Source organism: Nuphar pumila, chromosome 8, assembly GCF_984573655.1.
Source record: "Nuphar pumila chromosome 8, dmNupPumi1.hap1.1, whole genome shotgun sequence".
Classification (NCBI taxonomy): Eukaryota; Viridiplantae; Streptophyta; class Magnoliopsida; order Nymphaeales; family Nymphaeaceae; genus Nuphar; species Nuphar pumila.
The window spans coordinates 25072140-25216318 of record NC_143256.1 but is presented as its reverse complement, the minus strand read 5'-3'; the positions used below and the strand labels follow the sequence as shown (position 1 = coordinate 25216318).

The 144179-nt window shown below is 37.2% G+C and overlaps 2 protein-coding genes across 4 annotated transcripts in view; both read right to left on the bottom strand.

The window, feature by feature from the left end:
- Positions 1 to 47506: 47506 nt before the first annotated feature.
- EMB2421 (FAD/NAD(P)-binding oxidoreductase family protein) lies at positions 47507 to 129710 on the bottom strand. The gene is made up of 11 exons (XM_090015305.1): positions 129491 to 129710; positions 112805 to 112887; positions 112461 to 112596; positions 111870 to 112366; positions 111668 to 111715; positions 68732 to 68906; positions 49348 to 49460; positions 49176 to 49272; positions 48520 to 48739; positions 48267 to 48423; positions 47507 to 48199 (listed from the first exon to the last, which is right to left on the bottom strand). Exons 1-11 carry the CDS (start codon positions 129708 to 129710, stop codon positions 47753 to 47755), a joined length of 2193 nt encoding a protein of 730 aa, XP_089871431.1. The 3' UTR covers positions 47507 to 47752.
- Positions 129711 to 141793: 12083 nt separating this feature from the next.
- LOC149829819 (transcription factor GTE9-like) overlaps positions 141794 to 144179 on the bottom strand; it is a 6109-nt gene continuing 3723 nt past the window's right edge. For all 3 annotated transcript variants that reach the window (XM_090016100.1, XM_090016101.1, XM_090016102.1), the window contains exons 9-11: positions 144125 to 144179; positions 142965 to 143095; positions 141794 to 142881 (exon numbers count right to left, since the gene is read on the bottom strand). The exon at positions 144125 to 144179 is cut by the window's right edge and continues 12 nt beyond it. In XM_090016100.1, the coding sequence (XP_089872226.1) occupies positions 142588 to 142881; positions 142965 to 143095; positions 144125 to 144179 (480 nt within the window). In that variant the 3' untranslated portion in view covers positions 141794 to 142587. The remainder of the gene's footprint in view (positions 142882 to 142964; positions 143096 to 144124) is intronic.

The following is a 144179-nucleotide window of genomic DNA, read 5'->3' as shown; positions in this document are numbered from 1 at the left end:
TGTTGGAATATATACTAAGTAGAGAGGAAGATCTACAGTCCATTCTAGGAAAGAGGAGCAGCATTTTTTCCTTTTGAAATGCAAGCTGGAGTTAAGCAGAAACCCCATCAGATTCATTCATACTATAAAACTTCTAATACAGTAAAATTATACACTTTCCCTTGCCAGGGAACCAATATAGGGGGTGATCCTTCAACGATTTTTGGATACCCTGCTTTGCTAGTTTTCCTAAGAATCTAGCTGGTTTTTGTACATTTAATCTCTCAAACTATACAAAAACTGTTTAACTTCCTGAGGAATAGCTTGGCCTTGAACTCTACCTTCCAATAAATTATGGATTCTAGCCACCTCTTCTAGACTCTAGAACCACTTTAGACCGTGACTCTACTAACAAAAGTATTTGCTCCCAACCACACCATTTCTTCTCCTCCATGCATTTATTGATTGAGAAGAAACCTGCCATTATATGATAGCCTGCGTGGCTTCGGATTGTATACCCAAGATGCCATATAGTCCAAAAAATCCCACATATACAAATGATGGAAAAAACCTACTTATACATGCATCAATATGTATAAATCTAAGAAGAGGGTTTGTATTTCATACCTCTTTGAAGCGAAAGCGTAGAAGCGATCGTTGATGTTCACAGTGCTCAACGGGTGCGTGCCCTCACTTGGAGAGAACGACGAATCCACAAATCCAAGTGCCCCACGATGCACTATCACCGCAAAGATGGCCTCACCGTCTTCTTCTTTTACAAATGTGTACGCACTGTCCACTAGATCTCTATCTCTCTATACACGCAAATGAGAAATAATAAGAGAAGATGAGGAGGTGGGTGATTTCCAAATTGCTCCCTTCTCAAAAGTGGGCCGGGTCCAGATCTCGCCCATCATGGGCAGATCCGGTACCCAACCCAACATTCTCCCACTCACACATGATGAGAAGAGATATTAAAAGAATGAACGACATATGTGTTCAAATGGTTAATAACATCGGGTATTCATACTGGCAAATGGATCATGCGACCCATGAGCTTAAGGAATGAAGGCATATTATGTACCGGTTAGTGTAACATAATAGCCTAAACCTGCAAAAAAAAGGATAACACAAGGTATACCTGCACAAGCCAGGTAAGAAGCTCAGTGTGTCCTAGATCAGATACATTTTTCACATTCTATCATACTGAATCCTTCTTCACATATTTAGAGTGCCAAGTTATGCCAGACAAGGCCTTCCATTATGTCACATGTTTAATCATAAACCCAACATCCCCAGGATGTGGTAAAATAAGCTAACTTTTAACATATGCATAATCTGAAAATGTCAAATAATCTTCCTTTCCAACACTCACTCTTTGAATCAAGATAAGTTGCTTTCCCAGACATGCTCCTTTAGACTTGATCAAACATAGCCTTAAGCAATATACTAAAGTAGCAACACTCATCTTTCTTTTTAAAATAAGGTCAAAAGTCAATAAGGACACCAAAGTATATATATATATATATATATATATATATATATATATATCAAAGATTCACACAATGAAGAAGCAGAGATCATTCTTCATTTCCTTTTGTGGTCGACTTATAGTTATGGTGTGATATACGTGGTATAACTCATGTATTACGGCAACACTATCTCACTCTAGTGAGTATATGCATACACCATAAATTCTTTATCATATAGATCTATACTAGTTCAGTTGCTCTCTGAGAAACTAACTTGAGTCCTTCAGGATGCACATTCTCATGCAATGTCCATCCAAGTCCTCAGATCTGGTCAACCAGGTTACCCTTGACATTTAGATAGCAAGGTCGGTCTCTCCATATAGTTAAATATACACGAGATTGCATCCTAACCCAGTTAGGGCGATATATATATATATATATATATATATATATATATATATATATATATATATATATATATATATATATGGCAAATATCATAACTCATTGTACTCCCACTCTTTTGAGTTATTAACACATGATATCCCCAAAATCCGACATACTTATTAATTTAGTAACCTTGGATTTTGTTACATCTCATCTCATCCCGCCCACAAGCAGCATCTGAGGCGATAAATTTGTGTAAGAAGATTTATCTCAAACCTAGTAGCATACTCATATAGATGTGCAACATGTTATACAATAATCATAGAAAGAAATATGAATAACATTAGCATATCAAACCTTACAAATACCCATAGATTTTACATGCTTAACATAAGAATCCCTATTAATTGGCTTAATAAATGGATCTGCCATCGTATCTTGGGTATTAACATATACCAAGGCAACCTTGCCTTTAGATACAATGTCGCGCATATACTTGCATCACATGTCTATATGTTTGGTTCTATTATGAAACTTGAGATCTTTGGCAAACACAATTGCCGTTTGATTATCACAGAATAAAGTCACTGACAGTTTTGCATGAGAAGTGACTCCCAAATATTTGATGAATCTCTTTAACCAAACATATTCCTGCACTGCCAACGATCATACAACAAATTCAGCTTCCATTATGGACAAGGCTACACATGTCTGCTTCTTGCTACACCAAGATATAGCACCATTGTTCATCAAGAACATATAGCCAGACTTATGCTTATCAAGGTCCCCGCCCCAATATGCATATGTATAGCCTACTACATGCATGTTACCACCATAGTAGCAAAGAACTGAATCCAATGTGCCTTTAAGATATTATATAATCTTCTTGACAACCTTCAAATGCGCTTGTCCTGGATTAACTTAATATCTACTCACCAACCCTACTGCATAACATATGTCGGGTCAGGTGCACATCATTAGGTACATCAGACTGCCTACTACACTGGAGTAAGGGAGTTTGGACATAGCTTCTATTTCTTTTGACTTCTTTGAACATACCTTAAGACTTAAACCATTCTCTTTTGCAATAGGAGTATCTATGGGTTTACAATCTTGCATATGAAATCGTTCTAAGATCTTCTTTATATACGGCTCTTGTGAAAGAGAAAGAAGTCTTTTTGAACGGTCTTTTTTAATCTCTATGCTCAACATAAAGCATGCTTTACCCATGTCTTTCATTTTAAAATGAATAGACAACTATTCTTTAATGGTTTTCAGAAACTTAAAATGATTACTAGCCAATCAAATATCATCTAGATATAGAGTCAGAATTATAAATTTTGGACCATTACGCTTAAGATAAACACAGTGGTCCTCATCAATCATAGTAAAGTCATCGCTTATGATCACTACAAGAAAATGCAGATTAGCGATGGATTAACAATGGAAATCAACCGTCGCATAATCCTGGTCGCTAAAATGCAACAAAATTTATTTGTCGTCAATCCATCGCTAATTAGTGACAGATTAGCGACATATCACGTCCATTGCTAATCTGTCGCTAAATAAGGACTGATTTGGTTTTGCGAAGGAATGTATTCTGTCGCTAAAATTCAATAATGAATACATATATGTCGCTAATGTCTATCTCCAATTTAACAAGGGATTAGCGATGAATTAAATTTCATCACAAAACATCGACTGATTTAAGTTGGCGATGGATATTAGCGACGGATAATATTCATCGCTAATTAAATTTTTTTTTTTTGAAATATGAATATCAAGAAATTTTTTTTGTTATAAAATTTATATAACCTGTGTATAAAAAATAAAGTACACATAAAAAATACATATACAAAGCAGGTGAAACAAATTTAACACAAGTTATAAGTTAAACAAATTTAACAACTCAGTACAATCATTGCCAAGTTCTAATTAGTTACAAGTATGTGAAACAAATTAAACACATGAATCTAATCCTTGCCAAGATTTGGAGCATCATCCTCTTTATTGTCTCGATCTGCCCCTCCATCCATGCTTCCCTCAGCTCCTCTATGTCGATCATCTTTAGCATCCTACAAGAGAACCAAAATGTTAGTATTGATAAACAAAATATAATAAAATAAGTTATATGCAATGCACCTAATCTAATGCAATCAAAATAAATGGTTGAATGACACGTAGACTAGCAATAAAGTGAAGGACAATAACAAAATTGAGATATGTGTTTTAAGACTGACAAAAAAAATTTATGGTGATTCAATCATGCAAATATGTGTTCTAAGGTTGTCAAAAAAATGTCACAGTGATTCACGCATGCATATAATGTTTATAAAGCCGTCAAATAAATGTGTTATGTATCATAATCATGCATATATGTGTTATAAGGCAGTAAAAAAACTTTCACAGTGATGAAATCATGCTTATATGTGTTCTAAGGTTGTAAAAAAACTTTCATAGTGATTTAATCATGCATATATGTGTTCTAAGCAGTAAAACAATTTCATAGTGATGAAATCATGCTTATATGTGTTCTAAGGTTGTCAAAAAACTTTTATAGTGATTCAATCATGCATATATATGTTCTAAGGTTGTCAAAAAACTTTCATATTGATTCAATCATGCATATATATGTTATAAGGCAGACAAAAAACTTATATATATGCTAATATCATGCTCATATGTGTTCTAAGGTTGTCAAAAAACTTTTGTAGTGATTTAATCATACTCATATGTGTTCTAAGGCAGTAAAAAAACTTGCATAGTTATTCAATCATGCATATATGTGTTTTAAGGTTGTCAAAAAACTTTTATATTGATTCAATCATGCATATATGTGTTATAAGGCAGTCAAAATACTTTCATATATGCTAATATCATGCTCATATGTGTTATAAAATTGTCTTAGTGATGAAAAATGCTTGTATGTGTTCTAAGGTTATGAAAAAACTTTCATAGTGATTCAATCATGCATATATGTGTTATAAGGTAGTCAAAAAAATTTATAGTGATGAAGTCATGCTTATATGTGTTGCAAGGTTGTAAAAAAAAATTCATAGTGATTCAATCATGCGTATATGTGTTATAAGGGTATCATAAAAATTGTATAGTGATTCAATCATGCATATATGTATTCAATCATGCATATACTAACTCGAAATCTAATGACATGAAACAAATTACATGAATCTTTATACCTGACGGGCACCGAAGCTCATGTTGAATACAGACAAAGTTTTCTTGTCCCAAAAAAGTTGCACCACTCATTATAGACAAGGTTGGGAATGACTTCATGTAAAAAGTCACGCATTTTGTCCTTAAGACGTTAACAGACACCATCCCAAGACATAGCAGGGTCAATCGAACAATGGGAGTTGATGTTGGCGGGAGAACTCTGAAAGCCGTGGCTGCAGGAAGCAACAACTGGTATGGTGTTCATGTTACTCTCAAACCCGAACACACAACCCTTTTTGGGTTCACCGGTTATAATCACCCATGCTGTATGATCAAAAGGCTGATGCTGAGTGGAGTTATCGCCATATCGCTCTACCATCTGTTGCTCGTATGACTCCTACAAAGTAATGATTACAATATGAATTAATAATTAAGAATTACAATATTTATGATAATGTAATTCATAGTAACTTGTATATTACAATGTTTATTAATACAATAAATACATACCGATGTCGTTTTCGCCTTCTCTGATAATAACTCTCTCGTGCTCTTACGTTTATGTGTTTCAACAAACACATCCTTGTAAGGCACAATGCCTTCTTTTTTTGCTTCCTGCAAGGTTAAAGGATAAAAAAATCAATTAAAAAGTATGCAGAAATACTTATAAATTTGACTATATATATATATATATATATATATATATATATATATATATATATATATATATATATTGATGAGTTACCACTTTCTTTTGGTGGCTCCCAAAAGTCCTAGATCCACCTGTGTGTAGATGAGCATCGAGCATCTTCGCTCAGTTTTATGGAGCCTTTGCTAAGCAGTTTTAAAATTCATTGCTCGCCCATTTGTCGAACATTCTCTCCCAATAATTTCTCCTGATAGTAGAAGAGCCATGACCCTTTCACTGCAGTGGATTATATATCCCACCAACTGCTTTTATTGTTGCAGTCTATTGTGCAGCATGTCGATAAATGTGTTGGCAGCCACTTTCTGCCACACTACCCTCACATCCTTCTCCTTGTTCGCAGTCGTGAAGCGATGTGAAACCTACAAATACTTTTAGAAAGTTAACACACATGACTATAACAAAAAGTTTAATATAAAACACATTAGTTATGATAAATGATTGCATACCATGAATGAGGACAATAATCTATCCAACACCTCATTCGGGTACTCTTTCAATTGAGCGACCGGTCCTGGAAGATATTGAAGTAGTGACTTCCTAATTTTTTGTATTACTTCTTGTGACTCAAACCTCGCACTGCACATAAATTGATATACATTAACAATCGACTGTCGATATATACTATTTAAAAGATAAGTATTAGACAAGTGTCAATGAAATACTTACTGTCAATTATCGATATACACTATTTGAATGAGTCATCGTGTGTCAGACTGAGAAGACCCTGCATCCAGTGTTGTCTCGTGATGGGTATGAGTAGCTGGTGTAGGTGGGTCATGTGTAGGGGAAACATCACCTACAAAACAATGAGTTAAAAATTCATACAATGCGCATTTAAACTAATGAAGTATATAATTTTTTAAATGATATACCTATCAAAGCATTACGTGAAGATGAAGACTGAGACTGACTGTCACTAAGCTGCGATCTTATAAAGATGATTAACAAATAATAATTTTTATATCAATATATAAACAAAAATATAATGAATGCCTATATTTAAATATAAGACAAAGACATCTACCTAATGATGTCCTACGGCCTCCACTTGGTCATCAACCACTGTTACTTCCACGAACCATATTCTAACAAATAAAAATATTATTTGGATCAGTTACATGATATGTAATTCCATGGATACATAATCAAATAAAAAATAACTTCATGCAAGCATGTATACAGTTACATCAAATATAGCAATACATTCAAATCATTCATATCACATCAATGTCAAACATGTACCAGCAACAAACACACTCAAATATCTTGCTAACTACTACCATGGCTAGCATGGTCTCCGAACTACAAAAATAAGAGTATATGAGAAAGTGATGTGGTATGTATTATAAGCTATATTTCACTAGCTCGAATATGCTTCATCATCACTTGTTTGACTTTCATATTCTTCTTCTTCTTCTTCCTCCTCTTCTTCAGACTCTTCGTCTTCTTCTTCATTGGGCGCCCATCCACTTGGTATATCATTTAGATCACATTCTTCTACACGTGTGCCATCGGATAATGGAGATGTGACATGCAGACTATGTGTGATATCGTGACCATAAAAAAAGTCATACATATCATTTGATTGATAATAATCACCCTTTTCAACAATCTTGTCTTCCTGTAACTGATCATACTCGAGGTATAGTTTAGACTTCACCTTATAAACCACCCACCATTCATTTCTATCTGACTTCCTTGTATTCAGATATGAAGTATAGTAAACTTGTTGAGCTTGCGATGCTAATATGAATGATTCATATGTTTCAAACCTTGATTTATGATTTACATCCACAATGCATGGGGCTTTGTCGACTCTTGTTGTTGTGGGATCAAACCAATGACACTTGAATAAAGTTACCATATTATTTAAGCCTAAGTAAGTCAACTCCATTATTTCTTCAATAATACCGTAGTAGTTAAGTTCATTTTCACCGTAACTGCTACCATTGACACACATGCCACTATTCATTGCTGACTTGTTTACACCATATTCTTTTGTATAAAATTGATAACCATTTACGATGTATCCATTGCAACATTGCACAACTTTGGTTGGACCATTTTGTAAATCACATATTCCTTGGTCATTAACATCACCATGGCAGACCTACAAGCATAAACAATGACTGTAAACACGACCAATTAAGTAACATATTGTTGTTTATACAAAAAGAATGCATGTCATCGTCCTTACCAACTCTTTCAACCATGCCACAAACTTATTTTCATGTTTTTTTTGTAATTCTGAATCAGTGAGATGTGGAAGTTCTCTTCGTAACTTTAGATCAAATCGTCTACACTTAACAAATAATTATATTATCGAACCATGTACGCAGAGAACTTAGTGTAACATATTATGTATACTTACTCGATATAGAGATCGATATCTGAGCATTTGAAAAGGATATATATTTGTGTTGCGTCTTGCTCTCAATCTTTTAATAATCTTTACCGGTAACTGCCAAAGGCATTCCCAAGTGGTTTAAATATCGATAGTTTGTCAGCTACAATAACTTGTTCTCCATCATCATTACGACGTGGGCAAGTGTAACGTGTTGGAATGTGAGGCTCAAAGTACATAGATGAGAAATTTAAAATCTCTTCTAAAGTGTATGCCTCACAAATTGAACCCTCCACTCTTGTTTTATTTCAAACCTTTTTTTTTAGGTCAAACATGAATCTGTCAACAATATACATCTCTTAATACAATAAATTTTTAATAGCATTAGAGAGAAAAATATAAAAAAAAAAATTTACCTTTCAAATGGGTACATCTACTGATATTGCACAAGACCACCAACCCTAAGTTCACATAGCAAGTGTATGACCACATGTTCCACAACGTCAAAAAATATTGGAGAAAATATCTTCTCTAGCTGACAAATAGTAGCGACAACAGAATCCTTTAGATTCTTACCTCAGTTACTACAACTTCTGATGCATAAAATGTTCTAAAAAATCGACTTAACACGAATAATACCCCCCATATAGGTTTGTCTAACATATCATGGAATGCTAGGAGAATCAACCGTTGCATGACAATCATGACTCTTCAACCTATATAATTATCCCTCATCTATCTTCACAGCCCGAGCAATATTATATATGTATCAATCTGGAAATCTTAACTGTCACAACCACTGACATACCTGCTTTACTTGATCTGGTCCAAGCATGTACCTTGCCTTTGGTTTCAATACTTTGCTATTATACTCTTTGAGTTCCAATTCTGGTCTTTTACATATTACTTTTAAATTCATACGAGCCTTCATATTATCCTTCATGTTTCCTTTGACATTTATTACCGTATTGAACACATTATCAAACACATTTTTCTCCACATGCATCATATCCAAATTATGTTGTATCAATAAGGTCGGCCAATATGATAGTTCTCAAAATATAGATTTTTTGTTCAATTATGATTCTTCCCAAATCCAAGAAAGGGACTCGCACTACGGGCATCTGTCAGTCCATATAGAAAGTGTCACAATCGTCTTAAAATCTCTATGCCAGACAATTATGTAGGTAGACCTTCTATTTCAGTTGTGTCAGCTTTAAACACATTTTTTTGTTATCGGAACGGATGGTCGTTGAGTAGAAATTGATGGTGACAATCAAACCAACACGGCTTCCTTCCATGCGTCAATCTAAAAGATTTTGTATCCTCCATGCAGTACAGACATGCCAACCTCCTATGTGTGCTCTAACCAGATAACATGCCAAGTCACTAATTGTTCATAAAACAACAACCTTCATATGAAAGTTTTGTTTTATGTAGGCATCGTACGTGAGAACAACGTTATCCCACAATATTTTTAGTTCATCAATCAATGACCTTAAATATACATCAAGATTTTAGCCTGGAAACGTCGAGCCAGGGATCAATAGAGACAAGAAAAGATTTTGACGCTTCATGCACAAGCTTGGAGAAAGGTTGTATGGGGTGACAAATACTGACTAACATGAGTATAGGGTTGATCTACCCCCAAATGGATTAAATCAATTTGTATATAAACCGAGCCTAACATTTCTCACTTCTATTGCGAAGGTCTGATGAGTACGATCAAAGTGCTTCCAAGCTTTCATGTCAACAATATGTGTGATCTTGTCTTCATCATGTTGAACTTTATTTGCATGTCATCTCATGTGTGTAGCTGTCCTCAAAAACATATACAATCGTTGCAATCTAAGGGTGAGAGGAAAGTAGCAGAGCGACTTGTATGACACTTCTTTTGACCCCGTGCTATCATTGCCCATTATCTTTGGCTTGAACCGAGGACGCCCACATGACCGACATGATATGTTATTTTCTTGATCTTTGAAATACAATATACAGTGATTTGGACAAGCATCTATCTTTTGATACTCCATGCCTAAAGCGTTGACATAACCTTCACACAATAGAAACTTTGTGGCAATTTCTCATCTTTATGCAACATACTCTTCACAATAGAGCACAGACGATCAAAACATGATTGACTCAAATTATACTCGGACTTCAAATTCATTAGTTGAAGAACTGCAGACAAGATGGTGTGACTCTAGCAATCATTCTAAAGTGGCTCATCAACATCTCTAAGTAAATCATAAAATCTACTAGCTGCATCGTTTGCTGCTTCTTCCTCTACCGCAGTTGGTACATCACTAGGACCCATAGCAGAAACCAGTTTTGGTCCTGCAGTATCAAATATCAAATCCACATATGGATTACCATGCACCACATCCACCCGTATGTCAAAATTATTTCAAAATTCTTCATCATGAAGCATCTAATTCTGATAATCACTCACAAAACTCTTCCTGTATATGTGATGTCTAACGTCATGAGGTTCTACAAATTGATTGTTCTTACACATCGTGCAGGGGCACCTGATCCGACCAGTGGGATCCACTGTACTGACACTTGCCATTGCAAATTCAATAAAACTGTCAATACCATCCATATATTCAAGCGATACCTCATTGTCAACTATCCTACGATACATCTATTCATGTTTTGCAGTCATTTTGTCCTATGATATGAATATTATCCTAACCAGTTAAAAGAGATTCATAAGAATGCTATGATGAAGAAAATATCTAATTTATCATGCATTCATGGTGGATATAATGATTTGATATATATCACACACACACACACATGTATATATATATATATATATATATATATATATATATATATATATATATATATATATATATATATATATATATATATATATGATGCTATTCAATCACAAGAACTATGATGCATGCATTGATAACTTAATATTTTTATGTGCAAAACCTTTCATTTGAAGTATTGATAACTTATCATTCATTTTTATATGCAAACCCATTCATAACACAATACATTCATTTGAAGCATGTTTTCATGATACAATTTCACATGAAAGACATAATCAAATTGAAAATAATTTCATGCAAGCATGAATACAATCACATCAAACATTATAATACATTCAAATCATTCATATCAAAACAATGTCAAACATGCACCTGCAACAAACACACTCCAATATCCTGCTAACTAGTATCATGACTAGCATGGATTTTGAACTCCAAAAATAAGAACACTTCTATTTTCATATATTAAAATCATGCTCACCATGATCTTCGAACTCCATCAAAACAGTCCTAGATATCCACAATTAAGTAAGTGTGTGAACAGAAAAGTATTGCATCCAAGAAATTAAATAACCTCTGATGCGCTTGCATCACTTACTTACCACGGAAATTTACACGATTTGCATTTTACTTGTTTATTTTTGTATAGCATTTTAAGCCGCATGAGATGCTTAGCATTAAGCATCATGCATTTTGCTCTGTTACGCACCTGCAATGCACATTACTCTTGCCGGCCAAAGACAAAGACACAAAGAGAAGCAGAAGAAAACAGGAGGAGCTCCCTGCTGGAAAGTACCACCAGTAGGGGGTGGACCCCCTGCCGACCGAGCAAACACAACGACAAGAGGGGAGTGGGGGGCGGATCCTCCTGCTGATGTTGCTTAAACAAGGGCAGGGGGCGGAGCCCCCTGCTGAAAAGTACCAGCAGCAGGGGTGCGGGCCCCCCTGACGAACGAGCAAACACAACAACAAGGGGGGGACCCCCCTGCCGCTGTTGCTTAAACAAGGACAGGGGGGCTCCGCCCCCCTGCCAAAAAATACCAGCGGCAAGGGGGCTCTACCCTCAACCGACCGATCAAACACAACGGCAGGGGGGCAGATCCCCCTATCGTTGTTGCTTAAACAAGGGCAGGGGGGCTCCGCCCCCCTGCCAGAAAATACCAACGACAAGTTGGAAAGAGGGACAAGGGGGGGAGGCGCGAGGGTACGGGAGGCGAGTTCACCGACGTGGTTGCTGGTGGACTTTGGTAGAGTTGCCGGAGCTGGAGGAATAGGTGGTGGGTCACCGGCAGGGTCACTGGAGGAAGAAGGGGAGATGGCGTCAGTTGGTGTGGCCGGAGAGGGATGGGTGTCAGTCAGTGTGGTCGGAGAGGGAGGCGGTCGCTGGAAGGGAGAGAAGGGAAGGGAGGAGGTCGTCGGAGAGGGAGGCGGTCACCGAAAGGGGGAGAAGGGAAGGGAGGAGGTCACCAGAGATGGAGGCGGTCGTCGAAAGCGGGAGAAGGGAGGGCGAGCAACAGGGCGAGAGAAAGGAAAAAAAAGGGAGCTCGCATTAGGGATTTATGAGAAATTTAGTGACGAATTTGCGACAGTAAAATTCTATTACAAACTTCATCGAAAATTTGCGACAGAAAATTTCTACCGCTGATCCGTCGTGAAGTTGCGACGAAGTTTGAGACAATTTTTTTTTCGTTGATAATTCTGCAAATAATTCGAATGTTAGTGACAAATAGTTTTCTCTAGCTAATCCATCACAAATTTGTGACAGAAAAAGCCTATCACAAATTCCCGTTGCTAATTAGAGTTTTTCTTGTAGTGGATGGTCTCATGAAACCTTAAATGCTACTGTTTAGATGATGGCTTCAATCCATAAATAGATCGTTTAAGCTTGCATACTTTACGCTCAAATTCAACAATAACAAACCCCTCGGGTTTTTCTATGTATATTTCTTAATCTAGTTTTCCATTTAGAAATGCAGTCTTAACGTCTATTTGATATAATTCTAAATCTACATGTGACACTATGGCTAACAAAAGGCGAATAAAGGTCAATTTAACCATAAGAGAGAATGTCTCCTCATAATCTATCCCTGTCATCTGTGTGTATCCTTTAGCAACCAAACATGCTTTGTATCGCTCAATAGATCCATTGACATTCCGTTTAATATTGAGAACTCATTTGCTCCAAATAGGTTTTCTTCCTTTTGAAAGATTAACAAGATCTTAGACCTCATTGAATGCCATGAATTTTATTTCTTCTTCCATTGCCTTGCGTCATTCATCCCTTTTAAAATAAGATAGAGCATCTCTAATACTCTTAGGTATCTCATCATCTTGGGGTATGACCACAAAGACTTCCCCTTCGATTTGGAATCTTTGGTGAGGAATTCTCTTCCTTGAACTCCTTCGAGTTGCCAGATCTTCATCAAAGTCGATATCCACATGAGTGTTACGCCCACTATTCAATAGTGGTATAAATATATCCTCTTGTGTCTCTAAATCATGATGATCAATCTTTTTAGCTTGATCTGAATCATCCAATTCATAGAATTGGAAGTTACGCTTTATCTCTCATCTTTTAGGAAAATCACTCTCAATAAACGTGGCATCTCTAGAATTTATCTCAGAAATACTCCCATCTATAATCTCTCCTAAAAATATATGTCCTTTTGAATGTTCACAATATCTTATAAAGATATACTTCTTTTCTCTATGACCTAATTTTCCATGTTGATGAGAAAGATCATGGACATATGCAGCAGACCCCCAGGGTCTGAGATGAGCCAAATTAGGCTTTCTGCCTATCCATAATTTGTAGGGAGTTAAAAAAATAGATTTAGTTGGTACACAATTTAATACATGGACTGCAGTCGACAAACAATCACAAAAAAAAAAATGGCTAAATTTGTATGCGTCATCATGGACCTGACCATCTCTAAGAGGGTCCTATTCCTCCTTTCTGCAACACCATTTTGTTGTAGAGTTCAAGGAGTAGTCAATTATCTATCTATCCCATTATCATCACACAATTTCTTGAATTGTTCAAATAAATATTCACGTCCACGATCTATTCTCAAAGCCTTGATCCTACAATCAAGTTGATTCTCTACTATGTTCATAAAGGATCTAAAGCAATCCAATGCTTCAGATTTATGTGAAATTAAATACACATGGTCAAATCATGTATAATCATCAATGAAAGTAATAAAATAAGAGGCTCCATGCCTCATTGCCATATTCATTGGCCCACATATATCAGAATGAATTAATTGAAGAGGATAGGTTGCTCTATCTGCCTTTCCAAAAGGCAATTGAGTAACTTTTTCAGCGAGACAATGCTCATATATAGTCATTTCAATCTTCGCATAGGATCCTAAAAGACCCTCTCGTGTGAGCCTATCTATTCTCTTTTTCCTTATATGTTCAAGTCGAGCATGTCATATAGATACATCCACATTCATATTACTAGCAGTTAAAATAATAGAAAAACATTCATCACTAACATTCAAACTTTTAAGCTCTGTGTCCAACACATGAAAACCATTCATCAAGAAACCAGAAGCAACTAAAGTTTGCCTACTAAAGATGTCAACATTGACATCTCCAAACACAAGTTTATAGTTTAACATAGATAAAGCAAAAACTGAAATCAAATTTTGTTGAATCTCTAAAACATGCACAACATCATGTAATAATAAAGTTCATCCTCGCAAACCTAATTTGTAGGTCCCGATCCCTTTGAATTCTGCTTTAGTGTTGTTTCTCAGGAACAACCACTTCGAACCAGATGGCATCTTCCTGTATTCAATGAAGTTTATGGGGTCTTTGGTCACATGGTCGGTAACTCCTGAGTCTAAAATTCACATAGGATTAGATTCAATAATTAGTGCACAACTATAAACATTGGCACACATATCAAAAGTTATAAAAGAATGCACCTTCTCCTGCTCATGACATTCATGAGCATAATGACCCAAAATGCCACACTTAAAGCATTTTGCATTTGCCTTATTTTTCCTGCTACCACGCTTCCCAGAGTGTTGATAAGGCATCTTTTCTTGCTCTTTATCTTGTCCCTTCTTGTTACCCTTCTTGAACTTCCTTGGTCCATAAAATTTTTTCTTAAAAGATTTTAGGCTCTTCGAGCTTTCTGCCATATATGCCTTCATGCTAGATGGTCGAGCTGCTTCTAGGCGATCATTTTCTAGCTCTACATGACGGGCAATATCATCAAAAGTCTTAATACTCTTGTTATAGGTCATATTAATTTTCATATGCTCACAATTATGTGGCAGAGAGCGAATCACAACATGGACTTGCACTATTGAGCTCTCTTATCATATTTGTCATTTCCCTGAGATGTTGGCTCATAGTGTGCTGAGGAGACTTCTTGTAGGAATTGAACATGATGATGAATCTTCTAAGCTTTGTGGCTGATGTTTTCCCAAACTCATCTTTAAGGGCCATTCACATCTATTGAGCAGTCTTATAATGCTCATATTGGCGCATGATGTCATCTTGCATTGAACATAGAACGGTGACACGTGCAACAATATTCATGCACTTTCATTTTTTATAAGTTTCCATGTCCCCACGAGATTGTGCCTCATTACCATTTTCAGGTTGTTCTACAGTATGGTTGAGAGCCTCCAAGGCCTCAACCTCCTCTAGTGTAAACTGAACTTTCCTATGCCATATATCATAGTTATCACCGTTCAGTTTCTCAATTCGTGCTAAGTCCATTATGGATTTGCTTAGCGCAGCCATGTTTTAATAAAGATAAAATACGCAACTATGTTATTCATGCATGTTGTGATCTAATCACTAGCACATCTATATGCAATCATAATCACACAATTAGATAATATATAATTTCTCTTAGGGCATGAAATCGAAAGCTCACTACGTTCACAATCATCTTCTACTTTCCCTAAGATGATTATATTCATCTAAACTGTATTATAACTGTATAAATAAAATATTAACTCATGGAGTAAGTACTTTGAAAGTACTTCAAACTCCTCAAATAATCAACATGATCACATCACATTCATTCAATATTATGTTCATATATATATATATATATATATATATATATATATATATTGAAACAAAAAATTAAAAAAATAATAATAATTACCCTGGACTGGGTCCGGGTATCCCCGGCCCAGCCGGAGCACAACAAAAAAAATGGTCTGCGACACCAGCTGCAGGCCATGGGCCTCGACCCACATGGACCCTGGCTGAATGCCAGGATCCTGTCCTAAATCAAAAATAGGGCCTGCGGCCTGCGCTACAGTCGCCCACCTGGCCGAAGGTCAGACCTGCGGCCTAGCCGCTGGGCCTGGCTAAAGGTCGGGCCTGGCCCACACTCTACACCCGGCCGATCCCTTGCCTTGGTCGTGCGGCCACTGTAGCACGGTCAAACAAAAAAAATTGAAATATTTTTTTTTATCATTGTATCACGGCCTCGCCGCGTACGTCCACCATGAACGCACATGCATGTGGTCTCAGCCACGTGCACATGAGGGATACACCCGCAAACAAAACGGCATAAAAAACCTGGCTCTAATACCAATGATAGAAAAAACCTATGTATACTTGCATCAATACATATAAATCTAAGAAGAGGGTTTGTATTTCATACCTCTTTGAAGCGAAAGCGTAAAAGCGATCGTTGATGCTCGCAGTGCTCAACGGGTGCATGGTCTCACTTGGAGAGAACGATGAATCCACAAATCCAAGTGCCCTACGATGTACTATCATCACGAAGATGACCTCACCATCTTCTTCTTCTTCTTTCTTTACAAATGTGCACGCACTGTCCACTAGATCTCTCTCTCTCTCTCTATATATATATATATACATGCAAATGAGGAATCATAGGAGAAGATGGGGAGATGGGTGGTTTCCAAACCGCTCCCTTCTCAAAAGTGGGTCGGGTCCAGATCTTGCCCATCATGGGTAGACCCAGTACCCAACCCAACAACAAACCTGTACCTACCCTGATTTTGGTGAGAACCAGCAAAGTAGACGCCTCCATCGTGATACTACTGAAAAGGTGACAACAAATTAGAAAACTTGCTTAAGCTCGCATGATTTTCATGAGTGCAGGGTTTGATATTATTAATTTTTTTTGAATCTTATCCAATATACAAGAGTTAAAAAAATCGATAGATACTCCTACAAATTAGGAAATTGTTTCCTTTTTTAGCTACATTAGAGGTGGTGGTTAGGGCCTGTAGTTACATTAGAGGAACCGACCAGCATGATATGAGGAGTAGATCATGATACACGACTACTAATGGCTACATTAGAGGATCCGGTCAGCACTAAAGTAGGAACCATTGACGAGTTTCGAAGCACTTTCCATACATGTTTCCTCACTATCATAATCCCCTCCTGAATCTGCCTTGTTGATCTTCTTTCTATTCCAAAAATCTATTTGTTTCTCATCTTCCATGTCACCCAAACTACTATTTGGAAGGTCCTTTCCCGGCTCCATCATAGTCTTCTTTTTAAGTTTTACTGCAAACCATAAATGGAGGTCATTTATCAAGTTGCCTATAGGTCTCCACTACACATCATATAAATCGATAAGCATTCTCTGTAAATCTTCAGTCACTGAGCATAGTAGAAAGCGATGGTTTGCATCTTCACTTACTGGGGAAGTAGTGCCCATCTTGCGAAATCTCTCCTGGGTGAGGATTCAATCCCCCACTGCCCATCTCAATGTTATGGCCGCCCTAGGGAAGCCTTTCTTTACCCAAGACATAAACAAACAACATTTTTTGACCATGGGCCCTGATTGATTCCCAAACCGACTTACTTGAAAATTCATCTTTAGGAAGACACATGATACAGTCAGGTAGGCCTAGCATCCATCGCCAACTGTTTACTATCACTTTAACATATTCTGGAGCCCTAATTAGGGAGTCAACATATCAGCAATTTTAAAACCATGCTGCATCTAATTGATCACATAACTTAACGATCCTCAGACTTGGGTAGAAAACCTGTTTCATATTAAAAGGTAAAAAGATCACAAGTGGTCCTTGGGGGCACCAAGAATCAAACCAAAATTCCACTTGCGTACCTCTTCCTACTTTCCACCTAACTTGATCCAATATTGCAGCTGCCCCTGTTTGACTCCCTTCTATCGGTAGGATCAGAGCTTGGTTTTCTCTGATACCCATATGGATTCCAATTTATGATACTTGCTTCAAACAAGAATGGAGTGTCAAGCTGATTGGCCACTTTCCAAGTCAATTTTGCTAAACATGCCAAGTTCACTTCCTTCATATTCCTAATGCCCAGACCACTCTCACATGGTTTACAAATGTTGTCCCAGTATAAGAGGTGGGCATATTTTTTTATCAGCGGAGCTTTGCCACAAAAGGTTGCACACAATTTTCTCAATGGTTATGAAAATGTGAGTGGGTAACATGAAGGCCCCCATCCAATAAATAGAAAATGATTGAAGGACATCCCTAATGAGGACCACTATCACCGCCAACGAGAGATGCTTACCATTCTAGAACTCCATTTTCCAATCTGTTCGGCAACGATTAATACAAGTAATTTTCTTCTGAATAAGGGCAGTCCAAAGTAGTTGAGAGGTAGTTTCCTTGTATGCCAACCACTCCACCTTGCTATTGTAGCTTCCTTTTTGTGAGACATTATATATGACAAATATTATCTTTTCTTTACTAATCATCATAAGCCCCAATATGCCAATTTTGTTTTTTTTATAGGAAAGTCATCTGACCCATGTCACTATATCTTTCAAGCTCAAAAACAGTATCTTTAACCTCCCCATCGGTTACCTCTTTATCTAACAGTGCATTTTTCTTCATACCTTACATGTGGCTCTCTTTCCCTGAAGAAAATGCTTGGGAACATATTGGGTTTTTGAAACAAGCACGCAAACTATTTAACTGCCTCCTCTTTTATCCCTACCACCTCTTTCACTGTTGATCCATCTTCCAGGATAATCGAGGAAATGTGATTTCTTTTAATGTTTTGGTTATACAGGGAGTGGAAGAAAAATGTATTTCGATCCCCCTCCTCTAACCCCCTCCTCTAACCACTAGCATCTTGCTTTTTGCTTCCATATTGATTCCTCATTTTCTTGTATCACTGAGTTCATCCTGCATGTTGAGCTCTTTCACTATACCTTTGGGGTCCCCTTTTTCTATCAAATGTTGGCATGCTTCGAGCTGTTCACTGATTTTCTTGATTATTTCTAGTATGGCTCCTATCGATGACTTTGCCCATCTTCTAAGGTTTCTATTTGTTATCGCCAAACTGGTGGTAAGGACAAACATAACACACCCTTGAGTTTTTGTTTCCCAGCTAGACTGTTCACACTCTTGCTTAATAGTCCAGTATATAAAAAATTTAAAGTATGTGACCCATCTGAAGTGAGGGGCAAAAGTGATCAAAATCCCATTATGATCTAATATCAATTTGGGGATTAACTTTCCTGCTGTGTTCGGAAATTGTTGAACCTATTGATCATTTACCAAACATCTATCAAGACGACCAACTTCAGAGGCATGTCCCTTCTGTTGGTTGTGCCAAGTTAGCATATCATTCAGTATCTGAACCTCAGCGAGTCCACATTCCTCTATCATATTGTTGAAAGGTTCACTGTCTCTGTGTCCAAACCTGAATGTCACCCATTCCATTGAATGCCTGGTGGTATTTTAGTCCCCTAATACTATCTAAATAGTCTCTCAAGTGCTGACACAAATGTTGCCAGAGCTCACACCCATTTATAACTTCGTTCCTACCATACACCCTCGACACCATAATTATTTCATCCCGATATTCAACTATGACTGACATTAGTTGATCCAAGCAGAACACCACCTCGATTTTCACTGTGTTCGGATTCCACACACAAACTATCTTGTTGTGCTCTGTTGCCTCAAAATTCTCTGACATATTAAAACCATGAATTTCCTTCACCACTTCCTGAAATTTGTCCTTCATGATTTTAGTTTCTAACAAAAAGGCAAGATCTACTCCCCCCGACACTTCTGCTCCTTCTTCTCCTTAGCCAATCAACGCACTTCAGTTCCCTCCTCCTCTCGATGTTCTTTGCTCTCACCCTGTAGATGGACGAGAGGGTTGTGTATGTTCGCCCCCGATGATTCACTGAATCCCACGTCTGTGTTCGGGGCTTTGAATGAGCACCACGTATACAAGCACATGGGGCTCGTATTCCCGTGTATGTTGACATAACTTTGCATCGGACTCTGGTGTTGTTGCAAAGACTTAAGTACCCTTTCTTGCTATTCTTCTCATAAAGTGATGGTTTGAGAAAATGACAAAAATGCCCTTCATTCAAAAAAGAAAAAACAAACAGTTCAAAAAAAGGACAAACATGTCTTCTTCTTCTTTCTCCGTAAAACACTATAAAACCCTCTCTCTCTAGAGAAGAAATCAAGGAAAACAAAGAGTTCTTCCTGGAGAAGGCCATGAACATCAACCCTCTCACTCTCTCTCCCTTCTCTCTCTACTTCTGTGCACATCCAACAGACGATCCTACATTGCTCTATCGTCATCTTCTTCTTCTTCATTCTTCGTAAAACACTGTAAAACCCTGGAGAAGGCCATGAACACCAACCCTCTCACTCTCTCTCCCTTCTCTCTCTACTTATGTGCCCTTACAAGAGGGGGGTCCGGGGGCTCCCCCCCGGCGCGGATCCCATAACTATTTTCGGGTCTCCAACGAAACGCTATAGTGATTTGCAGAAGACACTACAAATCGCTATAGCGATTTGCGGAAGACACTACAAATCGCAAATCGCTATAGCGATTTGTAGTGTCTTCCGTGAATCGCTATAGCGATTTGTAGATTCTTCCGCAAATCGCTATAGCGATTTGTAGTGCGGAAGACACTACAAATCGCAAATCGCTATAGCGATTTGTAGTGTCTTCCGTGAATCGCTATAGCGATTTGTAGATTCTTCCACAAATCGCTATAGCGATTTGTAGTGTTTTCCGCAAATCGCTATAGCGATTTGTAGTGTTATTCAGTAAGCAAATCACTGTAAATCGCTACCTGAATTAGGACCAACTTGTCAGGGCCATATCTCCCTAACCAAAGGTCATATTCCAAATCCGTAAAAAGTGGTGTCTTCGTTATTGAGTCTAGTTTATTTCTGTAAATTTTCAGCAATTTCTATTGTCATTTCATTCCCCATTTTAACTTAAATGATACATTACAACCACAATCATCAAAAGAAAGATTGCCCAAGCTAAGAGTCACCGTTCTCGCCCTCCTCCTCGACAGCAACTCAGTCGGTGCAGTCGCGCTGAGGATGGCCAGCAGAAGCTCCACCACGTTGTCTTCCTCTCCCTAGCGAGGAGGTCTCAGCGGAGCTGTCATTCCGGTGACGGGTGTTTATCTCATTCCGGTGATGGGTGTTCTACGAAATGTAAATCCCCCCTCCTGTAAGGGCAAAAGACCATGAACACGCTGGGAGGAGCCCTCAGACCCCCCTTCTGTAAGGGTAAAAGCTATGAATCAGACTCCATAACTCTTCAAGTTGAATGATGCTACCCACGCTGGGAGGAGCCCCCAGACCCTCCTCCTGTAAGGGTAAAAACTCTGAATCAGGCTCCACAACAGTAAATGTGCAGGTCAGTCGGTGCTTGATGGAGCAATGTATGATCTCCTAATGGATGTGCACAGAAGCAGAAATAGAAAGGAGAGAGAGAGAGAGTGAGAGTTGAATGATGCTACCCACGCTGAGAGAGAGAGAGTGAGAAATAGAAGGGAGAGAGAGAGAGTAAGAGGGTTGATGTTCATGGCCTCCTCCAGGGGAGATTTCTTTCTCGGATAATCCTGCAATGCAGAGACTGGGTCTTAAATAATCATCTTCGGGGCACTTAAGTCTTTACAACCACTCCTTTTCAAGAACCGTCATTTTTTTTGCACCAATGGAGGAGAGGGTACTTAAGTCTTTGCAATCGCATCAAACTCCAATGCTAATTAATGCTGACAAACATGGGGATATGAGACACACATGCTTAAATACGTGGTGCTTTTTGGGACCCCCGAGCATGAGATGCTCTGTTCGGGGGGGTAACATATAACCTGCTTCGTAGATGGACTGCTGATCCCTAGATTTCTCGACACCTTTCGAGTGGCATTGGACCGGGGATCCCTTCCTCTTAAAGGGTGCATGGGTGGCTCGACCCACCAATAAATTTTCTTTTCCCTGAGCTCCTGCTAAAGGGGCCATGTTATTATTTTTGGATCGAGTCTTCACGGTAGGATGCAGATTCAATTCAAGAGGTCCATACTGTTTGCATTTAAGCGAAGAAGAACCATCTTTAGGAAACCTGAAGGACAATCCTGTCCAGGTTCAACCATAGTTGGGCTTCTAGTTGGCCCACCTATAAAAAAAATCAGAGAAATTTCCAGAGGGTCATACCTAACAATCTGATGACACAACCTGGTTTACAGGTGCCAAGCTGAGGAGAGGCAATCTATCAGGACCCCATTAGAAGTGAAGCAGGTTATATGTTCCCCCCAAGAACACATAGGTGCGTGTTCTCGAGTCTGAATAAGTGTCACATATGTAAGCACGTGGGGCTCGTTTCCCCGTGTGTGTCGGCATCACTTAGCATCGAAGTTCGGTGCATTTGCAAAGACTTAAGTACCCTTTTCTACCATTAGAGCCATGAAACGATGTTTTGAGTAAAGAACAAAAATGTCCTCCCGCCAGAGTTTGCAAATACTTAAGTATCCTTTCTCGCCATTGGCACCACAAAACGACATTTTGAGTAAAGGACAAAAATCTCCTCTTACCATAGGGGTTTAAAATCATCATCGTTTTCGCCCTAAGGAGTAAACTCCTCTGCTTTAACAGGAGCTTCTTGCAATATGTCACCGTAAATGTTCTAGATCACCCTTTGACGATGCACCATCTGCTGTAACAGGAGCTCCCATTGAAGACGCAACCTTTACCATCGTCTGCTGCCATCGGAGCGTAGTCAGAGCACCGTTGCCACCATCGGTTGTATCTACCTTCTAGGTGTTTCTCCTTCACTGCTAGATTAGCAAAACTTGTGTCCTAGAAGGTGAGTTTTGTATAAGGTTTCGTTATGTAAACAAATCGATTTGTAAATTTGAATGCTAAATCTTACAACTGGTTGTACTATACATGCTAAATAACACCCATTTTCATACTGAAACAAGAGTCGTGAAAGGCAACAATATGAATTTATAAAAGCTAAATTTCTACAACGATTTGTAAGTTTGAATTTAACAAAGATTTATACATTTAATACAATAGCAATTTGTTCAATACAACAATGATTTATACGTTTGAAGCAGTAGCAATTTATGATTCATGATTTATACATTTAAAGCAACAACGATTTATACATTTAATGCAATAGTGATTTATGATTTACAACGATATGTATCGATTTATACTTGTTGATGATAGCAATTCACGTAACAACTATTTAATTACAGGTACGATGCTTTGAAGCGATTTTCATAGAAATCGCTAAATGAGAAACAATTTGAACACGCAAATGGCCACCTCATGTCTCTACAATATAAATTTCTCACACACAGATTTCAATTACATACTACAAATATCTAACAAATCGACACTAGAAAGCATTTAATATTTTATAAATCGGTACACATATGGCATAATATATTACTATACCTAACCCTATAACCTAAACACTAAACCTTAATATCTTACTAAACCCTAACCCTAAACCCTTAATATCATACTAAACCCTAACGATAAACCCTAAACCCATAATATATTACTAAACCCTAAACCATTCACAAAGACATACCGTTCTCGCCGTAACTACAAATCCACATGATTTAAAACCACATTCATATAAAAAAAATATTAGTATTTAGTTACAATACATCATGACCAATGGTTTTGCTTAGATACAATACATGACCATCATCAAGAAAGAAAACAGATATCATCACCAGTATGAAACCCATGTCCAAAATAGTGATGTGCTTCTAATGCAATCTAGGTGTGGGAAAGTGGAAAGCTATTTATGGGAGGACATTTTCGTCAAACACATATCTATTTTTTAGAGACTTTCATTTTTACAGAAGAGATCATCAAAACATCGGTATCGTTCATCGTCGAGTTCATTTCCTACTGCAAAGCGATTCTATATGCAGCTGCAAATACATCCGCTCCTAGAAAATGAGCTCATTAGTAATGGCAGGCCACTGCACCATTTCCCTCGGGCTGAGGCTGATAGAGACTCTAGCAACGGTGGACCTTGAGAATATGCTTCACAAACTTCAGCTCAGGCACTGTTCCTTTGAAGAGCCGATGGGCTACATCATAAATCGCTTTTACGTATTTGCCATAAAGTATATCGAAGACAAATACGTAAAAGTGATTTATGATGTAGCCTATCAGCTCCTTCAAGGGGACAGTGCCTGAGCTAAAGTTTGTGAAGCATATTCTCAAGAGTGCACCAATGCTAGAGTCTCTATCAGCCTCAGCCCGAGAGAAATGGTGCAGTGGGCTGCCATTACTAATGAGCTCATTTTCTTGGAGATGATGTATCTCCAGCTGCACAAAGAATCGTTTTGCAACAGGAAATGAACTCGACGATGAACGATATGGATGCTTCGAGTACCTCTTCTATAAAAATGGGAGTCTCTAAAAGATAGATATGCGTTTGACAAAAATGTCGAAGAAGGAGAAGAAGAAGAAAACGAAGGCAGAGGAAAAAAAGAAAAAGAAGAAGTTGCGCTGCCACAGAAAAGTAGAAGAAATGTTAAATAGACTAGGGTTTTACACTTGGACAATGGGTCAGGTTGGGTTTGGTAGGGTTTTACATATATCTACGTTAGGGTTTTATATTTTGCAGGATTTTACGCACGTGTACACAAATCGACACGATGTTTAGACTTAGTAAAGTACAAATCAATTTAAGCAGCAGTTGCAAACCATTATGAGTAAATTGTGATATTACATATGGATATCGTTCACATAGACAAACAAAAACATATCGTTGTCTTAGTTACTTCATAAATACAATTAGACGTCCCGATAATTAACCGACTGTAACATATTTGTCATGAAGTATATCAAAGATTAGACAAATATTTTTTCAACTACGAATTATGGTCTTTAAGCAACGATTCAACTAGAGTTTATGTATAGCAATTTGTATATATAACAGCTAGATGAGACAATGATTTTCACTAATTGTATAAGCATTGAGCAAAGGAGATTTACCTATGGTATCAAAATTGTAGCTCTGTAGGCTAGATGAGACAATGATTAATACATGTGAATGATACATATTACAATGATTTATACATGTGAATGATATACTATTAAACATAATTCACATAACATTCATGTGGTCCATAGCTTTTTGGATGAATCCATTTTCATGAATGGTGATCCAAAAAAATATTAACAATTCTATTTTTGTGGCTCACGATTTATGAAAATATATTCATCCAAAAACTCTTTGTTTATGAACGAAATCGATACTAGACAACACATAACATCTTACAAATCGATATACATATCGCATAATATATTACAAATCGATACGCCAATTCAGCCTAATAGCTTACAAATTGACTCTACAAAACATATAAAATCTTACAAATCGATGTACATATGACAAAATATATTACAAATTATATCATATCTTTTACAAATCGGTAAACATATCACATAATATATTACTATACCTAACCCAATACTCTAAACCCTAAACCCTTAATATCTTACTAAACCCTAAACCCTAAACCTAAATCCTAAATAATAAACCTAAACCCTAAACCCTAAACGATGTGTATAACAATGTGTATATTTGAAGGCCAGATGAGACAACGATTTGTCTGTGCACTTTTATGGCTATTTGTACTCATCCAAATTGCAATTTTTATCCAGTTGTGTCCGACATAGACGTCATTGTGTAGATCGTGATAGGACAATACATGGTATACCATATTACAAATCGATACTAGAAAACACATAATATCTTACAAATTGACATACATATCACATAATATATTAAAAATTGATACATCAATTCAGCATAATAGCTTACAAATCGACACTACAAAACACATAATATCTTACAAATCAATATACATACGCAAAATATATTACAAATCGATACATAAATTCAACATAATAGCTTACAAATCGATAGTAACAAACAAAACAATATCTTACAAATTGGTAATATGTTACTATAACCGTGATTTGTGATACATTGCATATACTGAATGAATGAATGATTTTCACTAATTGTATAAGCTCTGAGCAATGGCGATTTACCTAAGGTATCAAAATTATAAAGATTTATGAAGTTACCACGATTTGTAATTAAGTTTGCTAAATCGTACTACGATGTTTACTTATGAAGCCAAAACGTTACAATGATATGTACTTATGAAGGGTGAGATTTGTACAACGATTTGTACGTTTGAAGCAACAATGGTTTATACGTTTGATGTAGTAGCGATATGTAATTATGAAGTTACCTCGATTTGTACTTAATTTTGCTAAATCGTACTATGATGTTTACTTATGAAGCCAAATATTGTGATGACTTATAATGTTGGTGATTGTTTAACGAATGTGATAATTTGTAATAATATATACTTGGGTAGGCGGTTGTAATATATAATGATGCGGTTAAATTTATGTGTTGTTAGTTGAGAACAGGACATCAATTTTAAATTTTGAACTGGCAGAGGAGAAAAGCCACAATATTTTATTTTCTGTCTGTAACAGTTATATCACACTGGCTTTTTTAGACACATTCCCTCTTATCACTCCCCAACTGCCCTCTCTCTCTCTTTCCGGCGATAATGATGTCTAAAATGGATAGGACAACCGCAACGACACCACACAAGTTGCCTGCGGCTGCTCTGAGAAGCAAGGGCGCCTCTTGTGCCTCCCAACTCCTTAACCTCTAACCACCACCATCCTTTCTTGTTGATGTTGTGCCTCCCACCCCTCATCCCATGCCCAAAGTTTCTCTTTCTCCCACCTCACCCGTCACCAATCATCCACCAATCTGATATATATGAGGGTTATGTAAAGTACCAAAATATAATGAACATTGAGATTATGATTTATTATTTATACATTAAAAGCATCAATGATTTATACATTTAATGCAATAGAGATTTATGATTTATAAAGTTACCAAGATTTGAGCTCAAGTTTGCTAAATCGTATAACGCTGCTTATTGTTGAAACCCAAACGTTACAATGATATGTACTTATGAATGGTGTGATTTTTACATCGATTTGTACGTTTGAAGCAGCGATTTGTACGTTTAAAACAAGAACGATTTATATGTTTGATAAAATAGCGATTTATACTTGTTGATGATAGTGATTCACGTAACAGCTATTTAATTACAGGTACGAAGCTTTGAAGTGATTTCCATAGAAATCACTAAATGAGAAACGATTAGAGCATGCAAATGGCCACCTCATGTCGCTACAATGTTAATTGTAAACCCTATACCCTATACCCTTAATATCTTACTAAACCTTAATCCTAAATAGGTCTATACCCTAAACCCTTAATATCTTACTAAACCCTAATCCTAAACCCATTATATATTACTAAACACTAAACCATAAACCCTAATGCCTAAACCCTAACCCTAAACCCTATACCCTAACCCTAAACCCTAAACTCTAAACCCTAAACCCTAAACCCTAAAACTTAAAACCTAAACCCTTAATATATTACTAAACCTTAAACCTAAAACCTAAACCCTTAATATATTACTAAACCCTAAACCCTAAACCCTTAATATATTACTAAACCCTAAACCTTAAACCTAAACCCTAAAACCTAAACCCTTAATATATTACTAAACCCTAAACCCTAAACCCTAACCCTAAACCCTAAACCCTAAACCCTAAACCTTAAATCTAAACCCTAAACCCTTTAACACTAAACTCTAAACCCTAAACCCTAATGCCTAAACCTTAAACCTAAACCCTTTAACCCTAAACCATTTAACACTAAACTCTAAACCCTAAACCCTAATGCCTAAACCTTAACCCTAAACCCTCTACCCTAACCCTAAACCTTAACCCTTAACCCTAAACCCTAAACCCTAAACCTAAACCCTCAATTTATATGTTGATTCTGTATATCGATTTATAAGCTGTCAACATAAATTTTAATATCAATTTGTATGATATTTGATCATCGATTTGTGTGATACTATGACAATATTTTCATAACAAAGGCAAATCGACTAAACATTACAATGATTTTTAAGATTCATCAGGCGAGGTTTCATTGTAAAATTTTTGAAAATGGGTTGGACGTGAAACAACGTGAAATGATTAACTTCGGTAGTGTGTTCCACAAGGAACACAAGACGTTTCCTTTAAGAGCAAAGAACATGTGAGGTTTCATTTTCCTGCTTCGTGAGCAACGAACAGAAAAACTGACATTTCAGTTAACCACCATCATCGCAAAAACTGTAACAATGTCGAAGAAAGATGTTGTGATTCAGTCGATCGTCCACAAAAAAGGGTACTTTTGATTCCTTTAAACTGCTTCATCTTTTTTATGTCGTTTACAGTTCGCTTACTGAATATAATGCAACAATTCCTTTACTGAATATTCAGCTAATTTCAATGCAACATCCACAAAACAAGGTGCCAGAAAACTCAACAAAGTGCTCGAAGAGAACATCGATCGGATGCAAGATGAATTTCCAGGACACACTATCATTAATTTTGTATATATAAAACCACTATCAGTTATACATTTACGTATGTCGTGGTCATGTATATTAACAAGTACATATTTGTTGTAAACAAACTATACACAATTTCGTCATGCATATTCAAAGAAAGGGATTATCCATGCCAGTCTGCGTCGTCACCTTTTATTTTATGGTATATCGGTTATCCTATATGTTTATTTTCTTTTTTGATTTACTAATGTACCAGAGTGTTTTAAACTTACTATTATTATTGTTTTGTTCAACAGAGTATCATCCACCGAATGCCATATGCGGTTGGATTTTTAGATGGACTACAATACTGGGGTGACGATGACCAAATGGTAGACTTCTCGCCAAGTGAAAAGGTTTATGACCATATCGATTTGCAAGATGTTAAATCAATTTAAGATATTATTTTGATTCTTAATATTGATTTCTATGTTGATTCTTAATATCTATTTTAAGCTATCAATAGAAATTTACATATCGATTTAAGATATTGTTCTGATTCTTAATATTGATTTATATGTTTATTCCTAATATCGATTTAAGATTTTGTTTTGATTCTTAATATTGATTTCTATGTTGATTCTTAATATCGATTTTAAGCTATCAATAGGAATTTATATATCGATTTAAGATATTGTTTTGATTCTTAATATCGATTTATATGTTGATTCCTAATATCGATTTAAGATATTGTTCTGATTCTTAATATCGATTTATATGTTGATTCCTAATATCAATTTAAGATATTGTTTTGATTTTTAATATCGATTTCTATGTTGATTCTTAATATCTATTTTAAGCTATCAATAGGAATTTATATAGTGATTTAAGATATTTTTCTAATTATTAATATCGATTTATATGTTGAATCCTAATATCGATTTAAGATATTGTTTTGATTCTTAATATCGATTTATATGCTGATTCTTAACATCGATTTTCAGATATTGATTCCTATATTGTGGCAATAAAAAAACATTGGGTTTTATACGTGTTGGATGTACGAAAAAAAAATATGGTTATACAACTCCTTGGACTATAACATTGGTGTAGACTGTGACATTGCGCATTTAGTAATTTTCTATCTATAAGATTATCGTATCTTCTACCGTGGCCCAAAATTTACTTGCTTTTGCATAAGCCACAGGTTGGATTTTTTAGAGACAAGTTGGGTGTCAACGTTGGACCGTGGAGGATTCACGTCGTTGAAGATGCTCCTTTACAAAATAATGGCATCGATTGTGGCATCTTTGTAATGAAGTATATTGAAGCAATATATTATGGATGAGTACCAAATTTTACCATTGTATGTTGTACACTTAAACATGTTTTATTATCTTATATTATTGCTTACTACATTTCTATATTAGTCTGACTTTCATTTTTTTCAGGATGATATTCCTGGATTCCGCACAGAACTATGCAAAAAATTGATAAATTTTCTAATTGAGAAAGATACAAAACCCCAGACTGCAAGATTACCTAGAAAGCAATGAAGGATGCGAGGCCCTCAGGAATAAGAGGAAGCAATTTTAAACTATGTATACAAATTTTTGGTTACGTTTTACTACTGAGAGAGAGAGAGAGAGCAATTTTTGGTTCAACATTCAATTTCCTGAACATGACAATTTTTTTTTAACAGATTTCGTAGACTGTGTATACAAATTTTGTAAGACTGTGTACAAAATTTATATTGATCCATAAACCAAAATTACGCACTAGCACACGTGAGTTGAATACGCAAATCGCCACCTCAAGCGTGCAAATCACAATAATGTCAATTTTGCAGGCACATGTTTCAAAATCATAATATAAATATTGATTTATAAGATATTATATGTTTTTGAGTGTCAATTTATGAGATATTGTTTTGTTTGTTAATATTGATTTGTAATATATTACGTTGAATTGTCGTATATCAATTTGAAAGATATTATGCTGAATTGCAGTAAATCGATTTGTAAGTTATCAAGTCAAAGAGAAGTGAAAATTCTTACCAGCTTTCTTAGAAATGGGAACTTGATGGTCATTAATTGATGAAATAGGGAAAGGTTCATCAGCGGGTTCAAGCTTTGGCTTCTTAATGTCAGTTCGATTACTATTTTTGTCAGCACACCCTCTCTTTTCTCGAGCAAATGAATGAGGCGAAACCACCTTTTTGAGAATGAAGCTTCCCGATATAGTGTCGATTTGCTGATATTATTTTGTTTGTTGATATCAATTTGTAATATATTATGTTGAATTGTCGTATATCGATTTGTAAGATGTTATATATTTTCTAATGTCGATTTGTGAGATATTGTTTTGTTTGTTAATATCGATTTGTAATATATTATGCAGAATTGCCGTATATCGATTTGGAAGATATTATGTATTTTCTAGTGTCGATTTATAAGATATTATGTGTTTTCGAGTGTCAATTTGTGAGATATTGTTTTGTTTGTTAATATTGATTTGTAATATATTAGGTTGAATTACCGTATATCAAATTAGAAGATATTATGTTGAATTGCCGTAAATCGATTTGTAAGTTATCAAGCCAAAGAGAAGTGAAAATTCTTACCAGCTTTCTTAGAAATGGGCACTTGATGGTCATTAATTGATAAAATAGGGAAAGGTTCGTCAGTGGGTTCAAGCTTTGGCTTCTTAATGTTAGTCTGATTACTATTTTTGTTAGCACACCCTCTCTTTTCTCGAGCAAATGAATGATGCAAAACCACTTTCACAACCTGCCTTTTTTAGGCTTCCCCATATAGTGTCGATTTGATGATATTGTTTTGTTTGTTGACATCGATTTGTAATATATTATGCTAAATTGTCATATATCGATTTATAAGATGTTATGTGTTTTCTAATGTTGATTTTTGAGATATTATTTTGTTTGTTAATATCGATTTGTAATATATTATGTTGAATTACCGTATATCGATTTAGAAGATATTATGTGTTTTTTAGTGTCGATTTTTGTGAAATATTATTTTGTTTGTTAATATCGATTTGTAAGCTATTATGTTGAATTACCGTATATCGATTTGTAATATATTATGCTCAGTTGCTGTATATCGATATGTAAGATATTATGTGTTTTCTAGGAACGAGTTTTATGATATTTGTAGTATGATTTCTATTATACAATTACAACAAAGAATTATACATTTACAACAAAGAATTATAGAATTATAAGAAAGAATTATCGATTTACAACAAAGAATTATAGAATTACAACAAAGAATTACAAAATGCTAAATATTACAATGATTTACACTAATGAAAGTTAAATGCTACAACTATTTTGTAGCTGAAGAATCCACACGTGATTCCTATATTGCGTTACTTACTTTTGAATTGAACTGAGCCTGTCATTAAACAGAATAATATCAGGCACTACACTAAGTTCAACAAGAAATGCAAACATCCTCCCAAAATTGTTACATACCAAAAGACTTGTCAAACTCATGCCATCGTTCCATTCAAACAGGTCGGGGGGATTGCAGGTTCCAACATTTTAATGCACGTCTGTAGGGTATTGCTACATGTTGGAAATTACACAAGTTAGATATTGATAAGTTGCACGTAATACAATTTATATAGGAAGCAATATACTGCATTACATACTTGTTCATACGATGAGCTTGGTTGCTTAGGGGTTGGTTGTTTCTTACATATTTTCTTGCAAACCAATTCCAGTGCACCCTTTGTCCTCTGACGACTACGATCAGAGGCAGGTTTTCTTTTAATACCCTTCACTGGGTGAATATTTTCATCATAATCTATAAGGTTTACTCTTGACTTGTTGAAGATGATGTTGACACTTCAACACAACTTATCATAAGGGTCAAGAGAAGAGAAATGTGAATTTCACCTACGTTGTTCGATCCCATTTTCTTAGATTGGTCTTCATGAGCTACAACCAACTCATGGTAAATTAACTGCACTATTTCAAGTAATTTCCTTGACACTTTTCTCATACATACATAGGCTTCTTCGCTTTTCGATGCCAAATCTGCAACATGCATAAGTGACCTACATAGTTGTTGGTAACAGAAGGCTATGTGACACTTTTCATCAACACCAGATGTACTGACATTATTTGTATCCAGCAGTTTGATCTTTGCTTGTCTCGTCCATCTTCATATTATATATGAATCAGGTATTTCTTATATCTTCTTTTGATTAAGTGCCTTTAATACATGACGCCATAAAATACTTTTGAATTCAAATATTTTGCATGTACATTCAACTTTGTTGTCAACATTGTACGTAACATGTGCTTCTTTTCTTTTTTGTTGCTCTTCGCCCTCCCATACAACATGGTATTTGTGCATATTTCCATATTGCATACGTCCTTCTATGTTGCAATTCATGACCTGTATAACCTTCTTCTTAGTCCATTCAAATACAGCTAGTGTATACAGATCTGCAGGTCGCGTCAATATTTTCATGCCCAAAGTTACAGGGCGGGTGTTGAAGTATTTCACATCTTGTTCAAGCTCATTCTGTCTAAGACCCTCTATAAATAATTCATATTGTTCTATGAAGTGAAACATTGTTAAACATGAATACAAGGTTTTTTTCAGTGTGGCATGCATAGATTCAGCTCTTTGTGTGCTTATCATACATGTACAAAAGTATTGACTTTCATATGCCAATGCCCACTTCTCTTTGTTTGCATATAAATTTTGTAACCACACACAGTCTTCAAGGTCATATATTTGAATCATTTTCTCCTAATTAGACAGAAAAGTGACCTCATCCATGCTCTCAAGTACATACTTTCTAAACATTTTATCAAACCTGTCTTCTGATTAAAAATGTGTCCTATGTTCTTTGTTGTATTTTTAAAGATATACCACAAACATAGGCGATGATGTGCATACGATCATACATGAGACACTGCAGCCACAATTGCATGATCACCATTTGTAAGTATAGCTCCAGGGTGCTTCCCATTCATTTCCTGTGTAAATACTCGGAACAACTACTCAAAGGTTTCCTTGGTATGGTCATACAAAAAAGCACCACCTAATATGCAACTCTGTGAGAGATGGTTCACTCCAACAAACTGCGCAAATGACCATTGTTCTGTATTAATCTTCATTGTCGTATAAAAAACAAGCACATCATTGAAGCATGCATAATCTACTCTTGACTTTGAATCTACCCAAAACATATTCACAGTATACTTATCTTCACCCAGTTGCATTGCATTAAAGAAACCAGTCATTGCTTGAATTCTTCTGTTGGTAATCAACCAAAAAACATATTTCTTCATTCTTCATGTTGTCTGACCTCTTTCTTCTCAAATGGTTTCTTAGATCTATAGGTGTGAATGGTACATTCTCGCGACCACCATCTATGTGTGCACACAAATTGTATGTCTTCCTTGGTGTAATGCTGACGCTATTAGCTATTTCAGCAATTGCAGCATGCACTTCAGTTACTTTACGATATGACCTTAACATAGGAGTCATAAATGAAGGGGCTAATTCATGGTTATGATCATTGATTAAAGTATGAACTACATATTTCCCATTCGGAAGTCTTCTTAACACCATTCTCGCTGGACAACCATATCTTGAATCTGGCTTGCTCCTTGTTAAATTTTCACTTGACTTCTTCTAACCTTGCTTAGAACAAATATATGCCTTTCTCACCACGACACCCTGTGCATTTTTTGCCCAAGAATACCTTCTAACACTGAAGCCAAGTTTTAAGGCATAATCATTATAAAATTTGTATGCAACTTCCTCATTATTAAACTGCATTCCCTCTACAAGAACAGAGTCAAGTGTACTATCATGTAGACTTGAGGTGCCTGCACCTTTGTCAAGTGCATTGTCATGATCATCTGCCTCATTATCAAATTGCATTTCGTCTGATGGAATATCAATATCGAATTGCATTTCGTCTGCTGGAATATTGAAGTTTAGAGTGAATCCAATGTTTGCACCCTTCTTATCATGTGCATCATTAGTGCACATATTCACTTCTTCAGGTGCATCGATAGTACAAATGTTCGTTGCTCTATGACTTTCTAATGATTGAGACATATCATCTTCACTGCAACTAGTTGATATGCTCAACACTGTCATGAGCAAAATATCAATTTGTGTTAGCCAGCGCATACGTTTACTATAATTTATTCAAGATGCATATAGCAACGACTACCGATTAGTATAACAAATATCTTACAGATCGATATACGACAATTCAGCATAATATATTACAAATCGATATTAATAACCGTTTACCATATCTCACAATTCGACACTAGAAAACATATAATATCTTACAAATCGATATATGGTAATTCAACATAATATATTATAAATCGATATTAACAAATAAAACAATATCTCACAAATCGACACTGGAAAACACATAACATCTTACAAATCCATATACAGAAATTCAACATAATATATTACAAATCGAGATTAACAACCAAAATAATATCTCATAAATCGATACTATAAATTACATAATATCTTACAAATCGATATACGATAATTCAAAAAAATATATTACAAATCGATATTAACAAACAAAATAATATCTCATAAATTGACACTAGAAAATACATAATATCTTATAAATTGATATACGACAATTCAGCATAATATATTACAAATCAATATTAACAAACAAAATAATATCTCACAAATTGACACTAAAAAACACATAATATCTTACAAATCGATATACGAAAATTCAACATAATATATTACAAATCAATATTAACAAACAAAACAATATCTCACAAATCGACACTAGAAAACACATAATATCTTACAAATCGATATACAACAATTCAGCATAATATATTACAAATCGATATTAACAAACAAAATAATATCTCACAAATTGATACTAGAAAAGACATAATATCTTACAGATCGATATACGGTAATTCAACATAATATATTATAAATCGATATTAACAAACAAAATAATATCTCACAAATCGACACTGGAAAACACATAACATCTTACAAATCGATATATTACAAATTAAGATTAACAACCAAAACAATATCTCATAAATCGACACTAGAAAATACATAATATCTTACAAATTGATATACGACAATTCAGCATAATATATTACAAATTGATATTAATAGATAAAACAACATCTCACAAATTGATATTAGAAAATACATAATATCTTTCAAATCGATATATGACAATTCAGCATAATATATTATAAATCGATATTAACAATCAAAATAATATCTCACAAATTGACACTAGAAAATACATAATATCTTACAAATCAATATACGATAATTCATCATAATATATTACAAATCGATATTAACAAACAAAATATTATCTTACAAATCGACACTAGAAAATATATAATATCTTACAGATCAATATACGACAATTCAACATAATATATTATAAATCGATATTAACAAACAAAACAATATCTTAAAAAATGATATATGTGTTACTACAACCGTGATTTGCGTTACATTGCATATATTGAGTGAATGGACGATACCGTATGGGGTAGAGGCCCTTGCTTGCATCTGTAACCAAACATTCTTATCAACAGGTATCAGCGTCTTATAAATATCTTGAAGTTTCCAACCATCGAAACAATAAAATCAAACTACAATAACAAAACAACGCCTTAATAACACTCATGATGACATAAAATCAAACTACAATAACAAAAAGAGATGGCCGACAAATCCCTCTATGACGCCCACCAATGATCGAACCAGTTGTTCGATTTATAGTTATCTCGATGAGGTAGGAACGAACCTGAGAATGTTTTCTATCTAACACAAGGCAGGGATGAGAAGGCGGTCATGTGTTGTAACACAAGCTAAAAACAAAGGTGGAACGTGCAAATCTATATATGGGGAGCGAGAGGACATTTTTGTCCAACACATATCTATCATACGGGAGGATATTTCCATCAAAAGCATATCTACCTTTTTTATATGTTATTTTATTATAAAGTCATTGTGGGCAACATTGGCATATGAATTATCGTGGGTCCCAAGATATTCCTCTGTACACACGAGAACACGCGAATGTGTGTTCCAGAGAGAACACACAACACCCTCACAATTGTGTCCTACTCGGGTGCCTTTAGCCTTGCTCCGCAGCTGCATTCTCTACTACAACCCTAGCCAATTGATGGTGAAGTGGTCCCAGGTAGATGGTAGACTAACTCAGATACTTTGTATTGTCCTTTGAACACTCCCTAGGTACTGCCTGGATCACTAGGACTCCCCGTGTCTCTAGACATCTCCAACCGCCGCCATCTTCTCCACTCTTACTTTCATCCGTCCAAGGACAAGTAAAGAGTTTGTGCCCCTCTCTGAGTCCGAAATGCCACATCACTCGATCCGTGTAATACAACTCCCCAATATGGTCAAACAAAAGCATGCATGGGGGCATTATCTAGCAATAGAGAGCCATCTCCTTATCAGCAATGTAAGGTCACCACACCACCTGAAAAGAAAAGAAAAAAAAGAAGTCGGGGGTAGAAAGGAATAGAAAAAGTAGTGTGGTGAAGAATCAGGTAATTAAAAGAAAACAAAAAAATTCCCTACCTTAAAATGATCCAGAGATTTGATCGCCTCCCATAGTATCGCTTGAGGATACTCATCCCTTGTTTGCTAAGCTGACCACCAGCTTAAGCAGGGATGACCAGGAGGTGGAAGGATCACCTTGCTTGTAGTGACCAGAGTGTATCCCCATAGCTGAAAAGGCGTAGGAAAAAACAAAGACAGTTGAAAATGCAAGCATGTTATATGTTCTCCCCCCGAACAGGGCATCTCATGTTCGGGGGTCCCAAAAAGCACCATGTATTTAAGCCTGTGTGTCTCGTATCCCCATGTTTGTCAGCATTAATTAGCATTGGAGTTTGATGCGATTGCAAAGACTTAAGTACCCTCTCCTCCATTGGTGCAAAAAAAAATGACGATTCTAGAAAAGGAGTGATTGTAAAGACTAAAGTGCCCCGAAGATGATTATTTAAGACCCAGTCTCTGCACTGCACGATTATTTGAAAAAGAAATCTCTCCTGGAGGAGGCCATGAATATCAACCCTCTCACTCTCTCTCTTCCTTTTCTTTTTGCTTCTGTGCACATCCAACAAAAGATCCTACATTGCTCCATCAAGCACCGACTGACCTGCACATTGACTGTTGTGGAGCCTGATTCAGAGTTTTTACCCTTACAGAAAGAGGGTTTGGGGGCTCCTCCCAGTGTGGGTAGCATCATTCAACTAAATGAGTTGTGGATCCTGATTCAGAGTTTTTATCCTTACAGGAGAGGGGTTTGGAGGCTCTTCCCAACGTGGGTAGCATCATTCAACTTAAGAGTTGTTGAGCCTGATTCAGAGTTTTTACCCTTACAAAAGGAGGGTCTGAGGGCTCTTCCCGACGTGGGTAGCATCATTCAACTTGAAGAGTTATGGAGTCTGATTCAAAGTTTTTACCCTTACAGAAGGGGGGTCTGAGGGCTCCTCCCGGCGTGGGTAGCATCGTTCAACTTGAAGAGTTGTGGAGCCTGATTCAGAGTTTTTACCCTTACAGAAGAGGGGTCTGAGGGCTCCTCTTGGCGTGGATAGCATCGTTCAACTTGATTCGTTGTGGAGCCTGATTCAGAGTTTTTGCCCTTATAGGAGGGGGGTTTGGGGGCTCCTCCCTGCGTGGGTGGCATCGTTCAACTTTGATGAGTTGTGGAGCTTGATTTAGAGTTTTTGCCCTTACAGGAGGGGGGTTTGGGGCTCCTCCCAACGTGGGTGGCATCGTTCAACTTTGATGAGTTGTGGAGCTTGATTTAGAGTTTTTGCCCTTACAGGAGGGGGGTCCGGCGGCTCCCCCACCCCCCCACCCCCCCCCCCCCCCCCCCGCCCAGCGCGGGTTCCTTGTATAATTTTTTTTATTTTCTTTCCCTCTTTTAACTATCGAAAAGAGCAATAAAGCGTTTTGTTTAATTGTGTGACTCATGTTTCCTTCGGTTGTTTCTTGCTCGAGGTTTTCGTAACACCCCTTCTTATGATTTTTCTATTTTTCTTTTTCTGTTTCTTTCCCATGATTTTTTCAATGACTCCCCTACAACAATTTTTAGTGTTGTCGGGTCTCCAACGAGCCCCACAGCGATTTATAGTGTTGCCCGGTCTTTCAACAGCGATTTGTAATATTGTCGGGCCTTCCTATAACGATTTATAGTATTTTTGGGTCTCCAATGAGCCCCACAACGATTTATGGTGTTGTTGGATCTCACTACAACGATTTGTAGTATCTTTCGCAAATCACTATAGCGATTTGTAGTGTTATTCAGTAAGCAAATCGCTGTAAATCGCTACCCGAATTAAGACCAACTTGTCAGGGCCACATCTCCCTAATCGGAGGTCATATTCCAAATTCGTAAAAAGTGGTGTCTTTGTTATTGAGTCTAGTTTATTCCTGTAAATTTTTATAATTTTTATGGTCATTTTATTTCCTATTTTAATTAAAATCTAGACCCCTATTATTCCATAATCTCCATTTTTTACTAGAAAACCTTCTCACACTGAAGCCAACTTTTAAGGCATAATCATTGTAAAATTTATATGCAGCTTCCTCATTATTACCGAAACATAGTCAAGTGTACTTTCATGTACATTCTCAGTGCCTACACTTTTGTAGTGTTGTGCAACTCAAATAACACAGAATAATAGGGGTCTAGTTTTTAGTTAAAATGGAGAATAAAATAACCATAGAAATCGCTGAAAATTACAAGAATAAACTATACTCAATAACAAAGACCACTTTTTATGGATTTGAAATATAATCTTCGGTTAGAGAGATATGGCCCTGACAAGTTGGTCCTAATTCAGGTAGCGATTTACATCGATTTGCTTACTGAATAACACTACAAATCGCTATAGTGATTTGCGGAAGACACTACAAATCGTTGTAGTGAGATTCAACATCATAAGCGAAACCCGCGCCGGGGGGGGAGCCGCCGAACCCCCCTCCTGTAAGGGCAAAAACTCTAAATCAAGCTCCACAACTCATCAAAGTTGAACGATGCTACCCACGCTGGGAGGAGCCCCGAAACCCCCCTCCTGTAAGGGAAAAAACTCTTTGCTGGAGCAATATAGGATCGTTTGCTGGATGTGCATAGAAGTAGAAAGAGAAGGGGGAGAGAGTGAGAGGGTTGATGTTCATGGCCTTCTCCAGGGGGAACTCTTTGCCTCCCTTGATTTCTTCTTTAAAGAGATAGAGAGATAGAGAGTTTTACAGTGTTTTACGGAGAAGAAAGAAGAAGAAGATGGCGATGAAAAGTTCAAACAGACATTTTTGATGACTCAGGTTCGTTTCGCCGGATGACCATCGGATCGCCGACTCACTATCGTTTCGCCGGATGACCATCGGATCGCCGACTCACCATCGTTTCGCCGGATCACCATCGGATCGTCGGCTAATGTTCGTTTCACTGTGTAGACTTTGAAAAGTCAACATCATCCTCGACTTTCTGGATGAAGGACATGTTTGTCCTTTTTTTGAACCATTTGTTTTCTTTTTTTGAATAAAGAACATTTTTGTCATTTTCTCAAACCGTCGTTTTATGGCAAGAATAGCAAGAAAGGGTACTTAAGTCTTTGCAATCGAACTAGACTCCAATGCTGAGTAATGTCAACATACACGGGAATACGAGCCCCATATGCTTATATACGTGGTGCTTTTTGGGACCCCCGAACGTGGGAGATTCACGGGGGAGAACATACACCACCCTCCCGTTGAAAATTGCCAAGGGAGCCAGAGAAAAAACCAAGAAAGATAATATTTGTACCTCGAGAAGAAGAGTGCAGCCCATCAATACATCAACCATTCTTCTCAAAATGTATTGATCGAAGTAGAAGTAGGAGTGAGCCAATATACCACTGCAACAGTTCTACCGAGTCGGCTCCTCTACAAACTCCACGTACTGGAGAAGCACGTGGGTCCTGTCATTGAAAGAAAAAATCATCATGCCCATCACCTACAAAATGTAGGTTGCCCGACGATGGTATACAACATCATGGCGTACTCTTCCTGCAGGCAATGCATATGGAGCTTCCTATCAAAGGGAGGCACCTGACTAAAGATCTGTCTAAAGATCATAATAGGATCCTTGCCCCCTATGGTCAACATCGGATCTGGACCCATCAAGAGGCCCAAAAGATGTTAAACCTCTGCAGGAGTGATGGCCATCTTACTCCCAAGGAAAAATGAAAGGTGTTAACTCTTTCCTCCATCTCTCTATCAGTGGTAAGGTAAACTTTCTATTGACCTTGACAATCTCGCATCAGGCCAAGATGCCAAACTTGATCTCATCCATGGGAACCATCAACTCATCATCATCGTGTAACCGCCAAGTCTGTAGAAGCTCAAGGTGAGCCCTACTACACCTCTTCTTTGGGATCTCCTGCATTCATAAAAGAAGAAAAGAGTAAAATCATCAATACCTAAGCAATTAAAAAATTGTCAGAGTTCAAAAACTCGGCTCCTACAAGTGCCAAGTTAGAAATGTGGTTATGACTCTGATAAAGAAAAAAGGCCCAGTTGAATTGTTGTCCTCCTCCTCCTCCTCCTCCTCCTCCTCCTCCTCCTCCTGGCACTGATGTCATCATTGTAGGATTCATGACTGCTCCGTGAGAGGCCACTAACGCCTCCTACACAAACTGTTGTGGCTTACTCTCATCATCACCCATCGGGGAAGAACCTCAGGCTCCTCTGTATCCCCGCTCCCCACCAAATCAGAAATTTTTAAAAAGATTTTCAAAAAATGGTAGAAATGGATGTCGTGAGGATTTTTTACTCTCTTAGGTGATGACAATTCAAGCTGGACCAAGTGTCGTTAGGATTTTTAGAATGTCGTTAGCACTTTAGTTGCATGTGTCGTCAGGAGTCCGGGTTACACAACCCAATCCGTTAATGATGAACATGATTGTCGCTAGGTAGTTTGTGATTTGTTGTTACTGGTTCATGAATTGTCGTTAACATTTTGTTGTCCCTATACCTCCAGGACCCATCAGAGGACCCAAAAAGTTGAGTTTTCATACATTTTCACTCATTTCTTCAACGTTTGTATTCATTTGTCTTGCATGGGAAGAAGCCAAAAAGATGCATTTATTCATTTATGGGGACCAACTAAAGGCCCCCTCGAGGGGAATAAGGAAAATAAAAAATAGGATGGACAAATTTTCCCACTAGTTGTAGTAATTCGGAGTGATATCCAGACCTTAACAAGCCAGAAAGAGAGCTGCATAATCCTAGGAAGAAGACACCACCTTTAAGTAGGTACTCCACTCAGTAGAATTAATGTAGATCTCCCACAACTTGTCCTCTATATATAACCTTGTTATTCGTCATCCTTCGAATTTGTGAGAACTAGAGTAACCATCTATCTGGATGACAAGGGACCTTATAAAAAGGGCTAGCCAGCCAAAGCACCCTTTGGGGATAAGGTTTCATAAACTTGGGCTTCCTGTAAATGTCAACAAGCATGATATCTCAAGTGATCAAGCCGCCTTCTAATCCCTCTAATAGTTATCAGTACTTCTTCAAGGATCACCACTTCTGACCCTCAACAAAGTCACTATATCATTGTCCCAAGCACTTCATACAAAACACATACTTTGACGACATGTTTGGGATGTGCTTGTAAAACCAAATTTCAAGCAAGACTTTGCTCCCCATAAAGCATTTATCCTGACAATGTGAAAAGGAACTTAGCCCCTCGTAGAGATAGGCCAAGGCTGCCATGCTTAGGGAAAGATGCTTCTTGTAGTGGAACCAATGCTTTAGGGGATAGACATGGCAGAGATCCATCACAGAGTACGTCTCACCCATGATGATGAATGCCAAATAGAAGGTGAAACAACTTAGGCATCAAAACATAGAAAAACATTGTTCTTCTCGATCTTCCCCATGATTGAGGACAGAAAAACATGCACCAATAGAGGAAATCAGACAAAAATAAGGCTTTCTCATAGTTTGAAAACAATATGGAGCCTCGACCTTTTAGAATTCCAAAAAAAAAAATACTAATGACAAATCGATTGCCATCAGCAGTTGCCCAAGTGTCATCAACAATTAGACAGAATGTTGTCGTCAAAGGAAGTATAGTCACATTAGAACTCTGAGACTGGGATTGTCGTCAATAGTTTGCTAATAACATTGGATTATCGTAAGCAGTTGTTTAATGACATACTAATTTGTCGTAATTAGCAGTTGTTTCTTTGAGATGATTCCTTTCTCCTAGGAGGCCCCTTCAGTGGTCATTTCATGTATTGCATCTTGTAATTTTCTAACTTGTTTCATCGCAGAAACCCAATTATCCCTTAGAAAAGCTTACCCAATCCTAATTTTTAAGATCATTCTATAGATAAATGAACATTAGGTCCATAGGATGACCCATAAATTGATGGAGCAATCTGAATCCTATTTTGATGAGTGCATAAACCATCCTTAACCAAGCCTTTTTGAAAAGCATATTTTTGAATAAGGTATCATCTCAAAATGTCTTTGTCTCCTTTCAATGCTTTTACCCCAAAAAACTTCTGTCCTTGTATTTTTTGCCTTTATTTTTAGCAAACGTATTGGTCATCTTTCACGCTATTCCAAATGACAAGACACTTGTTTAGTCTTTGTCTCACCTATCTCAACAAAGACTTCCGACTCACAGTCATCAAATTCAAGGGAAAGCCCGTGTGAAATAAGGTACCAACTTAGTCTTTAGTTCAACTTCGTTTGGTAAGACCTCTCTACCTATATAAGCATGCACCAGATAGAGAACCTTGTGTTGAGCTATGTAAGTGTCTTTATATGTCATCTTGCATCGTCAATTGTCTATGTCATTGTCTATTGCAAAAACTTTCAAAAAAAAATAAATTGTTAGAACCAATCTTTCACTCTTTCTAAAACCAATGTGTCTACTTCTTTGTTATCTATTGAGCTTCATACACTCGACAACAAAGATGGGCATCCTGTTTTTTACTGAGACATTTCATATATTAAAAAACTTGTGTTGTCAACTTACTCTAAAATAAAGTTAACTTTGATCCTATTTTTAGCATTCATAATTGCTTTTTCAAGGTTCTTCACCAAAATAAAAATTAAACTAGAGGATCTTAGCTTTTCAACAAGCTAAAAATCAAGTCAATTTGATGTCAAAATCCAAAGTTATAGCCAAAACAATCTTTCATGTTCTAACGACTCATCATGTGTCGTTAGCACTTTCTCCTGATTGTCGATAGTAGTTGGTCTTTTTTTAATGTGTCATTAAGATTTTCCTAACGACATACGTGTTTGTCATCGCCAGTTAATTGATCTTTAGGTTTGTCATCCACACTTTTCCTAATGACATTTCCTATTTGTTGTCATCACTTTTTGCCGTCAATCTTCTTTTTGAGTTCAAAAAGACATGTCGTTTAGAGACGCCCCCCCCCCCCCCCCCCTCCAAAAAAAAACTGAAATTTGACTTATCATAATCCAAACCAGCTAGAACCTATCTAACCCATAAAATCAGGCTAAAGTACCTTTAACCAATCAAAAGTGCCTATTTGAAAGGTAACCAATAATGCCCCACCATATCACTCTCTAGACAGATCTGGGTCCATAGATCTTGGATTCATGGGAATTATGTTTGAACCCACCAGAAAAACTGTAAATAGGGATCTAGTCCCCCCATTCCAACATCTGGAGTTTGAGTCTTGACTGCTTCTACAATCTATTGAAATCTCTGCACAATTAGACCTAGCCTACCTAGCTTAGTTGAACCCACTTAACCTAGTCTAGGACCTAGATCCCCTATCTCACATATCCTTCAGAGCTTGTCCCTAGACGGAGTGTTAATCGAGTTTCACTTCACTCATCATCAATGTAGGAAATGGCTACCTAAGCTCGAGCTGAGATTTTGTTTACTTTTTTATTTATTTTATTTATTTTATAAGTATAGAACTCCCTAACCTTTGTATATTGTGTTTGTTTTTTTGTTTTTTTGTTTTTTTTTAGTTTTGGTGGCCCATGTCACTAAGCTTGCTTTTTCTTAGGATCGGTGTATGAGGTTCATGTACTCACAAAAGCTAAAACCTACAATTGAAGATCTCGAGCTTTTGGTGTGGCTGATCCTTGCTCTACAGCGGAGGAAAGTTGTCCAACTTGAAGAACAAAACCCATAACTCTCAAATTCATATCTGGTATTTTGTCTACTACTTTTTTTTTCTTTAGGAAAACCCTCTTTCTGCTTTTCAAATTTTGGGATCTACATCTTTGTCTTGTCATTTGTTCATCATGAAGTTCTCTAGCATCATGACTTGATTGTCTTATCAATAGCATTTATATTGCATTCAGTCATTTATGTTGTTTCATTTGACCCCTAAAGGTCTATAACTTGATCCTACAACAAGATTTATGTTAACAAAATTGTCTACAATATTTGTTGATTTTATCCAAATCTAGGTTTTTCACAATGTGAAGATCACTGCCATAGTTTTTGCAAGAAGTGTCATTTTGAGTCATTTTTTTAAAATGTGTTGTTGTCCTACTGCACTTTGGCCACTTGTTTTATCTTAAGACCAATGGTTGGTCATCGGCAAGATCTTCCACCTTGAATGACTATTCATTAAGTTAGAGAAACCTCATGTGAAATAAGGTTCTAGTTTCATCTTGAGATTGATGGTTGTTCATCGGCATGACCCTCCCACCATGAATGGCTAATCTTTAATCCAAGGAGTGAGGAACATTAGATAATGCATTTTGTCAACAATCATTTTTTGTCAAAGATGTTAATATTAACTTTAAGAAGGTTAAGCTTATGTATCTTCTACATTGTTTTCTCAAAAGGTTGTTTTTTCATGAGTTAAAAAGTTTGTCTTAAGAACTTTCTTCGTGATCAACTTGATCAAAAAGGGTCAAATCAAAGCATTTCATCATGTATCAGCATGTCATGTCATATGCATTTTATGTATTTTGCTAACCAAATTTTCTTGCAGTTGATATAGTTCATAAGAACTCAATTGTTCTATTAGGTAAGCTTACTCAGTCTTATCTTAGGATCTTCCTATAGATAGATGAACATTAGGTCCATAGGTTATCCTACTGATTGATGAAACAATTTGATGTATAACCATCTTTATCTCCAAGCATGTTTGAACCAAAAGTGTTTATCATATTGATGTCTTTGTCATAAAAGATTATCGTTATCTTTGTCTTTTAAAGAAGTCTCTATCTTTTGAAAAACTTGTCAGCCGTCTTATGTGCAATCTTACGTAACAAGATACTTATTTTGTTTTTCGTCTCATCTTGCTCAACAAAAACTTCATGCTCACTAAACTGAGTTCAAGGGAAAGCCCTCATGTAAAACAAAATACTAGATTAGTCTTCGGCCCAAGGTCATTTGGCCAAGACCTATCTACCTATATAGAAAAATATCACAAAGAGACCCTCGTGTGAAGCTACGTATATGCTTTTAGCTACAGAATGCACAATCTTGTCGTCAATATCTTTGTCTTTTCATAGGATTTTTTGAAAAGCCTAATGTTAGAGTCAATCCTTTTGTCATCTCAAAATCGGTATTTACTTTTTTTTTATTACCAACTGAGCTTCACACAGTTGACAACAAAGAGGGGCATTTGTAGGCAACCCAATTTTGACCAAATCATTTATTGTTAAAAGTTATATGCCAAAATCTAATATCTTTTGCCTATTTTAAAGTTATTTTAAATTCAACTTTATTTTTTGCATCTAAAATAGAATTCTAGAGATTTTTGTCCAAAAGATCAATTAAACTAGAGGATCTAAGCTTTCAAACAAATTAGAAATTAGGTCAATATGACATCAGAGTATAAAGTTATGATCAAAACAAGGTAACTTATTCGGTAAAATTCTTATTTTCAGGTATAACCTACTTTGAGTACATTTTTTATTCTTAAAATAATTGAACTTAATTTACACTTAAAATATGAATTAAAATTGAGGAGGTTAGCTTTTTAATGCATCAAAAATTACCTCAATCTAACATCCAAATAGAAAATTATAGCCAAAATAAGTTAATCTTTCTAACAACAATACTAAATTGTCATTAGGAACTACTAATGACACTCTGTAGTGTCCATAGCATATCTTGAATTATCGTTAGCATCATATGTCATTATCACCATGTCGTTAGCACTTTTATAGTGACATTAGCACAAGCACTTGCATGGATCTGTTCCCAACTCTTGATGTATTGCTCCCGTGATAAGTACCCTTAACATGATGATGCACTGAATTTATGAACATGCTCAAAAAGGATTTGCATGTTTCAGGCCGTTATACTCATCACCCAGCAAGAGATACAAAGTTTGGAATACATAGGAGCTTGCTTTATTTTATGATATTGCTGCCTAAAGGGAATGAAAACGCATCAAAAACAATTTCCCACATGTAATACATGCATTACTTTTCATTCAACATTTACATGACAGTGATAGGCGACAGTACAGCTGAGTCTGTTGGCAATTGGTGAATAATCGATGGTCATAGAAAAAGTCTCAAGATGATCAGTCTCAAAATTCTTGGATAAACATGGCATTTGTAAACACAATGTTCAAGTTTTAGACATGACAAAGCCGTTGATTTCAGACCTTTAATTTCAAGAAGACTTCACTGTCAAAGGCATGGAAGCACGGTGTGGAGTAGAATCTGTAAATGGCACAAAACCCTTCCTAGAGTTGTCCCTGAGCCAAGTCTCTAAACCACAGTCAAGACAACATAGTTGACTCGTACACCCAACCAACTAAATTTCAGATTGTGTTGGCCTCTAATAATCATTATTTGTCCCAAGGAAGTTGTGACAAGTTACTCATGCAATTCCTTTTTCTTTGTTCCAAAGAAATGAAAATTCTAAAACCTTTGTCAATATATTCACAACTTTTAACAAAATTTCAGAATTTTTTACACTGGCAATTTTACCACAACCGTGAATGATTGAGGGCATTACAAAATGTTAAAATGAACTAAGCTTCTATGGTATGTGAATTAATGTTGCTCCATTCTTCACAGTTTTCACTGTTCAGTGAGTGGATGTGATTGTCACCAGCCAGAGAGATCTATGCATGGTTGCTCACTGTTTCTTCTCACGTTGTTATCTCAGGAAAGAAGCTTCATTATGTGTCTTCTTCAATCTCAATATCCGAGAGAAAACCCTTTCAATCTCTGAGACGGGGTCTTCAATAGATTCAGAGTAAGCAACCCGCCATGCAATGTGATCATCTGGCCTCACAAGGATGGCACCCTTGCTCATCATATCCCACCAAGAAGATGACGATGATGAGGATGTCGATGCCGGTTTGTTCCTTATCTCAACCTCAACCACATTCCCGTAATGTTTTTGAAGTAACTTCCTCCTATCATCAAAACGCTGCTGAGAGGAGGCTTCTGGCCACAATATGCAGACTCTAAGGGGTAATTTGATGCCTTCTGCTGCTTCAAAAGCAGCATATGCTAGTTCATATGACTCTTTTCTAGGCCCCACCAATAAAAGGAACTCAATTCTATCTCCCCGTACCATATCCAATGTAGACAAGATCTTCTGCAAAGACGAACAAAATATAAAAGGAACTTTTTGAGAAAAACCAAGACAAATGTACTCTTGCTACCTCATTTGATGATGCATCTAACAAGCGGACATTCATATGTGGCAAGCGCACTCCAATTTCTGCAGTAGGGATGTACTCCTTCCTTCGCCCACTGTATGTTACTTTTTGCTCTTTCAGGTTACTATCAGCATCAGTTACAAGGGCTCCTTCAAGATACCTGATGAGGTAGGCGATGACAGTTACACATTGCTGAACATGAACTAGATCAAAGACAAGTATCTAAATATCAGCATCAAAAGGTGATGGCACTAACCTGAACCCAAGATCCTCGGCAGGAAACTGAAGTTGAAGGCTTTTCCCTTCTTCTAAAATACTCCTTAGTTTAGCTAGTCTTGCTGATCCAATAGGATTGGCTTCATTTAGCACAACCGGTAACATCTGTGCTCGACCAACCGTGAAAATCCCTTCCAGAAGTAGTTTCTGTACTCCAGAGGGCAAGATGGTACCAATGCCACTATTCATTGCCCGATGTACTTTCAGTACCACATTCAACACAACCATTCAACCAGAGTGCAATGAGATTTTACTCCTGGGGATATTAATCTTGAACAGAAGAATCTGCTTCATCCTCAAAAATGGAATAAACCTGGACATTGAGCACTTTGAGTTGAGCACAAAATCTAGGAGTATCCCATTTCCTGAGTTGGACGGAGCATGCAGTACCCAGTTACATCATATTATTCAGCACAAACAGGGCATATATTGTCTAATAGCCCCACCACGGAGTTTCCAGTACTGAAGAAAACAAAAACTTGAAAAAGAGAATAATAGGATACCATGCCCATGAAATGTCAAGGCTTATCCCAAAATATGAAAGAAGATCCATGATGTAAGCAACTAAGCAAGCATCCTTCAAGATTTTGATGGTGAAGGCAAAGAATTTGTAGAAAAGGAGAAATATTAGCTTACCAGAGTTCGCAATATTTGGATTAAGGCCAAGGGCAGAAGGGACTGACATGGCATCATTAAAATTTTCAATGCTTAGAGCTGTATTGAAGAGAGCAATCTGGAAAGCGATACCATCAATTCTCAGCTTGCAAAACAGACATCAAATGGATAAAGAACAATACAAGAGTCATACCGGTCTGCGTTCCATCTCATATGTGTCAAGGATCGAAGGTGAAGCAATACCCTGCATTACACACGCGATCTTCCAAGCTAAATTATGAGCATCCTGAACGCCAGTATTCATCCCTGCAGATAATAGCCCAATATTAAACACATTGGTAAAATATTAGACCAAGATTACTTTGAGTATAAATACTGAAAACATCTGTACAAGAACTTTTGAATAAAACCTGCAGTAGACAAATATTTGGTAAGACATCAACCCCAATCAGGCTCTGTTTGAGAGCCGGAGATGGGAGGGGGGATGGTATTTAACAAGGACTTAATTAATACCTCCTACACCCACAGGTGTTTGGGAACCCTGTTTTGGGAGATGAGAATGGTGCTGAGAGTGGAGATGGGGGTAGAGAGGCCATTTTCAACTACATCCTCACAAGGATGTAGTTGACATCTCCCATTTCATCTCCACTCCCATCACCCCTCTCGTCTCTCCAACACCAGCTCCCAAACAGAACCTTAACGGCAATACCATTTCCTACCTTGTCTCATGGGACTATTTTTTCCATTTTTTATCCTTTGGAAAGCATGGGGAGTGGATCCAAAGATTCCTCCATTATGGCATCACATCTAAAGTTGTTCACCCATCAGCCTCTGAAGTTCCACACCTTTTCTGTGAAGGCTTTGGTGTGATACTGTAAAAACCGAAGTTCTGTCCAGCTTCATGAACATTTTCCTAGATAGAAGGACTAGGGCACTCACCAACATCTCCATGGAAAATCCTTTTAGATGTGGATCAATGTATACTAGATACCCTCCTGTAAGTAATTCCCAGTGACATCACAAGGAAGCAAAAAATCCAGAGCTAACCAGTAAGCCTATCTATCACTTGGGATACTGCAATTGGTTATTTTGGTAATCAAAGACCTGATTCCTAGAACTCGCTTAGAATGTGTCTCCAATTTATCAACCATAAACCCTAGCAAGTGGCGAAGTTGGAATATATGCGTTGGAAACACAAGTAATGGTCACATTAAATCAGGTAAATGGACTGTGTTAGAATCCCAAGGCTGAGAGATTATGATAAAAGACCATGTAAACAAAGCTTTATGTGGATATTCAAAGTTCTAGATATGCATACATACCAACAAGCAACCCTTAGCATGATTAATATTAAGACAACGCTACATCCAGCCAATATTGCTCGTGCCTAAATTTTGACATTCCCAAAGTTACTCAGGCATCGGCTCAACCCATACCCATTTTTAAGGATATGGAACTTCATGCCAGACCCAAACAAAACTAGCTCAAACACATGCGTTATGCAACCTTTGTATGGGTAGACACATGGCTATGAATCATATAAACATTAGTACATTTTAATATAATTGAAAATCCAAACATTTCTCATTCATACATTTACATCATAGTTACCAGAGTAAATGGGTGCAAGAAGCACAAAGAGTGAAGCGAGAAGCAAGTGTTTTTAAGAAATGTGTGAAGCAGGAAGCTTTCAAGAAACATGAGGGAAAGCAAGAAGCAACAACTGAAGTATAAAGTGATTGAATTTGTAATTTTATTTAAATGCATCTTTAACCTTTTTAACTAAAAATATGTCATATATGTAGGTTTTAAAGCAAAAGCATAATTCTGAAAAAATACAGTTCTTCCAGCATTAAAATGCACTTCTAACATAAAGTTTGATTTTGGGAAAAGAAACTTTTCATTTTTGAGAAGCAAGCTTCTCATAAAATTTTAGAAGCATGTGCTTTCATGTTTCTAAAGAGAGCTTCGGAAGTTTTTAAAAGCTTTTGATAACTATGAGTTACATATGAAAAGATAAATACTTCTAAAAACAAACAAAACAAATGAGGCCAAATAGATGGGTTGAATTTGGATGAACCTCACGGAATACAGGTCCACATCCATCTCAATTTTGCGAATGTGCATGCAGATCAATCCAACCATTGAGAGAGAGAGAGAGAGTAGCTGAGAACAAAAAAAAAAGAACGGGTGGCTGAAGCATAGAATAGTTACAAATCTTACTAAAAAGTTCCTACATTGTAAGGAAAGTTTTAGAAAGTAAGAGGGCAACTTCCCCCAACCCCCAGCTAAATGGCACAGTTTGTTGAACATGAATCTAGTCATATACACAATCAACAACAAAGTTGAATCTGACACACTTCAAATTACTTGAACTTTTGGCAGGTTAATGGTCCCTAATGCACAGACGGATAAAACAACCATACTCTGTTGCACGAAATGAGATCTCCTTAAGCTATGGATGCGATTACCAATGGTTAGGAAATAATTTCTACAGTCAAATGAACCACGTGATTAGAAATTTGAAGAAATGAAGGAATGTATTAAGCCCTAAGAAGACCTGTTGTCTAGAATGCTTATCAACCTGCAATACATTGCCATACATGTAAATGGTGAATGTCTCCTCTGGCTTAATCTATGTAACAGCAGAAGTTACTTTTGATTTTATTTTAGCCAAGAAGTTAAGCCCATCAATGACTGAAATATGATAAAACCAACTCAGAGAGGATCGCTCAGGATATAATCCCTTCACTAAAAGATCCTCAACTCCTTCCTCTGACTTGTGAATTACTGTCTATCCATATCAACCAAGAGATTGTCAATGTATGTTAATGTAACGACCCCAACTGCGAAAAATGCAAAAAAAAAAAATTCTTTTTAAACAATTGTGAAAAACCTCTCAAGGACCAGCGGCGCATTACAGATTTAATATTCAAAACCCATCAACCATTTCGGACATAAAGTAAACTCAAACCATGAACTAAACTTTATTTATTAAATCAAATATGTCAATAAAGTTGATAAACTCAAGAATCCACTCTAGCCAACCCTGTGCACATCAGAACCCGGGCCACCAAACCATAAACCTCGAATCCTCCAGCCAACCAGTCTCTCTCATCACTGAGCCTCATGCCTAAAAAACATTTTTAGAAAACGGGTAAGAACCAAAGTTCTCGTACAAAATCCTTTAACTTTCCAACAGTAAGGAAAATATCATAAAATAAATCAAGTACAAGTTTAAGAGAAATCACAAACAACAAATTATCAAAACAACTTACCATCTAAAAAATTCAAGCAAGCATTCAACAATTTCATGCTAAATCAAACATATCAAACAATTTAGGGATGCATGAAATTAATGTTTAACATCAAGGATGCATGGATTAATGCAACATGCATGAATAACTTTTTAAGTTAATTATCAGAATTGCTTTTGCATGCATATCCCTATTTAAATGCACACAAATTTAATTTTTACTTTCTTACCAACCCGCGGATACTCAAAATGGGTAAAGTTCTCAAAGTTCAAGGCAATTCTCAGTCATAGCTTAACACACAATTTGTATTTTAATTACTGAATTTTACACTTATTCCCTGACCGATATCAGGAATCTTCACCATCCATCAGAACATTAAGAATCCTCACTTAATGCCGCGACATCAATGAAAATCCACAACCATTGACGCAACTTTCTTGGTATACCAATAACTATAGCTGAGTCAACAACAATACCCTCAGGCAAAGTGGCTAAAAGTTCCCCACAACCGTGGCTGGAAACATGAACCACGCATCGGGTTCTTGGAGACAACAATTGCACACGGTGTTTAATATCCTCTTAGTCGCTCATGACCGCCATCCAAGGTTCCCACCCCTTTCAAAGAGACGCCATGGAAGAAAATTATTACACTCTTTGGTCTCTTTTACCATTTTAATTTATCAAAAGTTCTTTACATAAAAACAGTTACGCAAATCCACGTGCAATAACAAATTTGGGACCTTGCCCCATCAAATTCAACAATATAATTAATTTAGGAAAACCAATTTTCAACAAAATCATTTTGCAATGCAAAAATCACAATCTAAAATTTTGTAAGCAACACATGCTCACCGCCCTCAATGGCTTATCAGTGGATCAAACATTACCACAGTAATTTAGCATTGCAGGATTTTTTAGTAAACATGAAACATAGATAAAGAATTAACTTTTCATGTTCATTACACAATTCATGGCACAATCACAACAATTTAATGAATGCTTATTCAACCATGTATAACAGTCTTAACATACTATCAGAGAAGTCAAAGCGGTTAAAAATTCACAGATTGAATAACTGTTCATGATATATTCCTACTGCGAACTCTATCAAGATCATTGACATGCGTATATATATTTCTATTGTAAGTGCTATCAAGATTACAAGCAGTATCGTTGACATAGACATACCCCGTAAAAGCAAATCGCGATAGCACATAGCCTTCATACGTACAAATCGTTTCAACCTTTTATCAATCATTGTGTAAATCGCGATTGGAAGACCGTAAAAGCAAATCATAATTTCCACTGTACACAACGCTAATCGCTTTTACGATTTTTATTTACGAAGATCGAACATTACAAAGAGACAAATTTTGAAGAAACTCGTCACGAGATTTAGAAAATATACGCCTGAATCGCCGTCATTGGCCGTGTAGTTGTCGGCGTCTCCTTCATCGCCATCGATACCCCCTTTGCGACGAAGCAGGTTATATGTTCGACCCACGAACACGTCGTTTATAAAGGAAACGTCAGTTCGTCTGTTCCTTACTGACGAAGCAAAGCGAAGTGACACCCTCTTGAACTTGTGCGACGTATCATTCATTTATAAAGAAAATGTTGTTTCACATACCGCTCGTTTTCAAAAACCGCGCTCAAATAAATTACATTGCACATTAATTAAAAAACGTCCTTTCATTTGCTATTTACAAAAAAGAATTATAACTGGTATCGATTTATAGTTTACTAAGTCTAAACATCGTGTCGATTTGTTTATTGTTTTTCTTTTCTACCTTTTATGAATCAGTCATTGTGTAAACGCGATACGACATATCGTTCACATAGACAAAGCTCGAATAGGCAAATCGCAATAGGATATTCAAATGAATTTGGTGGAATGGGATGCATTCGATTGAATTGATGGGTTTAGGTGGGGGAGTGATTGGATTGGGTTGGTTGTGAGACCCATTTAGCTCTCATCAAATCCAAACACAATCTAAACTACTATGTATATATATATAGAGAGAGAGAGAGATACACACACACACACACACACACACATATATATATATATATATATATATATATATATATATATATATATATATATATATATATATATATATATTTTAAGTAGGATCCATTTGAAATTTAGATAGATCCAAAACTTAAACCCTAAACCCCAAACCCCTAAGGCCTAAACTATAAACCCTAAACCCTTAAAACCTAAACCCTAAAATCTATAACCCTAAAGCCTAAACCCCAAACCCTAAAGCCTAAACTATAAACCCTATATCTTAAACCCTAAATCCCTGAACCCCTAAACCGTAAACCGCAAACCCTGAACCCTAAAGCCTAAAGCCTGAACCCCTAAAACCCTAAACCCTAAATCCTAAACCCTAAAACCTAAACTCTAAACCCCTAAACCCTAAACCGCAAACCCTGAACCCTAAACCCTAAAGCCTAAACTATAAACCCTAAACCCTAAACCGCAAACCCTGAACCCTAAAGCCTAAACTATAAACCCTATACCCTGAACCCAAAACCCTAAACCCTAAACGATATGTCTTTGTTTTTCTTTGTGAACGATATCGATATGTAATATAGCGATTTACTAATATCGATTTGCAACCGTTACTGTGACAATGATATGTCCTTGTTTGTATTTATGAATGATATCGATATGTAATATTGCGATTTACTCATATTGGTTTGCAACTGTTACTAAAATATTGTGAACGAAACAGTGAAATCGATTTACAACTGTTACTTAAATTGGTCTTGAGTTATAAATCGATTTGTATTTATGAAGTTACCTCGATTTGTATTTACAAAGTCTAAACATCGTGTCGATTTATGTATAAGTGCATAAAACCCTAGTATATGTAAAACCCTAATATAGATCTGTGTAAAACCCTATTCTATGTAAAACTCGACCCGACCCGTGGTCCATGTTTAAAACCCTAATCTATTTAACAACTCTTCCTCTTTTCTGCGGCAGTGCAACTTCTTTTTTTTTCTCCTCCACCTTCATATTTCTTCTTCTTCTTCCTTGTATACCGGCTCATGCACAGATATTTTGCATGATAGACAGGGAGTGATGTTGATGACCATCTATTTGATCTATTTCTACTGTCGTACCCTCCATCGTTCGCAAACCATCCTTCACAGTTAGAAAAATATTTGCCTAATCTTCGATATACTTCATGACAAATATGCTAGTCGTGCGGGTTGCATCTTCTCTGTCTGTTGCAATCCATACCTTGTGCAACTTGTTCAGTTCTGCCTCGAAGCTTTCTACACTAGCAAGCTGGATTTCATGCGCACCTGAATTGTACTCGAAGCACATCACTATTTGGATGTGAGGGTGATGTTGATGATGATGTATGTTTTATTTGATGATGATGGTCATGTATTGTATCTAAGTCAAACCATTGGTCATGATGTATTGTAACTAAATACTCATATTTTTTGTAAATGAATGTGGTTGCAAATCATGTTGATTTGTAGTTATGAAGTTACCGCGACAACGATATGTCTTTGTTAATGATGTCGATTTATATTTATGAAGTTACGTCGATTTGTATTTATGAAGTTACCTCGATTTATAGTTTACTAAGTCTAAACATCATGTTGATTTGTTTATTATTTTTCCTTTCCGCCTTTTATGAATCAGGCATTGTGTAAATTGCGATACGACATATCGTTCACATACCTCGATAGGTCAAACGGATTTACAATAAAGAATTATAACTGGTTGCAAGTCAATCTGTATCAAGCAAATCGCGATAGCACGTAGCCTTTATACGTACAAATTATTTCAGCCTTTTATCAATGTTTGTGCAAAACGTTTCAGCCTTTTATCAATCATTGTGTAAATCGAGATAGGAAGACAACTCGTAAAAGCAAATCATAATTTTCATAATACACAATGCTAAACGCTTGTTCGGTTTTTATTTACGAAGGTCGATCATTACAACGATTTGTTCAGTGGCAATTGTGTGCTACACTTATTAAAATAGATTTATACACTTATAGAATGTCACGCTCCAGAAAAGAATTATAGAATTACAACAAAGAATTATAGAATCCCAACAAATAATTATCAGGACGTTGATTTGTATTTATGAAGTTACCGCGACAACGATATGACTTTGTTTGTCTTTGTGAACGATATCGATATATTTGTAAAACCCTAATATAGATCTGTGTAAAACCCTATTCTATGTAAAACCCTACTTGACCTGCTGTCCAGGTCTAAAACCCTAATCTATTTAACCTATCTTTCTCTTTTCTGCGGCAGCGCAACTTCTTATTTTTTCTCCTCTTCCTTATTCTTCCTTGTATACCGGAGCAAGCATAGATATTCTGCATGATAGACAGGGAGTGATGCTGATGATCATCTATTTGATCTATTCCTACTGTCGTGCCCTCTATCGTTCGCAAACCATCATTCGTAGTTGAAAAAATATCTGCTTAATCTTCAATATACTTCATGACAAATATGCTACAGTCGTGCGAGCTTCATCTTCTCTACGTGTTCGTATCCCATACATTCTGCAGCTTCGTTAGCTATGCCTCGAAGCTTTCTGCATAAGCAAGTTGTATTTCATGCACACCTGGATTGCATTAGAAGCACATCACTATTTGAATGTATTCCCAGCTGCACATAGAATCGCTTTGCAGCAGGAAATGAACTCAACGATGAACGATATGGATGTTTTGGTGATCTCTTCTATAAAAATGAGTCTCTAAAAAATAGATATGCGTTTGACAGAAATGTTCCCCTATCAATAGCTTTCCACATTCCTTCGAGTCTACGTTCTGGATCACCCTTTGGCAACGCACCATCTGTTGTAATCATTATTTACATGAACCAGATATACAATTCTCATTTGTTCGCATAGAAAAGGAAACTAACAACTGAAATTACCACTATGTGCTACAAAAAAAACTTGCAAGGTGCTTTTCATACTTCTCTCTAAGGTGACTATCATCCTTCGTAGTTGGAAAAATATCTGCCTAATCTTCAATATACTTCATGACAAATATGCTAGTCGTGTGGGCTGCATCTTCTCTGCATGTTGCGATCCATACCATGTGCAGCTTGTTCAGTTCTGCCTCGAAGCTTTTTGCACTAGCAAGTTGGATTTCATGTGCACCTAGATTGCACTCGAAGCACATCACTATTTGGACGTGGGGTTAATGCTGATGATGATGTTTGTTTTCTTTGATGATGATAGTCATGTATTGTATCTAAGCCAAACCATTGGTCATGATGTATTGTAACTAAATACTCATATTTTTTTAAAATGAATGTGATTATAAATCACGTCGATTTGTAACTATGAAGTTACCGCGACAACGATGTCTTTGTTTGTCTTTGTGAACGATGTTGATTTGTATTTAAGAAGTTACGTCGATTTGTATTTATGAAGTTACCTCGATTTATAGTTTACTAAGTCTAAACATCGTGTCGATTTGTTTATTGTTTTTCCTTTTTTTCCTTTTATGAATCAGTTATTGTGTAAATCGCGATACGACATATCGTTCATGTAGACAACGCTCGTAAAAGCAAATCGCGATATGACAACAAAGGATTTATGCACTTATATAATGTCACGTTACACAAGAATTATAGAATTATAACAAAAAATTACATAATTACAAAAAATAATAATTGGGACGTCGATTTGTATTTATGAAGTTATTGCGACAATGATATATCTTTGTTTGTATTTGTGAACGATATCGATATGTAATATCGTGATTTACTCATATCGGTTTGCAACTGTTACTAAAATATTGTGAACGAAACAGTGAAATCGATTTGCAACTGTTACTAAAATCGATCTCAAGTTGTAAATCCTATTGTGAACGAAACCGTGAAATTGATTTTTACTTTAGTAAGTCTAAACCTATTGCGATAGAACATATTGTTCACATAGACAAAGCTCGTAAACGCAAATCGCGATAGGACAAATCGTTTCCGCTTTATGTCTGCAGCTCTAAAGATCGTAATAAAATACTTCTATAAAAAAAGTCGCGATCTCATATAGAAAGAACTATATAATTATTGAATGTTACGTTACAACAAAGAAATATAATTGGTTACAAGCCAATCGGTATCAAGCAAATCGCAATAGCACGTAGCCTTCATACGTACAAATCGTTTCAGCCTTTTATCAATCATTGTGTAAATCGTGATAGGAAGACAGCTCGTAAAAGCAAATCATAATTTCCGCAGTACACAACGCTAAACGCTTCTTCGATTTTTTTTATGAAGGTCGAACATTACAACGATTTGTTTAGTGGCACTTGTGTTACACTTATTAAAAAAAGAATTATACATTTATAGAATGTCACGTTACAAAAAAGAATTATAAAATTACAACAAAGAATTATCGGGATAAAAAAATTATAATGCATTTATACAGGTCTGGCCAACTCATGTATATGATTATGATCATGTACATGGATCAGCAGCATATTGTCAACATGTATATTTCAGCTTGGCTAACCCATGTACATGAATCTTATCATGTACATGGATCAGCCCCAGCTATTGGCTTGATAATCAGACTAGTTATGATAGGTTTATTATTGAGTGGTCGATTCATATACATGAATCTGATCCGTGGATTACATAATTACTGTTATGGTCGATACATGTACATAATTTTGAGTATATACATTAATCAAACCAGTTGTAAATGGTTTTGTGATGGCAGATACACGTACATGAAGATGGTAATGTACATGTTTAAGATTGGAATATGTATTTTTTGAATTGATATATAAATTTGATCGTAAATTGATGAGTTTGCAATTGTGCATATCATATGCATGAATCTGAAAATAAATTGATGTTTACATGACTGTGATCGTATGCATGTTTGGTTGATTATATGCATGGATTTGTGTTAAAATGTATCATTCAACATTTGTAATATTATATATATTTTATATATATAAAGGATAATACATATTCATATATGGTATATATGCATATGTATTATCCTAATTATATATATAAAATATATATTTCTCTATTTATAGGCATAGGGGTAGTTTAGACATTTCACAGTTTTACGCATATTCCATTTGGAATATGTTTGTAATTTTACTTTTAATTTTCTTTTTTATTTTTCTTTTTTTGTGGTTTGCGCCACCTAGGGAGGCTCCCCAAAGAGTCGTTGGGGAGCCCCCAACGGTCACAAATGTGACCGTTGGGGCTCCCAACGACTCCTTTGGGAGCCCCCTAGGTGGCTCCTTGCTTGTGTTATAAATAGGGGTCTCCCCCTTGTAATTCCTTCACTCCTTGTAGGAGCTTATGCTCCATTGTATAGGGTTTTTACCCTCTTCTTCCTTTTTCCTCAATAATATTCAACTTATGACTTTAAGTCATATTTACCCCTTTTATGGGTTTGTTTATTAGCACATGATGTGCTTGTGTTGTTCCATTAAGTGGGTATATTCGCACTTTGTGTGCATGTGTATGGGTTCATTATTGAACCTAATGTATTCAAAATCACTTTCTAACATGGTATCAGAGCTCGGTTGAAATCGAGTTGCTCTTTGGTGCATCGGGAAACGTGGTATTCAAGAAATTTTTAAAGAAAAATGGTGAAGTATTCATTTCTCTCTCTTTTCTTTCTTAAAGTTATTCGGTATGCATTCTATTTCTTTAAGTATTTTATGAAGAATTTAATATGTTCTTTTTTTATGTGTACTCTTTGTCATTAAGTTTTTTTATAAAAATTAGAGTTACTTGATACTCTATTGAATCTTTTTCGTATACATACTTTTTCGTATGTTTTTCTTTGAAAATTTTTAAATGATAACTTGTTTGGCGAAAAATTAGATATATGATTGCTCAAAACTTGTTTTAATGGGTCGGTAAAAATTTATGACCATTGGAGCTTTGAATTTATATTTTAAACCTAACTTTGTTTATAAGAATACCTTTTATATGAATGGTAAGTCTTTAAAGAAAGGTATGTTAAGATCAAAATGTTTGTGAGGTATAGTTTTTTTGAAAAATGCTTGACATATATGAAAAATTCCTTAATAAGTTTTGATTCACTTTCCTAATGTGTCCTTTTTATATGAGCAACATTTAATTAAGAAGGTTTTTTTTTTCCGGTTGAATTAAGTTTTAAAATGATCTTATGGAATATGGTGATTTTCTTTGCATCTTTATACTTTTAAAAGATTTTTCAATTTGATTTAAAGAGCTTGTCTCATTATAAAATTTATGGTCTTCACTAATGTTTGTTGCGTACTTATTGCATTAGGAGTTGGTAATAATCTATTAAGTCATATTTTTTGATAAAACTTAAGAGTTTTTGAATTTTTCCTCGATAAATGTTTAATTTTATAGATTTATGCCATAGTACAATCTTACTTTATCATAAGGTTTTTTTAATAAATCTATTATTCTTCTTTGTTGGGATTTCTCCCACTTTAGTGGAGTTTCCCCTTTCTTTGGGAATTTTGTGTGTTTTTTGAGCTCTCTTTAAGGAGTCTTTCGGTCCTTATAATCTTCTTGTGAGTATATACTCTTTTATGAAGATTTCATGGTTGTTGTGAGAAGATTGGTTGTGAGCATCATTTTTTTAAAGTTACAATAGTGGATTTCATAAGATTTTCAAACTTCACCATCTTTATGAATGCCTATATTGGCCTAAGTTTGTTATTTGCTCATTCAAGATTATTGTCATTTAAAAATCTTGCATTGCATAAAAGTGTATCTATTATCATTTGGTGTGCATTTAATTGCACTTTATATCTATCATAGTTGAGGCTTGTTTTTGACTTTTTTATTATTCCAAATCGGTTCTTACGCATGATGTTGCTTAATATTTCATAAATTGTGTTAGTTGCATAATAAGTCTTGTTTGTATAAATGACTTCTTTTGAAGATTAAGCATAATTCGGATTTATGCAAAATTGTTGTTATAAAGCATATTATTGTGATTGATTATATTGGACCTTTGATTCAACTTTTAATCGGTCCTCTTTTCTTTAAAAAATGATTCCTAAAGTGTTTATTGCCTTTTTGTGACATTTATATTTGTCCATCACATGTTATTTAATGTATCATTTGTTTGGCCTTATTGTTATATTAAAGATGGTTGTTAAGGTGAGTTATGGGCACCTTGTGTTATGACATTTTAGATTGTCCACTTGCCATATTATAGATGGTGGTTGAGGTGAGTTATGGGCACCTTGGGACTCTAGAATGATTTGGTATATGATCTCTAATTATGAGTGTGTCACTCTTTGTTATGTCATTTTAGATTGTCCACTTGCCATATTATAGATGGTGGTTGAGGTGAGTTATGGGCACCTTGGGACTCTAGAATGATTTGGTATATGAGTGTGTCATTAGTTTAATGTTGGCCATTGATCTTATGGATGCTCTCATTTATATGTAAATGTGATGGATATATGGTGTTTAAAACCTTAAATGTTTTAAGGTATATTAAAATCAAGGTTTTGGGGATTATTGCCCAACCTTTTATTGTTTATAAATCATATGAGTGCATTTGCACATTTATGTTTTGTGCTTTTGTGCACAAGTGTTCTTGGTGTGTATATTCACACATTTATTCCTAAATGATATTGTTATGGGTATTCTTTTTGAAGAATATTGTTTCAAGGTTTTATTTATATGTTTGTCATTACAAGTTTTATTGCCTCAAATGTTTTCTCCTTTTATGCCCCTTATCTAAGTGTCATCATATGTAGACAAGAATTTTATTACACCTTCGTGTGTTGGTAGCCCATGGTTGGCTTGTTACTCTTGTTCTAGTAGCTGAACATACTTGGTTTTGAGTGTATTTTTGCGTAGACAAGAGATGTTTTTGGTCCATGTTGGCGTGTATTCTCTTGTTCTTGTCGTAGATGCACTCATTTCAAGTATTATTATATGTAGACAAGAGGTTCTTTTGCACACCTTTCTGTGTGTCTTTGGCCTTTAATGGCATTATATTTATATTCTTGATCTAGTAGCTTATACACTTGATTTATGGGTTTTGGAGGACTAATGAGGTAGTTGTTTATAATGGATGAACTATTGTTGAAATTTGCAAAATTTCATTCATGACTTGTGTTTTAAAATATTCAAGTGAATCATATTTTTGATATGCATATTTTAAAATCAAGTTTATTTTTTGGCATTTAATCTATATATTAAGTGCTTATGGTTTTTTGGCCACTTTTGTATGCAAAATGTGTTTTTTGTCAATTGAGTGAGATTTTCCTAAATGGGTAAGATTCTCTACTCAAATAACACTCTTCGTTTTGCCTCGTAAATGGATTTAAAACCTTGTGAACTCTTGTGTTTATTTTGTCTAAAGTATGCTTGGAGACTTCGTTTCTCTTGTTTGGCACTTCATTACATGTTTGAAGCATGTTCATCAATGATTCCTTTAAGTATTAATTCATTTCATGATAATATATGCATATGTTCTTTATGGCCTTTTAGGATCTCATTCAATAAAGCATATGTAACTTATGCCTCTTCATAGGCTTACTGTGGTGTCCCTTAGTGGACCATTTTGTTATTTCCCATTATGGGGTTGTGATTGTCCAATGATGGACCTTATGAATGCATTATGCATTCTTGCAATTCGTTTCCGCTCACTCTTTAACATGATACTTGATTTTTGAAACTTTGGTTTTCTAAATTTTCTTTTCATGCTAAAGTAATTATCCTATTATGCATAAATTTTGCACCTTGTTAGGAATGTTCATTTTTTAGTAAAGTGCAAAGATATTTTTTACTTGTTCTTTGTTGTTGTTCCTCAGGATCTTGAAGATAAGAGGAAAAGAAGTACCTTGGATAGATCATGGAAGGTGCTCATCGTTAAAGACGTTGGAGGAAGACATTTGCAATGGCATTCGTACTGAAGGCTCTTGAAGCCTTGAGATTCTTCCTCTTGCTTTCTTCAATCTTTTCGTTCCCCCACGCAAAGCTTGAGGGGGGTGTTAAAATGTATCATTCAACATTTGTAATATTATATATATTTTATATATATAAAGGATAATACATATTCATATATGGTATATATGCATATGTATTATCCTAATTATATATATAAAATATATATTTCTCTATTTATAGGCATAGAGGTAGTTTAGACATTTCACAGTTTTACGCATATTCCATTTGGAATATGTTTGTAATTTTACTTTTAATTTTTTTTTTTTTTTTTTTTTGTGTGGTTTGCGCCACCTAGGGAGGCTCCCCAAAGAGTCGTTGGGGGCTCCCAACGACTCCTTTGGGAGCCCCCTAGGTGGCTCCTTGCTTGTGTTATAAATAGGGGTCTCCCCCTTGTAATTACTTCACTCCTTGAAGGAGCTTATGCTCCATTGTATAGGGTTTTTACCCTCTTCTTCCTTTTTCCTCAATAATATCCAACTTATGACTTTAAGACATATTTACCCCTTTTATGGGTTTGTGTATTAGCACATGATGTGCTTGTATTGTTCCATTAAGTGGGTATATTCGCACTTTGTGTGCATGTGTATGGGTTCATTATTGAACCTAATGTATTCAAAATCACTTTCTAACATATTTGATCATAAATGGTGTGGTTTGTGAGTATCGCATTGACATGCGTATGTACTTGGCTTAACGTGCATTCATATTTTGTGCTTTAAAATGTGCATTATGAACATGTTTGAAAACTATGTGTGTTGCATGTTCACTAAAATTTTGCAATTTTGCATAAATCACTTTTGAGATATGTATGTTGTCTGATGTGAACCATTGCAAGCCGTGTAGGCCAGGAGCATGTGTTGCTCCAACATTTGTTGATTTTATTTATGCATTACAAAAATTTATTTTGAGGAATTATTGGTTTTCCAAAATTTAATTACATTGTTAAATTGTGAGGGTCAGGTACCAAAATTGTTTTTACATGTTGATTTGCAAAACGGTTCTTGTGTAAAAAACTTGAAATTGATTTCAAATGGTAAAAAAGACCAAACAGTGTAATTAATCTCTTCCTTGATGTCCCTTCCATAGTGGGGGAATCTTGAATTGCGGTCATAGGGGACCATGAGGATACTAAAATTCTATATGTGATTGTGCATCTGAACCTGATATGGTAATTCACTTTCCGGCCATGGTTTTAGGAAGATTCAGCCACTTTGCCTGGGCCCGAATTTGAGCAAATAAGGAGCAACATCCTCCCTAGAAAGCAAGAAGAACTTTCACATATTCATGAAGTTTTGGCCCAAGTTTGCATGGAAGAGACGATGTTAAAATCCCAAACCGAATCAAAGGAGCTAAAAGATAATGTTTTAGCTGTGTCAAGACCGGGTGCTAGTTCTCATACATATAAACCTCCACACTTCTACAAAAATAATTTTGGAAAACCTCAATCTTTTGAGGGAAAAGGAGATGGAAAGAAGAAAATTGTTTGTTACAATTGTGGAGAACTGGGACATCTACCCATATTGTCCAGAATTTAAAGCCAAAGAGGAAAGAAAGATCACTTCAATTGGAACTTCTCAAATCGACAAATCTATAAGAAACATGTCGCTATCTCAATTGATGGAAACTTTGCAACCTCTCCTCAAGGGTTCCTCCATAGCGAGTGTTGTCGTCTTCACTTCTTTCTCCCTGGTATGACTTCTGGGCTCCTCGATTCTGGTGCTTTATTTCATATGACCTATAATGGTTTCATGCTTAACAATCATAGTGTTGATTCAAGTAGGAAAAATGTTTTTACTGCGGATGGAACCTCTCTTGATGTTAAAGGAATTAAAATTTTTGAAAAATCAATGAATTTTTGCTTTCAAAAAATAAGAATTATTCCAAAACTCAATTTAAGCTTACTTTTTGTAGTGTCCCGTTCACATCTGACGAGTGCTCAATACAGGATCTTCCATCAAAGTGGAAGATTAAGGAAGGTCATAGAGAAGATCTCTATTACATGAATCGGCTAATCATTCAAAAGAAACCTTTGTCTCAATGTACAAAAATTGGATTCAATTTTGTGGTATCAAAGACTAGGTCATCCTAGTATTACTAAATTGTCAAATTATCTCATTTGAGAACTTTTGGCAATGAAAAAATTCAATGTACTGATTGTATACTTGCCAAAATTAAATCAATTCCTTATCAAGAGGACCTTTTTGCCTCAAAATCACTTGAATTAATACACTCTGATGTTTGGGCCCAGCCCCAGTAAAGTCTAAAGGTGGATACATTTATTATGTCATTTTTGTGGATGACTATACTCACTTTACCTAGATTTACTTTCTTAGGCACAAAAATAAAGTCTTTGAAAACTTCAAAACTTTTCACAAATTGGTTACAAATTTACTCAAGACGAACATATCCATTTTTTGTTCTGACTGAGAGGGAGAATACATGTCAAATGATTTTAAAAATTATTTAGAATCTAATGAAATCTTACACCAAATGTCTTCTGCAAACACAGCCCAACAAAATGGATTAGTCGAACGAAAACACAAACATATAGTAGAAACCACAAGGACTTTGCTCATCTCCAAAAGTGTTCCTAAACATTTTTGGGCTGAAGCAACCCTAATTGCAGTTCACCTGATAAATCGGCTTCCATCATCCAAACTTCGAAATATAACTCCATATGAAAAACTCTTTCAAATTTCTCCTGATTATTTTAGACTAAGAACCTTTAGATGTAAGTGTTTTGTGTTAACAAACAAAAATGACAAGTTATCTCCGTATTTCTTGGGTATGGTGAGAGTCAAAAAGGATTTTGATGCTATGATCTTGAAAATAATAAGCTATATATTTTTAGAATCGGATTCTAAGAATGATAGTGATTTCATATCAGACAAGAATCAAATTGATAATAATGAACCTCAAATACTCAGTGTGGGGGACATCAAGATCAATCTCAAATTATTCAATATAAAAGAAGACACGAAAGCTACCATCCAAATGCTTTAGAAAAATATTCCAACCTAGAAGCTCAAAAAACTAGAAATATTAACCTGATAGATTCGTGATATATGAGTCCTTTGCCCCTTAATACAGAGTCTATCTAGCAAAACTTTTCTCCTATTTCAAACCAGCCTCATATAATCAAGCTAAAAACTATCCAGAGTGATAAAATGTTGTTTAAAGAAATAAAAGCATTAGAAAAATCTAAAACCTGGGAATCGACCAACTTACCATCGGAAAAAAAATCAATAGGATGTAGATGAGTTTTCAAGATTAAAACTAAGAGTGATGGAACATTGGAAAGACATAAAGTCAGACTAGTAGCTGAAGGGTACTCACAAGAATATGGGATAGATTACGACGAAACCTTTGCCCCTGTCGCTAGAACGACTACAAGTAGAACACTTATAGTTGTGGCTGATGTTAGGAAATGATTTATCTACCAAATAGACATCAAAAATGCCTTCATTAATGGAGAATTAAAAGAAGTTATATGGATCCACCACCTGGGTATGATATTTCGAAAAGAAAGGTTCTTTATCTTAAAAAGGCCTCGTATGGTCTAAAACAAGCACCAAAGGCTTGGTATGATCGCTTTAGTTATGTTATGACTAGTCTTATATATTTTTCATGTTATTCTGACACTGACTTATTTGTTAAGAAATTTGTTGCACGTATTGTAATTTTGCTCCTTTATGTTGATGACATGATCATAACAGGAGGAGACAAAGAGGGAGTAAATCATATTAAGCATATACTTAAACAGCATTTTGAAATGATTGATTTAGGTTTTCTCAGATTTTTCCTAGGAATTGGAGTTGCTTGTTCTCTCTGAGGATATTTGTTAACTCAATCTAAATTTGTTACTATGATTATTGACAGGTCTGACTTGACTCACGAAAAGAGATACACCCGAAGTTATCAACTCAAAGATAAAGCTTGATGATGGAACTCCATTAGATGATCCCACATCATATTGACAGATGATCGGTGCTTTGACATACTTGACCATCACCAGACGAGACATCTCTCATACAGTTCACATTGTTAGCCAATTTCAACACTCTCCTACCTCATTTCATATGAGTGTTGTTATGCGTATTGTTAGATATTTAAGAAATTCTATTAACAAAGAATTATTAGTCTTCATCCATATCTCTTGAATTAGTGGCATATTCTGACTCTAATTGGGGAGAAAATCCCAATGATAGACGCTTAACCACTGGTTTCAGTGTGTTTGTAGGAGACCCACTCGTGTCCTGAAAATGCAAAAAGCAACAAAAGGTATCTTTGTCATCCACAGAAGCCAAGTATCGAGTTATGACCACCAAAACATCGAAGATTGTTTGGTTGAGAAGCTTGTTGGCAGACATGGGAGAAACATCAACCACATCATCCAGGTTATATAGTGATAACAAAAGTGCCATATACATTGTTGGGAATCATACCTTTAATGAGCGCACTAAGCACATTAAGATGGATTGCCATTATGTCAGAGAAAATGTTTTGAAGATGATTTTGCTGTCATATGTCATATCTAAATATCAGCTTCCAGACTTCTTCACTAAAGCCCTTCCTTCTCCTAGGTTTCATTTCTTATTAGGCAAACTTTTGGTGGTCACACCGTAAGTTTAAGGAGGAGTGTCAATGTATACTAATGTATAGACATAGGGGTATTTTAGTTTTTTTTACATACAAGGGTAATATAGTATTTTTATATATATTTTTTATTTTTCTTATTTAAATCTTTGTAAATCCTAGAATCAGGATGAGGCTTAATGGTAATTTGACCATAGAGCCGTTAGGATCTCCCCAACGGCTACATTTCTAGCCGTTGGGGAGATCCCAACAGCTACACCTTGGTTGCTTTGCGTATATATAGGGGTTCAAACCCCACACCTTGGCTTTTGCTTACAGTTTTTTCTCAATAACATTCAATATTTTTACTTGTGTTGTATGCCAATAAGTGGCTGACTTGTGTGGTCTATGTGATTGATCCATAAGTGATCATTGTGGTTGTGTATCTCCATAAGTGATCATTTGAATCTCTTTGCATTTCATTTCAGATTCAAAAAACAATTTTTTCTTCAAAAATATTTCATAGGATATCATAAAAAAAATGGAAAAAACAATGATGGAATAACTTACCATTGATTTTTCATAGTTACATGCATGAGATATCCCATAAACTCTACTTTTGTACAAGAATAGCAATCCCCTTGTCAGAAAAGCAAAGGAAATAAAAGAAGCTATAAAAACAAGAACCATATTTCATAGAAATGCACGATGTGGTTGCAGCAGTAATAAGGCTTAATAAATAAACAATCATTAGAAGCACCACAAAATAATATGATGAATAGATCAGGCATATTTACCAAAACCACCAGCAGGTGGGAAACGATGAGCAGCATCACCCATAAGTATTACTCGATTATTAACAGCAGAGTACTTCTCAGCAACTTCTGCATGCATTACCCACGGTTTTATGTCTCTGACATCTATATCAAGAAGCTTGTGTCCAACTAATTTGAAGATTATCTCCTGGCATTTCTGCAATATGTTGCATACTGTCAAAAGCTATGACCAATTGTACAAGTTTAAAGTTGGTTCCTGTAATCCAGCAGCATGTATGCTCATAGTTCATAAAATCATGAAGCATATGGTATATATCATGAGTGAAGGTTAATTTTTTCTTATTATCAAGAAAAAAATAGAAACTTCAAAGGCCTTTCAACAGATGGAGAAATCAAGGCATTATCTTCCATGATAAGAGAAATGATAAGAATCAGAGTCGCTTATTTTGAATACAAGAAGATTTTGTTATTTCAGATATTCCAACTAAAAGTGAAGATACTTAATGTTGGAACCTTTGTCATGGATGAATTTTTAGTTAAACTAAATACAAGTAATTCCATCCCCTAGTCCATCTGTTGATGAAAGGCGAGTTAGCTTTACAGAGATAAGGGATTGCATTATGTGGCAGTGCATGAAGTGAAAAGTGAAAACTCAGTTGGCAGGTTGATATAGTAGAGCATTACGAGTGAACAAAAGCTTGAGAATCAAGGCTCTCTAGCTAGTACAAGCAAAATACATGACTAAAAATGTTAGATTCTTGGTCCTTACAAATTTCAACATGAAGAATCAATCCAGCATTCAAACAGAAACAGCCATGAATTAGGTAAATTTTATCTTAAATACAAGAATTCTGACTGATCCAGCATAAAACATTGCTCACATATGCAGATCACATCTTCATCAGTATCTCAAAAATGTGCATGCTCACATCTTATTGCAAATAAGGTAGCATTTTTTCCAGTCATTGGTGCCCATAGCCCTCGGCTTATTGCAAGTGGAGTTTCATGCAAAATTCTAGCCAAATACAGTTAGAAAATAAATCTTTCCAAAGAAAAGTCCATTGAAGAACTTTACTGTGTGATTGTTGTCAATGGAATGCCAGTAAACATAACCTTTCAAATTGAAGCTTTTTGCAATTCTTTGTCTGTCCTGCAGCGGTATTTTTCGCATTGCAAATAGTTCTTCTATGTCGGTTTCAAAAATCGGTTATATTACTTTTGACTCCTATCCTAATAGTAAGATTAATATCTCTCAAGCTTAGTTGTCATAGGCGCTAGGCGGTGATCCCCTAAAAAGGCTTAGGTGGTACCCCAAATAAAAAAATTTAAAAAATATATAAAAAACATAAGACACATGTATACAACATAAAATAAATCAACAATAAGCAATATACAAATAATATGTTGTTGAACACTGTAAAGCAATTATATTACATAACCTTAACTTGCTCAAACAAATGAAGAATAAATTAACAATTGAATAAACCAACAATACAACTAACAATGTGAAGAACAATACACAAAAAATAAAATCATGTATACAAAAAAATTAACAACAATAGACATAATACGAGCAATAGACAAATAATGTCTTCTTCTTCTTCTTCTTCTTCTTCTTCTTCTTCTTCTTCTTCTTCTTCTTCTTCTTCTTCTTCTTCTTCTTCTCAACAATAGACATAATACAAGCATAGACAAATAAATGTCTTCTCCTTCTCCTTCTCCTTCTCCTTCTCCTTCTCGAAGAAGAAAACAAATAATGTCTTTAAAAAAAATCTTCAAAAAAAAATAATTTAAAACCTAGGCTCTAAAAAAATCCTAGGTATAAAAAATATATGCGTACACTATGTCACACGGACTCGGCAAGGGAGGTGCCGCACCCGAGTCGACACGCCCCGACATGGGTGCGGCTTCGGACTCGGCCCGGACTCGGTCAACGCCGAGTCGGACTCGGTCAACGAGTCAAGGCCGAGTCCGTCCACATTTTGGACTCAGTCAACTTTGACCGAGTCCAAAAATGTCCATTTTTAAGACAAAAAACAAAAAAAAACATTTTTTATATATCTTTTTTTTTAATATATAACCAGACTGTGCAACTGCAACTGCACAGTCACTGTGCACATTCTGTGTGACTGTGCACAGTCTGCACAGTCACAGACTGCATTGCACACAGTCTGTGTGACTGTTTCACAACTTATGTAAAAATATGTATAAAACACGATAAAAGGTAACCCAACCATTTGAGGTAGCTAAATAAATGCTTTTCCAGTTTAAAAAAATACTAGTTTCACAAGTATTAGAAAAGCTAGCTTAAGAACTACCATAAAGAAATGGGAGTGCCAAATTGAAACTTTCGAAAAAATTAAGGTCATAGTTTTGGCTACTTAATTTACTGCAGACTTGAAGTTTACTATTACAAGTCAATTTAAATTATATCTGTACAATGATAATATCCTTTTATCTTATATAGTTTTGGCTATTTAATTTTAATTGTTTACTAGAATTATATATATATATAGCCGAGTCCTCGTGTCCAAAATTTTTGAAATTGCGCCGCACCCGTGTCGCACCCGCACCCATGTGACATAGTGCGTACATCATTTAACTCAAGGACGCGGCTTCGCGATCCTTGTCTTTTTACTTTCTTGCACTTTTCTTTTCCTGTTGCCGCCACGGTTTACGTGCCCAGGCGTTTCTTTTCAGCACTTTCCTGCTTATATTTATGTTTGTTGCATTATTTGTTCTTGTTGTACTATTGTTGGTATCTACATGTATCCTGGTTTGAGCTATCTCGCAGGTTGTGAGGTTTTTGCCTTTTGCATTTCTTTTAAGGAAAAAAACTTGTGAAGCTCGCAATCGCGTGTACCACTGTTCGCTCTTCTCAATAAGATGCAAAATTGGGTATCGACACTCTAATCTCGAGAAAACATGTCCTACAGGGATTGTAGACTTCTCGATAATGCAATCATGCTTGGACTTGTTCCGTATGAGGGGTGCCTTTGAGTAACTCTTGTCTACCATCGTAGTCACGTCTTTTGACAGCGACGTTGGGTTGTACTACGATGAGTAGCTCAGGAGGTAAATGCGCCTTATGGCGTGCAATGAGCACTGTAGAAACTGAACCGAGTCCTAGAGAGAGAAGAGAGAGAGAGAGAGGCGGCTGCACAGAAAACCTCAGAGCTTAATCCGATATTAGGGCCTCTCTCTATGTTAAATAGAGAGAGGCTTAAAGACATAATTACAATAAAGCCCCATTGTAAACAACTAAATTACAAATAGCATCTTAATGTAAAATAACTTTACTTAAAACCACCTATTCTCAACACTCCCCCTCAAGCTGGAGCATAGATATCAATCATGCTCAGCTTATCACAACATTTTGAAAAATTTGGTTTGGCAAGAGGTTTTGTGAACATATCTGCAACTTGGTCTTCCGACTTTAGATATTGGGTAGTGATATGACCCGCTTGAACCATATCCCTTACATAGTGGCAATCAACCTCAATGTGCTTTGTTCTCTCATGAAATACAGGATTGTTCGCTATATATGTTGCAGCTTTGTTATCGCACATCATGGTCTTGGGAGAGGAAACCTTCACCTGGAGATCAAGAAGAACAGTACGAACCCACATCAATTCAGCAGCTGTTTGGGCCATAGCCCGATATTCTGATTCTGCACTCGACCTAGAAACCACATTTTGCTTCTTACTTCTCCAAGAGATCAAGTTGTCTCCCAGGAACACACAAAATCCTGTGGTAGATTTTCTATCTACTACAGATCCTGCATAGTCAGCATCAGAATAGGCCACTATATCCAGAGTTCCACCTTTCTTGAACAATAACCCCTTTCCAGGAGAAGATTTTAGATATCTGAGAATCATAATAGCTGCATTTCAGTGTACCTCAGTTGGTTTGTCCATAAACTGACTGACTTTACTTACTGCTAAAACAATATCCGGCCTGGTCACAGTTACATACAGTAGTTTCCCAACTAGGGAGCGATAGCTTTTGCTATCAGCCAGTTTTGACCCTTCTTCAAACAACTGAACTTTATGGTCCATGGGAATATTTGCTGGTTTAGCTCCCAACATTCTTGTTTCCTTTAATAAGTCAAGAAGATACTTCCGTTGAGAAAAAATCATCCCTTCACTGCTCCTGGCAACTTCTATACCCAGAAAATACCTAAGTGAACCAAGGTCTTTTGTAACAAAGTGTTTTTGAAGATGAGCCTTTGTGGCTTCAATAGCTTTCACATCATCACCTATAAGAATGATGTCATCCACATATACCACCATAACAACTATGCCAGAGCTAGTTTTCTTTATGAATAGTGTATGATCTGTTGCTGACCTATTAAAGCCAAAACCTGACATCACTTCAAACAACTTCTGAAACCATGCACGAGGACTTTGTTTCAACCATAAATTGCCTTTTTCAATCTACACACCTTCTGACACTCCCCCTCAACCTCGAATCCTGGAGGTTGTTGCATGTAAACAGTTTCAGATAGGTCCCCATATAGAAATGCATTTTTCACATCTAATTGGTACAGGCTCCAACCATGTTGCACAGCTACTGAGAGAACAAGACGAATGGTACCCATTCGTGCAACAGGCGAAAAAGTTTCAAAGAAATCAATACCATATGTCTGAGTATACCCTTTGGCTACTAATCTGGCCTTGTACCGTTCAATTGAACCATCAGATTTGTACTTTATCGTATATACCCATTTACATCCAACAATGTCAGCATCAGTTGGGGAATCAACTAGATCCCAAGTATGCTTAGATATTAAGGCATCCATTTCTTCTTGCATAGCCATCTTCCAGCGAGTATCAAGCTCTGCCTGCTGATAGTTCAGAGGAATAACTTCAGCAGATAAAGCTGAAATAAAAGATTTCATCTGATTTCCAATTCTGGCTTCGGAGACAAAATGAGACATGAGATATAAAGTACATTGTCGTGTCCCCTTTCGTAGAGCAATCGGCCTGTTATCATCATCATGAATATCATTATTGTCAGTAGAACTTACCTCAGGGGAAGAAGAAGATGGAGGCACTTGCGGAGGTGGATCTCTACGCACATATACCAATGGAGGATTATGAAATCTGGAAAAGGATGAAGTGTGGTTTGGGAATGAGGGCACGGATTCCAAGGGAAAAGGAGGTATAGGTAATGGACAAGACTCAGCTGGATCAACCTGCAGCGGGAAACCGGTATTAGAGTAATATGGAGTGGATTCCAAGAAAGATACATCCGCACTGACATACTCTCGGCGAGAAGTAGGATCATAACATCGATATCCCTTTTGATTTTTGGGGTAACCTATAAATATGCATTTTGTAGCTTGAGCAGCTAATTTATCACGGTCAGGGCCAAGTTTGTGTACAAAACAAACACATCCAAACACTTTGGGCGAGAGGGAGAAGAGAGGGGTATTTGGTTTTAGGATATGAATTGGAATTTGATCACCCACAGAAGAGGAAGGCATGCAGTTGATCAGATAGCAAGCAGTTGTAATTGCATCGCCCCAGTATAACGCAGGAACATTTGATTGAATCATAATGGTCCTGGCAACATCAAGTAGGTGACGATGTTTTCGCTCAGCCACCCCATTTTGTTGAGATGAATAGGCACAGGAAGTTTGGGGTTGGATGCCACTATCTTGGTAAAATTGTAACAGACTTTTTGATTTAAACTCGAGAGCATTATCAGTGCGAACAATCTTGACACTAGATTCAAACTGAGTTTTTATTTCAAGAATTAAAGATTTGATAATATTTGGAACATCAGATCGTTCCTATATTAAAAACACCCATGATAACTTAGAGAAATCATCAACAATAACTAAATAGTATCGACACTGAGTCCTAGTAGGAATCTTACTAGGACCCCATACATCTGCATGAAGAAGTTCAAAGACTTTATTACTAGACTGATTCTGACTCGAAGGAAACGAACTTCGATGATGCTTGCCCAGCTGACATGCTTCACACTGAAATGATGTGGTGGAGGGAATCTGAGGAAAGACCGAACGAAGCTTTGACAATGAAGGATGACCAAGACGACGATGCCACTGAACAGGACTAAATGAATGTTCCACTGCAGCATGAACAGTACCCATTGGACGATGTAAGTAGTAGATTCCATTTTCTTCATAGCCTCCACCAATCTTCTTCCCCGTCAGCAAATCCTGAAAATGACAACCCATTGGATCAAATATTACTCTTAAGTTTTGTTCTTTTACAAGACAACTAACAGAAAATAAACTTTGAGGAAATTTTGAAGCATGAAGAGCATTTTTCAACTGTAATGAGGATATAGAAATATTTCCCTGACCAACAACCGGGGAGGTACTCCCATCGGCTAATGAGACTCCAAGCTGAGCCTTAATATCCTTTAGATCTGAAAAAACAAGTGAATTTCCACACAAATGTCTGGATGCACCAGAATCAATAATCCACTTATTGTCAGTCGGATGAAGAAGATTTTCGGTTGAATAGGCAACACCAGCAACAGGAGAGGTAGAACTCAAAGGACGAAGAGCTATCAGCTCATCATATTCAGCACGACTGAGGGTTATACTACTGTCACTTGCAGAGATATTTTCTTGTGCCTTTGTTGCCTCGAGAGAAGTAGTATTAGCTCTAGGAGCATATGACTTTGATGAAGAGGAGGTTGGTCGGCCATGCTTATCCCAGCAACGATCTTCTAAATGTCCAGATTTTCCACAGAATGTACATTGAAGCTTTCCTCTGCCTCCCACACCTCGTCCGCGACCTCGTCCTCTGATGTTCTGAAGATTTCCACGTCCATAACCAGATGAGACAACTAAGGCAGATGACTGAGTCACAGGCTGAGAATGTGGAAGAGATATCGCAAGTCTGCTTAGACGGTTATATGCCTCAGCAAGAGTAGGTACATCCGAACCAGTCAACATTTGGACTTTTGCAACAGAAAATTCTGAAGATAAACCTGTAAGAAACCTAGCAACCATAGTTTGTTCTTGATGATCTTTTTGTTTCGAACAACAGAGAGGTCTGTGAGCATTAAGTCTTTCAAACGCAGCTTTTACGGAGGCATAGTACTGGGCCAAGGTTTGATCTCCCTGTTGTAAATTGTATATTTCTTGTTCGACTTGTAGGATACGACTTACATTAGTCCCTTGTGAGTATGTATCTCGAAGATTGTCCCACATCTGTTTGGTTGTATTATAAAAAATTAAACCATCTGCAATATGGGGTTCGACACTATTCATAATCCATGACATAACTATGTCATTATCTTCATCCCAGGTAACATATTTTCCCACCTTTTCAGTGGGTTCATCTTCCAACAAGATATGTTTTCTACGATGTCCAAATACCGACATCATAAATGTTCTGGACCACCTGGCATAGTTAGTTTCATTTAACCTTACAAACGAACCGTACGAAAATGGATTGGCAAATGCCTTATATTCTCCAATATGTTCCAATTTTGAATCACATTTCGAAGTTTCAGCCATACTTCTGGTTAAAAAAAAAACTGGACAATCTCCAAACTAAACAGGGAAAAACCGTGTGTTACACTCACACGCCAACTGATATTCCAATCAGCAGTTGTTCACTCACGAACAACAAAAAAACCCCACGACAGTAGTGAGCAGCAGCCCACAAACACAAAAATGATTCAGCACGTCAGTGAATCACGACTAACATGACTTCTGCATATGCAGCAGTAAATTTTTTTTTCATAACAGGGGCAGCTCCCCAGACATATACAGTTCGACACTAAGTCATTCATTTTTTTTTCACGAGCAACACCACTACGTGTTGGATTGCTACCCAAAATAAGCAGGAAGTCACGACCTTTTCAATGGAAATTGTACCAACAGCAATCAATCTCCCCAAAGCAACGATATCAAGATAAACAAAACAGGGCCCCAACCATATGTAGAATCACCAACAGCAATCACACTCCCAACAGCAACGATATCAATATTTCACACGACATGTTCAGTGCACACTATACCAACAGCAATCAAACTCTCAACAGGTAGTCACGAGACTGACGGCAGGAACTACCACCGAGGCAGTAGGTAGTCACGAAACAATAAAACAAGAAGCTACGAACCAACAGCAAGCATCCACGAACCCACAGCATGACCAAATCTGTCATCAGATCCAAAAAAAATTTTACATCGCTGACCTGATCTCTTTATTGATTTCTTTTACTCATTGGATCGGAGTTTGATCACGATCAAGATGGCCTCCACGATCGATCGAGCCTTGATCAGACTCGATCACACTCCCACGTAACAGTCGATCACGCTCCCACACCGAGCTTTGATCACACTCGATCACGCTCCCACGTCACAGTCGATCACGCTCCCGCGATCGGCGAAGCTTTGATACCATGTAGAAACTGAACCGAGTCCTAAAGAGAGAAGAGAGAGAAAGAGAGAGAGGCGGCTGCACAGAAAACCTCAGAGCTTAATCCGATATTAGGGCCTCTCTCTATGTTAAATAGAGAGAGGCTTAAAGACATAATTACAATAAAGCCCCATTATAAACAACTAAATTACAAATAGCATCTTAATGTAAAATAACTTTACTTAAAACCACATATTCTCAACAAGCACAATTGTTGGAATTCACAAAATGGTGACTATGCGCCTTCACAGGCAAGATGCTCGAGTGAGTCTAATGGACCAGAGCGCATAAAACGGGACGGCGGTTAAGAAACCCCCGTTGTGCCCGTTCGACACGGTTCATCAAGAGAGACGATGGATGGTACAAAAGCTCCGATAGACAGATCATTAATGGCTATTTTAGGCAAAAGACTTGGCTTCCCCAGTCATCAGAGTTAGGGGAAAATGGGCTACAAAAGGTAGTTTTAGGCACTTCTGCAGAAGTTGGATGCATCCTTTGAACGAGTGGCCTTTGGGGAATCCTCTATTGATCACTGACCATGCCCTTAGGAGCGGATTCAGTCAGTCATCTGGGGTATCATAAAACACAGCATAATAGACCCCCGGATTGATCTCGTCTGTTTTTACGTTTCGTGCCTTGTGCGTACCCACATGGCCAGATAATAATCACAACAAAATATAACCTGCTCACACTACAGTTAGATGTACACTTTCGTGATGCTATTATAGTTAATTGTTTTGGAGCTTAGTTACTTGTTTTACTTTGCTTACTGTTTGTGATAGTTGGTGGCATGCATGATTAGCTCTATTACTCTTATAACTGCTTATTTCTAGCTTTTTGTTTTTCATTGCCTGTTTACGCTCCTACCAGTTTTTTGCGAGGCTGACCCATTTTATGGGCATGTGATATTTCGGATCTACGATGGCACGATGGTGTGATCAGATCAAGATGAGATTCTTTCCCTGACGTTTCGCTCTTTAGGACATTTTGGTAAATTTGCATAAAAGTTTTCTTGAAATTCTCTCGTTTGTACAAGTCTTAAACTATTAAAAATTGAATTTTTATAATCTATTTGATTTCTTAAATGTATGGAGTTTCAAATCTGTTTGTAAAGGAAAGTTTACGCCGTAATGCGCCCAAGGTCCACTGACTTGGTATTTCAAACACTATTTTCCGCTGAATTATTATTTAAAAACTATGATAAACTAATTATTACAAAGCTTTCAAACTTTTCATAAAAAGTTGCAAGTCTTGGATTTTGGGGCATTACAACTTGGTATCAGAGCGACAGGGAAAATAGTGAATCTTGATCATCTGGCATCTGCATCGCACTGTAAGTATTATTATTTAAATTATTTTATATTTATTTTAATCAAAGAAATGTGTTTCTGCTTAGATGTTGTTCAATGAATTGATTGAGTCAATAGATATTGACCGGAGGAATTGTATAGCTCCAAGCAATGGTCCAGAACCTGGATCATAAGGTGGATGGGTTGGTTTGCAAAAGCACCAACCTAGGACGATATGATAACCCTCCAACTCTCTCTAGACAAATGTACCCTCGAGATTCTTATGATTGTGATGTTTATGTTAGCGTATAGGTGAATGACATATCACGCCTACAAATAATTAGTTTTGACCATTTAGGTGAATGATACATCACGCCTATATAGTTTTATTTTAAATTACCACATTATGATTGTTTGAGTGAATATATCATACCTTTATAGCGTGATTGATGAGTATCATGAATATCTGACTAAAATACTTAAAATGTATGTAAGTGTTTCACACTAGAATGGCCGATTGTGATTTGATATAAGAATTGTGAATGCACATGAAAATGGTGCAACGATCTGAATGACTTAGATATATTAGCTTGAACCCTGTGTGCATAACTCGAATTACGTAGGAGTTACATATGTTGAGGTTTAGCTGCTTCGCATTATGAAATATGCATGTTCACATATGTATAGAACTCATGTTTACGGATGCCTCGAGGTTCAGTTTACGAGATGCAATGTTCCTTGTGGCAATGATATGATGTGTAGGATAATATGCTTCGGTATGATTTGATTTAAATGCCACATGATTTGAAATTTATGAATGCATGAAATAAAAGTTCAATAGTGATTATAGTTCATGGAACCTTATTGATCAAATATGCGATTTTATGATATAAGTACCATATGAAGTGATGTGATGCATATTGATGGTATACATGCTTGTGCCCATATTGGTGGCTACCGATCCCGAGAGCAGTCAATTGTATTAATACATGTATCATTGAATATGGTATCTGTTGAGGACCTGATCCCCAAAGGATTCTTTGTGAGGGTATGTATGATCAAGATCAGGTAATTTGGCTATAACGGTAGATCTATGTGAGGAAGTGCACTATCCAAGAGCGGATAGCCACAAAGACGCTAAATTCCTGTGAGGAAGTGTATCCTCCAAGATCAGGTATATCATCTAGGGCAGTAATTCCTTGTAAGGTCGTACATTTCTCAGACCAGGCGATCTGACATGGAACTTGTGAATTTTGATTACATAAAGAGTTATGATGAGTTGTGATGATCTTCTGAAATTGATTGAGATAGCCAGTTATGAATTTATAGATTTGGCTTTTTCTGTTATAACATGATTTCATATTAGAGAATCAGATCCTTATTGATTTTAGATCTCGATATGATGTAATGTTTGGGTCTTCTAGGAAAAAATGGGGACATTCTGAGAATGACACTTTAAGCAAAGTCATGACAGGAGACAGCTGGTTGCGCAAGGCCTTAAGAAATGGGAATAAGTTAAGATTATTTAGGACAGGGAGTCTATTGGAATAGTAAGGGCAACAAACGATGACCTGATAATGATAAAATACAAATACCTGTAATGAATTGGAGGTCATCCACGATCGCCCTTGCAACACTCAAAAGAAGTGTCTAAAAGACACTTTAAGCAAAGCCCTTAAAAAGGGTAAAATAGGAACAACACACACATAAATAAATAAATTTTATTTATATAAAAGGATGCTTGAAAAGCATTACAAGAAGTGTCTAAACAAGAGGGGTTGCACCCCTATTTATACAAGAGCAAGAGGGAGAGCTCATAAGGAGCTCTCTCTTTCTAGTCGTTCGACAACGACTAGATTATTTGGTCAAGTTCCAACCGGAACTTGACCAAATTACATTATCTAGTTCTATGTGAACTAGATAATGTTTATTACATAAAAAATTAAAAATAAAAAGAAAATAAAAATATATATAATATAATAATAATATATCATATTATTATTATATTATATATTATGTTACATATTTTAACACTCCCCCTAAAACTTACGGTACAATGAGCAAAAGTTTGTCTAAGAGAGTGAAATCTGGGAGTTGCAAGAGGTTTGGTGAAGAAATCTGCTAATTGATATTCTGATGTAACATATGGCAGATCAATGGTGCCATGCAGAAAATCCTCTCGGACATAGTGACAATCCATCTCTATGTGTTTGGTGCGTTCATGAAAGGTCTGATTGCTTGCGATGTAGATTGCACTCTTATTGTCACAGCACATGCGCGAGGCCTGTGTTGCTTCAGCTCCCATGTCAGCTAACAGTCTTCGGAGTCAAACAACTTCCATTGTGGTAGTTGTCATGGCTCTATATTCGGCTTCAGTAGAGGAAAGAGAAACCTTTTGTTGCTTCTTGCACCTCCACGATATGAGAGATTCACCTAAAAACACACAAAAACCAATGGTTGAGTGCCTATTATTAAGATCACCTCCCCAATCAGCATCAGTATAAGCAATTAAATATAAAGATGATGATGCAGACAAGAAGAGACCTCGTGAAAGAGAACTCTTTAAATATCTAATAATGCGTAAAACTGCTCCCATGTGAACAGAGGTGGGAGCATGTTGAAATTGACTAGCCGTGTGGACGGCATGCACAATGTCTGGCCGAGTGATAGAAAGGTAGGAAAGGGCTCCAACAAGTTGTCTAAATGGAGTAGGATCTTCAAGTCGTTCTCCATCATCAATTTTCATCTTAACATTAACTACTTCTGGAGTATCTACTTTCGTTTCATCTGAGGTGTCAGACCTGTAAACAATGTCAGAAGAAAATTTAGATTGAGATATCAAATACCCTCTAGGGGAATAAGCAACTTCTATTCCTAGAAAATATCGTAATAGTCTTAGGTCAGACATCTCAAAATGAGTTTTAAGAAGAGTTTTGATATTAGCAACTCCCTATTTGTCACCTCCAGTGATGATCATATCATCCACATAAAGAAGAAGAATGGTGATACCTGTATCAGATTGCTTAATAAACAAGGCAGTGTCAGTCAAACAAGAACGAAAACCAATATCAGTCATAACATAACTAAACCTGTCATACCAGGCTTTTGGTGTCTGTTTAAGACCATAAAGCGCTTTCTCAAGATGAAGAATTTTACCCTTAGGAAGACTAATACCAGGAGGAGCTTCCATGTACACCTCTTCAACAAGACTCTCATTTAAGAAGGCATTTTTAACGTCCATTTAAAATATAGGTCATTTATTAATAGAGGCTAAGGCAATTAAAGTTCGAACTGTGGTCATTCGAGCCACAGAAGCAAAGGTTTATTCGTAATCAATGTCATACTCTTCAGCATAGCCTTTGGCTACAAGTCGTGCCTTATATCTTTCAAGGGTCCCATCACTTTTAGTTTTGACTTTATAGATCCATCGACAACCTATAGGTTTCTTTCCAAGAGGTAGTTCTTTCTACATGATTTTTTGCTTCAAGATATGAGGAAGGTTCAACATAGGATTGAATTAAAGCAAGAGCAAACCTATATGCGGGTGAAAAGGATTCATAAGACAAACTTCCCGGGGGGTCTAGAGATTCTAGAAGTTCTACGAGGAGGGGTTTCAGAGAATCTTTCTAACGCACATGGAAGGCATTGCTCTCCAATTCTTCGTCTTGAATACTGAAGACTAACATCCCTACTAGTTTGATCTTCAATATCATGTTCATAGCTAATAGGGCTTTGATCATTGTCAATATTACATTCAAAATCATCTTCATTGGATTTGGAAGTTAAGTCAATTAGAAAGGAATATTCAGTAATATCCTTGGATTTTTCACTTTCAAAAAAATTCTTTTTAAGGAAGGTCACATTCCTTGACACATATAACTTATTATTTTGAACATTGTAACATCTATACCCTTTTTGGTTTTCAGCATATCCTAAAAAGGCACATGGAATAACACGATGAGAGAATTTATCATTTTTGTCTGTAAATACAAAACATTTGCAACCAAATACTCTTAGTCTGGAGCTAAGGTATAAAGTTGTTTCAGCCCAAAACCCTTTTGGCACTTGGCTTGCTATTAGCAATGTCCGAGTGGTCTCCATAATGTGACGGTGTTTGCGTTCTGCAAGACCATTCTGTTGCGGGGTATTTGGGCAAGATCGTTGATGAATAATGCCATATGAATTAAGATAGTTTTAAAACTCCCCAGACATAAATTCTCCCCCGGAATCAGTGCGAAAAATTGAGACATTACTTTGAAATTTGTTTGTGACCATTTTATGAAATATTTGAAAGGGAGTAAAAACTTCGGATTTATGTTTAAGAAAATAAATCCAAGTATGTCTAGTAAAATCATCTACAAAAATGACATAATATGTGAAACCACCTTTAGAAATTACTGGTGCGGGTCCCCAAACATCCGAATGTATTAACTCAAGAGGTTTTGAAGAGACAAAAGTTCTACTTGAGAAAGGTAATCTTTTCATTTTTCCAAGAATGCAGTCTTTACAAGCAAAATTTTCAGATTTACAAAACTTTCCCAAACTTGAAAAATATTAGATTTTAGACATATGAGGATGGCCAAGTCTTCTATGTCATAAGTTTGTTTCCAATTTCTGAACATTTAAGCAAAAAACATTCTTGGGTAGTTCAAAAAAGTCCATGTAATATAGTCTTCCTTCTCTATGGCCTTCCCCAATCAGCTTCCCTGATTGGCGATCATGTATCTAGCAACCATCAAAAGAGAAGGATATATTGCATCCATAATCAGAAATTTGATAAACAGATAAGAGATTCAAATTGAGTTTTGGGATATATCTAACTTCTGGAACACAAAAAGTTTGGGTTTTTTCAAAACACCTAACTCCCTTTATTTCAAGAGATGTTTCATCTGCTATAGAGACTTTTGAAATACTTGAGTTATTTTTAAAACATTCAGATAAGCATTTAAAATGTGGGGTCATATGAAATGAGGCACCAGAATCTAAAAGCCAAGGAAAGTTACCTGGACCGGAAACAGATGCAACTGCCGCTCCAGTTGAGGCTTCAGCGGAAGAAGATGCCTTTTGAAGAAGAGGTTGAAGAATCTCCATAAGTTGAGCCATAGAAACAGGTGCATTTTGGTCTTTTGATTCTTCAACTGATGCAACCTTCTTTTCATCTCTTTTCTTTAATTTTGGACATTGAGGCCTATAGTGCCCCGGTTCATGACAGTGATGACAAATCACTTTTCTTTTATCAAACTCGTCATTTTGTCTCCCAAAATGAGGTGGCCTGTAGGTGCGAGTATGATTCTCAGGCCTAGACAAAGCTAGGATGGAATCATCATCAGCTTTAGAGGAGCCTTTCCGGAGACGATTTTCCTCCATTGTTAGTTCTTTAATAGTTTCAACAATGGAAGGAATTTTTCCCCAGTGAAGAAGGGCCGATTTGGTGGTTTCAAATTTCGGCCTTAATCCAGTTATAAACTGGTAAAAGTGTTCAACATTTAGTTGCTTTTGGTGAAGCTCGATGTCTTCGACACAATGTCACTTTGGTTCTAAGAGAAAGTTCCTCCTAAAGTTCAGACAACCCATTGTAGTATTCACGAATCGTTTTATCTCCTTGAGTCATTATTCGAACCTTTTCTTGGAGGTTGCACACATGTGCAATATCTTTAAGGGAATACATATTTTAAGGTATTCTCATGCCTTATCGGCATGATCAAACTTGGCAAGACTTGAGCACTTTTTAATGTCAACGCTATTGATAAGCCATGACATTATTTTTGCATGAGCCATTCTCCACTCTTTCCATTTTTTTCTCATAAGAGGCTAGGGCCTTGATTTTCTCTTCTAATAGAGGAACCTCTTTATCTCCCTATTTTTTCGTGAGAGATAGTTTAGGTTTCGAATAGGAACCATCCACAATCCCCCAAAGACCCTTTCCCCATATATGGTGCTTAAAGCCCATGTTACATAATTTGTATCACTTAATTTCATGGGAATGATGGTGACTTTGTCATTGCCATCCATCGATTACAAGGGGAGAGAAAGAATAGGGATAGAAGAGAAGAACAATAAAAGAATGAAAAAAAAAAAGAGATACAAGATGTAGAAGTTCTTCTAATGAAGTGATAAAACACTTCTCTTCAAGTGGCGAAATGCTTTTGCAAAGGGCACGGAAACCAAGGCAGCTTTTCTCCAAGATCTAGTATTCTCGTAGCTCTGATACTGTGTAATGAAATGGAGGTCGTCCACGATCGCCCTTGAAACACTCAAAAGAAGTGTCTAAAAGACACTTTAAGCAAAGCCCTTAAAAAGAGTAAAATAGGAACAACACACACATAAATAAATAAATTTTATTTATGTAAAAGGATGCTTGAAAAGCATTACAAGAAGTGTCTAAACAAGAAGGGCTGCACCCCTATTTATACAAGAGCAAGAGGGAGAGCTCATAAGGAGCTCTCCCCTTCTAGTCGTTGGACTAGTCCAACGGCTAGAAATCTAGCCGTCGGACTAGTTCCAATGACTAGATTATTTGGTCAAGTTCCAACCGGAACTTGACCAAATTACATTATCTAGTTCTATGTGAACTAGATAATGTTTATTACATAAAAAATTAAAATTAAAAAGAAAATAAATATATATATATAATATAATAATAATATACAACAACAACAACAACAACTACGCCTTCATCCCAAAACAATTGGGGTCGGCGATATGAACCAACAAAGAAAATCATTCTGGGTCTTCCACATGAATCCTTCTCCTCCATTCATTTCTATCCAATGCCATGTCCTCGGTGAGGTTCAAAGCATTCATATCCTTTCCTATCACCTCCATCCATGTCTTCCTAGGCCTACCCCGACCTCTTTTAACTAATATATTTTCCCATTTCTCCATCCTTCTAACTAGAGCATCATTAGGCCTTCGTCGAATATGTCCAAACCACCGTAAACGATTCTCTCTCATCTTATTTTCAATGGGTGCAACGCCTACCTTCTTACTATCTCCTCATTCCGAATCTTATCTTTTATTGTATTTCCACACACCCATCTCAGCATACGCATCTCAGCTACACTCATTTTTTGAATATGATGTCTCTTGGCAGCCCAACATTCCGTACCATATAGTAAAGCGGGCCTAATAGTCGTCCTATAAAACTTTCCCTTCAACCGCAATGGCATTCTACGATCGCACAACACTCCAGTTGCACTCTTCCATTTCATCCACCCAACCTTTATCCTATGATTTACATCTCCATCAATTTCTCCATACTTTTGAATGATAGATCCCAAATATTTGAAAGAATCATCCACCGGTATTTCTTGCTCACCAAGCTTCACTACACTCCCATCTCTATTTCGTTGCTTACTAAATCGACATTCCATGTATTCTGTCTTACTCTTACTCAACTTAAAACCTCTTGCTTCCAATGTTTGTCTCCATAATTCTAACTTAGCATTAACCCCAGCTCTAGACTCATCAATCAAAACAATATCATCAGCAAACAACATACACCACGGCACATTTTCTTGAATTGATCTCGTAAACTCATCCATCACTATAGCAAATAGGAAAGGGCTTAAAGCAGATCCTTGATGTAACCCAACCGTTATAGGAAAATTGGTTGTCACCCCTCCACAAGTGTGGACATTGGTTATAGGATAATATGATATATATAATATAATAATAATATATCATATTATTATTATATTATATATTATGTTACATATTTTAACAATACCCCCATTCAAGAAACAAAAGCAAGCTAGAGAAGTGACTGGTTGTGTCTATTCTTCCGTGACAAAAAAGAGAATAGTGAATATACACTCTAACCGTCTTATGTTAAGACTTTCTGTATTTTAGTACGAACCTTGATAACACAAGTCAACGAAATCATGTATGAATTTTGTTCTATCGAATTGATAACTCAACACTTCTCTCAGAAACTCATTATGAGTTGTCTTGATCATCTTAAAGGCGTATATATTTGCGATCACACACAGATGATGCACATCCTTGTTGACATCGATGACTTAGACTATGATCTTTACAGATAACCTTTGAATGAAATTTCGCGAACAAAATTCTTTTAAGGGAGGTAGGATATAAAGCCCACTTAAAAAAAATGTGTCGGGCACGTGTCGAGTCCGAGTCGTCGTATCGGACCCAAATCGAATTCGGGCTCGACCCGGACCCGACCCGAGTTCTGAAAAGTTTGTTTGCATCTTTTAAAAGAGGCAGGCTAAAGAGGAGAGGGCAAAACTCCTCGCCCCTTTCTCTCTCCTCTCTGCCTCCCATCGTCTTCCTTTTTTCGAGCAGTCGTCGAGCTGTTGGCCACCCCCGAGCTTCGCCACTGTCTCCCCCCTCTTCTTTGCCGCCACCGATGACTGAAGTCGTCGGTGACCCTTCGCCACCATCTCGCTCTCTCCCTCGCCGTTACTCTCTCCCTCTCGGTGCTTCGACCGTCGCCCCCTCCCGTCGTCGATCGTTCATTGACAGTCCTAAGGTGATCCTCTTCGCCTTTCTCTTTGTCCGACAGGTGACAGGGTTGTCGCCTGCGTCGGGCTGCCAGGCCAGCAAGGGCATGCCCTGCCGCATGTGGGATTTTCGGCCGGACGGCGGGGGAAGAGCCCTGCCATCTGCTTGCCGTAGGCAGACCGACATGGGGCCAAGCCCCTGCCGTATCTTTTGTTTTCGGCATGTCGGTAGGGGTAGAGCCCCTGCCGCCGCCTCCCTTTTCTTTTCTTGGTAGGTGGGCAGGGGTCGAGCCTCTGCCACCTCTCTGACCCTGGGTGCGACGGCAGGAGCTGAGCCCTATTGCCGCCACCCTCTCTTCTTCTCGACAGGTGGGCAGGGGTCGAGCCCCTGCCACCTCCCTGAGTTCGAGTGGGTCGGCAGGGGCCAGCCTCTGTCATCTCCTTGCATTCCAGTGTGTTGGCAGGGGCCGAGCCCCTGTCACCTCCTTGGGTTTTCCCGGTGTGCCGGCAGGGACTAAGCCCCTGCCACCTCCTTGGTCATCCATGGAGCGACAGAGGCCAACCCCTGTCGCACCTTCTGGTAACTCGGTAGGGGCCAAGCTCTGCCGACTTTGGCCCTTCTTTTGGCAAGGATTGGCAAGGGTAAATCCCCTGCTGCCTGTAGTTTTTTTTTTTGTGGGGGGGGGGGGGAGTCGGTAGGGGTTGAGCCCCTGCCTCTGGCTTGGTCTCCGATAGGTTGGCAGGATGCCCCCCTCTACCAACTCCTGTTTACCTGCGGGTTGGGAGGAGCAGGACCCCCTGCCTTTTTGCCACCCTTTGGTTGGCAGGGGCCTCTGCTGCTTAGGCATGCAGGGAGCTTGCCTCTACCACTTCGTGCTTCTGCAGCTTGTCTGCAGGCAAGGAGTTGAGCCCCTACCTACCTTCGTTTTGGGGTTCGGGGTTCAGGTTGTCGACCACTACGGGTCTTACCGAACCCACCTGTTTTGGATCTTGGCATGCTAACATTTTTACGCATCGCAGGTTGCATGACAAAGCACGCTTGCACCCCATGGCCCGAGCACATACGTACTTACGCTCGCAAGCGTACACAGAATCGCAACCCCCCAAGATAGGGGAAAGTTGCATAAAAAGGACTATGAACAGACAAAAGCTAAAATAAGAAAAGATGATAAAATTGGAAAGCAAAGGACAATTACATATTAATACGTATAAAAATTATATACGTACGTCCTTTAAGTCAATGATGCAGTTTCGCGATCCTTGTCCTTTTTACTTTCTTGCACTTTCCTTTTCCTATTGTCGTCGTGCTTTACGTGCCCAGGCATTTCTTTTCAGCACTTTTCTGCTTATATTTATGTTTGTTGCATTATTTGCTCTTGTTGTACTATTGTTGGTATATACATGTACTTATCTTGGTTTGAGCTATCTCGCAGGTTGTGAGGTTTTTGCCTTTTGCGTTTCTTCCAGGGCAAAAACCTTGCGAAGCTCGCAATCGCGTGTACCACTATTTGCTCTTCTCGATAAGATGCAAAATTGGGTATCGATGCTCTGATCTCGAGAAAACATGTCCTATGGGGATTGTAGACTCCTCGAGAATGCAATCATGCTTGGACTTGTTCCGCATGAAGGGTATCTTTGAGTAACTCTTGTCTACCATCGTAGTCACGTCTTTTGGCAGTGACGTTGGGTTGCACTACGATGAGTAGCTCGGGAGGTCAAATGAACATCATGGCGTGCAATGAGCACAATTATTGAAATTCATAAAATGGTGACTATGCGCCTTCACAGGCAAGATGCCCGAGTGGGTCTAATAGGCCAGAGCATGTAGAACGGGACGACGGTTAAGAAACTCTCGTCATGCCCATTCGACATGGTTCGTCAAGAGAGAAGATGGATGGTACAAAAACTCTGATGGACAGGTCATTAATGGCTATTTCAGACAAAAGACTTGGCTTCTCCAGTCATCAAAGTTAGGGAAAAATGAGTTACAAAAGGTATCTTTAGGCACTTCTGCAGAAGTTGAATGCATCCTTTGAACGAGTTGCCTTTGAAGAATCCTCTATTGGTCACTGACCATCCCCTTAGGAGCGGATTCAGTCAGTCATCTGGGTTATCATAAAACACAGCATAATAGACCCCCAGATTGATCTCGTCTGTTTTTACGTTTCATGCCGTGTGCGTACCCACATGGCCAGCTAATAATCAGAACAAAATATAACTTGCTTACACTGCAGTTAGATGTACACTTTGGTGATGCTATTATAGTTAATTGTTCTGGAGCTCAGTTCCTTGTTTTACTTTGCTTACTACTTGTGATAGTTGATGGCATGCATAGTTAGCTTTGTTACTCTTATAACTGCTTATTTCTAGCTTTCTGTTTTCATTGCCTTTTTACGCTCCTACTAGTTTTTTGCGAGGCTGACCCATTTTATGGGCATGTGATATTTCGGATCTACGATGGCACGATGGTGTGATCAGATCAAGATGAGACTCTTTCCCTGACGTTTCGCTCTTTAGAACATTTTGGTAAATTTGCATAAAGGTTTTCTTGAAATTCTCTCATTTGTACAAGTCTTAAACTATTAAAAATTATATTTTTATAATCTATTTTATTTCTTAAATGCATGGAGTTTCAAATCTGTTTGTAAAGGAAAGTTTACGCCGTAATGCGCCCAAGGTCCACTGACTTGCTATTTCAAACACTATTTTCCGCTGAATTATTATTTAAAAATTTTGATAAACTAATGATTACAAAGCTTTTAAACTTTTCATAAAAAGTTACAAGTCTTGGATTTTGGGGCATTATAGTTTGTAAACAGCGTGAACTCAGATGAAGACAGGGCATATAGCGGTTGGCCAAAAAATAAGACCAAATCATCCAGAGTCCACCCTTGGGTCATTATCAAACCTGATTATCAGGGCTAATGACAGCTCTATAAAAACCAAATTTGAAATCAGTATTAGGAGAAGAAAAAAACATATTTATTTATGCAGCAACTTTGAACTCACAACAGATTTATTTATGCAGAAAAATAATATCAATCCAAAAAAATATAAGTGACAACAGCCACACGAAAATCCACAGGGCATCTCATATACATATACATATATACAGATATATATAACAAGAAATACATTTAGAAAAGGTAGATCTCATAAATATTCATATGAACATGAACAAAATATCGAAAAGCCTAACTTCATGCTGTCTTTATTATTTTTCTCATGAAAAATATCAAGAATCATGAGTGTCGACAAATCTGAAAATATATTTATTTACATTTTCAGATTTACGCAATAGGGAAATCGATTTATATATGATAAATTATGTGAATACATTAATCAGCTAAAATCAACAATACATATACCAAAATATATGTTGTTACGCAACTAGATTTCCCTTTTTCCTTAAACCCATACATGAATCAAGTTTTTTACCTATTCCTTCCCGTAAAAACATAAAGAGAAACACGTACCTTATATTGGATGTGGAAAAAGACTGAAAAACAATAGAGGATCGGTGAGAAAGATGGATTCTTTCTCTCCTTCCTCTTCTTCTTCCTCATTTCCTCTCTTTCTTTCTTTTCTTTCTTTTCCCTTTTCCATCTCTCTCTCCCCCTCTCTCTCTAGAAAATGAAATCTAGAGAGAGAGATGAGTTAGACCCTTATATATTTTTTTCTTTTTTTTGGTCTTCTAGAGAGAGGGTGACGACCCCTCTAAAGTCCTCTATCCTTTAGAAGATAGAGTTCTACCAAATGTAGAACTCTCTCTCTCTAACTTCTCCTATTTATCCTCTTATTATCTTATATATATATATATATATAATTAGATATCTATCTAGAACACCTATTTAGGTAGAGTTCTACTCCATGTAAAACTCCACCTTATCCAATAAATACAAATTTCAAAATTTAATTAATTAATCTTTTTATTAATTATTTAATATTTAATTATTAAATAATTAATTTTTAGAATATTCGAGAGGGTGTTGCCCCCCTCTGGAAGTCCTCTCATAACAGAATTCTCGCTTAGCCTTTAAATTGATTTAAAGCTTTAGATTGGTAACTCTTGAATTTTGGATCCGAATTCAGATCCAAATCCATATCCAAAATTGATATGAATCCCAACCTGGACCAGATCTTGGTTAATGTGAGTCTTGGACTGGGTCCAGATCCATATCAACTCGGATCAAACGAATCGAATTCGATCCAATCCAATCCAGAAAATGTTAAAAATAGAGGCGGGTCATTTTTGAAAAACGCAATTTTCAGGCCAACCGTAACCCGATTTCAGAAAAACGAAATACCAATGTTCTCAGAATTACGAGACACATCTAACGGTATACTTTACTTGATTTTTGTCTCAATTTAACCTGAATTTCGCTCGAATTTTGCTTAAATTTAAAGGTTTAAAAAGAAAGGTTTTACAAATATTATTTGCCTCATTTGTTTTGGTCTTGTCAGTGGGTTGTGGGCCACGTCCAGACCCAGTTGACGTCACCTATAATTGAGGATATTTTATATGATTTTTATCAACTTTATAAAACTTAGTCAAAATTTCAAAATTTTAGAAATTTAGAATTTAATCTATGGAAAAACACACGATATTATAATGCGTGTAGATCTGGCCCAAATATGTCGATTCCTCTTATCAATTCAAATTTTTGCTGTTATATATACTCGCATAAAAATATGTTGTTTTCTGATCAGATCTGCCAATATGTTATGCGTGTGTTCAGTCTTATCAGACTTGCCTATAGACTATGTGTGTGCAGTCATATCAAACTTACCTACATGTTGCATATGTGCAATCTGATCAGACTTGCCTATATGTTTTGTGTATGCAATCTTATCAGATCTGCTAATGTGTGTGTACATGTGCAATCTGATCAGACTACTGATATGTTGTGCATATGCAATCTGATCAAATTGCCGACGCAAAGCGCTTTAGTGAAGAAGTCTGCCAACTGATATTCTGAGGTAACGTAAGGAAGATCTATAACTTTTTGCAAATATGTTTCTCTAACGTAGTGGCAGTCCATCTCAATATGCTTTGTGCGTTCATGAAACGTGTGATTTTTAGCAATGTAGATTGCACTCTTATTATCACAACATAACTTTGTGGGTCCTTGGACTTGAATCCCCATGTCTTGTAGGGGTTGATGAATCCACACAATTTTCATGGTTGTTGAGGCCATGGATCGATATTCTACTTCTGTGGATGATAGAGACACCTTCTGTTGTTTCTTGCATCTTCATGAGATCAGAGATTCACCTAAAAATATGCAGAAACCTGTAGTGGAGTGACGATTATTTGGGTAACCTCCCCAATCAGAGTCATTATATGCAATTAAATTTAACTCAGAAGATAAAGAAAGAAAAGCTCTCTTGTTTAAAGTTCCCCTTATGTATCTGACAATGCGTAGAACGGCGCCGATATGGATGGATGTAGGAGCATGTTGGAACTGGCTTGCAGTGTGCACGGAGTGTGAGATGTTTGGCCTTGTGATGCTAAGGTACATCAGGGACCCCACAAGTTGCCGGTAAGGAGTGGGGTTCTCTCCAAAAGTATCCCATCATCGATCTTCATTTTTTATCCCACCATTTCAGGGGTCTCACAGATTTTATCATCAGTAATACCTGATCTGTCAAGAATCTCACATGCAAGTTTAGTTTGATAAAAAATAGCCTCTATGAGAGTAGGCTACCTCGATACCAAGAAAGTATGTCGGATATCTCAAGTCTGATATTTCAAACCTTTCTTTTAAAGTGTTTTTAATACTTTTGATGCCCTTTATGTCACTACCTGCTATCAACATATCATCAACATACAACACTAAAATCACAATACCTACATCAGACTTTTTGACAAACAGAGCAGTATCAGTGTAGCATGATGTAAAACCATCTTGAACCATTACTTCATTAAATTGATCATACCAAGCCTTAGGAGCTTGATTTAAACCATAAAGCGCTTTTTGCAAGCGAAGAACGTTTCCCTTCGGCACGACCATGCCAAGAAGAGCATTCATGTAAACTTCTTCATTAAGGTCCCCATTTAAAAAAGCATTTTTAACATCCATTTGGTAAATGTTCCATTTTTTAATAGATGCCAATGATGATCAAACATCTTACAGTGACCATCCTGTTAAAATATAGTATGCATATGGATCTGGATCCATATCCATACGCACATTAAATAAAACACGCACAATGTTGTTTCATTAATGGCATTTTTGTAATATCCTCTATTGTATATTTGCTTTTATTTTATAAGGATTAGGGCTTGGTGGTTGCGCGTGCTTGAGACGCCCCAGCCATTGTACATCTCTCTCTCTCCCTCTCTCTCTCTGCTTTCTGTTTTCTGTGCATATTGGACTGCGGTAGAGTCTTCTCAAGACATCTTATATGGTATCAGAGCTCAGGTTGCAGAACCTTACCAGAGAATCGTTTTAACGAGATCTTCGTTTCCTGTGGTATCTTTTAAATCTAAATCCCTGTCGGTAAAGTTTCTGGCCCTCTTTTCCTTCGATTCAAAGCATCACGCACAGCCCTCGATATTCTTTTCTTAAACCTCTGTCGTAAGTTCCCTTAATTCTTTTCTTTTTGTTGTACGTCATTATCGCTCCTCTATTCTGTTTTCTTTAACTTATCGTTATTTGTCTTTTGTACCTAAGTCAATAAGTTATATAAGATAATCAATATTGTTGCTCTATTCTGCGTTTCTTTTTCTCTTTTACTTGACGTTATTGGTATCAGGTTGTGATTTCTCTTTTAATCTACAACTTACACGAGTCTGAATAGTTTCCTTTGTATTCCATATTTTCCTTTTATATATTGTTGAACGTCAGTCACTGTTATATTATTCCTAAACTTGTATTTTTGTGCTTTTCAATTAGCAGTAAAACCAGTTTTGTGCTTATCTGTGCAACATCTATAGGCAGCCTATAGCTGTTTAGACTCTAAAAAAAAAAGTTTGTTTCTTCCCTTCTGACCTGTTTGCTTATTTGTTAAAAAAAAAAAAGTTTGTTTCTTCCCTTCCGACCTGTTTGCTTATTCATTGTTTCATCGACATGGATTTCTTTTCATCTTCCGGTCCCTCTGCAAATTTCTTAAATCAGCTTGTTACAGAAAAACTTACTCATTCTAATTTCTTGACATGAAAGAGACAAATACTTCCGTTTATACGAAGTCAGGATCTCGATGAACATTTGGATGGTTCTATTCCTATACCATCACGGCTTATTTTGCAGGAAACCAATGATGAGAAGGGTGACATCATTACCAGATCTATTAAAAATCCAGAGTATATAGCTCGGAGAAAACGGGATCAATTTTTGGTTGCTTATATTACGTCAACACTCTCTCAAGAAGTGTTGGCGACTCTTTCAGATGATTGCACTGCAGCAGAACTATGGAGTAAGCTCTCTCAGACATACTCTCAGATATCAGAAGCACGGATTATGTACTTGAAAAATGAGTTTCAGAGTTTGAAGAAAGGCTCAATGACAGTTATGGAATACATAGGCTGCATGAAGAGTATCACTGACCAATTGGCTGTTATTGGAAGTGTTATTTCAGATAAAGATAAAGTACAACTTCTTAATGGATTGGGCCCTGATTTTGACATGTTTGCCACAGCTTTGTCATGTCTTTCCCACTTGCCCAACTTTGACTATCTTCAGGCAAAACTTCTTCCGCATGAGATGACTATGAAACAAAGGGCAGAAGGAAATGAATCAACCCGTTCTCACTCAGTTTTAGCCATGGACACTTCTGTAGGCTTTGGACGAGGATATGGCGGCAATCAAGGAGGCAGGAAACAAGGACGTTTTGGGCAGAGAGGACGTGGTATTTTGCCTACACCTAATAGTTCAGGTGTTTTTAATGCAGGGAATCAGAGGAGAGTGCCCACTTGCTTCTTATGTAACAAACAAGGACATGTGAAAGTCGATTGCTGGTTTAATTTGAAGAACAAAGGAAAAATAAACAAAATTGAAAATAAGCCAGGTACGATTGTGGACTCGAAAGCACCATCTGCAGATGTGCAACAAATTTTACTATCTGCATTGTCACAAATGACGATCAAGCAAAATGAACAAGGAGAATGGTATGTTGATTCTGGTGCTGCCACACATGTCACGGGTAATGCGGGTAAGTTATCTCACTTATTGCCTTATCTTGAAAAATGTAGTATAGTTACGGGAGATGAAACTTATCACTCCATCAGTCATATCGGCAATGCACATATTCCTCTGTCAAAGTCCTCACTTCACTTGTCCAATGTCCTTGCTCCTAATATTAAAAAGAACATTGTCACTGTGGCTAAACTTGTTGACGATATGAATTCTTCAATCGAATTTACTCCCTCCTCTGTTTATGTTAAGGATCTTCGAACGAAGGAGATGCTCGCTAAGGGGGAGCGACGAGGAAACATGTGCGTCTTCAAGGAGATTCCCTCAGTTCCAGTTCTCCAGTTGGAGTCGTCCAAGAATTCTTCAGTATCTTCGTCTTCAGAGTCTTTGTCTTTTCGTCCATTAGAAATTTTTGATTCATCTCATTGTAATAAGCCAGATATCTGGCACAGTCGCTTGGGACATTGTAGTCGGGGTTTCATTGAAAAACTTGTATCTGATGGTCTTCTTTCAAAGTCTAGTTTATGTTCCTTTTTAGAGAATAAAAAATGTTCATCTTGTGTATTCTGCAAAAGCCATGTTCTTCCTTTTCATGTTATTAATAAAAGAGCTTCAAAGACATTTGAAATTATTTCTTCCGATGTTTGGGGACCTGCTCCTATTCCTTCTCTCTCTGGCAGTCGTTACTATGTTATATTTATTGATTCTTATTCTCGCTATACTTGGATATATTTCTTGAAACATAAGCATGAAGTTTTCCGAATATTTCAGGAATTCCATTCGATGGTCAACACAAAGTTTTCCTGTAATATTGTGCATTTACAATGTGATGGTGGAGGAGAGTATTCATCGAATGAGTTTATTGCTTTTCTTCGAGATAAAGGCATAAGTCGACAAGTTTCTTGCCCCCATACCCCTCAACAAAATGGGGTTGCAGAGAGGAAACACCGGCATATTATCGAAAGTGCGATGAGCATGTTACATGACAGCAATGTGCCCATTACTCTCTGAACATAAGTTTTTCACACATCTGTTCACGTCATAAATCGTCTTCCTATGGCACTTCTGGATCAGAAATCCCCTTATTATACTTTATTTGAGCAACATCTTTCTTATGATGAGCTGCGTGTTTTTGGTTGTGTATGTTATGTACATTGTTGAGAAGCAGCCGACCGACGCTTCTATGCAATTAAGGGTAGTTTGGTAACTATTTAATAGGTCGGGTCTATGGTATTTACTTATTGTTCTTAAGGGTATTATTGTACATACTTTGTTGCTGGCTAATCTCTCTATTTAAGTGAGATTAGTCCTAATGAGAGAGACTATTTTTATTCCTCTCTCTCTCTCTCTCTCTCTCTCTCTCTCTCTCTCTCTCTCTCTCTCTCTCTCTCTCTCTCTCTCTCCTGTTTTGCTTGAAAACCCTAGCCGCTGACTACAACATGGTATCAGAGCAGGTTGCAGATGTGGGCGTGTGGTCTGATCAAGTTCCTCCTCCTTTGGAGGCAGCAACCTAGTTGCTCAACTCATCTGTAGCAACTAGGTTTACGTGTGGGAGCAGGCTTTGTTCTTGGTGTGTCGTACAGGATAGATTTGTTGTCGACATCAGTGTGGAGGTCAGTCGATGGATGCAAGCATGTGATTTTTGCATCGTGGTCATCGGGTATGTAAACAAAAAAACAAAACAAAACAAATATTAAACAAAGATTACATTCGCTGCTTGGAGTCAATATGGTGTGGTATGATACATTGTTTTTAATTATGCGTTTAGATCTGAATGTCGATCTGAGGTTGAATGACACAGTTTTTTATGATTCAAGTCTGCGTTCAGTTTTGGGTGATTATAATCTACTTGTCGTGGTTGTGGGTTTCATGTTGCGTATCGCAGCCTTCCCCTTTGTGATCTAAATCAGATCTGTTAGGTCGATGGAAGTGTTTGTGGGTGGTGTTTTTAATAAGACAATGAAAGTTGCCGATCGTGTGGAAAATCAGATCTGATCAACGTCTCTTAAATCTGATCAGACCTATTAGTGTTGAAGTTGTAGATTGGTGTGGAAAACCAGATCTGATCAGCGTCTCTTAAATCTGATCAGATCTATTAGTGTTACAATTGCATATCGGTGATTGGTCAGATATATAGATGTTGCAACAGACTGTGTGGGGGAGTGTCTCTGAAGTGGAACACATCTACAACCCAATCTCATGGCTGAAACGCAGAAAACATAATTAAAGAATGACTCAGCGACTGATTATAAGGCTTTTGCTAATCCATTCTCCTATGGATCATCCGTAAAACTCGATGAGACCAACTATGCTAGATGGTCTCGTACGTTCATGATGTCTATCTCAGGACATCGCAGAAAACATATTTTGTTAGAAAGTGAGCCTAAAGACAAAACTGGAAAATAAGCGACATGGGAAGAGGACAATGATATAGTCATGTCGTGGATTATGAACAGTGTGCAACCTTCTATCGCTGATGGGCTAATTTATTACACAACTGCAAAACAAATGTGGGATAATTTGCGAGATACTTACTCACAAGAAACTAATGTAAGTCGTATTCTTCAAGTGGAACAAGAGATCTATCAATTGCAACAAGGAGAGCAAACTCTAGCCTAGTACTATGCCTCTGTGAAAGCAGCGTTTGAGAGACTAAATGCACATAGACCATTACGCTGTGATAAACAGAGGGTACACCAGGAGCACACCATGGTCGCGCGGTTCCTTACTGGCCTGTCAATTGAATTCTCAGTTGCCAAAGTTCAGATGTTGACGGGATCCGATGTTCCCACTCTTGCTGAGGCATATAATCGGCTGAGCAGGCTTGCCATGTCTCTTCCTTCATCCCAGTCGGACTCACAAACCTCTGCTCTATCTGTCTCTTATGGCCGAGGACAAGGTTTTATTCCTAATACACGAGGTCGGGGACGTGGTCGAGGCACAGGAGGACGTGGCAAACTTCAGTGTACCTACTGCGAGAGATTTGGGCATTTAGAAGATAGATGCTTTGACAATAATGGGTGACCTCCTGCATATTCAGCTAAAGTTGTTCCTACAGCTCAAGTTGCCGAACCCGAGTCTACAGCCGTTCCTCCTAGTGATTCGGTTACACTCACTCGTGCTGAGTATGATGATTTGTTGGCACATCGTCTCTCTAGTTCTTTCGTGGCTGATGTTGCATGTTCTGCAGGTGATGATTTATCTTGCCAAGATAGTAGGTGGATTATTGATTCAGAGGCATCTCGACATTTGTGTGGAAATGCCTGTGATTTTTCCAATTTGGATAGTGTTGCTAACCATAAAAAGGTGGTTTTTGCCGATGGAAGTTCCTCCCCCATTGTTGGCCAGGGAAATATCTCAATCTCCCCTACTCTTCAGTTATCAAATGTTCTTCATGCCCCTCCATTCCCTTAAAATTTGTTATCTATTAGTCGTGTTGCAAAAGAATTGAATTGTAGAGTAATATTTGATCCTACCTGTTGCACTTTTCAGGACTTGCTGACGGGGAAGATGATTGGTGGAGGCTACGAGGAAGGTGGAGTCTACTATCTACATCGACCAGTTGGATCTGTTCATTCCGCATTTGAGTCATCTTCTAGTGTGTTGCTTTGGCATCATCGTCTTGGTCATCTTCTGTTGCTTAAATTGCGTAGAGTTATTCGCCACATCTCACCGTCCACTACTCTGCTGTGTGAAGCATGTCAGCTTGGGAAGCATCATAGGAGTTCATTTCCGTCCAGTCAGAGTCCTTTGAGTCAAAATTTGTTTGATCTTCTTCATGTTCATGTTTGGGGTCCAAGTAGAATTCTTAGTCGTTCTAAGTGTCGTTATTATTTAGCCATTGTAGATGATTTTTCCAGATTATCTTGGGTATTCATGTTAAAAGATAGGGTTGAAGCCCCCATTATTCTTAAATCCTTGATTATTGAAATAAAAACTTAGTTTAATTCTTTCGTCAAAGTTGTTCGCACTAACAATACTCTTGAATTCAAATCCTCTAACTTATTACAATTTTACAAAAACCTTGGGATCCAACCTCAGACTTCTTGTCCTCATACCTCGCAACAGAATGGAGTAGCAGAGCGCAAGCATAGACATATTCTAAATATTGTCTGTTGCCTTATGATTCAGTCTAATATGTCTGCATCTTACTGGGAAGATGTGGTTCTAACTGTGGGATACCTAATGAACCATATGCCTTCAACCTCGGTGGGGGATCGTATTCCCATTCAAATTCTCAGACCTGAAGCTCCTCTTTTCCCTGTCTCACCAAAGGTGTTTGGTTGTGTGTGCTTTGTTCATAAGCTTGGTCTCAACCGAGATAAATTGTCTCCCCAATCTATAAAATGTGTTTTTGTTGGGTATCCTAAGCATCAAAAAGGCTATCGTTGTTATGATCCCATATCCCAGAGAGAGTATGTCAGTGCGGATGTTTCATTTTTTGAGTCTATCCCATATTTTTCTAGTACTTCTCCGAGAATACATGCTAGTCAAGGTGATTCATTCCCTCTTCCTGTTCCTCCTTTTCCATTAGAGTTTGTTCGTCTTGAGCCTCTTGTTCCCAGTCCGACTCCATCTCGTTACAAACATCCTCCTGTGGTGTACACACATCGAGCTCCACCGAACTCTATGCTTGTGCCATTAGCTTCTCCTGAGGTGAGTGTTTCTGACCCTACTGACCATCCTCTGGTTGATGGTGATTTACCTATTGCTCTTCGGAAAGGAAAAAGGCAATGCACACTTTATCCTATTTCTCAGTTTATTTCCGAGGCACGACTTGGTGAAAATATGAAGAATTTTGTATTAGCATTATCTGCTACATCAGTTCCTCTCAATCATCATCAAGCTCTTCTGGACCCCGAATGGGCGAAGGCCATGCAGGATGAAATGGATGCACTGCTTTCTCGGAGAACCTGGGACTTAGTTGATCCTCCACCTGAGGCTGATATTGTTGGTTGTAAATGGGTCTATACTATTAAGTATAACTCAGATGGATTGATTGAAAGGTTTAAAGCTCGCCTGGTTGCGAAAGGCTATACTCAAACTTATGGGGTGGACTTCTTTGAAACATTCTCTCTTGTTGCTCATCTTGCTACTATTCGTCTTGTTTTGTCAGTCGTAGTGCACCATGGTTGGTCTCTATGTCAGCTTGATGTGAAAAATGTTTTTCTGTATGGAGACTTGGAGGAGACAGTTTACATGCAGCAACCTCTGGGGTTTGAAGTTCAGGGGGAGTGTCAGAAGGTATGCAAGTTGAACAAGGCAATCTATGGTCTAAAACAGAGTCCCCGTGCGTGGTTCTCCAAGCTGGCTGAGGTCATGTCAGCATTTGGGTTTGTCTGATCTGCCTCTGACCACTCTCTTTTTATTAAAAAGACTTGCACAGGGATTGTGGTCATGATTCTATATGTTGATGACATTATAGTTAGGAAGCAGTGAAAAAGACATTTCTGACACAAAGTCTAATCTTCAGAAACACTTTGTGACTAAGGATCTGGGACCACTTAGATATTTCTTAAGCATATAGGTCGCAAGGAGTAAAGAAGGATTGGTTTTGTCAGAGTGGAAATATGTCTTGGATCTGCTGAAGGAGACAGGGATGTTAGGTGCCAAACCTGCAAGGATTCCTATGGATCCTAAGGCTCATCTGTTTGATGAAAAATCAGAGTATGTGGACAATAGTTGTTATCGCTCCTTAGTTGGCAAGCTATTATATGTGACTGTAACCAGACCCGACATATCTTTAGCCGTGAGCAAGATAAGTCAGTTTATGGACAAACCTACAAAGGCTCACTAGGAGGCTGCAATGATGATTCTCAAATATCTAAAGTTATCTCTTGGTAAAGGACTATGGTTTAGACAAAATCCTTCTCTAGATGTTATTGCCTACTCAGATGCAGATTATGCAGGGTCGGTTGTTGATAGAAAGTCAACAACTGGATTCTGTGTGTTTGTTGGAGGAAATCTGGTTACTTGGAGAAGTAAGAAACAAACTATTGTTGCCAGGTCGAGCGTTGAGTCAGAGTATCGGGCTATGGCTCAGACTGTTGTTGAGATGGTGTGGGTTAAATCTGTGTTGACTGATCTCCAAGTGAAAGTCTCATTACCTATGGAGATGATATGTGATAATAGAGTTGCTACTTATATTGCTAATAACCCAGTGTTTCATGAAAGGACAAAGCATATTGAGGTGGATTGTCACTATGTACGTGACCTGGTACAAACTGGACACATTTGTACCAAGCATGTACCTTCAGAGAACCAGATTGCAGATGTCTTCATTAAACCCCTAGCTAGTTCAAATTTTTCAAAATGTTGTGACAAGCTGAACATTATTGATATATATGCTCCAGCTTAAGGGGGAGTGTTGAGAAGCAGTTGACGCTTCTATGCAATTAAGGGTAGTTTGGTAACTATTTAATAGGTTGGGTCTATGGTATTTACTTATTGTTCTTAAGGGTATTATTATACATACTTTGTTGCTGGCTAATCTCTCTATTTAAGTGAGATTAGTCCTAATGAGAGATAGACGATTCTTACTCTCTCTCTCTCTCTCTCTCTCTCTCTCTCTCTCTCTCTCTCTCTCTCTCTTGTTTTGCTTGAAAACCCTAGCCACCGACTACAACATATATATTGATTCATCTTTGTGAAATAAGCTCCAGGACAAGGCCGCTAAGTGCAAATTTGTTGGGTATGCGGATGAATACAAAGGCTATCGATGCTATGACTCTAAAACAAAACGTATTAGGACCTCTTGGAATGTTGTTTTTTATGAACAAAATTTTCAGATCAATGACTCTGAACCGTTGTCATCTCGGGCAGTAGAGGTGTATGATTCATGGATGAGCACAACCCTTTTTGCCAATACAGGAGAGACATGTCAGGCGCCTTGTCATTCCTTCGACTTGAATAGGGAGTTGAGTAACACACATATCCATGTCGAGAAATCCTTCGTTGAGCCACCTCCAATTGAACGCTTTTTTGGACAGGTCTACACTAGAAGGGACAAAAATACAGAGTCGAGAGATGTGGAAATTGTTTCTAGTCATCCGGCTCAAAGGTCGTCACGCATTAGGCACCCTATTCAGCGATGGGTGAGTTATGAGACCTTTTCTCTTGATTTTCAGTTGTTTATGCCTAAACTCACAAAACAGAATGAACCCACTTGTTTTAATCAAGCTCTTCAATCCCGTCATTGGATTGAGGCTATGAATGAAGAAATGGAAGCTCTTCATGAGTGCCAGACTTGAGAAATAGTACCTCGGTCAGAAGAAAAGAATGTAGTTGGCTCAAAATGGGTTTATAAGACAAAATATAAGCTCGAAGTATTGACAGATATAAGGCACGACTTATTGCTCGGGGATTCACGCAACAATACGGTGAAGATTACGATGAAACTTTTAGTCCGATTGTCAAAATGGGCACAAATTGTGTCATCATATCCTTAGCAGTCGACCAAGGATGGAAGCTTAGTCAGATGGATGTTAAAAATGCATTCTTGCATGGGGCTCTAAAGGAGGAAGTATATATGGAGCAACCTCCTAGGTATGCCGAGAAGGATCCTACTGCCTGGGTGTGCAAGCTAAGGAAATCTCTGTATGGGTTGAAACAGGCGTCTCGTTCTTGGTTTGAAAGTTTCTCCATGCAAATTCAAGGCTACGGCTTTAGAAGATGCTCTCTGTACCACTCGCTCTTTATTTACCAGGAGACAGACATAGTTACACTTCTTATATATGTTGATGATATTGTGATCACGGGGAACTCAGATAATCATGTGCAAGAAGTGAAGCGATTTTTTATAAAAACTTTTAAAATGAAAGATTTAAGAGAGTTGAGATACTTCCTTGGTGTAGAGGTTGACAGACAAGAAAGCACATTGACACTCATGCAACAGAAGTACACTCTTGATCTTCTGGAAAGAGCCAGGATGACGAATTGTAAACTTGTCAACACTCCGAGTGTACTACATCAAAGGCTGAGCTCTGAAGATGGCCACCTTTGTATCAATCCTACAACGTATAGAAGTCTCGTAGGAATGCTGCAGTATTTGACTTTTACCAGACCTGATATAGTTTATGCAGTCAATCAGGTATCTCAGTTTATGCATGCTCCAACGGAAGGTCGTATGGAAGTTGTGAAGCGTATTCTACGCTATTTGAAAGGAACTATAGGAGACGGACTTGTTTACCGCAAAAACAATAACCTACATACAGGACATGAACTCATCACTTATACGGACGCAGATTGGGCAGGGGATCCAGATGAGAGACGATCCGTCTCTAGATATTGTGTATACATTGGACACAATTTAGTGTCTTAGAGCAGTAAAAAACAAAAGGCAGTGGCACGATCGAGTACAGAGGCAGAATACAGGTTGCTGGCTGCAGGCACGGCAAAAGTTACATGGATTAGACACTTATTGAGTGATCTTGGGGAGACAATTATTCGATCATTTATCCTATGCGACAATCAAAGTGCAATCAATATTGCATGCAACCCTATTCAGCATAGCAGAACGAAGCATATTGAGATTGATCAATATTTTATACGGCAGAAAGTCGAGATAAAAGAGATAGAACTACGTCATGTTCGAACAGAAGATCAAGTGGCAGACTTGTTTACCAAGGTGTTAACAGGGCGTCAATTTTGGCTATTGAAGAGCAAGTTGTATATGCTCCAAAACCACGTACAACTTGAGGGAGGGTGTTAAAATACAGTATGTGTATGGATCTGGATCTGGATCTGGAACTGGATCCAGATCCATATGCACGTTAAATAAAACACGCACAATGTTGTTTCATTAATGGCATTTATGTAATATCGTCTATTGTATATTTGCTTTTATTTTATAAGGATTAGGGTTTGGTGGTTGCGCGTGATTGAGCCACCCCAGCCATTGTACATCTCTCTCTCCCTCTCTCTCTGCTTTCTATTTTCTGTGCAGATTGGACTGCGGTAGAGTCTCCTCAAGACATCTTATACATCCGTGCAACAGGGGCAAAGGTTTCTTCGTAATCAATGTTGTATTCTTGACTATATCCTTTTGCGATAAGACGAGCTTTATATCTTTCAAGAGTGTCATCACTCTTGGTTTTGACTTTAAAAACCCATCTACATCCTATTGTTTTCTTTCCTTTTGGAAGATATTGAAAGTCCTAAGTTTTGGCTTTGTTGAGGGCTCTAAGTTCGTTGTCCATGGCATTCCTCCACTCTATCATTTTCTTAGCTTCTTCAAAATTTCTAGGTTCTTGATATGAGTAAATTGCACTAAGACATGCCTATGTTTTGGAGAAAAAGACTCATAGGATATAAATCTAGAAGGATTTTTCCTAAATCTTTTAGTTCTTCGAGAGTGGTTGGAAGGTTCACTAGGGTCACTATATTTCTCCATCGCACTTTTAAAAGTACTTTTAGCTCTGTGTGTATAGGTAATTGGTTCAACAATCATTTTTTCTTCATGTTGGATGGGTTGAGGAATACTTTCACTTATATCCTCATTCTCATTCAATTCATCATCGCTAAAAAAATCATCATTTCTAGATAATAGTTCAAACAAGAAAGAGTAATCGGCATTATCTTCATGAGTTTTGTGTTCTTCAAAACCACTCATGTTTTCTAAAAATGTTACGTTTCTTGAGACATGTAGTTTATCATTTTTAGTATCATAACACCTAAAACCTTTTTATGTTTTCGAATATCCTAAAAACGCACAAGGAATAGCTTTAGGCGATAGTTTATCATTCTTGTCGGTGAGGACAAAACATTTACAACCAAAAATTCTTAACCTATTGTAATCGGGTTCTTTTTTATACAAGGTTTCATATGGAGATATTTGATTCAAATTTTTGGATGGAAGTCGGTTTGTGAGGTAAACCAATGCAAGAGCCGCTTCGGCCCAAAATCTTTTTGGATTTTTTTTAGAAATGAGCAAAGTCCTTGTAGTTTCTATTATATGTCTATGTTTTCGTTCGGCTAACCTATTTTGTTAAGGTGTTTTGGGGCAAGACCTTTGATGAACAATGTCATTATTTTCAATATAACTTTTGAAATCATTTGAGAGATATTCTCCCCCGGAATCGTTTCTAAGAATTTTTAGTTTACTATTGAATTGATTTTGTATCATCATATGAAAGACCTTAAAAGTAGAGAAAACTTCATGTTTATGTTTGAGGAAGTATATCCAACTATATCTTGAGAAATTATCAACAAAAATAACATAATACGAAAACCCTCCCTTAGACACTACGGGTGCTGATCCCCAAACATCTGAATGCACAATTTCAAAAGCCTTGGTTGAAAACTTAGTTCTTTGTCCAAAAGTTAAGCTTCTCATTTTACCAAGAATACAATCATCACAATTAAAGTTATCTTTACGTAAAGTTTTAGCAAAATGTAAATAAGAAAGCTTGACAATATTTGGATGCCCATGGTGTTTGTGCCAAACATTTATATCTTTATGTTGGGCAACATTACAAAAAGAGGGTTTTGGAATTTGAAGAAATTTCATAAGATAAAGATCTCCCTTCCTAGAGCCTTCCCCAATCAACTTCCCGGACCGGCAATCCTGTATCCAACATTTATTTGATGAGAAATTGATATCACACTCACGATCCGATAGTTGAGAGACGAAAAGCAAATTTAAATTTAGTTTTGGGATAAATCTAACTTTAGGAATAAAAAAACCTTGTCTTTCAAAATCACCAATTCCTTTTATTTCAAGAGAAGCCTAATCCGCGGTAAAGACAAAAGAAGGTGACAAATTTTTTGAGTATTTAGAAAGTGCAAAAACATTTGGAGTTATATGAAAGGATGCACCCAAGTCTAAGAGCCAAAGAGTCTTATCAGGAGGAGAGAAGGTGGTCATGGCGGCTCCAGAAACGGATCCCTTGAGGAGAGGTTGAAGAGCTTCCATGATTTGATTTAGAGACAAAGTAGCATTGTTGGAAGTTGATGGTCCTTCTTCCTTGGTTGGTTGGAAAGTTGTAGACATAGCCACCATCTTTTTCCATTTAGAGCATACCGGTTTAATGTGTCTCGGTTCTTTGCAAAAGTGGCATATGATTTTACTATAATCTCTTCTTCCATAATGCCCACCATTTTCTCTTCCTCCTTGATTTTTGTTGAAATGAGGGGGTTTATAAGTTTTCACATTATTCCCCGGTCTTGAGACGGCATAAGCACCCTCATCCTCATCCTTAAAGGGAACGGCCAACACACTTAGATTGGTTTTATTCATCCCTAATCTAGTTTTTTCTCGACTTAGTTTGGTAAGCACATCTTCCAACGAAGGAGAAGAGAAAGAAGACAAGATGGAGGATTTAGTTTGTTCGAACTCGGGTCTAAGCCCATTTAAAAAGCTGAAGAAATGATCCTCTTCTAATTGTTTGGCCCTCAATTCAATAGCCTCTCTACTCCATTTAGGTTCTTGGAGAGCAAGTTCATCCCAAATAGTGGATAGCTTAGCAAAATATTCTCTAACGAACATTTCTCCTTGTTGAAGGGTTAAAGCCTTCTTTTGGAGATAGTATTTATGCGACAAGTCTCTTAAAGTATACATTCTTTCAAGATAATCTCATACTTAAAAGGCTTTTTTGAACTTCAAAATATTGGCATTTATTTTCGTTTCAACGAAAGAAAAGAACCATGAAAGAATTTTGTAGTTCTTCATCTCCCATTCTTCATGTTTTTTATTGTATTCTTCAATGGCTTTTTCTCTCTCTTCACCATCAAGAACTTTGATTTCACCCCTCTCAATAATGGTGATCTTAGGTTCGGGAATGGTTCCTTTGACGTATCCCCAAAGACCTTTCCCCTTAATGTGAGCCTCTATATTCCAGGCCCAAACATGGTAGTTGGAACCATTTAATTTAAAACCAAGTGAAAAATGACTCTTTTTCATCCTTTAGAGAGGGAAGAGTGGAGAAAAAACACGTACCACTAAGGGTATTTCAAATCTTGTCGTAAAAACTTCCAAAATATTGAAGGAAGAGAAGCCCCCATGCCTTTCACCAAGACACCAAAAGCACGCTTTTCGAGGTACTTGCAAATACGAGGAATGACACGATCTTCAAGCTTTAACCTTGCTCTGATACCATGTGAAAATATCTCAAAAGAGATAATGTGCATAGAAAGCACAACCACCACAAAGGGAAATGTGCACAAAGGCACAAGAACACTTAGAACAAGATGTACTCAAGGTACAAAAAGAGAACATAAATGCAAAAATATAAAGAATTTTATTGAACAATGCTCCAAGCATTGAATAACATTTAAGAAGGGGGTTCACCCCTATTTATAAGAAGAGAGAACCTTGGAGGGGCTCCCACTAGACGTTGGAGCCCCTCCAACAGTTAGAAATCTAACTGTTGGAGGGGTCCAATGTCTAGTTTGGACCCCCTCCAAGTTGACTTAGTCAACAAAGAAAAGAAAGAAAGAAGAAAAAGAAAAAAAAAGAAAAAAGAAAGTTACAAACATATATACTAATGTGGATATGCGTAAAAAGAGGAAAAGACAGAAATACCTCTGGAGTTTACATGATGGAAAAATAATATATATATATATATATATATATGTGTGTACAATAAAACGAGATACAATTTAACATAAAGTTGATCAGATTTGCCGAGATTCGTGGTTATATAAAACTGAACAGGTTTGCCGCGTACAGGTTGATATTCATGTTGGTTGCAGGCTTATGTATTTGATTACATATTTGATTGGTTATGCATGCTCATGCAGTCGAATGTCATGTTGCAAATGTGCATATCATACGCATTGAATCTGAAATTTATTTGATGTTTACATAAATATGATCATATAAATGTTCGGATGTTTATGCATGAAATTAATCATGATAATGTTGTTGCAAGCATCGGTTCACATACGTATGCGTTTGGCTTTATGTGTGTTCATGTTGTGTGTTTGAATGTATATTATGAGCATGTTCTGAAACAATGAGTGTGTTGCATGTTCACTAAAATTTTGCAAAGATATATAAATCACTTTTGAGATGTGTTGATGGTTAGATGTGAACTACTGCGGGCCGTGTAGCCCAGGAGCATGTGTTGCTCCACTTATTCTTAATTTTATTTATGCATTGCAAAATTTATTTCTGAAAATTATTGGTTTTCTAAAATTGATTGTACTATTAAAATATGGCGGGCCAGGGCCCAAAGTTGGTTTTGCATGTAGATTTGCAAAATGGTTCTTGTGTAAAAAACTTGAAAATTGTTTAAAAGATAAAATAGACCAAATAGTGTAATTAATCTCTTCATTGATGTCCCTTTCACAGTGTGGGAATCTTGAATAGCGGTCTTGGGGGACTGTAAGGATACTAAAACTCCGTGTGTGATTGTGCCCCTAAACCCGATGTGGTAGTTCATCTCCCGGCCACGGTTTTAAGGAAATTTCAGCCACTTTGCTTAGGGTGGTGGTGTTGAATTAGCTGTAGTTTTGGTATACCAATAAAGTGATGTCAGTGGTTGAGGATTTTCATTGATGTCCTGGCATTATGTGATGATTCTTAATGTTCCGATGGAATGTGAAGATTCCTTATATCGATCGAGGAACAAGTGTGAGACCCAATAATAAAATACAAATTGTGTATTAAGCTACAACTGGGAACCTAACTTGGACTTCAGAAATTTGTACCCGTTTTGAGTATCCGCAGGTTTAAGAAAAAGTAGAAGCTGAATTTTGTGTGCATTTAATAGGTACATGCATGCAAAAGCAACTCTGATAAATAACTTAATAAGTTATTCATGCATGTGCATTGAATCATGCATATTTACTGTTCAACATTAGTTCATGCATTAATGCTTATTTTGTTTCGTATGATAATTGTTATTGCATGATATTTGGTTAAAATCCTTGGATGGTAAGTTAAGTGTGATAAGTTATTTTATTGTGGTATTTCTCTTAAATTTATACATGAATTTGGTTTATACTATTTCCTTTACTGTTTGGATTTTTAAAGAATTTGTACAAAGGACCTTGGTTCTTACCCGTTTTCATAAAACTGTTTTATAGGTCTGAATGCTCAGTGGTCTCAACTTACCGGCTAGATACTGCGAACATTATGTGACTGGTTTTTGGGTTCTCTGACAGAGTGACTCATTTATGTCATAGACGATTTTTCTGTCTCAATTTATTTGACATTATTTATTGATTAATAAAGTTCAATTATTCTTCTTTGATTCAATGCACAGTCTGTTTGTGGTTTAGTATATTAAATTTGTGAAACCCCGGATCCTTGTATTTGTTTCCGTAATTGTTTAAAAAAATCACTATTTTTATGAGGGTCAGTTAAGGTCGTTCTTATATACTTGTGCATATCAAGTTAGATATTACCTATGCAGTTTATGCATACAGTCAATTTATGAGTGCTCCCAAGACAAATGATCTAACTACAATGCTCAGGATTATCAAATATGTGAAAGACACTATGGACTGTGGTATGTTCTTTTCATCATCATTTGTCACAGTTCTAAGAGCCTTTTATGATGCAAATTTTAGAGGTTTTACTTGGGATCGCCTTTCTATTACTGGCTCCTGTATTTTTCTTAGAAGCTCCCTGGTCTCATAGAAAAGTAAGAAAAGCATAGGATTTGCCTTATCCATAGCGTAGCAGAATATAGAGCTATGGATCAAGTCATTGCCGAGATTATTTGGATACTGTGGCTATTGGGTGAGTTGGGAGTTTTCATTGTTGACAAGACTTTTTTATATTTTGACAATATGAGTGCTATTCATATCACAAAGAAAACGGAGTTTCGTGAGTGAAACCAAGCACATTGAGATAGATTGTCACTATACAAGGCCTATGAAGATGGAGTCATTGCTCTACAGCATGTGAACTCAAAAGATCATATCACATATGTATTTACAAAGAGTCTTGCTCCTCATTTTAACTCATTCATTTCCAAAATCGGAATTATTATGTTGCATCATCCCAAGTTTAAAAGGGAGTGTTAAGAGTTGTGTACAATAGTGTATTACTATTTGTGTGTTGCCGCTCACTATGTATCTATTTGTACATTACATTCTTATCAAGGGATATTCTTGTCCATATAATGTTACCCTAAAAGTAGTTTCCTTTGTCTTGTAGTGTAGAAAGAGGGGTTGACTCTTATAAGGGTGTATTTTGTTTCATTTGAAGTTAATGAAATTTTGCTCTCTTTACGTCTCTTCATCTTCCATTAACCTTCACTCTCTTTCTTGCCTTCCTGAGATTTGATAAGCGGCGCTACTACAGGTGGAAAGCAGTGGCCCTCCTTTCTCTACTATTCTTTGAAAAGTTGAACCTCTCTCTCTCTCTCTCTCTCTCTCTCTCTCTCTCTCTCTCTCTCTCTTGCTGGAAATTTGTTGCAGGTTTTTCTTGAGAACAAGCATTCTACTACACATAACCAATGGTGTCTTAGATTTCTTTATGGCTAAAACAATTGATTTTGTGGCATGCTTTACCTAATCTATGTGATTTAGCATATGAATTTTGTAACCATGTCGGTAAAGAATTCCATGGTTGATCTGTTATGGGATCCCTTAATTTTGTCGGGGAACATGGAGAGAGGCCAACATTAATCCAAGATCACCCTTTGTTTATCTGAAGAGCAATTACAATTTGACTCGTATAATTTGTGAACTCATATTGAAATTTCTTCATGTTTTGTTTTTCTAATTTTATAATCTGTTGTATACCGCAAACCTAGCCTTTGTCTCTAAACTAAATTTTCTTTTTTATTAAAAAATTGTAATGTAGCTCATAAGCATTTGTTATTAGTGTTGATGTAGTTAACAAACTTGTGGAGTCATGCATAAGATGATAAATGGTAATATATGAAGAAAACTCTTTTTTTTATGTTGTCTTCCCCAAAAATAGATAAGAACAAATAGAAATTAATTTGTTTGGTTTTTAATTATTTTATTTCTAATAGCAGGTTGTCCCCATCTTTACCAAAGGCAAACAGCCCCCATGTTATGGATCGTTGGGAGCGTGAAGCTTGGCCCCTTTCATTATGTCGGAAGCCCAAGCGAATACGCATCATGGTGTTGCCTGTCCTCCTTTGGTCTATGTATATTTTAATTATTTATCATGATACCTACGCTTTATCGCTCGATACTTATGCCTCACTCCATAACTGTTGTAACGCTTCGCCTCGCCTCAACACACATTGTATGAAGGAATTGATAGATATTTACAAAATATTCGGTTATTTTCTGTTGATCTTGCTACAACATCCTGCTTTTGGCTTCTTCTTATTTCCCAAGAAGAACATGGAAGAGGCTATTTATGTTAATCCTAGTCACCACTCAAATAGAATTCAGCACACAAGATTTTGAATAGCTTCTCATTCACTCATGGAAGTCCCTTTTCAACATATAGGAGAACAATTTTGAGATTTGATGTGACTTATACTGTCAATACATAAGTCTACACACTCTTGTGGATAAAATTCTAATTCCCCTCGTAGACTATTGTCTAAACTAGTGATTACCTACAGTATATGATCATATCTAAAAAACCATGTCTCTTAGTAAAACTATGAACAAATTTCTGGAAAAAAATAAAGAAGATGCTGCAAAAGAACATTATCATGCAAAAGAGACAAAACGGATACTACATAATTACATGCCATACAAAAATTCTCCAAGGATATACCTCAACAGTAAATTCTTCCAGGTTTTGTTGAGGAGGATAGAATGGGATCTGTAAACAAAAGACATGATAATCTCTAAGATATCGATCAGTGACTCAGGCATTGGGTTTGGATGGGCTAAACCATCAAAACTATTGTCAGCAGCAATAAGACCAAGATAATGCTAGATCAACTGTTAGAACCAAAAAACTTCAAGAGTATTACCTGCAACACGAATTCCCCTTGGTTAAGATCATGTGCAACAAGAACCCCTATAGCTTCTGGATTAAAGATGAAGAACAACATTCCAGGTCTCTGATGTAGTAGGTGGCTTCCAAGATCTCGGCTCAAGAAATGGACACTTACAAGGTTTTGCATCTCTCTTTCCCCTTTCATGTCTATCCCAACTAGTTTCCTTACTGTGCTCCCTGCACCATCGGCACCAACAAGGAGGCTGCAGCGGATATTTCGTTCTATCAATTTTCCTTCTTTACGAAAAGAAGCACCCACCATAATACCTTCAGCAGTGGGGCTGAATGACTTGCATTCATGCTCCATCAAGATTTTCTTCTCCCATTTACTACCATGAATTTGACCACCATCACAGCTATTAGCAGTGAAAATGTGGAAGCCAAGATTTAAGAGCCTTTTAAGTAGCAATCTTGTAAGTTTGTACTGTGAGAAGTGCGCGACAGATATAGGACTCACAATTTGCTCAAAATCTGGATAAGGAGAAGGTCTTCAATTATATAAATAACCAAGAATTTCTGAAATTCCTTGTAGCAAGAAGTGCTCTACAAGATTATGATAGCTCACCCTGAGGCTTCATATGATCTACAGACCCAATGATCGGACCAGAAAGAGAAGTGCAATAAATGAACTTTCTCCATAAATCCACAGGAGGTTGCAGTTCAAGGATCTCCTTTGCCAAACCATCGAGTTTGTGAAACAGCTGCAAGGAAGATGATTTAGAAGATATATCTTCAATGCATAATTTTGAATACTAAATATGTCAGAACTACCATATTAGATTCATTCGGTAAACCCCAATCTATAAAACAAATTGATATCCCAGATGCACAAAGAAGGCCAATAAGACAACCTGAATATGACTCATATCTGCAAATATTGATAAACAACAAGGTCGAAATAGGAAAAACCTCCATTGAGCGGTTGTTGATGAAATGAGCTTGGGGATGATGAGAAAAAGCATTACTTTTCTCCAGAAGTGCACAACTTATCCCTACAAAATAGCAGTAACTATTTCAACTCTCCAAATTGTTTCAAAGCTATAGAAAGATTAGCAGAACTTCCGAATCTAATGAAAGAGAAAATTGTAAATAGTAACACACGAAGCACCAAGTACCATCATTTGGCATATTGATAGCTTTAGGCTTTTCGCTTGATCAGTAAAACAAGAACTAGGATGATTCCATGTATTGTAGCATATAAATTTCGTTGGCATATTATTTTTAAGAAAGCAATTTCATAATAACTTGATCAGTCCCTGAGTCAGTTGCTGGAAAAAATGACTAATCATCAATTTAACAAAAAAGGAGGAAAGATAACATAAAATTACAAGAAATATTTAAATGTTAAGTTTAAAAAGACAGATGGTACATCATTTTAGGGCCAGTTAGGCAATAATTTTTAAAAAGTGTATATACACAAATATAATTATATATAATATACTTTAATATATATTATTTATATTTTTCTTTTTCTTTTTCTTTTTCTTCTTTTTATTTATTTTTTGTATTTTAGGATTGTCTAGTTCATATTGAACTAGACTCAAAACCAGTCAAAGATTTGACTAGTTTTGAATAGCCGTTGGAGCTAGTCCAATGGCTACAAATAGGGCCGTTGGACTAGCTCCAATGACTCTCTTGGAGGCCTCTAAAGGCTCTCTCTCTCTCTCTCTCTCTCTCTCTCTCTCTCTCTCTCTCTCTCTCTCTCTCTCTCTCTCTCTCTCTCTCTCTCAATGTATATAAATAGGGGTAACTCCCTTCTCATTGTATTAACGCTTCTTAAGCATTTTATGTGAATGAAATAAAGTTTATTATTTTTCTTTTGAGTTCTTTCATTTATGCCCTTTTGTGGGTTATGATTAAAGTGTCTTTGATAGACACTTATTGCAAGCATTTGTTCTTTCACGAAAGATCCTCATTTTCTTACATGGTATCAGAGCTTGGAAGCTTCTAAATCTTGAAAAGTTGTCACCTCGTTTTCCATGCCATTTTAGCAAAAAATTGATTTGTCTCCTTGTCCATGATTCAAGTGCTCTTGTGCCTACATAGTTGAAGAAAGAAGTGGTTCGAAGGATCGTTGACTACTCAAAGATCGTGATTATGCTCTTGCTCCTTTGTCTCATATTTTCTTTTTTTTCGGTTTTTCTTATTCACCTTTGTAAGAATGGATGACAATGATAAAGTCATCATCATGACCATAAAACTAAATGATACCAATTATGTGATGTGAGCTTCAATTATGAAGCACCACGTTTGGGGGAAGGAGTTGTGGGGGTTAGTAGATGGTTCCGATTCGGAACCAAAACTAACTCTTACAAAGATTGAAAATGAGAAAGAGGTACCTCTCATGGAAGGAGAGAAAACTATGACATTAGTTACTTATGAGAAAAAATGGAAAGAATGGAAGATGGAGCATGCCAAGATCATGTCTTAGCTAATTAATAACGTAAATATCTATAAATGCTCTAGTCTTGCAAAATTTGAGCATGCCAATAAGGCTTGGGAATATCTTAAAAATATGTATTCCCTTAAAGACATTGCACATGTGTGTAATTTACAAGATAAGGTGTGAACTATGACCCAAAGGGACAAAAGTATTAGAGAATATTATAATGAGTTGTCCGAACTTTGAGAAGAGTTGACTCTTCATGAGCCAAAGTGGTATTGTCCCAAAGATATCGAGTTTTGCCAAAAACAACTCGATATAGAACATTTTTACCAATTTGTAAATAGTTTGAAGTGAAAATTTGAAACAACCATATCGGCCCTTCTACATAGAGGAAAAGTTCTCTCTATTGTTGACACTATTAAAGAATTAACTATAGAGGAAAATAGGCTAAAAAAGAATACTCCAAAGAACGAAGAAGATTTTGTTCTAGACGTATCTAGACTCGGGAACTATATGCGCACTTATAGGCTACCTCATTTCGATAGACAAAGCAATGATTATGACAAAAGGAAAGGCATTTGTCAGTATTGTCATGAATCAGGATATTATAGGCATCAATGTCCTAAATTAAAGAGAAGAGATAAAAAGAAAGTTGCATTAGTCGGTTCATCACAAGAATCAAAAGATCAAGTCAATCAAGATGCACTCGCATCTAATGGCACATTCTTCAACCTCTCCTCAAAGAAGCATCTTCCTCAACTAAAGCCTCAACTAGAGCAGTTGTTTCATTATTCTCCGATCCTGGTAACTTTCATTGGCTTCATAACTCTGGTGCTTCCTTTCATAGGAACCCAAATAACAATAGCCTGTCTGAATGTCATAATAATAACTCAAGTGTGTCAAATGTTTTCACAGTTGATGGTATTAAGACTGTATCATAAAACTGAAGTTGGGTCTCTAATATGGATCGGGTTTTCTGTTTCTGATGTAATATGTAATCTCTAATATAGATCGGGTTTTCTGTTTCTGATGTAATATGTAATTTTAATGTATTTGGGTATGGATCCAAATCATAATTGATCCAACCCACTTTATGTTTTTTGTATATAAATACATACATGGAATAGGGCACGACTCCTAAGAGAAAGGAGTCTCCCTTTGCTACCGCAGCCCTTCTTTTCATCCTGCCTCCTTCCTTCTTGCACTTCACGTGTATGGTGGTCCATTCTAACATGGTATCAGAGCACCAGGCCTCTGTGCATTGAATCGTCTCCAAAGAACGTGTTCAGTGAGACCAACGTTCCAGGTGAGTACTGCCTTCCAGTTTTCTTCTTCCTCTCTCTTCTACTATCTGAATCATTCCCCACTCCTTCTATTTCTCACCAATATTTTTCTGTTTAAGGTCTTGTTATTCTCTTATCTCAATATAGATTTCTGTACCCTCGATCAGGACAGATCTTATCCCAGATCTGATCATTAGATCAGACCCTATGTGACTGCAGGTCTGTTCACAGATCTGAGCGTTGTTCAATTCCAGATCTGATCCTGGAATCAGAGCTTGCGTGACTGCAGATCTAACTCCAGATCTGATCGATTAGATCAGATCGTGCGTGATTACCTTTATTAGTTTTGGATCTGAAGACTCCCGAGGCCTGAATCTGTCCAGGCGTGATTTCTTTTATCAGTTTTGAACATTCTCGTTTGTTTAGATTTGAACCCAAATCTTGCGTCACTGCAGATCTGACTCCAGATCTGATTGTTAGATCAGATCGTATGTGATTTCTTTTATCAGTCTTGGATCTGAAGATTCCCGATGCCTAAATTTGTCCAGGCGTGATTTCTTTCACCAGTTTAAATATTCTCGTTTTGTTTAGATCTGAACCCAAATTCAGATCTGAATTCTTTCTTCTAGTTCTATTTCTTCTACCTTTGTTATAATCCAGCTTGAGTTTTCCTTCCAAACTTCTCCTAGAATCCAGCTTGAATTCTCCTGCATTCATATTCCATCTGTTAGAATCTATCTTAGATCTGACGTTAATCCTTGAGTATTTGGCAGCAGTCAGACAGGTTCGTTTGCCATATTTTCCTTGTTTCAATTTCAGTTTTCATGGATTCTCCTACCCTGCAATCTGGTTTTCTAGGTCAACTTATCTCTGAAAAATTGAATAACAACTACTTGACCTGGAAAAGGCAGATACTGCCTTTTATTAAGAGTCTCGACCTTTATGGACACCTAGATGGAACGATTTATGCACCACCAGAATTTATTGTGCAGGAAGTTATGGATGATAAAGGAGAGACTTCTAACAGACTAATTCAAAACCCTGAATTTACTGCTTGGAGAAAACGAGATCAGGTTGTTGTAGCCTACATTACCTCTACTCTTTCACAAGAGGTTCTTGTAGGTATTCCAGATGAGTATTCAGAGGTGGAGTTGTGGGAACAGCTTGTAAAGACATATTCACAAATTTCAGAAGCAAGAATTATGCATTTGAAGAGGGAGTTTCAGCTCCTAAGAAAGGGGAGCATGACTGTTACAGAGTATATAAACAAGGTGAAGATCATCACAAACCAATTGGCTATGGTGGGTTGTATGATTTTTGATAAGGATAAAGTTCAACAAGTGTTAAACGGGCCTGGGTCAGATTATCACATGCTGGTTACATCTCTCTTGTGTCTTCCTTCACTTCTTAACTTTGAGGATCTTCGGGAGAAATTACTACAATATGAAATTTCCATCAAGGAGGAGGGTTGCGGTAGGCCTGTGACAGCCAGCATAAAAACTTTGTCATATCCTATGAAAATGAACCAATATGAGAATTTCGTTGGGGCGTTCCCTACTGAGCGACGCGTTGTACTCTCTAGGCCCGGAGGCAGTGATAAATGTGCAAGGGTTGCTAGGTCGTCGCCCAGAAGCGACGCGTCACACCGGCGCCCGGGTGTGGTGTCAAATAGGCAAGGGTTCCCTCACTTTGTTGGACGGGTGGGGGTAAAGAAGTTAGTCCAAGACCATAAAATTAGGTTAGCCACTTGGAACATAGGGTCTTTAACTGGTAAGTTGGTAGAGTTAGTAGATGTTATGTGTAGGAGAAAGATTGATATTTTATGTCTTCAAGAGACCAAATGGGTAGGTGAGAAAGCTAAAGTGATAGAACCTTGGGGATATAAGATTTGGTATACAGGAATAAATAGGAATAGGAATGGAGTAGGGATTGTTATGAGTCGTCAGTTTATAGATAATGTAGTTGAGGTCCGTAGGAAGGGTGATAGAATTTTACTTATTAAATTAGTATTAGGTACGAATATTATTAATATTATTAGTGTTTATGCACCTCAAGTAGGTTTAGATGATTCCATTAAGCATCAATTTTGGGAAGATTTAGATGGAGTAGTACAAGAGACATCTTATGGAGAAAAGCTTTTCATCGGCGGTGACCTTAATGGACATGTAGGCATTAGTAGGGATGGATTTGAGAATATCCATGGAGGCTATGGTATAGGAGAAAGAAATGAAAGTGGAGAAAGGATTTTAGATTTTTGTTTGTCCTATGATATGATCTTAGCAAACACTTGGTTTAGGAAGAGGGAGTCTCACCTAGTAACATTTAAAAGTGGGGTTAATACGAGTCAGATAGATTTTTTCCTACTTAGAAAGAGAGATAGGGGTTGTTGCATCGATTGTAAGGTTATACCAGGAGAAAGTGTAGCTACACAACATAGAGTCTTAATTTTAGATCTTAGAATTAGACAATGCCGCAAAAGGGATAGATATAGGATAGATCCTAGAATTAAGTGGTGGGCACTGAAAGGAGCTAAACAAGGAATGTTTGTAGAGCAGGTAGTTAAGGAAGTTGATTGGTGTCTCGAGAAGGATTCAGAATCAATGTGGAACAAGATAGCGGGTGGTATGAGAAAAGTAGCTAAGGAGGTATTGGGTGAGTCTAAAGGCGGTGCACCACTAGGTGATACATCATGGTGGAACGAGGATGTCAAATTAGCTATTAAGGTTAAAAGAGAGTGTTATAGAAATCTAAGTAAGAGTCGTGATAATGAGAATTTGGAAAAGTATATGATAGCAAAGAAGGAAGCTAAAAAAGTTGTTCGAAACGCGAGGGCTAAGGTATATAAGGAGGTTTATGACAAGTTGGATACCAAAGAAGGCGAGAAGGATATTTATAGGCTTGCAAAGATGAGAGATAGGAAATCGAAGGATTTGGGTATGGTTAGATGTATCAAAGATGAAACGCAAAGGGTTTTAGTCAAAGATGAGGAGATTAAAGAGAGATGGAAAGATTATTTTGATAAGCTATTTAATGATAGTCATGCTCAAGATCTTGGAGACTTCTCCATTCCTTTTCATGAGATAAATCGTGACTTCATGCGCAAGATTCAAAAGAAAGAAATTGCAGAGGCTTTGAAGAAAATGAAATCAAGAAGGGCAGTTGGCCCAGATGGTATACCTATCGAGGCTTGGAAATGCTTGGGAGAGAAAGGTTTAGAATGGTTGACAAATCTTTTTAACTTGATTTGGCGAACAAATAAGATGCCTAATGAGTGGAGGAAGAGTACTTTGGTGCCTTTATATAAGAATAAGGGTGATATACAAGATTGCACAAACTATCGTGGTATAAAACTCATGAGTCATACTATGAAACTTTGGGAGAGGGTGATTGAGTCTAGGTTGAGGAAGGTTGTCATGATATCGGAGAATCAATTTGGTTTTATGCCTGGAAGATCAACTATGGAAGCTATACATCTTCTTAGACAACTTATTGAAAGATATAGAGAGAGGAACAAAGATTTGCATATGGTTTTTATTGATTTAGAGAAGGCATACGATAGAGTACCTAGGGACGTTCTCTGGTGGACAATGATGAAGAAAGGTGTTTCTCTCAAGTACATTAGTATAATTAAAGATATGTATAAAGGAGTAGTAACCAATGTCCGCACTTGTGGAGGGGTGACAACCGATTTTCCGATAACGGTTGGGTTACATCAAGGATCTGCTTTAAGCCCTTTCCTATTTGCGATAGTGATGGATGAGCTTACGAGATCAATTCAAGAAAATGTACCGTGGTGTATGTTGTTTGCTGATGATATTGTTTTGATTGATGAGTCTAGAGCTGGGGTTAATGCTAAGTTAGAATTATGGAGACAGACATTGGAAGCTAGAGGTTTTAAGTTGAGTAAGAGTAAGACTGAATATATGGAATGTCGGTTTAGTAAGCAACGAAGTAGTGATGGGAGTGTAGTGAAGCTTGGTGAGCAAGATATATCGGTGAATGATTATTTCAAATATTTGGGATCCATCATTCAAAAGTATGGAGAAATTGATAGAGATGTAAATCATAGGATAAAGGTTGGGTGGATGAAATGGAAAAGTGCTACTGGAGTGCTGTGCGATCGTAGAATGCCATTGCGGTTGAAGGGAAAGTTTTATAGGACGACTATTAGACCCGCTTTACTATATGGTACGGAATGTTGGGCTGCCAAGAGACATCATATTCAAAAAATGAGTGTAGCTGAGATGCGGATGCTTAGATGGATGTGTGGAAATACAATAAAAGATAAGATTCGGAACGAAGAGATACGTAAGAAGGTAGGTGTTGCACCCATTGAAAATAAGATGCGAGAGAATCGTTTACGGTGGTTTGGACATATTCGGCGAAGGCCTAATGATGCTCCAGTTAGAAGGTTGGAGAAATGGGAAAATATATTAGTTAAAAGAGGTCGGGGTAGGCCTAGGAAGACTTGGATGGAGATGATAGGAACGGATATGAATGCTTTGAACCTCACCGAGGACATGGCGTTGGATAGAAATGATAAGAGGAAAAGGATTCATGTGGAAGACCCAAAATGAATTTCTTTTTTGGTTCATATCGCTGACCCCAATTGTTTTGGGATGAAGGCGTAGTTGTTGTTGTTGTTGTTGTATGAAATTTCCATCAAAGGCGAAGATGTAGGCAACAATTCAGGAAACCAAGAAGTACTGTTTGCAGGGATAAATTCAGGGAGAGGACGTGGTTACTTCCGAGGAGAACATGGACAGATAAGGAATAATCAAGGGGGCGTGGATTGTTACCCACGCCTAGCACACCGAGCTTTTTTGGAAATCACAATTTTAAAAATGTTCCAACATGTTATTTGTGTAACAAAAAGGGACATATCAAGGCAAATTGTTGGCACAACCCGCAAAACAAAGGTAAAATGAATATGACAAGATCGTCAAGCAAGGGAAGAGCTGGAGGAAATCAATGGGATGAAGACAGTGTCAAGAATCTTTTGATATCAGCTTTGTCAGGATTAAATTTTAAACAGGGTGATCAAGGAACTTGGTACATTGATTATGGAGCTGCATCACATGTGACAGACGATATTGGTAAGATTTCGAAACCCATCCCTTATCATGGAAATGCAAGTATTAAAACTGAAGATGGAGCTCTCCATCCAATAACTTACACTGGAAATGTGAATATTCCTCTTTCCGATGGTTCCCTAAAATTGTCCAATGTTTTTCATTCTCCTAATATTGTCAAAAACATCATTTTTGTTTCTAAACTAGTTGATGACATTTATTCTTGCATCGAATTTACTCTTTCTTCTGTCTGTGTCAAGGATCCACTCACGAAGAAGACGCTCGTTGAGGGAGAACGAAAGGGAAACATGTATATCCTAAAAGAAGCTCCTTCTTCTGTTCGTAGAACTGGACCAAAATCGTCCATTGGTCAACCATTCAAGTTGGATTCATCTAAAGATTGTTTAAGTTTGTCCTCGTATAATAAGTCAAATATTTGGCATCGTCGTTTGGGTCATTGTAATAATTCCGCTCTTGAGAAATTAGTGTCGAGTGGTCTTATTTCAAAGTCAAGTTAGTGTAATAAGGTTGATGGTTTCCTTTGTTCTAGTTGTCTGTCGTGTAAGAGTCATGTGCTTCCTTTTAATTCAATAAATGAAAGAGCTTCTTTTCCTTTTTAACTTGTTCATTCTGATGTTTCGGGACCTGCTCCACAATCCTCTTTGTCTAGTAGTCGTTACTATGTCACATTCATTGATAGTTATACCAGATACACTTGGATTTATTTTATGAAATACAAATCTGAGGTATTCAAATTCTTCTGTTTATTCCATGCTCTTGTTGTCAATCAATTCTCGACAAATATTCAACATTTTCAGTGTGATGGAGGGAGAGAGTATCTATCAAAGGAATTTACTGAATTTCTTCAAAATAATGGGATAAGGCGTAGAATACCTTGCCCACATACGCCACAACAAAATGGGGTCACAGAAAGAAAACATTGTCATATCGTCGAAAGTGCCCTAAGCATGTTGCATGACACTCAAATTCCTTTAAGTCTTTGGACAGAAGCATTTCACACTGCGGTTTATGTAATAAATCGGTTACCAATGAGGTTAAATAATTTAACTCCTTATTTCGTATTGTTTGGTACCCAGCCTCAATACAGTCAACTGCGAGTGTTTGGATGTGTATGCTATGTTCATATTGATAGTTCCCAACGTAACAAATTTCAGGATAAAGCTTGTAGATGCAAGTTTGTTGAGTATGCTGATGAATATAAAGGATATTGATGCTATGATCCAGACACTCAACGCATTAAAGTCTCACGAAATGTTGTCTTTGATGAGAACAATGTTCAAGACTCAAACAAGGAAGGAAAGGCCACTAAGGAAGAAGAAGGCTATCAGTCGTGGCTTGTAAATGAGTTATTTGATCAGCTGGAGATGGATAACTCTGCTCCATGTCATACAGTGATAAATGAGTGTGAACCCATGGAAACCAATGCAGGATCTAGAGGGAACATGTTGACAGTTGCTCAGGAATTTGTTATGTCTCCCACTGCAGATGACAGAAGGTTTAAAGGGGCAGTGTATGCCAGGAGAAGAGATACACCCCACACAACTGAGCAGGTCAGACGCTCAGAGAGGATTAGACACCCAATTGAAAGATGGGTAAATTACGAGAACTTTTCCACAGAAATGCAGTTATATGTTGCGCAGGTTGAAAAACAGGAAGAACCCATTAATTTTTCTCAAGCCTCCTTGTCATCAAAATGGGCAGATGCTATGAATGAAGAAATGGGAGCCTTGCATGAACGTAGGACCTGGGAAATAGTTCCTAGGCCGCCGGATAAGAATGTTGTAGGGTTTAAATGGGTATATAAGATCAAGTACAAACCTGATGGATCCATTGAAAGATATAAGGCAAGACTTGTCGCTAAAGGCTTCACACAAGCATATGGAGAAGACTATGACGAGACTTTTAGTCCAATTGTAAAAATGGGAACCATACGACTTGTGTTATCCTTAGCGGTTCAGCATGGATGGCCTCTAAGTCAATTTGATGTTAAAAATGCATTCTTACATGGTGATCTAAAAGAAGAAGTCTACATAGAGCAGCCTCTTGGTTATGCAAAAAACAATCCTGAGACAATGTTTGTAGGTTGCGACAAGCATCACGTTCATGGTTTGACAGTTTCTCCATTGAAGTACAACGATATGAATTCATTCGATCTCAACTTGATCATTCATTGTTTATCCTTCGAGAACACTAGGTCAGCATCTTACTCCTCATATATGTAGATGACATTATTATTACAGGAAATTCTTGTAAGCATATAGAGACCACAAAGGTCCTATTGAGTCAGAAGTTTAAAATGAAGGATCTGGGTGTTCTATGATATTTCTTGGGGGTTGAAGTGGATCGACAAAATACTAGTCTCTTGTTGACCCAACACAAGTATGCTCCGGATCTTTTGGAGAAATCAGGAATGAAGAATTGCAAGCCATTGAATACTCCTAGCGTGTTAAACCATAAACTCAGTGCTCAGGATGGGGAGGCATATAAAGACCCAAAGTATTATCGTCGATTAGTTGGGATGCTTCAATATCTTACTTTTACAAGGCCGGATATTGTGTATGCAGTGAATCAAGTCTCTCAGTTCATGCATGATCCATATACAAAACACATGAATGTTGTTAAAAGAATTCTTAGGTACTTGAAGGGTACTCTTAGAGATGGACTTGTTTATCATCAATCAAAGACAAAAGGAGAACATAGACATCTTGAAGTGTATGCAGATGTAGACTGAGCAGGAGATCCAGACGATAGAAAATCAGTTTCCGGGTATTGTGTTTATGTTGATGGAAACTTAATAGCATGGAGTAGTCAGAAGCAACGTGCTGTTGCGCGTTCCAGTACAGAAGCTGAGTACCGATCCATGGCATCCGCTACTGCTGAAGTTACATGGTTAAGACATTTATTAACCGAAATAGGAGAGAGGGTGAACACTGCAAATCTATTTTGCGATAATCAAAGTGCCATATAAATTGCCTTCAATCCTATCCATCATGGTCGAACAAAACACATAGAGATCGATCAACATTTTGTTCGACAGAAAGTTGAGGACAAAGAAATTATCCCAACTTATGTACCAACAGGAGATCAGGTTGCTGACCTTCTTACCAAAGGACTTACGAGTGCGCGGTTTTGGTATCTCAAAGGCAAGTTATCCATGGTACTGGACCATGCACAACTTGAGGGAGGGTATTAAGACTGTATCATAAAACTGAAGTTGGGTCTCTAATATGGATCGGGTTTTTTGTTTCTGATGTAATATGTAATCTCTAATATGGATCGGGTTTTCTGTTTCTGATATAATATGTAATTTTAGTGTATTCGGGTATGGATCCAAATCATAATTGATCCAACCCACTTTCTGTTTTTTGTATATAAATACATACATGGAATAGGGCACGACTCCTAAGAGAAAGGAGTCTCCCTTTGCTGCCGCAGCCCTTCTTTTCATCTTGCCTCCTTCCTTCTTGCACTTCACGTGTACGGTGGTCCATTCTAACAGATGGTACATCTCTTGAAATAAAAATAATAGAAAATTTCAAAAAAAATCAAAACTCCAAAAAAATCTTTTATCCCAAAAGTTAGATATATTCTCAAATTAAATCTAAATTTGTTATCTATCTCTCAAATATCTGATCATGGGTATAACATGTCCTTTTCTTTTCATGGTTGTTGGGTACATGATCGTCAGTTAGAGAAGTTGATTTGGGAAGGTCATAGATAAGGAAGACTCTGCTATATGAATTTTTTGGAATTACCCAAGAATGTTTTTTGTTATAATGTTTAGAAATTGGATTTAGATCTATAGCACAAAAGATATGGTCATCCTCATATATCCAAAATCCAACACTTTCCAAGTTTAGGAAAATTTTGTAATTCTGAAAATTTTGCTTATAAAGATTGTATTCTTGGTAAAATGAAGAGATTACCATTTCATGATAGAACTTTTGTTTCATCAAGACCACTTGAGTTAATACATTCGGATGTTTGGGGTCCCGCACCAGCCATATCAAAAGGTGGATACACATATTATGTAATCTTTGTTGATGATTTCTCTAAGTATACTTGGATCTACTTCCTTAAACATAAATCAGAGGTTCTTTTGCATTTTCAAGCATTTCACAAAATGGCTAAAATTAAATTTCAAAATGATATTTTCATTTTTCGCATCGACTTACACTACAACAAGTCGATGCGAAAAATGAAAATATCATTTTGAAATTTAATTTTAGCCATTTTGTGAAATGCTTGAAAATGCAAAAGAACCTCCGATTTATGTTTAAGGAAGTAGATCCAAGTATACTTAGAGAAATCATCAACAAAGATTACATAATATGTGTATCCACCAAAGATTACATAATTTGAATTTTTGCCAAAAGAATTTAAAGATTATCTCAATTTACATGGCATCACACATCAAATATCTTGCCCTCGCACACTACAACAAAATAGTTTGGCCGAACAAAAATAGCGATACATTATAGAAATTACTAGGACCTTGTTGATAGCAAAACAAATACCAAAAGAGTTTTGGGCTAAAGCAGCCCTAACTGTTACCTATCTCATTAATCGAATGCCTTCTTCTTCTTTGAAAAATATAACTCCAATTGAAAAACTTGTCAAATCATCTCCTGGTTACTCCAAGTTAAGAGTTTTTTTATGCAAATGTTTTGTCTTCACTAACAAGAATGATAAACTCTCTCCACGTGTCATTCCTTGTGTCTTATTAGGTTATGTAGATAATAAAAAAGGCCCGCTATAGGTATTTTGATATTAAAAATGAAAATTTGTATGTATCAAGAAATGTATCCTTCTTGAAAAAAAAAAGTTTTTTTTTATTTTGAAAAGGCCAAGAAAGTAACCGAATATTCCTTTTTGATAGATTTGACTTCAAAATCTGATGGATGTGACTATAAATGTGACCTTGACGATGGTCAAGATATTATTGATACAGAAATAACATAATTAACGAAGAGCAAACTCATAGGGACACCAATTGTTTGTAATACTCAAGACGTAGGGAATCCAATCTTCCATGTGCATTGAAAAAATATTTAGAAGTACAAACCAGAAGGTCATCCAGAGTCTCTAAACCTCCTAGTAAATTTGTGTCCTACAAATCATTTTCACCTGCATATAAGGCATTTATTGCATTGATACACTCGTATATAGAACCTTTATCCTATACTCAAGCCAAAGAACATATAAAATGGGTAGAAGCCATGAGGGCAGAATTAGAAGCCTTAAAAAAAGCTAACACTTGGACTATTCAAGATATTCCACAAAGAAATAAACCTATAGGTTATAGGTGGGTTTATAAGTTTAAAACCAAGAATGATGAAACTCTTGAAAAATATAAAGTCAGATTAGTGGCCAAGGGGTATTTCCAAAAGTATGGCATAGACTACAAAAAAACTTTTGCTCCAATTGCCAGGATGACCACAATTAGGACCTTGCCTTAGCCTCTATTAGAAAATTGTATATATTTCAAATGGATGTCAAAAATATTTTTCTCAATGAAAACTTAGTTGAAAAGCTATGTAACAGGGATTCGGCTAGCAGGGTGCCGCACCCGCGTCGACGCGACTCGACGCGGGTGCGGGTGCGGTCAACCCGACCCTGAGTGCGTTGACCGCACCCAGGATCATTTCGGTCCATTTTTTATGGATTTTTTTTTTTAAAATTGCCCTATGAAATGGGCTGCGAAATTTAAAAAAAAAAATCTTGGGGGGGGGGCTGCCCCCCTATAACCCCCCGCTAGGGGCGGGGAACCCCCAGACCCCCCTTTATATATATATATATATATTACATTTTTTCCCCTGCCGCACCCCCGCACCCGGGTTTTTTGGAAGTGCCGAATCCCCGCACCCATGTGACATACTTGAAAAGTATATATGGAAGCACTACCTAGTATAAGTATTCATAAGGGTAAGGCTCTTTGTTTTGAAAAAAACTATTTATGGTCTTAAATAGGTACCAAAAAGCTTAGATATGACAGGTTTAGTCATGTTATGCTTGATATTGGATTCAGAACTTGCCTGACTGACGTTGCTTTGTTTGTTAAGATTTTTGATGTAGGGATTATTATTATTATTCTTTATGTGGATAACATGATCATCACTAGAGGAGATAAACAAGGAGTTAAAAACATTAAAAAACTTCATAAAAATCATTTTGAAATGACTTATTTAGGTTTATTGAGATATTTTATAGGAATTGAAGTTGTTTATTCCCTTCGAGGTTATTTATTATCTCAATCTAAGTTTGTTTTTTATATTGTTTCTCGGTCCGGAATCACAGATGATAAGAAAGTGGATACTCCATAAGTTGTCAATATCAAAATAAGAATCAATGATGGAGAACTTTTTGAAGATCCTACTCCTTAAAGATAGCTTATTGGAGCACTTTCCTATCTCTTCATTATTATACCTGATATAGCATACGTTGTACACACAGCTAGTCAATTTCAGCACGCTCCCACTTCTGTTCACATAGGAACAATTTTGTGTATTATTAGATACATTAAGTCTTTCCTTTTACGATGCATCTTCTTATCTGCTTCATCTTCGTTAGATTTAATTATTTATATTGATGCTGATTGGGAGGTGATCCCAATAACAGGCACTCGACCATTGATTTTTTTGTTTTTTTAGGTGAATCTTTGATTTCATGGCGGTGCAAGAAGCAGCAGAAGATCTCTCTTTCGTCAACCAAAGCTGGATACCGAGTCATGGCCACCACAATGATGGAGGTAGTTTGGCTCAGAAGACTACTGGCTGACATGGGAGTTGAAGTGACAAAAGTCTCATGGATGTACTGTGACAAAAAGAGTGTGATCTACGTTACCAGCAACCAAACATTTCATGAACGTACCAAACATATTGAAATGGATTGTCACTATGTCAAAGAGGAGTATCTACATGGAACCATTGATCTGCCTTATGTTATATCAGAATACGAATTAGAGAATTTCTTCACCATACCTCTCGTTGCCCTAGATTTTATTTCCTCTTAAACAAACTTTCGCTCATTATACCGTAAGTTTGAGGGGGAGTGTTAAAAAGTGTATATACACATAAATATAATTATATATAATATATTTTAATATATAATAATTTATATATTATTTATATTTATTTTTTTTTCTTCTTTTTATTTATTTTTTGTATTTTAGGATTGTCCAGTTCATATTGAACTAGACTGAAAACTAGTCAAAGAGTTGACTAGTTTTGAATAGCCATTGGAGCTAATCCAACAGCTACAAATAGAGCCGTTGGACTAGCTCCAACAACTCTCTTGGAGCCCTCTAAAGGCTCTCTCTCTCTCTCTCTCTCTCTCTCTCTCTCTCTCTCTCTCTCTCTCTCTCTCTCTCTCTCTCTCTCTCTCTCTCTCTCAATGTATATAAATAGGGGTAACTCCCCTCTCATTGTATTAATGCTTCTTAAGCATTTTATGTGAATGAAATAAAGTTTATTATTTTTCTTTTGAGTTCTCTCATTTATGCCCTTTTGTGGGATATGATTAAAGTGTCTTTGATAGACACTTATTGCAAGCATTTGTGCTTTCGTGGAAGATCCTCAATAATGCAACTTTAAAAATGGAAGGAAAGCTAATTAGCTAGATGAATTTTCTAGTATCTAACTGATCAGAAAGGAGAGCTGAGGAACCTCAAAAGTTATACATGATACAAAATTTGTAAGGTAGAATCATGATTTTGTAACACCTCATTCCTCACAGTATCTAATCAATTGCAAATGAAAGCTTAGGAATCTCAAAAATTCTACACCTGTCTAGTGGGAAAGTGAGACCAGATATGGCAAAATTTTGCAACATAAGAATCATGATCTTATAAGTGTTGTAACATTGAACTTCTCTAGTCTATATCACACGGATACTCCATTTTGACTCCCATTCAGCATCCCCTTATATACAAGTCATATTAGAAACTTCATAAAAATGGCCATTACTAGAATAAGGCCCTACATTATCTTTTTTCTCTTTGTCTCCTACACAGCTTCATTTTAGGAGTGGAAACTCAGATTCATTTCATGCACAAAAGCATGGTCTGCATCCTTCTCACATAACAAGCAAACACGGTAATCTACTAGAATGGATTTATGGTCACAGAGAACACCAAGAAAAATAGATATCGTGCTTGCGAAGCACCAAGAGCCAAGAGCTACAATTGACCTTCAAACCCTTTCTATTGTCTGAAAGATATGTCTCAACTAGCATTAATCACTAAAAGTGCAGGTTCTTTCGATAACTTGTTCAAGCAAAGAGTAAATAGCCATCATAACTTATTACAAAAAATTTATGAATACAAGATCAAACATAAGAGCCTGGCCAAATCTAATAATAACCTACGCTTACAGGAAAAACATCTGAAGCATAATCCATTCTTTCTGCATCTGGCATTCCAGCCGTGTAATATCAACCATGGAAAACATTCTAAAGATCATAGTTTCGAGTTCACAAATCTGAGCATTCCCTCGATTTTGTCAGAGAACGCTCAATATATCGTTTTCTCGGTCATGCAAGAGTATCCTCAAAGGCATACATTTCATCGCTCTTACAGCAATTTCAACCAAGATTACACAACTAAGAAACTTCTCAGCACTCCAGACTATGATGAAAACCACAACTGCCTTCAAAACTATCCATGCTTCTCTCATATTCATCACAATTTCATCTTATGCGCATAGTTTTTATACCCACAAAAAAGAAATGCAAGAAACCAAGAACCAAACCGACCAACAACCCTGAAAATGAAGATCGGTAACAGAAAAAAAAGGAAAATGTGGGGGTAGAACAAGTGGGTGCCGGTTGGTATTACCTAATTTAGTGAGAAGTATGGAGAGAACCAATCCCACAGGCCCAGCACCCACAATCAAAACCGGCACAGTCTCATCCTCACCGTCCCTCTTCACTGACCCAGCATTGGAGCAAAGGCTTCTACTGAAAATCTCGGTAGTGGGCTTTGTGGGTACGCCATGACCAACCACAGTTGGATCCCAACGCCACCTCCGTGGCCTAAACGTTCGGTAGATCCTCATCAGGAAGAGAGAGAGAGAGAAGTCAAATGGGCTCTTCCAGCGAGAGTGAAATTGCAGAGATGTTAAATGGATCGGGTTTTACCCGAAATATGACTAGAACCAATTCCGAACCAAGAGAAACCAGATGTGGACCTGCTTAATCGTGACCTACAAAGCTACAAGCTTATAAGGTTGGGTCAGCAGGGTTGTGGTCAGAACTCGATCTGGCTTGATATCCATGATCCAGATCCAAAACCAAGTCCAGCTATTTTGGTAAATGTGGGTGCCCAATAAAGCCTGTTTGGTTCACACCAAACCATAGAAAAAACTAAAGCTTGCAATAGTAAGATCAAACCACTTAGGTTTGCTAAATCTGAAATTGTGGATGTAACATAGGTCAGATTGGTGTCTGATATAATCGGATTTGGGGTCAGAACCAGACTCTGATAAGTAGAGTCTATACTGAACCCGAATCCAGTTAATGCTTATGCAACGTACCCTAATCGGATGTGCCATTTATGTATAATCAGGCTGCACCTCCCCCCAACTTTCAGCTGGACTTGGACTCTGATTCTGGTTCTGATTCAAATGTAAGAATGCTAAAAAGGGATTATTTGATTAAATATCCTGATATACTTTTGTTCCAATTTTGTTGGTCAACGTGTGAAAACTCTATTAGTTCTCCCACAGGGGCTCCCCTCATCTTGTAGGGGCTCTGGTGGTCAGTAATAGGTTTTATCCACCCAAGGTTTTCTTGATCTAACGAAAAAAAAAAATCAAATATCTCTCAAACTTTTGGATCCAAAAAACTGACGTTGAGTTGTCCAAGAACCCGTATTTTGAAGTTACCATTTTACCCTTATAATGGTTGAGGTGCACGTAGAACTATAAGTCCAAATACGGCTGTATAAAATAGCTTTTTGCCGCTAACACACCACCTAAACTAACAACAGCTGGTTATTTAGGAAATAATGTTTAAATGAAATCTAACCCAACACAACCTGCCACACCGACTCAATCCTTTTGAATAAATATGATAGAGATTGAAATTGAATAAATGAAATCGGATTGGGTATGGGATCTTTATTTTAAAACCAATGACTACCCAAACCCGAACCAACTCGCTTATTGTTGATCTCAATGGATCAACGTCAACCTCAACTTGTCCTTGATCCGACCTGTTAACAGCCCTATCATTGGTATTTTTCAAAAAGTGTATGGATTTGGATTCAAATCCAACATATATCATAAAAAGTTATTGATTAATATAAGATATAATTATTCAGTTGTATGGGATTGATCGAAAAAATGGTGAAACCTAAAGTTTTTCATATGGAAATGTGTGCTTTTGGATCTGAGTATGAGTTGTATTTTAGTGTGCGTGTGTGAGAGAGAGAATGTAATATCTCATAATTTTTTATAATTTTTAAGCTCAAAAATATAATTTAAATTAAATATTTATATTTAATATAACAAAATTATAAAACATATTTAAATATGGCTGACATCAATAGGGGACCGAACCTGATCCGGGGTCCATTAAAAATATTTAAAAAATGATATATAAAATATGTGAAATTTATTTATTTTAATCTTTAAATTTGAGCAAACTTTAGGTTAAAATCAAGTTAAATTCAGGCAAAATTCATGAGCGAAATAGATCTAAGATCATAATTAGATCCATTTTGAACCGTAGATCTCATAGGAGATCTAATTTGTCAAAATCGGATATCGATTGGTTCATAAAATGTATTTTTCTAAATTGATTGGCTTCTATTTTTGAATTTTTTTCGATTTGGATCAGACTCTACCCGCTCTATTGGGTTGATATTAATATGGATCCAGACCCTGTACAGGATAAATATTGACTAGTACTCAGCCTGGTTGAGATCCAATTGAAATTGGATATGAATTTGGATTATGAGTTCAACCTGGACCCATAATTCATCCATACTTTTTTTTAAAAACCAATATGAATTTAAATTTTAAAAACATAAATATGAATTTAAAGAGAAATGATGAAGTAGAGTTATACCTCTCCACTTAATCCTCTAGAAGGGGACATCCCCCCTTAGTGTGGAATATTCCACAGGATAAAGTTTAAATAATGTAAAATATAATATAATAACAGATAATAGTAGTTAACCCTCTTGATCTAGAAGGGGATGTCACCCCCCTCTAGAGGCCTTCTTAACTATAAAAAGGAGAATGAGAGCCTCTCTCTAAAAATCGTCTCCTAGAGAGACAGAAAGAGAGAGAGAATGGAAAAGAGAAAAAAAAAAGAATAGAGAAAAACGTCATTGCGGGAGAGACAATGAGAGAAGGAAAAGAAAAAAGGAGAAAGAGAAGAAGAAGAAAATACCCCATTCTTTCTTTGGATTTATTTTTTTATAAATCTTTGAATCAAGGTACATGTTTCTCTCTTTTTTAGATAAAACAAGGGTTTAGCATGTCTTAAATCATGTAGGTTTAAAGGTAAATCATATCTGAAAATTTCTGCATGTATATTTCATGTATTTTTTATGTTTTTGATGTTTTAACTCATATTTTTGCATTCAGGAACATACATGGAAATTTCTGCATGCATATTTCATATATTTTTTATGTTCTTGATGCTTTAATCCATGTTTTTGCATCCATAAACATGTCTAAAATTTTTTGCATGCATATTTCATGTATTTTTTATGTTCTTGATGCTTAAATACATGTTTTTGCATCCATGAACATGTCATGAAATTTTTGCATGCATATTCCATGTATTTTTTACATTCTTGATGCTTAAATTTAAGATGATGTATTTTTAATTATGTCTGCAAATTTTCAGCATGTATCTTGTTTATATTTATGATGTCTTGGTATTTAAAAATATATTTTTTGCATCTTTAACCATGCATGTGTTTTGGTCTGATTATGTTCGGGCTATGACAACAATCATGTTGTCAACTTGATGTTGTTCACACTCATGATGTGACTCATACATGCAGTCAGTTTATTGGTGTTCATGTGTGTGCAGTGACAGGCATGATGCATGATGCATGATGCATGATGTTGGTCATATAAGTAATGTTCAAAAACATGCATAGGTTGTTTACATATGTACTTGATTATACAAGTGATGTTTATAAATGTAATTAGACATGCATATGGTTGTTCGCACAAGTGTTGTGACAACAAACATGCTGTCAGCATGTTGCTGTCCACGCGTGTGCAATGACAACAACATGCTGCCAACATATTGCTGGTCATACAAGTGTTGTTATTTACCTGTTGCAGTTTATACATGTGCTCATCACACACATATTGATTTGCATTAATGTTGTGGTTCATGCATGCATTTGTTTTTATATACATATTGTTGTTTATACATGCAATCGATCATGCATATTATTGTTTTTATATGTAGCTAATCATGTATAGTGTTGTTCACACCTATTGTTGTTCGCTATGGTGTTGTGATAGCAATTATGCTACCAGAATAATGTTGTCCACAGTTGTGCAGTATCAACAAACATACTGTCAGCATGTTGTTGTCCACATTTGTGTAGTGGACAACAAACACGCTATCAACATGTTGTCCATGCGTGTAGTGATAACAAGTGGGTAGTAAGTGTAATTGTTGCATATATCTATGCAACGACAACCTATGTTATGCATGTTGCTTATGTATGTATGCAACAACAACAAATATGATATATATATATATATATATATATATATATATATATATATATATATATGCAAACATATGTATGCATATCACTCCAGTTATCTTTGTGCTATTATTTTGCATTATGGCTGCAGTCAATGCATTCGAAAATATAATTTTTTGTTGAAATTGTGGAATATGATCAGTATTGTATATTTATCTAAATTTAAGATGAATAGATGTTGAAATTGGTTGATTTTAAAAGTTAGGTTTTTGGCTAATGTAATGAGTTGGGTAAGATTGCATTCATTCATTTGCAAAAAATATGCCTTTATGATTGTGCATTATGAACATAAGTTTGTATATCTGGGTGTGATTTATGTTTATTAAAATTTTGCAATGACATAAATTATTTATGAGATTGAATAGTGGTTGTGTGTAAACTATTGATGGGCCTATGTAGGCCAGGAGCATGTGTTCTTGAAATTGTTTATGCATTGCAAAATGATTTCTAAAAAAATTGTTTTTTCAAAAATTATTTACACTGTTGAATTGTTAAGGCAAAGGCTCAAATTTGTTATTGCATGCTGATTTACATAATTTGTTCTTGTGTAAAAAACTTTTAATTGACTAAAATGGTAAAAAAAATCAAACAATATAATAATGTTCTCCCTTGATGCCCCTTTGTTAGTGTGATAATCTTGGATGACAGACGTGGGCGAGTGTGAGGATACTAAAACTCTGTGTATAATTATTATCTCCAAGAATTCGATGTGAGGTTCATGTTCCTGACCATAGTTTTAGAGAGCTTTTAACTATTTTGCTTGGGGTGGTGTTGTTGATTCAGTTGTAGTTATTGGTATATCAAGAAAGTGACATCAATAGATGTTGATGTCTTTGATGTACCGACATTAGGTGTTGATGTCTAATGTTTCAATTGATGGTATTGTTGTCAGATATCAGTAAGGGAATAAGTGTGAAACCCAATAATTAAAATATAAATTGTGTGTTAAGTTATGATTGAGAACTACCTTGAGAACTTTACTCAATTTTTAGTATATGCGGGTTTATAAGAAAAATAAAAATTAAATTTGTGTGCATTTAATAGGAACATGCATGCAAAAGTAACTCTGGTAATTAACTTAAGAAGTTATTCATGCATCGTTTATTGTTTAATATTAGTTTCATGTATTCCTGAATATTTGATTTAGCATAATATTGTTGAATGCTTGTTTGAACTGCTTGAATGGTAAGTTAGTTCTGATAAATTATTGCCTGTGATTTTTTCTTAAAATTGTGCTTGATTTAATTTATGTTACTTCTTTACTGTTGGATTTTTAGATGAATTCTTACGAGAACTTCAGTTCTTACCCGTTTTCTAAAAATGTTTTTCAGGCAGAGAGGCTCATTGATAAGAGAGACTAGTTGGCTGGAGGACTGGAGGTTTTATGACTTTGTGGTCCGGGTTTTGATGTGCATGGGATGGATTAGAGTTGATTTTTGAATTTTAAACTTTTTTGACCTATTTGATTAAATAAATGAAGTTCAATTCATAGTTTTAAATTGGCTCTATGGTTTAAATGGTTGATGGAATGGGTATATTAAATATGTAATGTGCCCCTGGTCCTTAGGAGGTTTTTCACAATTGTTTAAAAAAATGTATTTTTTTTTAGGGTTAGTTTGGGATCGTTACTGAAAAGTAATATCATTCAAAAAAATAAGAAGTAATGTCTGATGCATTAAATGAGGGTTAAAAAAGATTTTTAAAAACTAGGCCCGAATATCTAAAAAAGGTGTACGAATAACATGGTCATTTTAATAAATAAGCTGAGAGGTAAGTAAACTTGGGCACTCAATTGGATTTTTGGTATTTTTTTAAAAATTCTGATGTGCTTGTTTTTATAAGAATCACTTCTTGAAGCATTTGAAGCTTTTGATTCTAATGCATAGGTTTTTATAAGGTTTCAAAAATCAATGGTCTACATTTTTTATAAATTTTCGAGGCTCCAAATACCATTTTTTCATCCAAAATGCATGATTCAAGTATCAATTTGTAGCAAATCAATCATGTTGAATACATTTATAGTGTTAGAATTAAAAAAACACCTAAAATCGAATGACATGTTTCATTTAGCTCCGTACCCATTTTGTAGGTTTTCATTTCCCAATAAACTTGAAACTTTGGTGAAAAGTTACATACTCCATAACTTTTGGTGTGCATACGAATTAGACGGAAAAGTTTGTTGATTTTTTGAAAATTTCCTAAATAAAAAAGAACGCTATTAATTCTGTCACAGGCCTATTTCTTCAACAGGCCAGTGCGGTGCAACAATCCTTTCCTTATCGCCGCACGCCTATCTGGTCGTTCGCTTGCCACTACGGAAGCTTTAAGTATAGAGAGTGCAAGAGAGCGAAAAAAAAGAGGGAGAGAAATTACAATCACTTGAAGGTAATCACAACGAGGGTGAATAAAGAAAGCTCAATGCATTTGCATTCATTCACTGTTTTGCCCGAGGGCATCTTACAGTTTAGATCTACGGGCTAACCCTTCAAGGTATTGATCAACCTAAACCGAGGTAAAAGGGTGGCCCGAAGAAAGTTACAAGTGACTCAACACTTACATCATGACTCAACCAAAGCAAAACAAACTCTAGACACAATTATACAAAGTAGGTCACAAGGGAACATGCTCCCCCCTTCAAATCATGTGCCGCCCCTCGGCGCCATATGCTTCATAGTAAGCCCTGACTTCATTTGGGTAGCGGCTCTTCATCCGAAATGTTGGCTCTCACGTCGGTTCTACTGCCTCCTCCCACTGCACAAAATACTTCTTCAGTTCACTCAAGTAGTTGACCTTATGACGAAGGATCTTGTTGAAATATTTCTCGGCCCGTTGTGTTGTCGTAGCCCTCTGCAGGATAGGAGCGCGTTGTGGCATGCTACATTCCAGATCCCTCCCTCATCCACATAAAACGGTTTTACGTTGCACACGTGAAACACCAGGTGCACCTTGAAGTTTGGGGGCAGGTCCAGCTTGTACGCCAACTTGCCCACTCGCTTGGTGATGGTGAATGGTCCCTCATACTTCCTGATTAGCCCGCGATGTCATCCATGAAAGATGCATGTGTGGTCAGGATAAAGCTTCACCAATACTTGGTCGCCAACACGGAACTCAGCAGACCGACAATGCTTGTCCGCCCACTTCTTTATTCTCTTAGTTGCCTTGTGCATAAACGCCTTCATCAACTCAGTTTGCTCGTGCCAGTCTCGAACAAACTGATAGGTAAAGGATGGTCTTCCCTTCTCCTGTACGGCTAGAGTATGTAGAGTCAGTGGTTGCTACGCCATGGCTATCTTGAATGGGTTGTGGCCAGAAGACTCACTCTTTTGAAGATTATAGTAAAATTGGGCCACGTCCAGGAGCTTCACTTAGTCTTTTTGATTGGCACTAACAAAGTGCCTGAGATACTGCTCAAATAGTTCATTAATGTGTTGTTTGCCCATCTGTCTGTGGGTTAAAACTTATTGAAAATAACATATCAGAGCCAAGTAGCCAAAACACTTCATGCCAAAATTTGCTTGTGAAGTGAGCATCACGGTCGCTCACAATACTTTTTGGTACACCCAAGTGCTTTATAACATGCTTGACAAACAACTCTACAGTCTTCTCTACAGGGCACTACTTTGAAGCTGGGATGAAGGTGGTATATTTAGATAAATGATCCACCACCACCAGGATGGAGCTAAAGCCATCTTCCTTCGGCAGACCAACAATGAAGGTCATGAAAATGCTTTTCCAAGGATGTCCTGAAATAAGTAAAGGCTCAAGGAGGCCGACAATCTTCTGATTGGTCTCCTTATCTTGCTAGAAGATGAGGCATGTTCACACATACCCCTCCACATCGTCCCTCATCTGCGGCCAATAGTAGGTGCGCTCAATAAGTGCTAAGGCCCGCTCCTGACCAGGATGACCAGCCTATAGTGTATCATGGCACTCCTTAAGCAGTTCACAACGGAGGCTTCTCCACCATGACACAAAGACACATTTTACTTTTATTATGAGGAGGTCAGCTCGTAGCCAAAATTGTCGAGTCTTTCCTGCTTGTGCAAGAGAGACAAGGTGATACATCGTTGTGTCTTGTTGCATACCTTAGCGGATGCGATCCAGCCTCCAAGTAAACTTCAGAAGGCTCTGCATGCACAGTCGCCAATTCCGCTTTACGACTCAAGGCGTTAGCAACGACATTAGTCTTCCCCACCTTATATTCTAAAGCAAAGTCGAACTCAACCAGGAACATTTGCCATCGAGCTTGCTTGGGCATCAATTTCTTCTGCATTTGAAAATAGCTCATGGCGATATTGTCCCTCTTGATGATGAACTGGGCACCCAAAAGGTAGTGCCGCCAGGTCCTGAGGCAGTGCACGATGACTGTCATCTCATGTTCGTGCACAATGTAGTGTCCCTTATCATCCTTTAACTTTTGACTCTCATAAGCAATCAAATGTCCTTACTGTATGATAACTCCACTAATGGAGAAGTCTGAAGCATCTGTATGGACTTCAAAGGGTCTTGTGTGGTCCGACAATCATAGCACAGGTTCCCTCCTAAGGCTTCCTCCAAGCCATCAAAGGCATCTTGGCAAGCTCTTGTCCAGAACCATACTCGATTTTTCTTCAGCAAATCCGTGAGGGGCGCAACAATGAGGGAGTAGCCTTCAATGAATCACCGATAGTAATTTGCCTATCCATGCGCATACACCATTCATGAATGACTCTTATCTTTCGCCTGTCCATGCGCAACAAACCACGCCCCATAATATGGCTAAGGAAGTTGATCTCCTCCTGTCCGAAGAAACACTTCTCTCGCTTGACACATAGGTCATTCTCCTTCAGCACCTGAAACACTTTGCAAGTGCCCAACATGATTCTTTATGCTGCTGTTGTAGATCACGATGTTATCAAGATAGACTACCATGAACTTTCAGAATAGGATATGTACAGTGCAGAGCTCTACTGAGTAGAAAATGCATCGAGTGTAGGAATGTGCGGTATGCGTTCGCTTGATCAGTAGCGTGCAATGGTAGCACGACATGTGATAGGAATGAGTATCGCCGTTAATGCATCGCTATGTGGTGGCACAGACGTGGAGCGTTGTTTGGATAAGCAGTACCAGCGGATGAGAGGATGTTGCCTTTGGGGATTTGGTTAAGGACCTCTCAGCTTGTAAGAGTGTCGCACGCATAGCGATGTTGGATGCACGGGTGTGTATGGGGGGTAGAGCTAATTCCCTTAGGGATCACATTAGGTGATTCCAACCGAGTATGGTGACTCGGGGCTAGGTGAGTGAATGCCTAGGTGTTGGCAAATGAGTTTGGGTGGTGATCTTCGCTATGGTGTTCAATCATCAACTCGTCTTCGGACTAGGGGCCGCAAGGTCTTGTTCCTTCAATGGCGAGGTTTTGCTATGTGGTGCGTATGGAGCTACAATACGCTTTATGACATACAAGGGTAAGACAAAGTTTGTGCCTCTTTCAAAAGTGATAGCTGGTAAGGGACGATTATTCAGTAAGCAGCATGAACTACATGAAATACGCATTTGGAAATGCGCTTAATTAGCTTCTTCTAGGTAGCTGCGCACGAGGTGATGCGCAGAGCCAATGAAAATGATTCAGCACATGGAAATGTGTTGGTACGCGGCCTTTAGCCGTTAAGCTGGCCAACTTGGGTAGCTTGGTGCGTCGCGGGTTTGTGAAGCATTCTATGTTCGTGATAGAGTGATAAAAAGGCTTGGGGTGGTAAGGAAGGACTGTTGCACCGTACTGTCTTATTGAAAAAAGTAAGCTCGTGACAAATTGACATACGAGTAGAAAGATTCACGGAGACCTTGTTCTTCATTGTGTGTGACACTAAGAGGATAATGATGCTTTATCTTGGTTACGTAATTTTGCGTAGCTGAAGTGTGGTTGATCAAGCATAGAAGCAAGATGTTGGCAGGATGGTATAGAACATATTGTCAATGATAAGCAGAAGTATAAGGTTGTTGTTCAATTGACTAAGAGAACGTAGATAAGTCAAATATTCCTACCAGTTGTGTGTTAAGCTTACAAGTGTAGCGTGACGTTTGCCTTGTGCATGTAGAGAATGCATGTTAGATTCAGCTGGATGGATTTGCACCTTTGGGTATGAGAGACTCAATTAAACTTCTAGATACTTTCCTAAGATTGTGGGTTAGTGGAGTGCCCACATTAAACCGAATGTTCGTTGTTTTGGTCCCTTGAGTTGATTGGTCCTCAATAAATTGTATGTGCAGAGAAAGTTGTTGTTCATGGCTCGTTGATTCCTACGAGAACGTTTTGCTAACTCTAAGAGAGAGTTACAACATGTTGGCTTCAGGAGAAAAGTTTCAGCGTTGGGCCAAAGGTTCCCATGTGAGGATGAGTGCCCAGGAAGACGCTTTGAAGGACCACTTTAGAGTGATACGCAATAAAGTGTCCCCCACTTGAGGACTAGTTTGGATCATTGAAAAACCACAAGTTTGTACTTAAGGGAGTTGATATTCCTGTGACACACGTTAGTGGTCATCTTTCTCTACGAGGACCATGAAAGGCTTGAAATTACCCTTGCTGGGGTTGGAAGGCACCCCAACTATATGCATGAAGATGACAAGTTTATCGTACAGGCGAGGATGACCTGCTTGTATTTGAGACTGCATTGGGATCTCACGAGTAGATAATGCTCGGTGTTGATAAAGCAGAAGACCGTTGTTTAAATGATAGAAGGGGTGTTAAGGAATGAGACTTGACATGTTAAAGGTTGCGACGATGGTGGATGTAAACTAGAAGAAGTTGAGTAGGCTGAAGAAAAAGAGTAAACCAAAGATAAGTATAAAGGAAAACTGACATATCAGTGAAGACTGTGTTCTTACCTGCACCAGCATTGTTGAGGACGACAATGGTTTTGGGTAAGAGAGAATGTCTTGGTCTGATCTTTCAGAATAGGATATATGCAGTGCTGAGCTCTACTGAGTGGAAAATGCATCGAGTGTAAGAACGCGCGGTATGCGTGTGCTTGATCGGTGACGTGCGGTGGTAGCACAACATGTGACAAACATCAGTAACGTCGTTAGTGCATCGTTGAGTGGCGGCACAGACGTGGAGCGTTGTTTGGTTAAGCAGTGCCAGCGGATCAAAGGATGTTACCTTTGGGGATTTGGTTAATGACCTCTCAGCTTGCAATAGCGTCTCACACGTAGCGGTTGGACACACAGGGGTGCATGTGGGTTAGGGCTAATTCTCGTAGGGATCACATTAGGTGATTTCAATCGAGTATGGTGACTTAGGGCTAGGCAAGTGATTGCTTAGGCATCGATGAATGAGTTTGGGTGGTGCACTTCTCTATGGTGTTCAATCATCAATTGGTCTTCAAACTGGGGGCCACAAGGTCTTGTCCCTTCGGTGACGAGGTTTTGCTATGTCGTGCGTATGGAGCTGCAATATGTTTCAAGGCAAGGGTAAGGCAAAGTTTGTGCCTCTTTTAGAAGTGATAGCTGGTATGAGACGACTATGCACTAAGCAACATGAACTACATGAAATGCGCATTTGAAAAAATGTGCTTGATCAACTTCCGCTAGGTAGCTGCGCATGGGGTGGTGCGCAGGGCCAATGAAAATGATTCAGCACATGAAAATGTGTTGGTGCGCACACAACCTTTGACCATTAGGCTGGTCAGCTTGGCGCATCACGGGTTTGCGAAGCATTCTATACCCGTAATAGAGTGATAGAAAAGCTTGCAGTGGTAAGGAAAGACCGTCGCGCCACACTGGCTGATTGAAAAAAGTAAGCCTGTGACAAGTTCGCTAACGAGAATAATTCATCTAAATGTCGAAGATCCCGACTGTCCAAAAAATGTGACACAAACATACTGACCTAACCTTTAGGTATATAGGACACAAAAGCGTATGCCAACATTTGTTTTTCTTCAAAACACACCGCTAATTTCGGTGAGCCATAGTGTTAATAGTAAATCACATTTGCAATTTATCATAAATGTAATTTAACGTATTTTTATTTATTGTTTATAAATGTAAATTAAAACATATTTGATAAAGAAGATTTTTCTTATTAACAATTAAGTAAAATCTTTGAATCACAAACTACTGAAACTAGGATGAAGTAAAAAGAAAGACAAACGATGGGCATGAGAAAATGAAGAAAAAGGAGGCATAAAGAAGATTGAGCAAGTATTTTTGGTGTTGAAGGGTGGTGTGGCCAATGATGGTTTTAGTATTTAAAAATGAAAGGTGACGATAGTTTGTGTTAAAAAAAGATTGTGTAGTAGTGGTGGTGGTGAATCATTAGTAAATCTAACCAATTTCACTAGATTATTGTGAAATTGCCAGTCTTACTAAACACGTTAGAGCCAAAGAAATCTTGGTGAGCTGCTTTTATCCACTACAAGATTTAGAAAGCATTAGATGCATTGACATTTCTGCACAGGTAATAAATTACAATGACTGGAGACAAGAGACCTTACTACATGCACATAAACATATATTTACACCTAACTCTCTTCCTCCAACAAGTTGGTCACTTGAAACAGGACAACATGTGATTACCAAGTTCCAAATCCATCCCTGTTTCTTTTATCCATGGCTATATCTGGAAAACTTAGCACCCACCTGTAGTGGCAGCCTTAATTGTTGCAAACAAAAACATAGTCCGCAAAAACTTATGTCAAAATATGTGTAGGGGGGAGCGCCAAAGTTGAGCAGCAGTACTTGATTCTTGGTAGAATTTCAATACCAATCTGCTCCAAGAAAGGAAGGAATGCATGTTACATGGACTGGAGAAACCTTGGTACTTGCAACAGTTTGGAGGACAAAATTCTATCTACACAACCCCCATGTTTCAAGATAGTGTCCAAGCTTCTCCATTCCCCCAAACCATTCAACTTCTCCAGAGGCAAGTGCAAGGGAGAAGTCCTGCCCATGGGAGAAAATGGAAGCATCATGACAGTGGGAGCTTCGCTCTCATCCACCCGCCAAAGTATCTCAGTACCACCGGTCCCAAGGAAGACAATTCAAACACCAGCAGAAAGCAACTTTTCAAGAAGTACCACCGGTTGATCGACATGAACACAAACAGATGATCATTTCTGGCAACACCGCTCAGATTTCGAGATGAAGAACCTGTTTGAATGAACATATCATCAAAGTTCCAGGAATGAAGAAGAACCAAGCTGTGGTGATTCCCCTCAGTCAATTTCTCCTTCCTCAACATCACCAAATTCAGGAAGTGAGGTAGGATCAGCAGTAACATCAGGCAGACCATCATCCTCGTCCTCCTCCTCATCCTTCCTGTATAACCCAAGTTGCTCAAGAGGGTTACTTCCACCAAGTTTGAATCCTGCAGTCATACTATCTTCACAGTGATCAGGGCTTGTTTCGTCAACAGAGCTAGGTAAATGCTCTGGCAATGGGGCAGAACGAAGCATTTCTAAATCTTTGAGGAATTGGCGATTCTCATCAATCTCGACAGTCTTCTCCATCTGCAAAATGCTTGGCACATTAGAAATCAGGTTTTGTTATATGGGGGCAGAAGCTTCTTCTTTCTATAGTAATATCAGGTTACCTTTTGCAATGCCAGGCGTGCAGCCTCACGCTCTAGCTCCCTCTTTTTCTTAAGTTCAGCAGCAGCAACTGCTTCAGACTGTCTTTGAGCATCCTCTGCAGCTTTTGCTTCTGCTTGTATACGTGCCCTCTCTGCCCCCCAAATTACAAAACAAGAGAAACTTGTGTTAGTACAACAATGAAAATATAGACTCTCTTGCAAAGCATTGACGTGACCCGCATATACTAAAATGATCAGCAGAGATTCTCAAGACTGTGAGCCAATGCAAGGTTAGCAAAGAGGAGATTCTATACACATTTTCATTGAGCATGAGTTAATCAGCTGAATAGGTTAAGTCTTATAACCCTCCATCCCCGCCTTCTCCACATGTAACAAGTTCCAGGTACAAGGATCTCATCAAAAAACTTGTTCGACAACCAAAGCACACAGATGTAGATCAACAGAAGAAAAAAATAAGTAAACAAGCTACACTGCTTCAAGCACCTCAGGATCAGATCTAAGACCAGCCATGTCATATAGATGTGTACTGCCTGATGTGCAAGTTTGATATTTTTTTTTGAAAAATAGGCCAAGGACATAGATTTTTTAAATTTTTAATCAATAAAAAACTGTTTTTTATATTTTAGTATATAAAAATATATATTATTGCAATTTATTAAAACATTAACACATCATGAAAATGTCCAATAACATGTCCGACTTGTGTCACCCACGACACATCCTCTAAATGGTGTCACTGGAACATAGGTTACCAGGCCTCCAAGTTATGAAAACAGGCTCAACAAGGAAGCTCGAGCCTGCCCAAGCTCAACTAACAAATACCTGAATTAAGAAAAGACAGACAACTAGATTGAATTCTTCATATATCCTGAGCAATTAACTAACAAGGCAAATGAGCTTATCAAGCTTTTAGCGTGCCTATAACTCGAGCTCTCAAAGCTTAGCTCATTTACTAAACAAACAACAAGTCGACTCTGAGCATGCTGCAAGAAGCTAGCTCATATTCCACCCCTAAGCCACATGGCCCCACAACAAGATGGTCACTTTACAATCACTTACAACTCCAACACTAGCAAGGCAAAGAACATATAGTCATGGTACTCCCCAAGACAAAGTAGGAGGCCCTACGGCATAACAAAAACAAACGACAAAATGCTGACCTTCTCTTTGTTGCCTATCAAGCTCCTCTCGCTCACGGCGCAGTTTCTCACGGTC

What these genes read in the sequence shown, in the direction of transcription:
- EMB2421 (XM_090015305.1), bottom strand. Translation starts at nt 129,710, where the DNA reads ATGAGGATCTACCGAACGTTTAGGCCACGGAGGTGGCGTTGGGATCCA. An exon ending in AGATCATATGAAGCCTCAGG is followed by an intron (nt 112,367 to 112,460) that starts GTGAGCTATCAT and finishes CTCCTTATCCAG; the next exon opens with ATTTTGAGCAAATTGTGAGT. An exon ending in GCCGAGGATCTTGGGTTCAG is followed by an intron (nt 48,424 to 48,519) that starts GTTAGTGCCATC and finishes CTACCTCATCAG; the next exon opens with GTATCTTGAAGGAGCCCTTG.